This window comes from Vanessa tameamea, chromosome 31 (assembly GCF_037043105.1).
Source record: "Vanessa tameamea isolate UH-Manoa-2023 chromosome 31, ilVanTame1 primary haplotype, whole genome shotgun sequence".
Taxonomy (NCBI): domain Eukaryota; kingdom Metazoa; phylum Arthropoda; class Insecta; order Lepidoptera; family Nymphalidae; genus Vanessa; species Vanessa tameamea.
Window position 1 is genome coordinate 4,779,498 of NC_087339.1, and position 144,179 is coordinate 4,923,676.

The window sequence follows — 144,179 nt, forward strand, 5'->3', positions numbered from 1 at the left end:
CCTTGTAAGAAAACAAGACATGGTCGAGAAACCCCCCCCCCCCCCCCGTAATGGTCTTACGTAATAAATGAATGGCCCCTAAGCGTAGATGCACCGAACTGTTTCGTTTTTGCCTATTTGTATAAAAATATCTGTTTTAATAAAATATATTTCGTATATAACTCGGTTCCTAAGGTTGGTGTCGTATTGTGACGTTGATATTTCTCACAGCGTTACTGTCTGTGGTGGTGACCGCCTACCGTCTATTGGCCTATTCGCACGTCCTAAGTATTACTTATAAAGGAATAGTTACATGACCATTGCGCCAACCTTGGGAACTGAGACTGTCCCTTAGGTCTGCAGTTGTCTTCAAAAACCAAAACGAATCTTTTTTTAAATATAACAATCGGGCGTTAAGTGCCGCACGCGGGATGGTCGATTAAACAAAACGTATTCCTTATATTATTGGGTATTTGATTGCGTCAGGTTGAGGCGGACGTCATCAGAGAGAGTCGGACTCGCGCGAAGGGTTCCGTACCATTGTTGTTATTGTTTATTTTTTATTTATTTTAATTTCAAGTGTCTACCTGTTGCCGTTTGTTGATATCGAGCTAATATAGGCAAGAGAAATGTTATTGTATGGGATTAAATATTTAATTTATTTTGTTTTTAGTATTTGTTGTTATAGCGGCAACAGAAAAACGTTATTTGTGAAAATTTCAACTGTCTAACTATCGCGGTTATTGAGATACAGCCCGACGGACAGACAGGTAATTACTCTTTGGGTGCGGTACCCTAAAAAGATGACGTAGCAGAAACGAGAAGAGATCTGCGTTTTTTAAGAAGTTTTACTTCTTAAAAAACTCAAGTGTACGATTATATACGTTCATTTAAATTAAGTTTGCCTAAATGTATTTAATATTACATAACTAAATTATTTGTCGTCATAGTGTTAACGTTATGAAAACGTAGGAAGCAGGAGGTTCGTTTTAATCCGATATCTCCCGCCGATGTCGGTGAAGTCTTGGGTCAGCAGCGAAGTGCCCCAGGAGATCTCTTATAAAATCTTTTCTTGTTCTGCTTAAGGAGGTTATTCGCTCATGTATCTACTGGCTGCGTCTGTAAACGTGTACACGTGTGTCGCACGCGAAAATTCGCGTTTATTAAACAGATTTTTACAAACTGACGACGTCTGTTCGCTGTTTTTTTATAAAATCACAGCGTCGCCTCAATTCGGCTATTAACTTATTTCCGCTCTCTAAAATGAGTTCTTTGTTAAATCGTAACAATTTAGTAAATTGCCATCAAGAATCTTCTTTAATTCTCTGCACGTCTACGGCCGGAGCTCTTCGAAATGAGACCATAGCCGATCTTTTACGTGCAGCTACCGTCCCATAATCGCTGGGACAGAAATCGGCTCACGCTATTAATATATAAGATCTTTTTATCTAATTAGTACTATATTTCCAATTGACACAATAATCAAATACCCAATTGATATAACGACGGATACTTTTTAGAATATTGAAATTTACATCACATCACATATTGTGGAAAAAATTTAAACTCGAATTTTAACTTTAATTCATTTATGATAAGGATTATTTTTAATTAATTTTATGAAGACGTTGCAACGTTTTGTGTGACGTCGGATGCGAAAACGGCTTTCGTAATGTGTTTCTGTTTTGTTGTAAATAAATTAATTTTAAGGTTCGTCGCTGCCAAGAAATGAAAAAACTAACGGTACTAACTAGTCTCTAACTGAATCGTTTTATTTCAATAATAGGCTGTTTGACTGATTTTTAAAATCTATTTTATTTTATTTAGTTGAGGTTAGGGAACCCAGTGGAAGTTGTGTTTTTTTTATTCTGGTACATATTTGCTGAAAGATATCAAATTAAAAATTCCATAATTAAATAGCGCGGGAAAACGCTACTTTGACAATATGGCGCCGCAATGGGGTCGGTGACGTCACTTGCCTGTATTGTAATCAAACAAGGTTAACAAGCAAGTGACGTCATGATAAACCGACCTAACCAGAGCGTTTTGTGTCACGTGACAAACGTTTAAAAAATGCATTTTTATTTTGAATAAATTAATTGTTATTTTCAACTTTCGTTAATAAATAACCATTTTTAAACTCATAATATATACTGATTACAATAATTGATACTTTATTTTTCGCATTGTCGAATAGCCTATTCGTGTATGTATAGAGTTATTATATCGAACGAGAGATGTGACTGGAACGGAGCTCCTTTCGCAATGTATCATGTGCCAACCCCTCCCGACTTCAAACGGGTAGAGATCGTAAAGACTACCCCCTTTCGGGTCCTCTTTAATGTTGAAATTTCCAAAAAGTATTTCCTACTGAGCGAAAGTAGTTACTACGCTAAATTTCAAGTTAGGCTTATGGTTGCGGAGATGTCGTTATGACACTTCACAGAGGTTAGATTGAAGAACAGACATGTTAAGACATCATTTTTTTCTGTCTAGGAAAGTTGAAATCCTAGGCTTCCTCTTGAATCGCTCTGTTTATCGACGAAAACCGCATTAAAATGCGTTACGTTGTTTAAAAGATCCAAGCGTACTAACTTAAATAATTATTAACAAAGCTTCAAGTTATGTATCAACTAGTCCTTCCATTGGAATAAACGAAATACTTACTACAGTAAAAGTGTAGTGGCGGTTCAAGTCTCTAACTTACATTGGCCTAACTCACACCCCCAACTGTCTGGCCTACATGCGATAAGGTACTTCTTTCCAAATATATATATCCAAATGAAATATATGTAAAGCCATATCTTTAAAACATAAGATTAAAACTAATTAATTAAGGACTGCAATTTTTTTTTACAGTTACAAGTAGACCTAGCAATAGTTTCGTTCGCAGTTTCGGATCAAGTATGGCGTGATAGACTCGTTAAAACTATTAGCGTATTACAGATTTTATCGAAGTTTTAAAAAAAGTCGTCGTCAGTTTTATCATCCTGTAGATATCCCATTGCTGGGCTTGGGCTTCTCCGTTTGAAGAGACGACTTAGAAACACACAATTATTTTTAATACCAAGCTTAGTGCTTGAACTTAGTCGTGATATATTAAAATAAAACCGGAAATGTACGAGTCTGACTCGCGCACGAAGTGTTCCGTGCCATCGTTTATAAGAACAGCAAAAAAATCACGTCTGCTGTATGGGAGTCCCAGTTAAATATTCATTTTCTGTTTTTAGTATTAGTTGTCATAGCGGCAACAGAAATACATCATCTGTGAAATTTTCAAGTGTCTTAGCTGTCACGGTTCATGAGATACAACCTCGTGACAGACAGACAGCGGAGTCTTAGTAACAGCGTCAAGTTTTATATCGCAAGAGATACCATAGACAATATCGAATCGAGTGAAATCGACATAAATCTGTAATATGTATGAATAGACAATGTTAAAAATACAAAAACATTAATAGTATAGTTCATACAATGATATTCTTGAATATTTTTTCCGAATCGCTTGAATCTTCAAATTCTTATAAGCACTTCGATCTTAGCTTTAGCGATACACTCGGCCGCTGCTCACTTGTATTTTAAGACATTATTAATCCTCGTGTTGATTAAATTACCCAACAGCCACCATCAATAACAGGAGTGCAGGAAAACAATTTTGACTTTGAATTGACGTCATTGGTCGACACTTGAATTATTTGTGGAGAATTTTGTGGCGAGTGTTTTATAAATAAAGATATATTCATTTGTATATGTTAATATACAGTACTCGTGTCATTGGAATATTATACAGTATTTTCTATACATAACACTGTAGCCTATTTAAATGAAAGTAGGAATAAAGATAAGCAAACCTTAGATTTACGTGTTTCATGCGATTCGCTAATAACTCAGCTATGTTGTGCACTACTGAGAGTTTACGTTTAATATATCTCTATTTATAATACAACACTGTTACACTTAACTACTTATATCCACTTTAATTTTACTTCCAAAGTTCCGATAACAGTTTCGTCGACGTTCAAAACTTTGAGCCATTTTTTCGCAAATCCACAGTGAATATCATAGATTAATCGAACTCTCGACCAATGATGTCGCGTCAATTGCTGTCAAATGTTGTTAATTGACTTTTCTCCTCTCATGGTTGGAATAGAGTATAACTTAATGTTTGCGTTTAAAGTACCCCTATTTACCCGTTTCTGAAGTCTGTGTTTTGAAGATATCTTAACTTTATGTATAAAAAAAATACACGATTGTTTTTCAATACAATGCACAGCTAGCGGAGTGTATCACGATTATTAAAAATAACGGTTAGTACAAGATACGAAAAGCTCATTCACTTACGTTTTCTTAACAGACAGAGTATTCATTACGTAATATAAAATATATTTTTTAAATATAATTTGCATTGAACAAACAGCGGCGTAAAATTCGTTTAGTTTAGGTAAACAGACGCAACAAAACATTATTTACATAAATATCCGTAAGCCAGTCGTGTTACGCCGCAGCGGATAATTCTCATTTTATTATATTTAGTATTAATTATTGCAATTCATTGCTTTTCGTGATGTTTTTTGTTAATGCGATCATTTGAAATTGTAAGTGAATGATCTTTTCATTAGTTTTAGTGTATGATTGTCTAATCGTATGTTTGACGTATGTACAGCGACTGTGCAGGTAACATGGTGCTAGTTTAGTCCTAAACAGTTCAGCTACGAAATAAAATATTATGAATTATCTGTGGTTTTATTTAACTTTTTATGTTAAGGCCTCGCGGGTAAGGCACTTCAAATGCAGTATTTAGGGGACCGGGCTACTGTTTTGGGGTCTCCGCAAGAGAGTCGCCGCTACAATTGAAAATTCGACGAGTTTAATGTAACATATGTTTAGATATGTAGATATAGTCAGTCTTCTACCGATTTTCCACGAGGAATGTTCCGAGGAATTGTTCGGATTAATCCCGGCTGCTGAATTTCACCTTCGGACATCTCGTCAAAATTCCAAATATCACCCGCACCACCTAGATGTCCGAAAATCCACAAAAGCGCGATTTTTAAGACATTTTCTGCACCGCACAACCACTTGGGAACCTTCAAGAAAAGTGTGTACTCCTTTCTCATAGGCCGGCACCGCACCTGCACGCACCCCGGTGTCCTCGATGTTGCAGATGTCCATGGGCGGTGGTGGTCACTTTCCATCAGGTGAACCTCCTGCTCGTTTGCTACCTATCACATAAAAAAGTCAATTTATAATAATATTACTAATGACTGTTTTAAAAGTAACCGATACCTAAACTAAATTATTGACTAACCTAACTGGCAAAGTTAAAAATTGTTCAAATTAATTTGTAAATTAATAATTATGGGCCTCCACTCGTCCGTTGCCAACGGGGCCTTTAAACTTCCGAAAGTTTGTAGCGAGTGATGACAGTGGACGGGGATTGCGTGGGGTGCATGTTGCTCGGAACGGAAACAACAGTTAAATAATTACTAGTATATAGATTTAAAAGTTATAATTGTGGTATTTAATCTAGGGAAGAAATATATTTTAATTTTTTATTACTGCTTCTCATTCATCTTACATTCATATTCTTAATAAAAATGAATATTTATCATTTCATGAACAGTTGTCTTCGTACGCCACAAACGTCCGAACCCAAAAAAGGAGTTATTGTTATAAAGTAACAATAACGCAATTGTTTAAGGGTACCCGTCCCACTTCTAAAACAAGTTTTAAATAATTGGTCCGCCATCTTGGGTATGCCGCCATGTTGGATTTAGAATGACGTCACAGAGTTGACCTTTCATTGTCATTTAAACTGAACGTGTATACAAAATTTCAACTCAATCGGTTAAGGGTATCTGCTTCTAAAATGAGATGCAAGATTTCGCCCGTACATACTTAGATTGTAAGTTAAATAAAAGCCTGTAACTTAAACAGGAATGTTAATAATTCTTTACAATGGTGCAAAAGTTAAAATAATTTGATTTTCATCTATTAATGCATTATTTTCCAATTTATTCTTCCAAATCTTTGCTCAAAAATAAAACCCAGCTTGTGAATAAATATTGTATTCGTACATAATTTGTTTAACAATATTCGACCGAAAATTCGGGACTTTCAAATCAACACAACTCCGACATATAAACATTATTTACATTAAATAAAATTATAACGATTTTGATATTCTTTCATAAACTGTTACATTTTGATTTTAACGTGCGAATTGGAAACAATAGTATATCTGTCTCGTTCTATCGTTGAATTTAATGTTTTAAATGTAACCATCAAAGCGTGACATTTTCTCTTTGAAACAATAACAGAGTTGCTTACATTACAGGGGTTGCTTATTATCTTAATGAAATTTGTCAATAAATAGCGTTGTTTCGTTTCCATTTCTTGCGTTAGAGCGAGACAGAACACTACATTGTTAAGAAAAATTGTAGATACATGTTACAAATTGATTATTGCAATGAATGGTAGTCAATGTTATGTCAATTTATTTTAAATTGCGACACAGTTGGAACACAAGGATATTCGTGGGGGTATTTTACCAGAATTAAATATGGCGGCAAAATTAAAAACAATTTTAGCACAAATACATAGTAACATTATATAGGAAAATAAATATGTGTGCGTCTCGGGGCACCCGTCAGAAGTAATACTTTAAACTGTCCGAAATACGGCTAGCGCTGTGGGTTAGAGTGAGAGAGGAGCCTCAGGCAGACAGACTGGCGCCGTAATGCGTTACGTAACGAAACTGTTCACCCTCCCATAACAAGTTATCACTTCAAAAATTATACATAAAAAATATATTACAATTTTAAAAGCAGATCTTATTAAATCCATAAACTAAAACTAATAATTGTCAAGAAAAGTTAAGAAAAGGAAATTTCAGTTCAATCCCTCATGAAAATAAACCCCTTTAAAGTGTGAGCCACTGGATGTTTTCCGGTTAGCTTAAAGTGTCCTTCAAAAAATTATTTAAAAATTAAATTTTATTTATTAATAAAAATGCATACTATACGATAGTTTAATTTTATCTGAATTCCAAACGAACGACATTCAGATCTAAATAAAAGCCCGTGTTCCCCCCCACTCCCTCCATATTAATAACATCATATACGTACATATTATAAATACATTTCCGTAGATTGGTCGCGGCTACCGTTCGCTAACTTACGTTACGTTACAAGATAATAAATAGTTACTTAAATAAATGTGTTACAGTTTTTGTAACATTGAAATTAAATAATGCTATCCGAGCAGATACAGGATCGACGATGGCGTCGCTTCTATTCGCCTCTCACTCGCACGTTATCGCTGTCTACACTCACATGCGACAGTCTAAAGTCCAATCCAATGGCAGGAGTTGATCAATGAACAAGTTTGTCCTGAATTGACATGACATCATCTAAGTAATCTGTGATATTTATTATGGATTCGTGAAAACATTGCGTTTTGTGGTTCAGCTATGTTGTTATCGAAACTTTGTAAGTAAAATTTACTTAAGTAGTTAAGTGGAATTTGAGCCGAGATCGCCCAGTGGTTAGAACGCGTGCATCTTAACCGATGATTTCGGGTTCAAACCCAGGCAGGCACCACTGAATTTTCATGTGCTTAATTTGTGTTTATAATTCATCTCGTGCTCGGCGGTGAAGGAAAACATCGTGAGGAAACCTGCATGTGTCTAATTTCAACGAAATTCTGCCACATGTGTATTCCACCAGCCCGCATTGGAGCAGCGTGGTGGAATATGCTCCAAACCTTCTTCTCAAAAGAAGAGGAGGCCTTAGCCCAGCAGTGGGATATTTAAAGGCTGCTAATAAGTGGAATAGTTTTGTATTATAAGTAAAGACTCAAATACTGTATATATAACTATGTAAATCTAAGATTTGGTCATTTTTATTCTTGTCTTTAGGATATGGTACAAACTTAGCCCCACCCCGGTAACACTACGGGTCGTTTGTAGCACGAGTGGAAAGTTGTGTTGAATACATGTATAGGCTATTTCAATCGAAGTAGGAATAAAGATAAACAAACTTTACATTTTTGTATTTTATGCGATTCGCTAATAACTCAGCTATGTTGTGCACTACTGAGAGTTTACGATTAACATATCTCTATTTATAAAACAACACTGTTACACTTAACTACTTATATCCACTTTAATTTTACTTCATAGAATTCCGATAACAGCTTTGTCAACGTTCAAAACGCCATTTTTCGCTAATCCACAGTGAATATCATAGATAAATTGAGCTCTCGACCAATAATATCGCGTCAATTCAAGGTCAAATGTCGTTTATTTAGCTTGTTATTGAAATTGACTCATCATTTTGTATTTCTTGGTTACAGTTTAAATGGTCAGTGTAGGCGCTGGATGCCTCAAGTGTTCATACACTTACAGTGCAAATTTGTATAGGCAGTCCATTTGTCTAAATATATATCTTAATATCTTAAGAATAAAAAATAAACAAAATTATCCTAAAATATATTTACATAATATATTGCTTGTAAACAGGTTTAGGTTTTTAGATGTAACGTTGTTTAATGGGTGTTTAGTCACATTTGGAGCGAATTCCACCGCAAAGCTTTAATTTAATATGATAGATTTTTATCTTTCAAAAGCACGATAAATTTCAAAAAGCGCTAACGCCGAAATACGCAATATTTTGCTAAAGATCTTCGGCCTCGACTGGTCTTCAGCTGTCCTTGAAGTTTAAGCTCGCTTAATACCAAATTTCATCAAATTCTGGTACAGTAGTTTGCCCGTAAAATAACAACAGACAGACAGAGTTACTTTCGTATTTATAATAGTATAGATTATTAGTCAAATAATATCAAAAACTTAATACAGACTATACACTAAACACCGCCTAAACAACGTGTCCAACTAAAGTCTTAAATTTTTGTTTTGAATTAAATAATATAATTTACATTTCAAAATGACATTAACATTTTTTTTATAAACTTAATGAATATGTAACATTACATATACAAGTTACAAAAACTGTAACATATCACTATGATTACTACACGATTCAAACCGTCATGCATTACATCCTTAATTGTATGTCACAAATCACATCTTTGCGCTTCTTGCAAGAATTTTGACATTTTATTACAATTTAAAAAAATAACTTTGTTTTTTTGTGTGCAGTACCCACACGCAATCTGTCATTTGCAATCTCTCTCCCACTCACAGAGATCTTCCAAGATGTTGCGAGATGGAAGCTTCGATACGAAAGTATTTAATAGTTTCAGAAATAAGAGTTTTTTAAAATAAATTTCTGTTAGCGTTTATATGAAGAATTGTTTTGTTATATTTGTTAAATAAATGACTCAGACTTTTCATAATAATGAAAGCAATCGTATTCAAACTCCGAGAGGGTTAAGAAAAACTCTGACATGGCAGGTCGAAGTCTTGAATAGTCTATGATATTTGCTGTGAATCATAGACTCATTAATAACCCGAGATGACCCAGTGATTAGAACGACTGCATCTTAACCGGTGATTGCGCGTTCAAACCTTGACAAGCATCGCTAAATATTCATGAGCTATATTTGTGTTTATAATTCAAACATCGTTAAGAATCTTCGAAAAATACATGTGTCTAATTTCAATGAAATTCTGCCACATGTGCGTCCCCCAACCCGCACTTGATCAGCTCCAAACCTCCTCAAAAGGGAGAGGAGTCCTTTAAACAGCGGTGGGACATTCTAGTCACTTTAGTTTACTATTGTGGATTCGCGAAGACGTGTAAGTTTTAATGTCACCGAAGTTGGAATTTCGATTGTAAAATTTGATCACACTAGTGTTTAAGTGTATCATAAAGATATTTCAATCGATAACTTTTTCTAGTGTATAATATAGCAGATTTATTAGTATATCTAAGGTCTGTTTTCCTCCACTTCTTATATAGTCGGCTGTCGCTAAGTTTGTAAGGATTCCTAACTAAACTCGATCCTGTAACAATTTCGTAACACTTGTGAAAATACTGTTTTGATAGCTTGAAATATCATCATTATTATTGTAGTCTATAGCGTATCACCTTTTGACATTTTAGAAGGATTTTACGTATTTCATGCGATTCGCTAATAACTCAGCTATGTTGTGCACTACTAAGAGTTTATGATTAACATATCTCTATTTATAATACAACGCTGTTACACTTAACTACTTATATCCGCTTTAATTTTACTTCCAAAATTCCCATAACAGTTTCGTCGACGTTCAAATCGCCATTTTCGCAAATCCATAGTGAATACCATAGACTAATCGAGCTCTATCTTCAATGTCAAAGTGTTATATTGCTTGAATTCTCTTAAGATTACAATATACAAAAGATTTATTTAAATAATATGTTTTAAAATTGAAACCCCAGTAACAAATACGCTATCAATACCAGCCCCTAGAACATCGAAGAGCAGCTCGACTTTCAAACGTAAAAATAAAAAAAAAACAAAAACATTTCATAAAAAAGTATTTATTACAATTTTAAATGCGGAATTTATGATACTCGAATTGATCAACGGAACAAGTTAACAATTATTCAATAATGAATCTTAATTTATATATAATTAAGGATTACAATCGCTTAACATTACATTATCATACAATTTCACAATTATACACTTTATTTACAATATTTATAACTTAACATCGCCGCGCACCGTCCGTCCGTCCGTCCGTCCGTCCGTCCGTCCGTCGCCACTAACTCATCTTTACTAAAACGTAAGAGAACCTTTAGAAATAGAAATAAAAGTCGAAAAAGTTGCACGCGAGCGTTACGTACGCAAACGTTGCAGAGGAATATCGAATTTGTAATGTTTAGCGTTATACTCTCAACCGACTTCAAAATAAGGTGGTTTTCAGGTCGTCTGAGTGGTCCCATCAGGATATCGTTGCTGTTGGACAGTTTAATTTGGAACGAAGTTCTTTTACGCGGCTTAAGGTGGAGTGAGCTGGTGGAAATCGTCACTAAAGGAAAAAAAGCGTTATGCCCCCCCCCCCCCCCCCCCCGCCTATTTTCCTCTTTATTGTATGTAATAATAATAATAAATATCGGACAACATCACATACATGACTCTGATCCCAATGTGAGTAGCTAAAGCACTCGTGTTATGGAAGATCAGAAGTAACGACGGTACCACAAACACCCAGACCCAAGACAACATAGAAAACTAATGAACTTATTCTACATCGACTCGGCCGGGAATCGAGCCCGGGACCTCGGAGTGCCGTACCCATGAAGGCCGGTGTACACACTACTCGACCACGGAGGTCGTCGATATAACTTTATAAAATATTTAAAACAGTCGACACCGACCCGTCGTAGGGAACGGACGCGTTATAAAGTGTACTTCATCTAGTGATCATACTTAATTTTGACGACCTCTGTGGTCGAGTGGTGTGTACACCGGCTTTCATGGGTACGCCACTCCGAGGTCCCGGGTTCGATTCCCGGCCGAGTCGATGTAGAAAAAGTTCATTAGTTTTCTATGTTGTCTCGGGTCTGGGTGTCTGTGGTGCCGTCGTTACTTCTGATTTTCCATAACACAAGTGCTTTAGCTACTTACATTGGGATCAGAGTAATGTATGTGATGTTGTCCAGTATTTATTTATTTATTTATTTATTTAATTGCTGAATATGAACGAAAAAACTGATCGCGAAGAATCAAACAAAAGTGGTTGGTGTAAAAGTGATTCTGAAATGATTGAAGAAAATGAAAATGAAATTGAATCAACTATAATTTGAATAACGTTTGCCTGGAAAGAAAGACCATCATTAAGGATTTAGGTGTTTTGTTTGACGAGAAGTTGAGGTTTAACAGTCATTACGATTACGTAATTAATAAGAGCAGACGTCTTCTCGGTTTTGTCCAAAGAGTCACTAAGCCTTTCAAAAATCCTTACAGCTTTCTACGTCTTTATAGATCCCTAATTTGTAGCATCTTGGAGTAAAACTCAACTAACAGTATCTAAAACGGGATATTTACCACGTTTTTTATTTTTATTTGGTGGAGCTCGATATTTCGACATTATCTACGAATGTCTTGTTCACGAGACTCAATCGAACTCAATCGAATCAAACGAGAATCATTCGTAGATAATATCGAAATATCGAGCTCCACCAAATAAAAATAAAAAACATGGTAAATATCCCGTTTTAGATACTATTAGTAATAAAAATAACCATGTTAATTTAAAATCTTATATAAAACTCAACTGCCTGGTCTCCTATGTCACTCACAATAAAATCGCACGTGTACAAAAAAGTATATTAGTTTCTTAACTCATAAATTGAGATTACAAGGGAAGTTAAAGCTGTATGACGTCAGAATCAGTTATTTCAACATGCTCACACTTAAACATAGACGGATGTGTAATGACCTCTACAATTTACACAAAATAATTCACTCTGAAATAGATTCTTCTGCCTTGATATCACGTATTAATTTTAATATAAAATTTAGATCTCGTCGTGCACACTTGAACAGTTCACAGTAATAATACATCATATTGTAATCAAAATATTTTAACGACAATTTTATCATTTTCATTCACATATTCGCAAACGTTGACGAATCTCACTGCGCAGCGAAAGCGACTTCGTTCCAACCGGGTCTCCCATCACAACTTTTTCTTTACAAATCTCTGAAGTCGGTTAAAAATATCCAAATAGAAAAATCGCGGATACATTTCTTCATCAAAATCTTAAGTGAGTCGACGTTATATGACGATATCTCGACAGCAGTTTCGATTTTGGCCCGAATCGGTTTCGGCTCCAAATTTAAGACACGGTTTCGAGACAGAAATAAGACTATCTCAAAGTCCTTGGACTCACACAATGTTGGGGTAACCGATTACCGTAGTTTCTTGACGGTTATTTACAGTAGAATCTACTTACAGGACCGTGGACCGTGTTACAGTTGAATCTCATAAGAATCCACTTGAATGAATACTATTTAGGCTTCTATAGAATCAAAATATCCTCAAATTAGTCCTCAAATGTTAAATTCGTATCATACATTGGGTCGAATCTAATCGTCCCGGACGATCAAAAGCACACAAACATCATCAAAACGGGTCCAGCCGTTTTGCCAGTCACTGGCACACACACGCACCGACGAATCCATATCTAAACTACTATCATAAATGCAAAAGTCTGTCTGTTACCTCTTCACACTTAAACTGATGGACCGATATAGATGAAACTTCGTACGGAGATAGTTTAAGTCCCGAGTCGGACGTAAGAATATTTTGTATTTAACTCTCGAGGTTCAACTGGTTACAGAATATGTATAGACAATAAAATCATAAAACCTGACACTATTCAAGGGAATTTCGAATAATCTTGAAACTAACTTTTATACCCGATGAGTGAAACAGTGGAGACCCAACGCGTACGCACGTAAAGTTCTGAATGATTATAACTTGAGATGTTAACTCCGGCATGTGAAAACAGCCGGGCGGTGAGGCACCTTAGAAGGTCTAAAAATATTTATCGAAGAAGGGACACTCGAGCGAGGGCCTGTCTATATATCAAAAATGAATCCCTATACCTCAAGAGATACCAAGATAGTTACCAAGTTATGGTATTATATATTATGGTAACTTGGTAACGTGTTTACCGATTTCATATAGCTTTTAATATTTTCTAGAAAGTTCTTACTCAAAGCAAAAGTTCTTGGAGCAATTGTCACGGGTTTTCTAGTATTATGTTTAGAGATGTAACCATGGATGGTTTAAATTACACGCGGCAAGTGGCGCTTTGGTAGCGTTCCTTAGTTCGGCTCTTAGTCTATAGCAGTTCATTTTGGTGTTAGATTCATCATCAGTCCATTGGTTGAACAAGGTTCAGACTATATAACTCTATAACTCACGGGGCTTTAACATTGAAACCGCTCGGCTTAACTACCGACTAAAAGTGGAATTCTTCGAACAGAAACCAAAATATTTTATAAGTATTAGAAGTTCATGTGACTCAAACTGTAAATGAATTAATTTAAAAACACCCTATACAACACAAGTTCAATAAAAGCTTGCAACGAACAGTTACCCCAACATATGTTCACTGAATACACTTTCCACTATACACTCAAAGTTCAAAGTTAGCTAAAACTCGTCCGTTAGCTTGTAGGCACTGGTCCGCCGAGGCAGGCGGCCTGCCCGCCGGGCTGCGGGATCGCTCGTTAACCTGCGACGATATCGAGTATTCGTTGTTGTCGGTGTTGTCGGTGTCGGTGTCGGTGCGGCCGCTCACGCACCAACACGCGACGGTGAGATCATTGACGTAACGCTACGAGGGACGCGGGACAGCTCGTTACACCGATCGGTCAGTCTGTCCTGTTAGACTCCATCTGTTGAAAGTCAATTATAAATCATTATTTATGGTCTCCTCGTTAACTGGAGACACTTATTTACTTGGTGGTGGGACTCTGCCCGTCTAGATAGGTACCACCGGCTCATCACATACTCTACCGCCAAACAGTATTACTCTGTACTGTTTAGTTCCGGTTAGAAGGGTGAGTGAGCCAGTGTAACTACAGGCACGAGGGGCGTAAAATCTTAGTTCCCGAGGTTGGTGGCGCATTGGGTACGTATGGGAAATTTCTCACGCCGCCATTGTCTATGGGCGGTGGTGCCCACTTACAATCGGGAGGCACATCGGCCAGTCCGCACACCTGTCATATAAAAAAAACTTAATAACGGCCTTGTTCATAAACGTAGAGCTGTTAACATTGATAACTCTTACTGTGCGAAAGAGATAGCATTATTTAACTAATCCATAAACAACCTTTACAGTTAAAGCCCGTTGATCATTATTAACAGCAAGATGGTCCAGTGGTCAGTAGATATTATTATTATTTTTAAATAAATCAGTAGGCATTCACTTGAAAAGTGGTCACCACCGCCCAAGGACATGCGTCACCAACCTCGGGAGCTAAGACGTTACGTCCTCAGGTCTAACTAATCAACGGAGTTTAAACTAACGGGAATAGGAGATAAGGTGGTGTTGTTCTAACATAAATAAATAATCAGCCTGTAAATTTCCCACTGCTGGGCTAAGGCCTCCTCTCCCGTTGCTCCAATGCGGGTTGGTGGAATACACATGTGGCAGAATTTCGTTGAAATTAGACACATGCAGGTATCCTCACGATGTTTTCCTTCACCGCCGAGCACGAGATGAATTATAAACACAAATTAAGCACGTGAAAATTCAGTGGTGCTTGCCTGGGTTTGAACCCGAAATCATCGGTTAAGATGCACGCGTTCTAACCACTGGGCCATCTCGGCTCTTATGGCTGGGATGTTGTTCTAAGGTGATATTAATTAAAAAATATGTTTGCCGGTCTCACCGTGCGAGGTCGGTGGTCACGCGTACGCAGGGCTGTGTCCGCGGCTCCGCCCCGACCGCCCGTAGCTCTCCGACCGGCTGGAATTCACAACAGTCACCGTTACAGTTAGCTCGCTGATATACACAATAAGGAACGGCGCCCTCGTGATTTTATGGACGAGATTTATCCTAAATCCAGGCGTTTTTTTTCTAAAAAGTACTCTTTTAATGAATAATAAGACTTATTTATTAATTTAGTCTTAATAAACTTTTTAAATTTCGTAAATGGTAAATTGGTTACGTTTCCCGGTATGTTATTATTCAGGGTTATTGGTAATTCCACGTGTTCCCGTTAGGAGGTGATGGGGGCGATTATTTGCGATAATTTTAACCCCAAATTAAGTCTAAGAATTTAGAAAACAAAAGTTCTATCAACTAAGACGTTATAAAGCGATCATTACCTGTAGTCCCGCTGTGCGTACAGCGTGTACAAGGGATAGGGGCTCCGCCTCGGACTCGGACTGCGACTCGCGCTGCTCCGGGCCGCACTCAGCGTCCCGCCCGACCCGCCGACCGTCCCGGCCGTCCCGCCCGACCCGCCCGGACCGACCCCACTCGGTCCCGGGGCCGAGCACCCGCGCCTGCCGTCCGAGCTACTCGTTGCGGTCGCTGCAATTTAATGTACATAAATATTACAAAAGTGAAACAAGTGCGCGGCGGCAAATATCACGCAGGCCAATCACGGGGCCGCCTCTGCCTTTGAGAAGGTTCGGAGCGAATTCACCGCGGTTGCGGTAGTAACGTATGACAAGCATTACAAGCGACAACACTCACCGCGGGCGCTCGCGGGGGCCGACAGCGCGGAGGGGCTGGGGGAGGCGCGGCTCCGGCCGGCCGCGAAGTCTGCCGCACCACACACCACATGCGACATTACACTGGCTGACCGTCTCAGAGCGCACGTATACGTAACAAACGTTAGAGTCACGTTTTCCGTGACTCTAAGGTTTCCGATTCGCTAATAACTCGGCCATATTGTGCACTACTGAGAGTTTACGATTAACATATCTCTATTTATAATACAACACTGTTACACTTAACTACTTATATCCACTTTAATTTTACTTCCAAAGTTTCGAACAACATTTTCGCAAATCCACAGTGAATACCATGGATGAATCGAGCTCTCGACCAATCATATCGATTCAATTTGCTGTCAAATGTGAATTATTAATTTTTTGTCCTCTTATGGCAGGAACAGAGTACACAATAGTTACCAAACCTTGAGTTCATATATTCGTCGGAGTTAGAGTGAGTCTCACGCACCTGGCGGCGGGAGCAGGTCGGCCACCTGCGGCGGCCCGCGGCGCGCCACTTGCAGCGACGAGTACGCTGTAACGTGACGGTACCGATGAGTCTTTAGAGTTAAAGTATTGATAATTCATCTCGCGCTTGAGAACAACAGTAATTCGGAATTAATTTTGGAACCAATACAAAAAAAAGGATTATTATGACATCCGAGGGTATCCTTTATATAAACTTTTAGTTGGTTAAAATTGTATTGTGTTCAGCTGAGCTCAAATGTAGCTTCTTTACAATTTCATCACCTAACGATCCCCCCCTCCCATCATCATACGCGCCGTAACTAAAGTAATAACTTAGTCTCATCTCAGATGTAAAACGATATTTATAAGCTTTTCGTATATCATTTTAATGCTTAACTCGATACGCAGATAAGTTATATATATAGTTAAAAATATGTACACGAGAATAAATTTTCCCGCCATGACGAGTATCTGTCAACGTTCGTGTTACCAGATTAAAAAAATATAATATCATAATGTTTAGCAGACGAGTGACGGATACTCGTCTGTATGCTGGTAATAATAATGCCTACAATATTTATATACTTCATTCAAGTGGACTTCTACGAGCACTTTTGAATTGTCATTTAACAGACTATATTGAGTGAGGCCACCACCGGTTCGGAATGTAGATTCCACCGAGAAGAACCGGCAAGAAAGTTAAGTCCAATGTAAAGTATGACATTCGGATTGAACCGTAGACGTGTAAACATGGCATGACAAGCTGAGCTCACCTCGCATGACGGACAGCTCGATGGCCGCGCGCAGCTCGTCCGAGTCGCGCCGCGCGCAGCCGCCCTGACACGACACGTGCTCGCTTAGATCATTCTCATTCAATCCTAACGCACTCCAGCCCATTGGGCTCTGGGTGAGGCTGTAGGTCAAGAGACCTCATCAAGAGTTACTGAGTCTTTCGGCAGAAAGTCTCCGTAACCATGATGTGAGTCTGGATGTTGAGGGTGTACATCACCATACACACGGACACTACCGTATGGGTACGAGTACACTCGGTGGGAGGGCTTCGTGCGAGCCCGTCTGGGTAGGTACCACCCACTCATCAGATATCCTACCACCAAACAGCGGTACTCAGTATTGTTGTGTTCCGGTTTGAAGGGTGAGTGAGCCAGTGTAGCTACAGGCACAAGGGACGTAACATCTTAGTTCCCGAGGTTGGTGGCGCATTGGTGATGTAAGGAATGGTTAATATTTCTTACAGCGCCATTGTCTACGGGCGGTGGTGACCACTTAACAAAAAACCGGCATAACGCTAGCGTCACAGAGCATACGAACAGACAGCCCAGTATATAAGAGCTCAGTCACACAGCCAAACGGGAGATCGCTCTCGTCAGCGTGCATCCGTGACGTCACGCCGCGCTGGGGGCCCGAGGCGCCTCACCTGCGAGTGCTCGCGGTGCTGGCGGGCGGCTCGCTGCGCGCGGGACCCTGCGCACAGCGTGCAATACATGAGACACTTCTACTTGATAGCGAAATCCATTTGCTTTTGATCTGCGACATGTCGAGGCACTCACCCGGCCTGGGCGTGTGCGTGGCGCCGTCGCCGAGGTCCAGCTGCAGCACTCCCACCAGTTCTGTGGGGGGGGATGAGTTGCCATTGAGTATTTATCGTATAACTTAACTTTATATCGGTTTGTTAGTCTTTAACTGGAACGAGGATAACACTCATATGATTAAATTCACTATAAATACAAAAGTCTACTCGTTACCCCTTAACGCACAAACGGCTGAACCGATTTAGATGAGATTTATTACGGAGACAGTTCGAGCCCCGCGGGAGGACACAGGCTTTTTAAATTCTTTTTAGTTTGTATGATATTGATTAATTTTTGAATTTCGTGCGGTTCAGCTTAAAGGACTCAAGTTAGTAAAGATCACTGTCTTTATAACTGGACTGAGTCCGAGTGAAGTCGGGACGGAGTGCCAGTTTGGTACGACAGTAATTACTTTAAAACTGATATCGTCAGTCTCACCTGCCCCGTGCAGCGCCTGGTGCGCCGGGTGCGGGTGCGGGTGCGGGTGCGGGTGCGGGTGCGCGGGGTGCGGGTGCGGGTGCGGATGCGGATGCGGGTAGTCGCGCGCCGTGAGCAGGTGCGTGTTGGCGTTGGGCGCCATCGCCACGTCCGGCACGGCGGCCGACAGGCGCGCGCGGCTCCAGCTGCCGCTCCTGGAACGGCGGTCGCGACGATTAGACTCGACTGTCTGACATACAGACAGATAGAACTGCTTTCGCACTTATCGTATCAGTATGGGTTACCTGTGGTGGGTTTCCAGCGGCCGCGCCGGGAGTTCCCGTCGACAGGTTCCAGCGCGTTGGTTATCTACAAATACGGAAACGGATAATATTATTTTTCATTAGACTTCTAGGACAACATACGAGATAGACTTAACTCGAATCGAGTGCGCCGCGTCATCTCTCCTTTGCTACGATACGGAACTAGCTCAGCTTAACGAGCTACCCTTCCCGGTCTCACACGTGTACAATCGAGGCTCTATATACAAATTTTAGATTGAAGAAATAGAATTCAAACAATCCTGCTTTATCGCGCTAAGAAAGTTGAAACTGTCGGCTGTTCTCTGCTATAACATGCATGTATTATACACGTAAACGTTCCTCTCGAATCGCTCTGTTCATTGGTGAAAACCGCATCGAAATGCGTTGCGTAGTTTAAAAGATCCAAGCGAACAGAATGAGGGAAGCATCTTTAAATTCGCCCCCTTTTTCTTTTCGTATCAGAGTTAACGTACCAAGCGAAGCGTTCGTCGAGGCTCCTCCGGAAGCGCAGCGCAACGATCCCGAACCGGATCTGAGAAATTCAATTAAATCATTTATAACTACAACACATGAGACTGTGACGACGCCTGACTTCGATCTGAGCAGATTCTTACAGAAGATTAACCCATGTCGCACGTATATGTGAACACAAGGGCAGTTTTTGTCACCTTCAAATTCGTATGGGAAGGGGAATCCGACACGAGCGGACCAGGCGAGGGGCCGTTGGTTTTACGTGCTGTCCGAGGCACGAGTAAGTGTTAACACTGGCATTGCGTAGCTACTGCGAATTTCTAAATGTAAACATCAGTGTACACGACTCGGGGTTTGAACCAAGACTCTCGCTTTAAGCCACAGCTCCAGAATCAGGTCCGCTATCAGAGCACCTGAACTCTCTCCGGTTTGATATGATAGTTAGAGACACAATTAGAGTGCAAGATACCATAATAGAGGAAAATTTAAAAGTCACCTGCAGCAGTCGTCGACGATGTCGCTGCGCGAGGCGGACGTGTTGGCTCGCCCCTCCCACTCTCCGCCCCCCTCCCTGCGACACGTGCACGATGACGGGTGACGTTAATCGATTTATATCAGTTCTGAATGATCATTGATGTATCGTAGGAGAGCGAAAAATCACTCCCCGCAAGAAATATATAATTGGGAATATACTTTGAGGTGATAACTTCTCACGGGAGGGCGAACCGCTTCCTTACGTAACGTGTTCCCTCATATGTTCTCAGCGACAGCTCTTGAATACGTACATCAGATACGTTGTATATGTGTATATGTGAAAATGAAACATTGCTTAGCGGACCTGTCCTCGGGCGCGTCCGGCTCGCTCAGCAGCAGCTCCGCGCACGAGTCCGGCAGCGACATCTCTCGCACCGCGCGCAGCGCTATCTGTCGACGATTGCAAGCCGTATTAGGAGAGCGACGCGAGTGGGGCGGGGCGGCGGGGCGGCGGGGCGGCGGGGCGGCGGGCGGCGGGCGGCGCGTACCTGGCGGCGCACGAGCGCGGCGTCGGGCGCGTGCAGGCGCAGCGCGCGCTGCGCGGGCGCGGCGGCGCGCAGCTCGGCGGCGCGGCCGCGCAGCGCGCCCAGCGTGCGCGCCGACACGCACGCGCGCGCGCCGTCCGACACGCCCTGCGCGCCTGCAACGTCGTCACACCGCTCGTCACGAGAGCCGCGGGCGCACCACTCGGCCCGCAGCGAGCGAGCGCCGGCCAGCGTACCGTCGGCGTCGTGCTGGCGCCGCGCCGCCGCCACCATGTACAGCGTGTCGGGGATGCGCTGCGCCAGCCGCAGCCGCGCGCGCGCCAGCTCGGCCTCGGGCAGCGCCTGATCCTCCAGCAGCGCCTGCGGACCGACTACGTTGACCGGCTTCGTACGTGTGGCTTTATACGCATGTCATGCGGCGTCCCATAACGCTTCGGCGGAGTCTACGTGGGTCGTGGGCGACCCGTCTAGTAACTGTCTTCCGACTCGTTGGTGGTATTGTGTTAAGAGACGCAAAAAATATTAACCATTCGTTGGATCACCACCGACCTTGACAACTAAGACGTTCCGTCCCTTGCGCCTGTAGCTACACTGGCTCACTCACCCTCACACCGGAACGCAACATCACTAGCTACTGCCATTTGACAGCAGAACATCTGATGACTTGGTTAAACCCAACTACACTAGCTCGAAACTCTCAAGCAAACGTCGATCCCCTAACGCGTTATATTTTAAACTCTCTCCTTAAATGATCTCTACTTCCTGGGCGGCCAACGAGTGCGTCCGTACCTTGATCTCATCGAGGTAGGGCAGGAAGCAGCGCGGAGGGCGGAAGGCGCCGCGGCCGAGCCACGCGTCCGCCGAGCCGCGCTCCGACGGCGCCGGCGCCGACACGATGCCGCGCCGGACAGCCTGCGGGCCGCCGCACGATTACGGAGGTGGACTGGAGACACTCAACTGGACTAGCAGTCATTTCATCTCGTGTCATGTCACAGCGTGCCAAAGTGGAACTCGTTTACACCATACACCCCCCCTCCCACTTTGAACTGTTAGCGGTTTGCTGCGTGTTGAATGTACAATTGCACACGGGTCGAGATTCCTTTGGAAACGATCCAGAATTACATCAACCACTCGTAAAATAGGTTGTTGCTTTTTAATTTTTTCTCATTTAATAAATCTTTTCATGATAAAATTTTGATAATTATCAAATTATTTATTGTATAAATATCATTCGGACAGCATAGCACACAGTCGCAGGTTCGATTCTGATCCCCCGAGTTGCAGTCGTTCTTGCTACTGGCATTAGCTTAAGGTAAGCTTGGAGGTGTAAACAGAAGGATTAGCAATTATTCCGTAAAAAGCCGCCCCTCGATATTGTCACAATCGAAGTAACAATATCTCTGACCACCGTCGGCGTCGTCACAGAACGCGGCAGACCTGCTGCAGCACGTCGCAGTCGGGCGGCAGGTGCTCGAGGCGCAGCAGCGGCAGCAGGTCCTGCAGCGCCTCGCGCAGCGCCGCGTCGGGCGGGCCGCGCCGGCCGCGCGCGCCGCGCCGCGCGTGCGTCGTGTGCCACACCAGGTTGGGCTCTGCGGGCGGGCGGGCGCGTTAGCACTGTCGCTCTCAGCCGAGACGGTCGCTCGTCAGGGGGCGTGGGGGGGGCGCACCGTTGGCCAGCTGACTCGTGCGCGGCGGCTGCGCGGCGCGCTCGGCCCAGCGCAGCAGCGCCCGCAGCGCCTGCGCCTCGCTGGCCTGCAGGAAGGGCGAGGCGAGCGCGGCGCACAGCGCGCCGTGCGGCAGGCGCGCCGCCGCGCTGGCCGCCATCACCGCCGGGAACTCGTCGCGCAGGTAGCGCATCGCCTGCCTGCAAAGCAGCCACATATCGAATCGTTGGCTCGTCTGCACTTGGGAATTTCAATTTGGTGCGTTCTTTCGTCACCCGTACCCGCAGCACGACGCGGAACGTCGGTATTACGTGACACCTCTGCCTCACACAGCGGTTTAAACACACGTTCGAATAATATTAATTTATCGTGTGACTTATGGCATTAAAAAATTAAGCTTCAAACTGAATAAAAGAGATAGAAAGGAAGAGGAAGAGAGGGAAAAGTCGTGGCTTGCGTGCGTGGTGTGTGCGTGCGTGGTGTGCGTGCGGCGTGCGTACCGGTGCAGCCAGGCGGAGGCGTGCGGCGCGGCGGCCCAGCGCAGCGCGTGCGGCAGCGTGTCGGCCGACAGCGCGCGCGCCGCCGCGTCCTCGCAGCCCTGCGCCACGATCGGCATCTCCAGGAACCTGCGGCAGACGTGCGCTCGGTGAGCTCTCGCGTCCTTCCCCGGAGCGGATCGGAGCTCTCGCACTTACGACATCGGCGTGGGTAATCTCACCTCGCGATCTCGTACAGCTGGAACGCGTCGTCCAACATCTGTATAGACGAGCCTCTCGGACCGTTTCCTCGGAGCTAAACACACAACCGGATTAGTATTAGTGAATCGATGAACACTTTCAGGCAATATCATTTCGAGCCGAGGTGGATCTCAACCGACGATCGCGGGTTCAAATCCAAGCTCACTTAATTTATTTGTAATCGCGTTCGACGGCGAAGAAAACATCGTGCGGATGAAAGTGTACGCTCCAAATCTTCTTAAAAGGGAGGGGGGGGGGCCTTCGCGTAGCAATGGAACATAGCAGGTTTTTAAGTTTACAATATTTCTTTTATTGCTTTTAATCTTTTTCCTTCTATCTGCGAACCGATTTTCTTTTATTTACGAGTTTAAATTATCAATAAAAAAATAATCAACATAACGTTCATACCCGGATTCCGCCCGCTAGCAGTGCATATCCCGGTATTTAAAAATGAACTCACTGTGCCGCCGTTGGCGCCGCTCCCCGTGGCCGACGGGGACGACGAGTTCCTTCCGATCAGCGTGAGGTCGACCTGAAACGTTTTGGTATCATCATTTAGAGAGATCACCTCGACACGTCGGCGTGACACAACACAATGGGAGACGAGTCGCGTGTAATGAGCGCTCGCGCACCTGGTCGGTGTAGGCGGCGTGCAGCAGCGCGCGCGCGAACCGGCGCGGCAGCACCTTCTCGTCCACGCACACCGCGCCGCCCGCGCCGCCCGCGCCGCCCGCGCCGCCCGCCCCGCGCCGCGCCATCACGCTCCTGCTCGCACACGGGCACACTTTAGGCGAGGGACTTCGTTCGAACGGTTTACTTTATACAAGTGCGTCGCGTACGCAATAATAAAAAATGGGGGTCCACGAAATTTTATCTGCTTTTGATAGAAAAGAGCAAAAATGTAAGCAGTTTTTATAAGGGCCTGCATACATTGTTTTAAGTACCTAACAAAGCAGATAATATTTTAATAAGGCAAGCGACTGTTAGTTGACTGTTAGTTACGTACAATTTCGCCCGACAATGCTTAAGGCTCGTTCAGACATGAACTTGATCACCACAATTGTATACGTAATTAATGTACATATATATTTCAACTTATAAATACTAGATGGCGTTATGTCAAATTGTAGATAATTCTAAATCGCGATGGCAAGATTCGCTAATTGTTTGCATATAGCATTTGGGAATTTTTGAATAAACATGGTTACCAATGGCACCTAATAGTTTTATTAGTAAAACGTTAGTATAGTGGAGCATCCTTAGGATTGACTGAGCTAGTTGTTCAACAATAAATACTTGATGCCACAGGTACCTACCCTTTTTTTTTCTTCATCAGTTTGAGAGAATCACTAAGGAATCCATAGATTTTAATTGCTGAAATACTCGTAGGCTTACTAAGGATAGATAGATTTAAACAAATTTAAATTTAGTTCATATTTTAGTGTTTCTCTCAAACTGCGGTTACGGACACATGCCGATAGGTGGTCCGCGAGAAAAATAAGTTTGGGAACTACTGCTTCAAATAGTCCGTTAAATGACGTTTCAAACGTGCCTGTAAAAGCCTACTTGAATAAAGCATATTTTGATAACAATAAAATTACCCACAAATCGAAAGCATTGACACAACTCATCAATCTGGTAGAGCAGGTTTTCCGGTAGTTATTCTCGTTGGAATCTACATTTCAAGCCAGTGGTGACATTTTCCTATGAAACAGTGAGACGGCACCACCCGTACATCGGCGCCCGTAAGAGGTTTTAGTTAGTTTTAGTAGAACTTTCATCTCCAGTGCGTCACTAACATTCGGAACTGAGTTATTGCGTCCCGTGTGCTGATAGCTACACTGGCTACAGCTTTAATATTAGAGCTGTCTTTATAAACGCAACGTCATAAGGGAAATAATTATGAATTGGGTCTCACATAATGTTCACTCTATAAATGCTTAATTATTGGGTCTTAAAGAATGTTCCTTAGCTGTATAGTTTTAAAAATTGACATCTCTCACTCGCTTCTGGAACGTTCTCGAATGTATTAACATACGGATTAAAAATCTTTTCTCATCTTTTTGGTGTTTGCATTTCCGACATTAATCTATCATTTAACATTTAATATTACGATCTTGTAAAATAACGATTCAAGGCAGCCTCTAAATAGCTTCTTGAGCTCACCTGAAGAACCTCGACCTAGCGGCCAGCAGCAGTCGATGGCACGGCAGCTCTAAGGCACTGCGGAACCCGTACGAGTTCCCTCCCCCGCCGCCGCCCTCCACCACCCACGACAGCCGCGCGTCGCAGAGCTCCCCTGCAAGATCAATGATTCAATAAAACAAAAACAGAGACGAGATTATCGTCAAAGACTTAAACTTGAGTTTTATCATATTTCTAAAACACGATCTCAGCAAATGTTCTACCGTTGACGCAACACGTACCCGAGTCGAGCAGGTAGCGCATGTCGCGCAGCAGCGCGTCGGGCGCGAACCCGAGCAGCTCGGCGAGGCGGCGCAGGCGCGGCGCGTCCACGCGCGCCCGCGCGCACGCGCACGCGCAGCCGCGCCGCACTGCGGGCACGGCGGGACGGGTTAGACACCGATACGACTTAAAAGAACTCACTGCTGAGTTGAACATTCGCACGCCGCTTGCCGTGATTCAGGCAAACGTTGCTATCGAATCTAAACTTTAAACTTGACTCCCGTCCACGTAAAGTCATCACAAAAAAAAAATGCTAAGGATTGTAAACTCGAGTCTTTGTAGTTTTTATTATATTACAATAAAAAAACATACGCGTCGAGTTTTCGACACTGATGATATCCAGCTCAGCCTCCGAGTTCAAGCCTCTCTCCCATTCTGAAAAATAGCCAACAGTCAGTCAGTAGATTCGGCGACGGTTTCGGATAGATTTTCTTTTATTTGGATATCAGAGTGTGGGAGCTGGAACAGGAGGGGATCCAATGGAAATGAGAAAAAAGATAAACCTTAGCGGTACGTATTCCGCGCGATTCGCTAATAACTCGGCTGTGTTATGCACAACTGAGAGTTTATGTTTAATGTGTTTGTATTTACTAGAGATGAAACGGATATCCGGTAACTATACGGTATCCGGTCAGCTTCAGAAAAAAATCTGTCAGTCAAAAAAAAAGATTAGCTGCCCACAAAGAATAATGGTCCCATTGACGATCGGCTACGTTTCGAGGGATATCCGGCCGAATATCCGGTATCCGGCCAAACTGCTATTCGTTTCATCTCTACTATTTACTAATAAATAATTATTTCAGCTGCGAAGGTTTAGTTAGAAGCGACGGGTGGGGTGATGGGGGCGCCACTAGTAGTACAATAACGTGTCAACAGTGGTGTGACGGTGAGGTTGGTGAGAGTGGTGAGGACGGTGATGGTGGTGAGTGATGGTGAGGACGGTGATGGTGGTGGGTGATGGTGAGGACGGTGATGGTGGTGAGTGATGGTGAGGACGGTGATGGTGGTGAGTGATGGTGAGGACGGTGATGGTGGTGAGTGATGGTGAGGACGGTGATGGTGGTGAGTGATGGTGGTGAGGTTGGTGAAGATGGTGAGGCTGATGGGAGTCCGTTTTAACGGCGAGCGTGCCGGGGATGGCGACTCACTGGCGCAGGCGTCGCAGCGCGCGGCGGCGGCGGCGGGCGCGGCGGGCCCGGCGTACAGCGCCAGCACGCTCGCCTCCACCTCGTCGCGGGACAGCGCGCCGCCCACGCCCTCCAGCGGCACGCGGCACGAGCTGCAACCACGCACGGCCGTTACTCTCGCGCTACGAGGCGAACCAGCGACGGCTGCTGCCGCGGGGCCTACTTGGGGTATCGCATCAGCAGCTCCCGGAAGTACGTGCATCGCGCTGCGAGTATGACCCGGTGAGCCGGCAGCGACCACCCCGCACCCACGATCTCCACGTCGCACCACCACCTGGAAATGGTACCGTTTCACTTAGGGGCCTTCCGTGGGCGTATTATACACATTCTCATCATCAATAAATCTCTCTAAGTTCCGTAGACGTGGTGTACGAGCCTTGATGTAATTTTCTGTCATTTAACCGAGTTTTTATTCCGAACGCATAATTCCCCAAGTGCCCTCGACGTCGGCACTGGAAAGGGACGAGTCATAATGTACTCAGGCATATGTTGGGAATCTTAAGGGATCAGAATACGGGCGTCCTTCTGTGAGGTCGAACCTCGGCTTGACGCGCCAAGGACGTTAGCAACCTGTAAATTTCCCACTGCTGGGCTAAAGGCCTCCTCTCCCTTTTGAGGAGAAGGTTTTGGAACATATTCCACCACGCTGCTCCAATGCGGGTTGGCGGAATACACATGTGGCAGAATTTCGTTGAAATTAGACACATGCAGGTTTCCTCACGATGTTTCCCTTCACCGCCGAGCACGAGATGAATTATAAACACAAATTAAGCACATGAAAATTCAGTGGTGCCTGCCTGGGTTTGAACCCGAAATCATCGGTTAAGATGCACGCGTTCTAACCACTGGGCCATCTCGGGTCTCTCGAAGGACGTCAATGACTAATGCACTTAAACGTGGAAGGACAACAATGGCGGACGTCGACCCCACCGGTGCGGACGTTGTGTGTTTGTGTGTGTAGGCTCTGTAAACTAAAGTTGGCAGAGGTAATTTTATCGTCGGTGACGTTGAAGACGCCTTTGGGGAGATAGATGTGCATGTTTTGTCTGTAGTAGTGTTCATAGTCACCGGTCGCGGTAGAGACGCGCGAGGTCCGCGTGCAGCGCCGGTGCGGGCTCGCGCGCCAGCTCCGCCTGCGTGGCGAGGTCTCGCAGCGCCGCGCCCGCCTCCAGCTCCTCGCACAGCAGGAACACCTCCGCCAGCCGCCAAGAACTCACCACGGAGCGGATGAAGCGGGCGTGCTCGCATCCTGAACGTTTGGTCAAAATGTTATTGAAGACATTCTATACAAATGTTCTACAGGATAGGTCTACCAAGTGGTCACCACCGCCCATATACTTAAACCGGAACAAAATAATACTAAGTATTGCTGTTTGGCGGTAGAATATCTGAATAGAATATAGTCTGGATAAGAATGGGTGTTTCACAAGCATAAACTTTAGGTCATTTTTTATTTTTCGTGTTTAGTTTCCTTTACACGCTCGAGGCATTTATGGTATTATATTATTTGATGGAGATACTTGATTACTTACGTAAAGTTGACAGGAAATAAGTCAATTACGAACAATACACTAAACATTATGAATCACACACTAAGGATGGCGTACTCAACCAGTGTCAAGTTTAGTGGCCAAATTATTAATATTTTTTGATTTAACAATTATTTCTTATTTCTTAAAATGGATGAAGCGAGACGAATATCAAAAGACAGTCTTAAAAATAGTGATCTCAATGTAAACGATACTAATCAACATCTCTAACTGGAAATCTAAGCTCCTCTCATCTAAATTAAAAAAAAAGTCCAATCTATTTGATGGAACGACTTCAACGGCTCGTAACTCTTAAACGATCGACAGCTGGCGGTCATTGGAGAAATTAATAATATAAGAAATTCAAATCGTTAACAACAGTGGGAATCAAATAAATTAAAAAACGTGGAGTTTTATTTGATAACACGAATAAACTCTTGGCGAGCGTTTAGCACAACACTCACAAGAAACCAAGCACCGATGCGCGACGCACACGTAACGAAGAGACGAAGCCTCGCCTGAAGTCGGGTCTTACCTCTATCCGGTCGCGAGTCTCTCGGTCTTCTGGCTGCAGCGGCGATCCGTCTCCGCAGCGTGCCCAGCCCCGCGCCGCCCGCCTTCTTCTTGCGCTCCCTGAGCACAATATGACCATGAAATGTGTTGAACCCGGATGGGGTTAACGACTGGATGCGGAATGCGAAGAACCCGGAGCTTAGGCGTACTTTAGTAGAGGCATAGGTCCAGCAGTGCACTGACCGGTGATGTTTTTTTTATGTCACCTGAAGGTAAGTTGTCACCACGGCCCATAGACACTGGCGTTGTAAAAATATATTAACCAGCCCTTACAGCACCACCGACCTTAGGAGCGACGAGGTTACGTCCCTTCTCCCTCACCCACCCTTCAACAAACCGGAGTGGAACTATATTGAGTACTGCTATTCGTCAGTAAAATATCTGACGAGTGGATGGTACCCAGGGGGGCATTCATTTATTACGTAAGACTATTTTCGCTTGTTTTTGGCCCCCTCCCCCCCTGTTGAATATTTATTAAGTAAGAATCTAAAGGAAAAACTGAATAGGGTACACGTCTGACTAACAAACTGATACAAGATCGTTGCGTTTTTTGCGTAGAATAGGTATTTGGTTAAAGGGCAAAAATGATAATAAGATTTATTGACTTCTAGGCAGGATATATAAAAATAGTAGTCCTTCACTGACATACTCTGAAACTACAACGGTGGCCAAGAGTAACTACTGAGTTTCTTGGCGGTTCATCTCGGCAGAATCTACTTTCCGGAATATAATTCAACGCTGTTACTGACGATTCAAAAGCGCTTTAACGAGCCCACGTGACTAATTAATATTTTGATATTTTCCATTTATCAGTAGAATTGGTGTCCAGGCTTGTTTGTTTAAGTTCTTTCTTCCGTTGCAATGGGCTATGGACACGCTAATCACTGATAAATAAGGTACGCGAGTCCGACACACGTGACCAGCGAGATCACCGTGCATGTTACTGGACATAAGTCTACTAACCTTATGACATCAGCCATCGTGGGTGGCGACGCGGGCGCTCCGCCGTCACACGGGTCGCCGTCCTGCAACAAATATATTCAGGTTCAACGAAGTACAACAAAAAAAAAAAAATACACGTGGACACTCGGTTGGAACGAAGTGGCTTTTGATAATTTTATATTATGTATTAAACTAGCGAGCCGCCCGGCTTCGCACGGGGGCAATGATGTTACTAAATATACTACAGAACGTCGATCACAGATTTTTTGTCGTTAGACAACACAAACAGCTAAGCCTCTGCATTTTAAATCTGTAATATCTTCGAAAATATTCATTTAAATTACACGTTGCAAAGGGCCATATTGATCTATATAAAACGCACATGTATTTAAGGTACTCAATTGGATAAGGATTTATGCTGTATTGCTTAAAATCGCTACGTAAATAAGCCATTATTTCTCATAAAAATTGTTATTGTCGGTTATCCCTAAGGCACATACCATACCGAACCTTTTCAAGGTGTACAATACTGTAGTACATTATTTTGATCTACGTCGTACAGACAGCGTTTGAAATATAAGCGAAAAAAAATATCTTTACGACATCACATTAGAAACCTCCAAAAAGTGTTTCTCTTCTGTATCTATTAAAAGAAACCGCATTAAAATCCGTTGCATAATTTCAAAGATCTAAGCATACATAGACAGACAGACAGACAGTGGGAAGCGACTTTGTTTTATACTGTGTAGTGATGACAGACACAATGAAATAAATTAATAATTTTTAAGATTAATTAATTAACAAGATACAAGATCATTATTAAAACTGTGTGAATTAAAACAATAACAAAAACTAAAGATTTTTTTTAATCTGTATTTATATTATAAATGCAAAAGTAACTCTGTCTGTCTGTCTGTCTGAATGTTACTCTTTCACTACCAAACTACTTGATGGTAGTTGAAAGTGTGATGATTTGTATTTATGTTATTCTGATTTAGAGATGGTAACACTGTTGCATCGTGATTGGCTGGTTAAAAAAGCGGCAAATCACGATGGACCTCGACTGACCTATTGGATGAGCGGACACGTTTTGATGTGACGGGAGGTAGTTGGTAAAAAGGGGGGTAGACTGGTATCAGACTCGGAGCTAAATGGGGCTAAACTTGAAAATCTTGGGGTTAATTTAACTGTGTTTGAATTTCTTAAGGAAGTTGAACTACAAGGAAGGTCATAGTCTCTTTTTTTATGTCTGCCAACACCTATACGGCAAAGGAAGCATCGGCTTCGTTCACAAAACTTTTTATTACGGATTCACAATACTTTTTTTTCTTTCGATTTTATATTATATTTGTTAACATATACGTGGACATCCCGTTGGAACGGAGCTGCCCCCGCTACGTGTTACGTGTTAAACAACAGACACACCGAGATAAATCAACGTTTGTGTGTAGAAAAATGAATGAGGTTTAAATGACATTTTATAAAACCGTATACGAAACAGAGCATACAGAGAGAATGAGAGGAAAAGTCATCTAGGGGGGCCTTTTTCCTTACGTGAAGATTTCTGCCAGTTCACGGGCAACTACTGAGTTTCTTGTCGGTTCTTCTCGGTAGAAACCAAATACCGAACTGGTAGTAGCTTCACCGTTTTAATTACTTGTAATTACTGTTTTAATTACTGTTAATTTAAAAAACACTTAATATATTTTTGAGCGAATTGCGTGGAATATTAAAAGTTGAATAATATTCAATTATTATTAAATCTCCTTTGTTATTAGAATATATCATAGGGTGATATTTACCTGGGGGTGCGAGAGAGCCGCGCCCATGTCGGGGCGGCGCGCGCGCAGGCAGCAGAGGAGCCGGCTCATCAGGAGCCCGACATCACCGCGCCGAGCGCCCGAGCCGCGCCCTCCCTGTACAAACATATCCGCTATAAATAACACATAGAAAACAATAAATTGTAAAATACTAAATCAGCTCGACTGTTAATAGATAACAATAGAATTTTGATAATAATAATACTTCACTACCAAACTAATCGTTATGAATTACCGTAGTGCAACCCCGAGTCCTGAACTAGTATCAGCCGTGCGTCAGAAGCCACTACCTTCGCAATACAAATAAAATTTTAAGACGTGTCATATTTTTTTTTGTTTCTATCGTATATTATGTTTTCCTACTAAGACGTTACGTCACTCGTGCCTGTAGTTAAACCGACTGACTCACCCTTCGAACCGGAACACAACAACACTGGATACCTGTCTAGACGGGCGCGCACAGGGCCCTACCACCAAGTTAAGTCCCACAATAAGTCCTTAAGGCTAATTATATTAATTTAAAACCAAACCGTTACCGCCAGTGGGTGTGTGCATGTGTATATAATATCTGTTCCATATACATATATATTTTAATCTGTCCGTCAATAGAGGTTTTCTATTCATAACATTTGATATCTGCATTCCGAACCGGTGGTAGCTTTACTTTAAATAGTTCGTTAAATGACGATTCAAAAGTGCTCGTAAAAGCCTACTTGAATAAAGCATATTTTGATTTGATTTGATACCGAATAAATTTTAATAAATTTAATTTGGGTAGGCCCCCGACCCCCGACAGAAGGTGGTCCGACGACCTCGTGAAGGTCGCGGGAAGCCGCGGCTGCAAAAGACCGGTCGTCATGGCGATCTTTGGGAGAGGCCTATGGCCAACAGTGGACGTGCTACGGCTAAGGTGATGAAGATGAAACTTGAACGCCAAAGGACATACGGTATAATTCTTAAATCATTCTCATGGAGTAGGTTTATGTGCAAGTTGTCTAACTTCGTTAGTCAGTTAAGTGCAAATGTGAACATACTAACTAGCAATTCAAAAAAGGAACTAAATTATGGGGCCAAATAGGTCCCCATGCGATGAAACAGTATGTCACGATAGAAAAGTAAACATTAAAATTGAGGAATTTTAAACAACACACGATCAGTATCCTCAAGTTTTCCAAAGATCTATAATTTAAACAGCCATTATCATTAAGAACTAATAATTCCTAAACGTTAAAGTTAATTTCGATAATAGGTTTCGTCACTAAACGAATTCACCGCGGGTTTAGATAGTCTGTTATAAAGAGAACAAAAATCAAAATATACTTCATTCAAGTAGGCTTTTACGAGCACTTTTGAATCGTCATTTAACAAACTATTTAAAGTAAAGCTACCACCGGTTCGGAATGCAGATTCTACCGAGAAGAACCGGCAAGAAACGCACTAGTTACTCTTTTTCAACATTTAAAAATACAAATGAATGTTAGTTAAATACAATTATATATGTATGTAATATATATTCTGCCTGGAAGTCAACGAGCATTAGCTCCACGCTTATCTGTATATATATTACTGCAAAAGCTCGAACTACGGTACTTAAATCTTAAGATTTTCCAGTAAAACCTAAGATTTACCGATTAGGAATGGTAAATGTCCAAAAAATTTTGAGATTCGAAATTTTACCATCATTCACTTGGTAAATCTTAGGATTTACATGTTAGGTTAGGTTGGAATGGTCCGTCAGGGCGTCACGGTAACATGCGCAAGCGATCCCGTGGCGCCCGCCGAAAGACGGAGAGGGTACCGCTGGTTTTTTAGTGGGTAAACCCGGCGTACCTGGGCGCACTCGGCGTCCAGGGCTCCGAGGAGTACCCCCCCCCCACTTTCCATCACGTGGGGGAAGCGCGTAAAGCGTTTTTCCAGCGAGAAAAAAAAAAGTTGGAATGGTAGAAACCCCGAGAACCCCCTCTAGGTGTTGGAGGCCCGCATGGGCGCACCAACCGTTTCGTTTCTAGATATTCTACCATTCTACCCTAAAGAGGTGAAATAAGGGTTGAAAGTAAGTATGGAAGTTAGTCATTTTTTAAGATAGAAATATGAAACTTTATTTTTGGAATACCGATTAAAAATGAGTAGAAACATATTTATGCGTTTCTGGATATTCTAGCACTAAGGGGTGAAATAGGGGTTACCATTTTGTATATAAATTAGTCCGCCATTTTTAATATTGGCGCGCCAATAAAGTAACTGAGTGATTTAAACCTCCAAAATTATGCAATGGCACCAGACTAAGGGTAACGGCACTCCATCGTAATGTCACAGAGGCTACAGTTATCACTGGCTGATGGGTGGGTGAGAAACAGTATATATTCCACGAATGCCTTTGATATCTTCAGAGTACCTTTTTAGTTCGAGAGAGTACAGTTCGCGCTTAAAGTCTCTAAGATAGCCGTAGTAGACCTAAGAGAAGACTGTTTTTCGCATGGAAAGTTCTAAATAGCCTGTTCGAGAGTGAGCCTTACGAGCAGTCTGGTGGATCTAGCCCACGAAAGTTGTACCACAAATGTGTTATAAAAAGAGGTCTTAAATTAACGTGATAATTTAAATTAGTCCGTTAATTATTCTGTTCTGACAACCTCCGTGGTCGAGTAGTGTGTACACCGGTTTTCATGGGTACGCCACTCCGAGGTCTCGGGTTCGATTCCCGGCCGAGTCGATGTAGAAAAAGTTCATTAGTTTTCTATGTTGTCTCGGGTCTGGGTGTTTGTGGTACCGTCGTTACTTCTGATTTTCCATAACACAAGTGCTTTAGCTACTTACGTTGGGATCAGAGTAATGTATGTGATGTTGTCCAATATTTATTTATTTATTTATTTATAACAAATTTCAACGCGAGCAAAGCTAGTCATCTATATAATCTTGTATCGAATAATATGCCTTCTTTATCAATGTATATTTTACAAATGATTTGAATTTATAAAACGGCAAAGTTAAAAATGTCAGCGGAACGCCATAGGACATGCCGTGGAAGCATAGGACAGTATCACATCAAACAAGTGCTGCTCGTCTAGGTATATTAAAAATAATATACATCTCTATCAAAGAATCGGCTACAATCGTCGTACAGACACGAGGAGGAAAGGTAAACTAATAACAGGTAGTTTCCGACTTCGCGAAGCTAATACGTCCTTCCTGGGGCGCGGCATTCGTTTCTATAATAACATTCCAGGGCTATTTTTATATTGGGCTATAAAAAAATTAAAACGTATATAAAAAATATATTGATAAATAAATCATACTACTTAACACAAGATTATATTTAATATAAAAATGCGTAAACTTCGTATTCGTATGTGTAGTGGTTCCGTAGCAGCAAGTAACAAGGTTTATGTTTATGAAATTCAATTTTTGAGTTTCAATTCTAAGTATGGGGAAACGCCAAATTTTTTTTTCTATTTTTGTGTGAAAATCTTTCAAACCAAGTTTCAACAGTATAGTTCGTATAGTTTCGGAAAAAAGTGGCTGTGACATACGGACGTACAAACAGACAGACATGACGAATCTATGAGGGTTCAGTTTTTTTGCCATTTGACTACGGAACCCTAAAAACAATGTACTTTACTGACATACTCTGTTAGAATTAAGATAGTGGAATTAAGTTCTTGCCGGTTCTTCTCGGTAGGAATCAGCTTCCGAACCGGTGGTAGATTTACATTTAATTATAAATTAAATTCAAAATTGCTTTTATGAGTTTACTTGAATAAAAAATATTTTGATTATATACCGAGTTATTTAAATATATAGCGATTATCGATCAATTTAAGCGATTCCGTGGCGCGCGCCGAAGAGTCGGAGAGGGTACCGCTGGATTTTAGTGGGTATTCCGGTGTACCGAGGCGCACTCGGCGCCCTGGGCACCGACGAAATTTCCACGTGGAGGAAATGCGTGACGCGCTTTCCTAGCGATATAAAAAACAAGGGACTCATGTGTTGTCACGGTAAAACGATAACATTAGGGTCAGAAAGGACTCTGTGTCGCGCGAGAAGTATGTGAGCGAGCGTCGTCTCGCATACAGATGAAGTTTTCACGTACTTTTAGTGAAAATCGGATAACGTAACAATTACCCGCTCGATGTATGTACTTGGCGACAATTACGTTAGCTCTTTCCAGAATTACCAGCTTCGTTTTACCATTCTCCGTCTGTACCGTTAATGCAGTTCCGAAGAACGTTCGCCTTCTCTTCTCTACACGCGTCCTCATCGATCATCACTGAAAAACTTCACTTCAGTTTCGTCCGCAAAACAGTAAAGTTCTCCAGTTATCTATAATCTGATCCAAGCGATCACAAATGAAGGTTAATCGCCCTGCATGATGTGCCCTTGTCATTTTTAGTCAACAATGAGCATCTTCAACAAGTGGATGAATGGTTTGATCATTTACTCGTGTGCCAGTAGATTGCTTCAGTCTATTTCATACGGTCCAGTCGGTTATTGTACGATCCCGACGTGCAGTCAATAAAGGCAAACGTGTTCCTGTTGTATTCCATATGTGTTCTTCCTTCCAGTCCTACCTCTTAGCAACACTACCGGTCTCTTGATAGGGTTTCCCTACGTTCCAGATAGATCCTCGCGACATACCATGCCGTTTTGCCACCAAGCTCTTAGATTCATCTTCCTGTATCAGTAAACACTCATTCTGCAGTTTCCATGTCTATATTACGTTGAGAACGATTCAAAACTGATGAGAACATAATGATCGGGAATAAAACCGAAACCGATCCAAAATTAAAACAAAGTAACGTCCAATAATAAAATTCAGAATGAATCTGGAAACAACTGAATTTGTGTCGTTGAATGACTTTTTTACCACATAACTTTTTTTGGATTACCTACTTATGAATAAGGTTAAAGTCATCACATAAAACATTGCTGAGGTGACATAAATTTGTCAATAATGGGTCGAAATTCGTTAATAATTATCTTGTAAATTCGTTTTTAGACTTAATTCGAAATTAACCTAACTCGAGTCCTATTTTGTTTTGAGTAGTTTAGCTGTTTTAAATGTAATCGAAATATTCAGGATGGTATATTATATGCAGTCCTTATCTGGGAGCATTGTCCTGTATTGTAACAGTTTAGATCTGAGCATTAAATAAATGACTGAGAAGAACTACGCATTAGCGTCAAAACAGCCGACTGGATTACAGGCAAATACTCCAGTATTGAATCTTAGATTTACGTTACAAGCAAGTTCCAGTATAGATCACTCTTGAGCTAACTTTGTAACACATCCTAATAAAAACATAGTTTGTTTAGGTTTACTTTAGGTTGACACAGTTCAACAAATTCCTAAAATTATATAATATATTTCAAAAATTGGCTTGAAAATCTAGTTTGTGTTTTTCACAAGAATCGATGCAGTATTGTTGCATCTAATTTGTTTTCTATTTAATGGATGTAGAGAGGAACTGATATAATAACATTGTAAATATTAAAATAACCGTACTTTATACATAGCATTTAGTTTCTTAATGAAAGATTAAAAGAAAAACAAAATCTGCTTTGTAATCAATGTTTAGAAGGTAATTTTAGCAGCACTTATTCCTCTCTTTGTTTCATGATATATATATGACCCAACATAGCAAACAAACATATAGATAAGCCGCTTGTTATAATGAAATATTTATTTATTTATTATATATTATCTAAGTTTTTAAATGTATATAACAGCAAGGCTATATTTTATGAGTAATTATTTATAACTAGCACTAAAAGGTGGTATCTTGACCGAATAATTGTTATTATATCATTTAACATAATAAAATCTCTTTAATATTATTTATTTAAAAATAAGACATACATTTAAGAAATATTCATTTTAAAATTAACTTAATATTTGTTTTGAAAAATTATTGGTACTGTTGTGTATAAATGGTGATTGGTAATTAATTTTATTGTTTATTTACATTTACATATTCTAAAGATTACTTCAATGTGTAAAGTAGGCCAAGTTCATATTTAAAAAAAAAATACAATAATACTTTACACACTGTGATGGCAGAAAAAAATTATACCCTTGCCTAAAATTTAAATAATATGTTATAATACAAAAAAATATTTAGCAAATCATAAATTAAATATCACACATTATTGCAAAAAAAAGTTGTAGTTATATTATTCTGCAACTATTTCTGAGGTAAAACATGTGAAATAAATGAAATATAAAATATATAAATAAAACGCGGTAAAAAATTGTTTTATATCACTTGTAAAGTCGAAACATACAGTGCAAGTTGTACTGACCTGACATCAAATGCTCTCGTAAATACATATTGTATAACTGAGAATCCAGGTGCCCTATTTAGGGGTTGAACTGTAGCTACATATAGCTTATTCCGAAAGTGAATCTAAGGGGGTGCGGCCAGGGTAAGAGTGACGTCACATACAGCGCGCGCATCCGAACAAGATTTGACCTAAATAAACTTGCGACATTATTTTGTTACAGTACATAACTCTAAAATGTCAACAGGGCTAGCCTCGAGCTGCGTATTGACTAATGCTGGCCTACAAACCGATTTATATGTGGAAACACGCAATGTTTCGAAAACTATACGACTAAAAAATATTAAACTTGGATATGTTAATATGGATAAGTATATACGTATTGATGAGTAAAGATGACATTATTTGATACTCACCAGTGCTAACTGGCATCACACCGTTATAATCCAATGAGTTTGATCACACACTACACAAACATTTTGTATTTAGTACACTGACACTCAGCCGCCATTAAGAACATTCACCAACTTGTTAAGCGATTTGTTAACCACAGGGCATTATCATTATATTGCATTTATATTTAATCACTTATACTTAGGTTTATATTATTTTAAACATAAATAAGTCACGAATAAAAGCTCGTCGGATCGAATAATTTAAATAAAAAAACAGGAACGGGAACAACCCGTTACGTCTTCCCGTTCGCGATTCTGACACTACTACCAACATTAGGAACAAATAAATAAATACGAACCATACCAACATACCACTATACACTCGGATAATCAATTTCAATTTAATTTGTTAATGTGATAATATATTGATACCGGTGATCATTTACAATAACCCTAGAGTGTGTTATTTTGAGTATATTTACGAAACAAACTCAGATAATTGTATGAGACATCTCTCTAAAAACTACTAAAAAATCTTGAACATGAGATGAAATTACTATCTTAGTGAAAATTACTTCAATATGCGTATCCGATTACTCATTTGACATAACAAATACAGATAATACAAAAACTAATATTTTATTTAGAGTTCAGCGACTTTTATCGTCGTTATGTTTGCTTAAATAAATCTGGTAAATTATTATTGTAAAAGAAAGGTTTTTTGATAGTATGGCGAAAAGGTGTCTAAATATGACACTTTTTAACTATTTTCATATCAAAATAAAACAATAGTTTCACTTGAAAGTGCAGATATCATTTGTAACTTTGACAATTGTTTTGGATATTTTTTTTATAAAGTTGTAAGTATTTTTTTGATTCTTTTAGATTTAACAACAAATATGAATGAAAGAAATATTTAAAAGTTATAAATATATGAAACGCGCATACATTGCTCTAGAAAAAATATTTTTAAGTCTGGACTGAGGACCTCGTAATACTATATTTTTAATTTATTCTTATCGACGTTTCGATCATTTTTTCGATCATCGAGGCGAATAAGTCAAATTGAGAAGTAATTAAGAAGTTACGTTAGTTGAATTTTGAATTGTTGAAGAATTAATAGTAGTAATTATTAGCCATACTAATTAAATCTGAATTTTTAATGTGAATTCAACCCTGTTACCAATGATTTGCAAATATTAGTAGCCTGTACATATTTCACTGCTAGATAAACATAATATATTTTAAGGAGACGAAACAATACTTATGGTGTCAATCTTTTCATTTAAACTTACCAAGAACTTAATGGTAATCACAAATTAATGAACTCTACTTATTAATATTGTTGAACAGTTTAGTTATGTAGTTTAGTTCTGTAGTTAAGCTATGCTAAGTCTTTCCAAAATCAAATCAATGTTGTCTGAAGACATTTGAGTAATAACCAAAGGAAGATGAATGTAGTTCTCAATGCATACTAGATTTGAAAGTAATTAACTTTACTATAATCAAGTACAGAGGAAAATAAAACTAAGTATGTGGAAATTGAGTGGTGATTGCCCAGACTTGAACCTACAATCACCAGCTTAAGCTTCAGCATTTTAAGCTGATGATTGTAGGTTCAAGTCTAAATGCTATGTTATAACTACTGGCCTTTAATACTAAAAAAAACCTTATTAGGATACTGTGGTTTACAAACTCGGCTAAACTCTGAACATTAGTATATATGAGATGTCAACTTATTAGATGAAAAATATCGAATAGCTGTGTAAATAAATATAACACACAAGAATATTATTTTGTTTCAAACTTTTCAAACTTATTTCTTTTTTTGTAAGTTAATGTACTCGGTTAGAATGCGATAGTTACGTTACAATTTTCATAGGAAATCATCATTATTTTTTTATCTGATAGGTAGGAAGACTGGCAAATGGGTTACCACATGTTAAGTGGTCACTGGCTATAGACATTGACAGAAAGAAATATCCCTTAAATCACCATTGCATCCCCAACCTTGGGAACTAAGATGTTATATGCATAGTGCCTGTAGATACTGCTGATGCTGTGGCTTGCACAAAACCCTACCAACCTCCAAGTACAGTACTCTAAAATTATTTCTATCTCTACAGGTACTTAATGACAAATTATGGATGAAGATGCACAAGTAAGTAGCAATTCTATTATAGTTGTACCAGAGTCTCCTGAAAGCCCAAGTATTCTACGCTCCCCGATAATCGGTCGTCAAAGACAAGATTCACAGCCTTCGGTACAACCTGATCCAGTACAAGATGAAAATGCCCAATTTAGCGATAATATTTACAACGAAGGGGCTAGTTCTAGTAATAATGAAACGAGTAATCTTCCAAGAGATAATTATCTCTTGTGGCAACCGAATATGGGTGTGTACAATGACAATTCGAGCTCAGCACAAGGGAATTCATCACAGCCTAACCCAGAAAGCAACCAAGCAATACAGGAAAATGTTAGACCTCATAGTGCCGATCCGTGGCGTCCTGGTCTCGGTTTATTTGATGACAACTCTAGTTCTGCTCAAGCACCAATCGTACATTCAGAAGACAGTAACACGGGTATGATAAATCAAGAATCGAACAGCTTACAGTCGTTTCCCGATGCTGATATTAAAAAGGAAGATACTATCGAGGAACCGCCTGCGAAAATTAGAAAGTTATCCTCTCCAAAACATAATGACGAGGTCGATGGCGAGTCTTGTCCAATTTGTTTAGACTCTTGGGGCAATTCAGGCGATCATAGATTGGTTGCTTTAAAATGTGGCCATTTGTTTGGCGCCCAATGCGTTGAAAGATGGTTAAAAGCTCAGAACAGCAAAGACAGGTCCTGTCCAACGTGTAAAAGCAAAGCGACGTTAAAAGATCTTAGATTTATCTACGCGAGGAGACTCGTGGCGGCGGATACGTCTCAGATAACGACGTTGCAAAAACAAATAGATATATTACAAGCGGAGAAGAGTAGGACCGAGCTGGAACTCGAAAAGTCTAGAATAGCCCACCGAGCTTGCTTATTACAACTAGAAGTCCTTAGAAGTACGTTAATGAAGAATCAAGTCTCCAAGGAGCAAGCGCCCAGAAGATCCTGGCGATTCGCGTTGGAGAAGAATTTAGAAATATGTAAAGATGGCGGCTGTAGAGTACTCACGTATAATTGTAGGACTTACGAATTATATGTATCTCAGAAAAGCACCGTCAATCTATTTCCAGGTTTCGGTATTCGGAAAATTAGCTGTACAGACAATAAATTAGGCGAATTCGTTCATTTACACTCAAAACCGATACGAGATGTAACTTATTCTCAGCCCAGAGACCTACTTCTTAGCGTGGGACTAGACAGCACTGCTCGGATAGTTGAGAGAGGCATCCCGAGTTCAACGATACAGTGTGGCGTACCTTTGTGGTCTTGCTCGTGGGATTATTTACGCAGCAACGAATTCTATGTCGGTGGAGTCGGTGGTGTGATTCACCAATACGACGTTAGAAACCCGGGATCATACATCCAAAGATTAAATGCGATCTCAGACATATCCCCCGTAGTATCCCTCTGTTCGACGGAATACGGTTTATTATCGTGTCAGTTAAACTCCTGCTGGCTCTGGGTGAGCAATATGAGGCAGTGGGAGCCCCGATCGTTGCCAGTCGATGGGCCATTCATGTCGCTCTGTTATGACAACGAATCACACAGGGCGCTGTTGTCATCTCGTGCCAGTGCCAACGAGAGATCAAGGTTGAGTTTGTGTAAGTTGAAAGCAAGTGTGCCGAGCGGAGAGATATTGTTTGACGTGGAACAGACGTTTGCTGGATCTGTTCGGTCTACATTAATGTCTAGAAGTTCCTTCGTCAGAGTTTCGGGAGCTTCGTGGGTAGCTGCTCATTCGGAGAGCGAGTCTTCTCTTTATCTCCATGGACTGGACGGCGCTAGGACGATGTCGCTGCCGGCAGCGGAGCCCGCGATAGACGTCTGTTCAGCTCAGTTAAACGGCGACACAATACTCGCAGCGCTCTCCGAATCGAGGCTGCGTCTATACAAAGCGATACCGACTAATTCCTGACGAACAGTTTATTGAATTCGCTGTGATCGTGGACATTAAAATTAGTTTTTTTTTTTTTTGTAAATATTTTTCGTGTTTAGGCGTTAAATTGTAGGTTATTTGGTAAATAAACAATGTTATGAAATATTTTGTATCGCGCTGCCATTTTGTAATAATGTTGTGATTTTAGTTTTAATATTGTTGAAATGTTATTTAAGTTAACGGTAAATAATTATAGACTAACGGCTTCACTTGTAAATGTTGTTTGGGGTATTGGCTTAACAATGTTGTGTCTTCGACTTTCGAATGTCAAATCATTTTACAGAAAAGGAAAAAGTCTGCGTTTAAATTGAACACCCTGGAACGAATGTTATTAGTAAGGCCGTTATAGTTTAAAGAAGTACAATAACGAGGCGTCAACGAAAAAGGTCCAATCTACTGAAAACAAAACAATGTAATTACAGAATAAGCGATAAAACATCTTAGGTCCAAGGTTGGCGGTGTATTGGCGAAGTATGGAATGCTGAATGTTCCTGATAGCGCCAAAGTCTGTACACATTTGCAAGTCTACCTACCAATTTAAAAAAAAAAAAAACACCATAGTTAGGTTTTATACGTTAATGAAGAAATAAGTCGATTCTGCAGTTGACCGTGTGTCTACATGTCATATAATGTGACACTATTTCTTTCTCTTTCTTGTGGACACATTAATCAGATTTCGTTTGTAATTATGACACTTTTTCGACAAAAGGTAGCTATTTGAACTTGTGACGGCCATTAATTTGATAAAATTAAAAGTACTCTCGCGCGTGACATTGGCGAAATAATCTGAGCCCTCTCGGCACAATCAAAAGTACTCGTGATATGATATTATCAAGAAATGTCATTGTACTGTTTAATACGTCTGCATTTTCATAATCTGTGGATTAATTTATTCGATACCATTTGATATAGTATTTAGTTTCCCAGTCATATATTACTTAACATTGAATCGCTGAGTTCTAAACCAAAGCTACGGCACGATTTGAACTACCTTAGGAGCTGCATTGTGTAAAAACTTGTCTTAACTCAGAAATAAAATAATATTTATTAGGTTTTCTTATATAATTTGATAGGAATTTTAAATAATGTTTTGCTCGATACACAGCTTAAAATATATATTCAAGATTCAATTTTCCCGCCACTACGAGTAACTGTCAATGTTCTTGTTAACAGATTAAAAATAAAATGTTTAGTAGACAAGTGACAGATACTCGTCTGTAATATACAGATAATAATAATAATACGAATTATATTTAATATAAAGTATTACATTCGTATTGAGCCCTACAATTGGATCACTACATTGAACGAACACTAAAATCATGACCAACCTCTTTTCTTCACACGATATAATGCGATAAGGTTACATATATCAAAAATATTCTACCAAATTAGAATCTCTTTTGTTTTTAAAGTTGTAATAAGTTGCGTTGGATTGGATTTTTTTCGTTGATCCCCTTAGATCCATGGTATCCTAAACTCAACTACTCGAATATAAAAATAAGAACTGAAATAATACACTTCGTTTTAAATTTTCTATAACAAATACACGTTTTCTCAGATTAGTGTTAAAATTTGTTTTGTTTTTTTTTTTGTTAAAATTCCAATAATGTTAAAATTTTAACTGAAATTAAATTGTTCCGGCAATTAATTATATTTTATTTTTTATTTAATTCCGGTTGCCACTTCAGATAAGGGCCATTCATTTATTACGTAAGACTATTTTCGCTTGTTTATGACGCCCTCCCCCTTATTATAAGAAAAAATAAGAATATGCCGACCCTCCTCCCTTGTTTAATATTTATTACGTATGAATCGAAAGGAAAAAATGAATAGGGTACACGTTTGGTTTATTTTAATGTTTATGTTTCAAAGAATCAATTTTTTGCAATTTTTATTCGTAATTTCAAAGGTACTAATAATCTTTTTTTTTTGTCCGTCTTTATAAAACATAAGACATGATCGACCCCCCTCCCCCCCTAAATTGACTTACGTAATAAATGAATGGCCTTATAATTCCTTAATAAATTATTTTTAGCCATTAGATTAAATTAAGCAATGCTACTTTCGTTCTTTGTTTTTCTTGCGTTATTTTGATATTATGATCATTCGAGAACATGCTATGCCAAGTGAAGGGTCGCCATTAAATGAAATATTTAATATTGACCATAGACAAATAATAAATGTTGCTTATAAACAAGATTATTAGACCAAAAATAATAAAATCTTGTATAATTATAACAATTCTTAATATTGGGCAATGATTCCATAGTTGCCATCCTAATATTTATTGTGAACTAAAAGTAATTCAATTTCAAATATTATAATTGCTCAAAATGTTAGGTGTTACTTTAAAGGTCCTATTCCAGTGGAAGTAGAGAAAAAGATAAACAAACCTTAGATTCACGAATTTCAAGCGATTCGCTAATAACTCAGCTATATTGTGCACTACTAAGAGTTTATGTTTAATATATCTCTATTTATAATACAACACTGTTACACTTAACTACTTAAATCCACTTTAATTTTACTTCCAAAATTCCGATAACAGTTTCATCGACGTTCAAAACGCCAATCGCAAATTCATAGTGAATATCATAGATAAATCGAGCTCTCGACCAATGATGTCGCGTCAATTTACTGCCAAAAGTTGTTTGTTTGGCTTTTCTCCTCTTATGGTTGGAATGGAATATAGGCTTATCATAAATAATAATTAAAGTTTTTTATCGGGTTGCCTACTTTTTTTTAAGATCCCTAGCAAGCATAGTAGTGAAGGGCAGACATACTAATTATTATGAAAAATTGTACTAGTGTTAAATTTGTAAGTCCTCTCATTGTCAATATGTATGAATGAATGTAATTTGACCCTCCGTGAGGGTCGTTTTGTAAATTTCTATATGTACATACCTAATTATTTTTTAATTTATATTTCATATATTAAATACTTTTTGTTAAGCAGCACCATGGTTATTGTAAACCTTGAGCGGATAATTTGAAATATCCGATTAAATAAATTTATTTGTTTTTAGTTTAAAAAGCATAATATAAAATTTCTACAAAATATTTTTTCCCTCCTTTATTACCCTCCTACACAAAAAATGTGTCGTAAGACACCTGCCTGGTATATATATATATTCAGAATCGAAAATAAAGAAAAAAAATATATAAGTAATTTAAATTATCAGTTCAAATCATATAAAGACTGATTGCAAAAATAAAGCACTGAACGAACAATGAAACAACACACTTCCTACTTGCCGCAACGAACACCGAAATCACAATGAGCCGATGACGTTTTTTTTTTTTTTTTTGTATCTGTGGTTGTGTATTGCTGTTGGCCCTACTGGCCTTTACAGCGTCACCGAACGTTGGGGCGAGTGCTAAGACTCTGCCTTGAGGTGAACCCTTTTGGGCTCGAAAGTGACGTTCGTCCTGAGGGTGTCTCCTATGAGATCGCACCTCGGATCAGAACGTAGTCGGTGGGGGGCCGATGACGGTGGTGCAGCTCTTTTTATAGTCAATCTGACCATCTATCTTATAGTATTATATATTAAATAACAAACACGATAAAATAACAACGGTTGAGAATATGTACATGACAAGAAATAGATTGTTATTAACAAATCCCATGAATATTAAACCTACGTATAATAAAAGGAGATAGAGCGAGAGCGAGAGGGAGAGGTCGCTTGGAGGGGGCGAAACGCATTTCTTTACGTACGACGAATTTTTTAAATATTTTTTAAGGATTTCTATCATTTCATCTTTACTGTAAGCCGCGTTAGAGAACTTCGTTCCACAAAAATCGATTTTTATCAATTACTTCTCATGGTTATTTTTTAATAATTTAATCAATAACGTGTCAATCATAACGATAACAATTGAATTCAACCATAAAAACTGAGTTTATTAAAATACTTTTGACCAATCGGGAAGACGTTGACAATGACTAGATACACTCTCACTACGTGAAGTTCGTCATTTTCCAGATAACTTCAAGGTAAATTATATAACTCAGTGTTAAACTTTATCAAAATCAATTACGACCGTTGCAAACAATGCCCTGTCTACTGAGCCATCCTACTTCAGATGGACGAAGTAATCCATTAACAAAAATACATTTTAACGTAGATGTATTATAAAACGGTTAAGGCTTAAATAAAAACAAAAAATTTAATCGTAAAAAAAACCGTGATCTAAGGTTTTTATTGAAAGGTTTATATGTTGGCACTAAAATGCTCAAATAATGAACATATGCAATGAATACAGGATATACTATTAAGTCCTTACATATGAAATTGGCGTTTTGTACGGGAGGAATAGAAAGTAATTTTTTTCTTTTGTAAAATATATTTAATTACTCAAAGTTTGTACCGTTGTTATCTATGAACTTTTGCTATTTCATAGGTAGTTCATTGATCCCTTTACTAAAAATTTACTAAAAAAACCAATAAACTCTTTGAAGGTGGAATCAAGGTCCGGGGAGTACGGTGGATGTCGCAGACATTCCAATTGTAGCTCATCTAACTTAGTGGTTGCTTGTTGTGCAGTGTGTAGTCTTGCGTTGTCGTGAAGCAGCAGTGGCCTAGAGCTATTGACCAACCTCGGTTGTTTAGCAGCTAGTTCATCCTTCATGTTTTGCAGTTGCTGACAATAGATATATTTTTCTGAGTCAATATTCGTTTCGGGCAGGATTTGGCTGGGTCTTCAGGGTTCCGATTACCGTACAGTATCCACTTTTCACCACAAGTAATGATTCGATTTAAAATCCCTTCATTATTGTGTCGGTTGAGCAAAGCAACACAGCAGTCGACGCGTGTTTACACGTTCGATTCACTCAATTCATGAGGTACCCATCGTTCAAGTTTTTTTACTTTCCCGATTTGCTTCAAGTTGATTAATACAGTTTTAGCCTTTTAGTATTTAGCCTGCAGCTATCTCTTATATGATGATCTTTGTGATGGATCCGCTTCCACAATAGCCTTTAATTCTTTATTTTCCACTTTGGTCTCCGGCCGTCCACGGTGTTGGTTCTGAAGGTCGAAATTTCCAGAACGAAAACGTTGAAACCAAAAACGTACCCTGCATTCTTTTGCGACACCAGCGCCGGACACATTATTAATCCTTCGAGCTGTTTCTGCAGCGCTGGTGCCCCGGTAGAACTCGTACTCGTACTCGTAGGTAAATATACCTATATTTCATGTTTTCCATTGTACGGTAATAAGCGACGCCAAAGAAAAAAATTATGAGGAAAAAAGAAATGAATGACTGTTTTAAAAACTCAAATGTACCAGCTAAACGAATTTATAAATTTGAATTTGGAATTCTTAACCAAGGAGGGGATATTTCAGATCAAATTGGTTAGTACGACAAAACGCTAATTTCACATGTAAGGACCTAATATTATTAGTATTAATAGTACTATTCTTAGTAGCTAATAAACTTTGTACATACATACTTAAACGTCGAAAAATATGTTTAAAATTCTATAATATATAAAATATAAAAACATTTAAGAAATTTTGTATGTCATTTAATAAAAATATAACATGACACCCAATATACCTTTATGTGTGTTTTTTTAGGGGTTTCACAAGGGGGTATCCCCTTTTTGTGAAATACTATCTCAGTTTGCAGGTAAGCTTTCTTTCTCACGTGCAGGTTGATGCAGGTGACTATTTATCATTGTAAATTTTGTAACTTTTTATTGGTGGAAAAGTAAGCGTTTTCTTTGGACGAAAGAATTTGTAAATATGAATTTCTTTTTTTTTGGATAATATTATTTCTAGTTTTTGTGTATATATATCGACACATTTTCGAAATAAAATCATTCCGATCCGACCAACAAGCAAGTGTTCTTTTACTCAAGAAATATCTACGAATAGTAACAACAAGTAATTAGGGACCAGTACCCCTACAGGTTCAAGCGTCGTGGCGTCACAGCATTATACGCAAATGATACCTAAGAGACGGACTGGGTACCACTTTGCTGTGTCAAATACAAAAGGAATTCAATAAAAAGTTGATATTCCAAAGCCAATTTTTTTATTAGATAATCCAAAATGTGTATATATCGCCAAATTCCAAGTAAAATTGTCTATGTCTAAAATTCGTCCGTGATTAAGAATCCCCAATTCTGAGTCTTGTGCTTCGTTACAGTTGGCGGGGGCTACTTCTCACTGTGCCTTTAGCATTAGAAAAACAGCCTAAGAGTTCAATAGAATATTTGGAGTTAGTTTTATTTGTGGGAAAAAATCTTCTAAGATCAGATTTTATTACCACAAATGTGAAAAACACAGATCATTTTTTTTTTCTACATGTAAAATTTTAAAATAAAATATGCCGGCGTATGCCTATATATATTATATCGGCGGGTCGAAATACATAAGTTTATCAAAATTCAAATCGGAATTTAAGTACAAAGAACCTTTTATTTACCTAGATTTAGGTCCTATAAAAACGATATAATATAAGGTTTAGAAGTGATCTTGAAGTATTTGAGGGTTAACTAATGACTAATATGGCATTACTGTACAATGTACCAAACTTGTGCGTAAATCGCCCGTTGCTGTCAACCGTCTGTCGGTGTCGACTGTCATTTGTTTTTTACTTGTAAACAGTGGGTGTCGCAAATTATCATTTGTTTTACGAAAATAATGTAAATTACAACAAAAAATACTTGTTTTCTCTATTCATTAAAATATATATTGTGCTCGAAACACGGTGGAATTATTTTTATAACTTGGAGTCTGTGAGTATTTGAGATTTTTCACATTTTCAAAACATGTGTGGCTATGAGGTCATCGGCCGCTATTTATTTATATACAAAATACGTATTTAACAATAGGAAAATACAAATTTTAAAAACGATTCTGGATATTTTGGTGTTACAAGTAAAATAGTGGTTGATATTTTGCTATTGATCGAGCAAATTCAATATTACCGTATTGCGACACTGCGACCCCATATATGGCACTAAATTTGACCGCACTACGAGTGATATTACTTCTAATCAAAACAAGCCTTATTCATTAAATCAAACAGAGTTACATTGAATTTCTTTCGCTAGTTCTTCTCAGTTCAGGGTATTTTCTTTTCCGAACCGGAGGTATTTAATTTGACAATCAATAAGAAATTGTAATGCTTCTATATTGAATGGAGGAATTCGAGTTTGAGTTGTGAATTAACAATTGTTTTAAAAACATTGTATTGCTCAAAATGTAAATTTATTTTAATGTTCCATTTAAATTACGTCATGTGTTGTCCTGCCTGTAAAATATGTTAAAACTAGCTATCCATCCAAGCTTCACATGGGTACGACTTAAACATTGTGAAACAAACATGAACATAAAAATATTTCTCAGCTTTTCTCTACTATAATAAGCAAGTTTTATACATATAAACAATCCTCTTGCATCACTTTATATATTATTGAACTGTGCATAGTTCTATAGCACTATATAAAATTCTGATAGATATATAAAAGTCTGTTGCATAGTTTCAAAAATTTAAGTGTACGGATGGTGAGAAGTGACTGCTTTATACTATGTAGAGATTAAAAGTCTATATTTCGTCAATTTGTAAATTAACCATATATGTTATATGTTTTTCATGTTTTAAGGTCTACAATTTATCTATAGAAACAATTCACATATCTCTTAACATTACTTCATCACATCATCGTTTGTAAGACACACATTTGCTCAGACATATTCTTTTGACTTATGTTAGAAAATTTGTGAGCATGCGAACAGAATAATAAACATCCTTTGTGCATCTTGAAATTTCATTCTGTTAGTGAAAGATTTCTTGAAATTGGTTGACCAGTTTCTGATACTACCTTTTATATATCAATATTATCTTTTTAAATCATAAACTGGAGATAAAATACCATAAAGAACTATAAGAGTTGTCTTAAATAGTATATCTGTTTTTATTTCAGATAAAAAACAGTCAAGATGGAGCAAATAATACACCAAGTCGCCCAAAATATGGAGAAACAGCTGGACAATGAGATTGGAAGGTATGATTTATTTATAATACAAAACTATATACATATCATTACAGGACATGGTTGTCCTAATTCGATATTACATACTATTTATTAACAATATTTAAAATAAGTCTCTATATTACATATGATATAGTCCAAGTAGCCACAGTTGTGAGTTCACTCAGGCTGCAACAAATCAAATCCACCCTGTCGGCTATGACATTGAGGGTACATAACATCCTATGTTACTTTGTTTGTTTCGCTAATGTCATATACTTTGATTATGTCATAATGGAGATCATGAAACATTTACATAAACTTTTCTTTTGTGTTGTGATGTGCTTTGAATTTATTTAGAAATATTGTTGATATTCATGTTGTTTTTTAAAACCAGTACGCAACTTTTAACTTGGCTTATATAACATTTAAAGCTCATATAAAAAAACATTGATAAATAAGGCATATTAATTAATACAATATTAAAAACGTATCACTAGTGTTTATTTGTTTGGCTTTGTGCAAGTCTGTCTGGGTAGGTACCACCCACTCATCAGATATTCTACTGCCAAATAACAGTAATCTGTATTGTTGTGTTCTGGTTAGAAGGGTGAGTGAGCCAGTGAGTGGCGTATAGGTGATGTAAGGAATGGTTAATATTTCTTACAGCGCCTTTGTCTATGGGAGGTGGTGACCACTTACCATCAGGTGGCCCATATACTCGTCCGCCAACCAAAGCCATAAAAAATATATATATATATATTTCAACGCAAGACGTATAATAATTTTATTGTACTCTACTGACATACTCTGTGTTTAATTGGTGGAGAAGAGTAACTATGCACGTGTCTTACAACATTCACAGTTTTGCAGTCTTTAGACAATACAAACCGCTATGTCCCTGCTTTTTAAATCTGTAATATCTTCGAAAATATTCATTTAAATTACATGCTGTAAGGGCCATATTGATCTATATTAAATGTATAATGTGTTTAAGGTACTTAATTGGATAACGATTAATGCTGTATTGCTTAAAATCGCTTCGAAAATATGCCATTATTTCTCGTAAATAGTTAAGGATAAAAAATGGTTATTGTGGGTGATCCCTAAGAGACAGACATTCGTGGACTTTTTTGAAGACCTTTTTAAGGTGTACAATACTGTAGTACATTATTTTGATCTATCTCGTAGGGTTCAGCCAGCGTTTGCAATGTAAGCGCAAATAATGTGTTTATTTACGACATCACTTTAGAAACCTCTAAAATTATTAGTGTTTCTCTACTATACTGTGCCTGTATTATACATATAAACCTTCCTCTTGAATCAATCTATCTATTAAAAAAAACCGCATCAAAATCCGTTGTGTAATTTTAAAGATCTAAGCATACATAGGGACAGACAGCGGTAAGCGACTTTGGTTTATACTATGTAATGACTAGAAGTTAGGCAGAGTTTATACTCCCATCCTTATAACACATAAAGCTGACCTGTGTCCGAACTCTCCGGACATGTTAGATAAGCTCTCGTGCACACACTTGTGCACTTTAAAAACCTGTGCAGTTTACTAATCTCCGTTAAGATTGGTCGCTAGGGTGTAATCGGTTAGAATGACTTCACCATATTTTTTTCACAGGCTAGATGCTCTCGACAACAGTGATTTGGAAGCGATCAGACAACAGCGTATCGCGGAGATGAAACAGCGCGCCAAACAGAAGCAGGAGTGGCTTGCTATTGTAAGTGATTCATTTTATTTTTATGAAATCGGCGAGCGGAGGGGCGTATAGGCCACCTGGAGGTGAGTGGTCACCGTCGATCAAAGAAATATTAAACAATCTTTAAAACACCAATTCGTAACTAATCTTGGAAACTAAGATGTTATGTCCCTTGTGCTTATAGTTACACTGGCTCATTCGCTCTTTAAACCGGGAACACAACAATGCTGAGTATTGCTGTTTGGTGGTAGACTACGTAATGTGCGTATGGTACCCAGACGGGCTTACAAAGCTCTACCACCAAGTAACTAGTTAGTAATTAGTAAAACCATAGATATTTTCTTGGTGTATGTATTATGTGTACCAAACGTCACGACGGCCGGTCGAACGCTCGACGGAGACGCGTAAAAAACAAACAAACAAATTCGCTTTCGTATTAATACAATATTAGATAAGTTGGTCAATCTTCTATTGAGTTTGGCAAAATTTACGAGGATTTGGATTGCTCGTGAACTTCGTTTAACATCATAATATGTTCCGTCCTGCTGATTGGGTTATGATTTTGTTTCTATGAACCGAGATGGTCATCTCGTGCTCGGCGGGGAAGGTGCACATCGTGAAGGAACCGTTATGTTTCGGATGAAAATCTGTAACGCGATGTATTATGTTCATACCACCACAAACACAATATATATACAGAAACTCACGACAGAACTATTTAGTATTGAATTTTTTTCACTTGAGGAAAGCTTCGGTTATTATTTAATTTTTTTGTATATTCATATGATAATGTAAGGAAAGGTTATTTAATAATAAATCTTATTGATTTTAAAATATATATATATTTACTCTTAGTTAAAATTATTGAATATGTACATTAGAATTTTGTGTATGTATATTATTAGTATAATTATTGCATGCCTACCGTTGCTGTGTGCTTAAGGGGAGCCAGACAGACTGTCGCCGTGATGAATGAAGATGTTATCACTTCAACAAAAAATCTTCATATCCTACGTTTCGTGAGGCAACTGGACCTACGTCCAGCTCTGTGGTTCGTCCAACATTCGTAGGGTGTTGCAGTACTTATATTTTGCGTCCAGGGTCACGGCGAATACACTGAAATCGACAATGAGAAGGAATTCTTCACGGTCTGCAACAAGAGCGACAATGTCGTATGTCACTTCTACCGCAACGACACGCCGCGCTGTCGTATTGTTGACATGCACCTCAAGCTGCTGGCGAAGAAACACATCGAGACACGGTTTGTCAAACTCGATGCGGAGAGAGCGCCCTTTTTGACTGGTGAGTTGAGGTTTTTTTTTTGTTTTGTTAGGCGGACTGGCATTTGAGCCATCTGATTTTATGTGCTCACCGCCACCGTGTGCATAGACATTGGCGCTGTTAGAGATATTAACCATCCCTTACTTCGCCAATGCCGTCAAACTTGGGCACTAAGATGTCCCTTGTGCCTGTAGTCACCCCTCAAACCAGAACAAAATAATACCAAGTATTCCTGCTTGGCGGCGGAATATCTGATGAGTGGGTGGTACCTACATAGACGGGCTTGCACAAAGCCCTACCACCAAGTGGGATTTTTAAATTTATAAAATTGGTAGGCAGATTGGCTTGTTGGGAAGTGATAATGATCATAAATAGAAAATGGCGTCATCATAAATTGCGCACCAACCTTGGGAACTAAGATCTTATATCACTTACATCGGTTCTCTTATTAACAAATCCAAAAAAAACATACTAAATATTGCCATTTGGTGGTAGATGTGATGAGCTGGTGGTACCCGGGCTTGCTTTCTTGTCGGTTCTTCCCGGTAAAATCTACATACCGAACCGGTGGTAACTTTACTTAAAATAATTTGTTAAATGACGATTCAAAAGTGCTTGTAAAAACCTACTTGAATAAAGTATATTTTGATTTTGCACAAAGTCCTCCCATTAAGCTTACCAAACTGATAACAATGTTCTGTCCGCAGGCCGTCTCAAGATCCACGTGATCCCCACAATAGGGCTTGTTAAGACTAACAAGACAAAGGACTTCATAGTTGGATTCACAGACCTCGGTGGACGAGATGACTTCAGTACTGAGATGCTAGAGTGGAGGATAGCTCGGTGAGATAGTAATAGATGAGAGAATTTCCTATTTATCCACAAATAACCGATCTTAGACCAATACATCTTTTAAAATTAGTATGTTCAAACTAATGACGGCCCGATGAGTTTTATCAGTGTTTCAAGAAATAAAAAAAATGACTGCCATCTACTTATAATCCTAATTGTATTTATTTTTCAGGGCCGATGTAATAGAGTATTCTGGTGATTTGCTCGTGCCCCCCACTGAGGCGAAGAAACAGCGCGCCTTGCAGATACAAAGCAAGAAGACAATCCGAGGCCCCGCAGACTCGGATTCAGATCTGGATTTTAGTGACTAGTTACAAATACTGTGGCCATTGATGACTTTGTGTTAAATAGAGCTATCTCACTTTTTCTTTGCTAATGATATTGTGGAAAGTTCTAGAGAATTTTTGATACTTTATAAATTATGAACTTGAAATAATATTTTGTCAAATTATAAAAATAAAGTGTTATCTTTAATATTTGAGGGCTTTTTATTGCGCAGCTTTTTAAAATAGTACATATAATAAATACAAGTTAACATCATTTTGGAAAAGTTGTAGAAACTACGAATAGCCTTCCCATCATGATAAACAAACCTTAGAGTCACATATTCCATGGGATTTCGAAATAGTCTGCTGTATTACACATTGCAAACAGTTTTTGATAAATATATCTAATTTTTTAATACAATATTCCGCTAAACTACTTTTATCCACTTTAATTTTATTTACAAAATCGCCGACATTAAAAACACTTTTTTTTGTGATTCCATACTGAATACCATATAGCCTGTTCCAATGGAAGTAGAAAAAAAGATAAACAAACCTTAGATTCACGTATTTCATACGGTTCGCTAATAACTCAGCTACATTGTGCACTACTAAGAGTTTATGATTAATATATCTTTATTTATAATACATCATATTACACTTAACTACTTATTTCCACTTTAATTTTCCAAAATTCCGACAACAGTTTCGTCGACGGTCAAAACGGTATTTTTTCGCAAATCCGTTTCCGTAGTGAATATCATAGATTAATCAAGCTCTCGACCAATGATATCGCGTAGATTAGCTGTCAAACGTTGTTTATTTGGCTTTTCTTTTATGGTTGGAATGGATTATAGGTTATTAAGGACCTCAACCAATGGTAAATGTCAAAGCAATGTCAAAATTGTTTATTTGCCTTTACTCTTTACTCGTCCTATAGAGTTAAGTTTATATTGAAAAGTTACATTGATGAAATAGACTTGAACCGCAAGGAAAGACATTGGTTGCTTTTTTACGGACAAAACTTCATACAGTTGAGCGTGTGATTGAATTTTTTCGTTTCAGTATAAAATGGTCCACGCTAAATTGTCGCTGCTTACTAATAATTTAAGTATTTTATGTCTATAATTTAAATTTATTCCAATTATTTAAATCCGTCTCTATAAAAACATCACGGATAAATGAACAGAGATTTTTTGTCATAAAGCGAATCCTCACGGCTGTATCAGAGTAATAATTATTCCACAGAAACGTAGAGCTTTACTATTTTAAATCAATCTAATTGTTTATTGTCTATAGAAAATCTTATGTCTACTCTAAGACGATCACTCTATTTTGTATATTAGAGGAAACGCTTGCAACATTATTGCCAGCTGTTACTAATGTCAAAATTAAAAATATATATCGAACTGTCATAAGTCATTCATTCAACTTTTTTATTTTAACTCCACTGACTGTGACTGTGACGCAAATTACGATCTAGTTTCAAATTTACTTTGGTAGAGAGTTTACGTTTTGTCTAAATGAATATCTACGAAATATAAATAAATGGAAATCTTTATTTAATTTGTGTAAATAGTGAATTTTTCGATTAATTTATGTGTGTTTTTCTCTACTCTGTATAATAGAAAAGTACGTTTCGAAATATAAGTGATTAACTCTATGGAAAACAGTAAGTATTAGTAATTTATGGCACTCTGTAATCTAAAAATAGGTCGTATAGGTCTAAAATTATTTTCTATCTTTTTGTTCTATAATTTCAAGGTTAGGAACCTATCTTAAACTTTGGACTTTGGTACTCTAACTTACAACTTCTAACGACTATCATAATCATTCTAATACGTGAAAAAATGTTATTATATTTATTATTTGTAACGCGTTTTTAATTAAAATAAAACAAATAGCCAATTCGAATTAATTAATCATAATTAAAAAAATAACTGTTACATACACTGTATATGTGAATATTTAAAAAAAAAATTATAATAAATTTAAACAAATAAAATTAAATATCAAATTGTAATTATCTCTTACATACTATAAACATTGTATGCCATAGGTTATATTTTATGTAACTTAAAATGAAAACCATTGTTAAGACTTTAGACTGCACAAATTAATATATTGAAGTTTATTGGATATGTTCCAAAAGTTTTTATATTTAAACAATTATATAATTTGTGCAATAGCAAAATATTCTTTTGCTATTGCCAGAGTATTTCTAAGATGCTCATTGGTTTGATCGCTAGCCTGTTTTCTATAGCCTATTCCAATGGAAGTACAACAAAGGAAGTGCACTACTTTAAGCTTATGATTAATGTATATTTATTTATAACACAACACTATTATACTTAACTACTTATTTCCACTTTAATTTTACTTCTAAAATTCCAATAACAGTGTTGTTGACATTCTTCTGCACAAATTCATATTGATAGATAAATCGAGCAATTATATTGCATCAATTTGATGTAAAATGTGGTTTATATGGATTTCTCCTCTTATGGTTGGAATATAGATTGAATACATAATAGGCCAGGCCTACGGCCAGATTAACCATGAAGTGTAATGGCCTTTCACCTTATTATAAATTAAAATATATGTTTTTTACCACAGTAAAATCTTCATCATAATTATTATATTTTTTTACTATATTAAAAACCGTTACCAACAATTTAATTAACAATGAATTTTAAAGCCCTTTGCCCTGCCTAGGGCTTTAAAAATAGGCTTTAGGGCGAATAAAATTGATTGGATATTTCTGTATTTTCTATTAGATACCTGAGGTAAGAAGTAAGGCTGTATTACACTGTCATGCCTCAGAAAGCAATTGTTGTAGATCTCATATGTGATCTCACTCATTTTTTATTACAATTATTTATTCAGGTGTCGTTTGGAAAATACTCATTAAATATTTTATTGATGTAATATCTTATCCATTTTCAAGTATTTTTTTTATATTGTTAATAAACCTGGTGTTAAATCAAAATCATAATAAACAAGTAAAAGCATGAATCTGTTAATACTTAAATGTTGCCATAATAAGTACAAATAAAAATAGTCCATAACAATTGTTAATGTGCATTTTTTTGTAGCTCCTTTATTAGTAAAGTTGGATCGTTTGTTTTAGTTATTTTGTAGAGCGACAGACTAATTAGCTATATAAATAGGGTTGCCAGGCACGCAGATAAAGCTGGACATTGTTAGGCTTTTTGATTGCAGGTCCGGCCAAATGAAACAGTTTCCAGCTTGTCTGGCTTTTGTTATTATAGTTTTTTACTTTTTTTTTTTTTGCAAACGAGATATATTCGATTTTATTTATATTTCATTAGAATTTAACAAGATATAATCAGAAAAGTTCGATTTTACAAACAGTTTTTTTATCGTACCTATTAGTACTGAGACACAAAATCTTTAATAATGTAGGGTGTCCGGCCTTTGTACCCAAAGGTTTGGCGACCTGGCAACCCTATATATAAATATCCTAATGTTACAAGGTCAATGACTTATTTTGTTATTGTTAAGCAACTAGCCTCTTTCTAGTGCATGTAATGCAATAGAACATGTCTTTAAAATTAAATTGCTTCGCTTTGAGAATTATTTCTAACCACAATCCAGTTGCGATATATTTATTTTTGTGAGTAATACAAAGAGTTGTAGAATCGATCCGTGAGTCATTAAACCGTTTTTTTTATAGGTGATACTAGTTTACGAGCGCGGCTTCGCCTGTTAGAAATCGGAAACTAGGTGTTATTAGTTTACCTTTCCTCCTCGTGTCCATACAATAGATGTCTTCGTTTCTTTCAAATTCTATCTGTTATCTACACATATAATAAAATTGGAGTGTCTGTTTGTAATATTAGATTAACCGCGTTTTACTAAATGCATATGTATGTATACATGGTACATATACCTAAATAACATTTTTTACAATTTTTGTCTGTCTGTCTGTTTGTTCCGGCTAATCTCTGGAACGGCTGGACCGATTTTGACGGAACTTTCACTGGCAGATAGCTGATGTAATAAGGAGTAACTTAGCTTTTATTTTAGAATTATATGTAAAATAATAATGTAGTCACGCTTTGTTATTAAATGCAAACGCGCACGAAGTCGCGCACAGCTAGTTGTTAATATACATAATATTGTTGTAAACATATTGTGAAGCAATTGTAAGTTTACGTAATTTATTGAAAACATCCCGACCGTTAACACGGTATTACAGCGTCAAGTAAACATTCATACGCGTTCATGTATTTTATTTTGATTTATTTTCTGATTAGCGACCCGCCCCAGTTTCGCACGGGTGCAATGCTGCTAATACATACAACGTTGACAGCTTTTCAGTCATTAGACAATAGAAACTGCTATGTCCCTGCGTTTTAAATCCAATATCTTCGAAAATATTAATTTAAATTACATGCTGTAAAGGGCCATATTGATTAAGTAATAACTTACACTAAAATAATCAGCGTTTCTCTACTATATTGTGCATGTATTATACATATAAACCTTCCTCTTGAATCAATCTATCTATTAAAATCCGTTGTGTAATTTAAAAGATCTAAGCATACACAGAGACAGACAGCGGTGAGCGACTTTGGTTTGTACTATGTAATGATTATGATGTAACACGATCGTGCACTGCGGTTATTCGGAATAGCATTATTGTGTTGTATGCATAGCAACATCACCAAAATGGTGAGCAAAATTTAATTTAAATCTAAAATAATATTATAAATGCGTCACTGAGTCTGTCTGCCTGTCTGTCACGCCAAATCACTGAACCGAACTCGAATATTTCGATGCCTAACATTCAAGTATCCTCCTAAAATGCGAGCTAAGCCGCGAGCATCAGCTAGTCTGGTATAAAACAAAATGTCGGATGTGAACTGGACGAATGAATATCAACGATTTTAATATATTTTCTTGAATATCTTTCGAAGTATGTTTTTTTTCCCCGACGTGTTAATTGCGTTAAACGCTACTCAGAGGGCTAATATTACTAGCAAACTTTTGCTTTATAGCAATCGAACCTATAAAACGATCACTTCTGTATACAAATATATAAATATATTTAAAAATTAGCAGAATTATTTCTAGCTACAGTTCAGTTGCGATGTATTTATTTTTGTGAGCAATAGAAAGAGTCAGTAGAATCGCCCAGATCCGTGGGTTTTATATTTAGTTAAACAGCCAAATAAATTGTCCAAAAAATTTAAAACAGTTTCACGAATTCGCTAACCTCACAGTCCCTGAAGGTGTATCTTCGATTCGCTTGTATTTATTATCACGTGACCACATTATAATAGGTATCTGAGACTTTCGGCCTTTACCTTTATCTTTGCTAGTGTCTAAAACCTATTTATAACATATTACTGTGCTCGTATTGTTACCCAAATGGTAAAACGAGACCCCATTACTAAGACTCCGCTGCCCGTCTGTCCGTCTGTCACCAGGCTGTATCTTATGAACCGTGATAGTTGGACACTTGAAATTACAGATGATGTATTTCTATTGCCGCTATAAAAAGAAATACTAAAAAGATATAATAAAATAAATTTGATCGTTTTAGCTCGATATTGATACCGGCAACAAGTAGACGCTTGAAATATTCACATAATATTTAGTTATATATTCGTTTTAAAAGTAAATAATTCAATTAAAATAAAACAAATATTTAAGGGGGCTCCTATACAACAAATGTGATATTTTTGGCGTTTATATAGATAATGGTACGGAATCCTTCGTGCGCGAGTCCGTCTCGCACTTGGTCGGTATTTTTATTAATATCACTAGGTCACTAGTATATAAAATACTCAATATACGTATTAATTACAATCATAGACAAATAAAGTGTAGAATATAAAGATAAATACAGTAAGATGATCCCATAGACAATTAATATTATTATTATGTACTTAAACTTGAATCAATAATACAATGTATGTCTATAGTCAACTGCCGATGACTCCGCTCTTTTTCTCAATGGTCGTAACTCGTAACTGCTTGCCTGTGCGTTTTATTGCTACGTAAAGAGTAGCTACGTGGGCAAACGCAGTTAGTTAAATGGCAGAATAAAGAAGTCTGTATATTTTTGAAAATAAAGTAATCAGAGAGCAAAGAAATAATGTGAATTTAACAAGACGTGTACACCGAGCCGTGGTCGATTCGAGAATAATCGACTAACGCTTGGATTGAGTTACCCGCACCCCGTGCCCCGCACTTTCCCTCGTGGAAATCAGGGGGGCGCGTTTTTGTGGATTTAACCGATGTTAATGTTAACTTCCGATTTTAACGTTTAGGTCAATCGTTTTTTACGAAGGCCTAGAGATTGCCAAACTTATTTTTTTAAGTACGAATAGACTTACATTTCATCAACGAATTTCAGTGTAATATATTTTTATGAAAACAATAAAAATATATACCTATATATTTTAATTTAATGTTTATATTTTATTACAGATAAACCGTGATGTGACAGCGCGCACAAGATGGCGGTGGGGGAGGCGCGCGTGCCGCTCCTACACGATGACAGACACGCGCACCAAGCCAAGGGTAAATAAAAATACACGTTTTAGTTTGCTTAATCCATTTTAAATAGAAAAATATTATTGGATGTTTTGTAACACATGCGACACCGGCTGAACGGATTTGCATGGAATTTGCTACACAGATAGTTTATAATGTTAATTAAAACATTTGCTTGATTAGTTTTAATCCCGGCAATTGACTTGCAAAAGACATTTAATAATTCGTACAGGTACGCTTTGTAGCGAATAATCTTCAAGATATCGAATAGGGTATTCTACTATGTTTGTAAAAGTACTTCAAAATGTTGATTTTCCTAATAAAAAGCCACATTTTTTTTAAATTTCAAACCAATTTTATTCCCGCAAAAACGCTGTCAGACATTTTGATGACGTCAGATTGTTAAAATCAACATTCGTGTATGTACGACCGGTACTCATTCAACGTTAACAGCTATAAATTTTTGGAGTTTTGTAGGAAAATTGTGAATTACAATAGCTATTGCTGGAGTGTAATGTTAGCATTAAAACTCCAGAAAAGTAGTTTATCAGAGTGTCAGATGATATTGAAATGACAGTTTTTGCCTATCTGACGCCGCACCGTGGTGGCTCGTGCTTTAGGTCACGTGATATACAGACTAAATATTACGACTTTTAATTTTAATATTATAAATTAACAATGCGCTTTTATGACTCAAAATAAAAAATTTCAAGTATATTTCTTCATCAAATTTCATAATTTATTTTTCACTAGCGAAAATATCCTATTCAAACAATTTATTTAGTTTAGAATGAAAGTGAACTATGAATGTTTTATTTTATTGGAACGAAGTTGTTCTACGCGGCCCACACCGTGAACAGGCAGGCATCGTCGTCACTCGTCACGTAAGGATAAAGCGTTATGCCGAGGCGACTTTTGTCTCGCTTGCTCTATCTGCCTGTCTCTTTCTATTTTATACGGATTAATATAATATTATTTAAAGTTATTTTTTGCTATTGTTTTAAGTCACACGGGATTTTTAATAATAATTTTATTTCTTGTTATTTATATTTTCTCAAACTTTCTTAATCCATTTCATTGTGACTGTTATTTAATTTAATAAACAACTTCATTCTGAAGGTGTATTTGACACCTCTCTGTTTTGGAACCAAGTTCTTTTACGCACTTATTAGACAAGATTTTGACTGCGAATTCGTTCGCGTGTCAGGGGAGGCGGTTGTAGGTATTACGTATATAAAAGAAAGAAATTTCATGAAATTCGATCCAGCAGTTTCGCCGTGAAAGCGTAACAGACAGACAGAGTTACTTTGACATGTATAATATTGTAGATAATGTATTTTATTTAGACGATGCAACCAAATTGTTGTTTCAAGAATGACTAATTAAATCTAAGTTCATGATTTTACGTAGAATGAAAAGGCAGAATTAATTATAATGTTTTAATTGGTTTACAACATGATACATACCAATATATATAAGAGAAAAAATATACAAGAATATGCCGCGTTACACCAATAGTAGTTTAAATAAACAACAGGAGAAAAGCGCGTCACTATACGTGCGGTACAAGGTATCGAAGTGTAACTCGCCCCAACATCCAGTCCCAGATGTAAAACCGTGTTTCATGGTTATATATTTTCAAACTGGGATAATGTGATCTGATAAGTCTTCAACCAGTGCGTCCTACCCGTCTTCACATACGGAGCCGAAACGTGGACACTCACGACAAGGCTGGTCCACCAGTTTAAAGTCGCTCAGCGTGCTATGGAAAGGGTTTTGCTCGGCGTTTCTCTGAGGGATCGCATCAGAAATGAGGTGATCCGTCAGAGAACCAAAGTCATCGACATAGCCCACCGGATTAGTAAGCTGAAGTGGCAGTGGGCTGGCCATATTTGACGTAGAATCGATAACCGTTGGGGAAAACGTGTTCTAGAGTGGAGACCGCGTCTCGGCAAACGTTAGTGTAGGACGTCCTCAGGCACGGTGGAGGGACGATTTGCGCAAGACGGCTGGCAGGAGCTGGATGCGAGTTGCCGAAGAAAGACCACAGTGACGTCCATTTGGAGAGGTCTATGTCCAACAGAGGACGAATATGGGCTGATGATGTGAATGTGGTCTTTGGACGTATAAAGTTCACGTTTAACGAGGATGTTACTTTTTATAAAAAAATCGATATCTCGAAGTTTCTTTGATGCTATAGGTAGGTGACGGGCAAATGGGCCGCCTGGTGGTAAATGGTCACCTATAGATATGTCGCTGTAAAAAATATTAACCATTCCTTACATCGCCATTGCGCCACGAACCTTGGGAACTATATTATGTTCTTTGTGCCTGTAGTTACACTGGCTCACGCACCCTTCAAACAGGTACACAGCTATACTAAGCAGCTTTGTTTGGCAGTACAATAAGCCCCACCACCAAGTAAAGTTACCTTAACATGAATATTATTTGCGTTTCAATAAATTTTAACGATTGCTCGTAATCCAAATGTCACTGATAATCGGACGCGTGTTGTCGCTGTAAATATAATCGTGATCGCGTCATTTGTTATTCACACATTTAAAACGATCATAAATATGTACAGCCTGTTCCAATGGAAGTAGGAATGAAAATAAACAAACCTTAGATTTACGTATTTCATGCGATTCGCAAATAACTCGGCTATATTGTGCACTATTGAGAGTTTATGATTAATATATCTCTATTTATAATACAACTCTTAAACACTTAACTACTTATTTCTACTTTAATTTTGTTTGCAAATTTAATAACAGTTTCGTCGACGTTCAAAACGTCATTATTTCGCGAATCCATAGTCAATATCATAGATTAATCGAGCTCTCGACCAATGCTTGCAAATGTTTATTTGGTTTTTCTCCTCTCATGTTCGGAACAGAGTATAAGAGGGCGCATCGCTAGCGCCACCTTTTAAATAAAAAGGAAACAAGATTTGACAGCTAGTCGATCTGATGTTTGGCGGGAATATTGAACGCCGCCATTATTGTGGGGCGTCAACTGCAAGCGCAAACACGTCAGCGACGAGTTTCCTTTGTTCCTTATATATTTTTTTATATTGTGGTATTGTGATTTCTTAAGAAAATAATAAATAAATGGGTTATCCTGATAGATGTGGAGATCTGCCTTTAAATATAGATTTTGGAACGAAATTATTTTACGCGGCTTACAGTAGAGTGGACTCTTTCATTTGTTTTTGTTTTTATGATATCGGTAGGCGGGCGAGCAAATGGGCCACCTGATGGTAAGTGGTCACCACCGCCCATAGACAATGGCGTTGTAAGAAATATCACCAATCACCAATGCGCCACTAACCTTGGGAACTAAGATGTTACGTCCCTTGTGTCTGTAGTTACACTGGCTTACTCACTCTTCAACGGAACACAACGATACTGAGTACTGCTGTTTGGCGGTAGAATATCTGATGAGTGGGTGGTACATACCCAGACGGGCTTGCACGAAGCCCTACCACCAAGTATATTAATTAATATAATATTATTGAAAATCATTTTTGGTATAATTTTGTCATTGTCATTTTAGTATTCGCTAACGTAAATTTATATTATTGAGTATATTATTTAATACATAATATATAGCAAAAGCAACTTCGATCGAACCGGGTCTCCCATGACACCTCTTGTTTTTTTTTTAAGTTTCGTGTTTACAAGTTCGTTGGTCGCAAAATATTCTGCCAATTTTGCGTAGAGCATTACAGAGGCATTTTGAATGCTTTCTGGGATCCTGTTGTAGAACCGTATTCATTGCCACACAAAAGAGTTACTGACTCTATGCAGTCGAGTAACAGGAGTAACAAGTTTGTGTTTGTTCCTTGTACCAATGCTATGAGAATCACATTTTCTCATAAAATCATTGATATTTTTCCGTACATACAAAACATTACAGAATATATATTGAGAAGCGACAGTCAATATCTTGAATTCTTTAAATTCTTTAGCTCGTAGGTTATAGATTGCGCTAACAATAATAAATAATTACTTGATATCAAACCATCGTTATCTGTACGTATTATCAGTGCGTTCAAAATAATCTTCGTTCAACATTGAACAAGAGTACTCTTCCGATGAGTACTATTTATTTATTTATTTAATTAGGTTTGCTAGCAGTTGTTACATTTTGATGATACAATTTATTAATTTACATACTAATTACTTTTCTAAATGTACAACTATATTAAAGCAAACACGACATGTAATAATATCTTAAAATTAAATTATATTATGGCATGCATTGATAACGAAAACAATTAAAATAATTTATCATTCAATTATAATTATACAATTCATCATTTATAATAAGTTATAGAATTAAAATAATATTGTTCCATAAATCGAATAAAAAATTTAGATTATTATAACGTAAAATTTTGTATAAATTAAAAATTTGTAATTTTGACATCAATAAAGAATTAGACGTTTTTAATTCTGTCTATAACTAGATATCGGAACTTTGGGAGGCTTACAATGTTTAGATCTATTGAATCGCTGAATTCATTGAGCAATTTGGACATTCGAGCAACTGCTGAGTGATTACCAAAAACTGTTTTCCGCCGTGGTGCGGAGAGAGGTTTTACTGGGTTACGAGGGTATCTGGATGGTACTCTAAAGTTAAATTTGGATAGTAAATGGGGACAGTCAAGTTTGTTTCTAAAGATTTTATATAGGAATATTAGGTCTAATAAAGTTCTTCTGTTTTCTAAGGTCATCATGTTAAAATATTTAATTCTCTTTGCGTAAGACGAAATTTGTTTTGCAATACCCTCTGTGTATGCCAAATGCCATAGGAAACGCCTCTGTATACGTTCTAGCCTCAACTGATGGGTAGCATAATGTGGTCGCCAGACCATACTGCAGTATTCCAAATTGCTACGTACAAGGCTGTTATACAAGAGAATTTTGGTCTTTACGTGTTTGAAAATTCTACCATTCCTTAAAACAAAGCCAAGCATTTTTGTACTTTTATTAACGACGATACTTTTAGTACTTTTATTATCGACAACGATTTTGTGTTTTTATTAACGACATGATCAATGTGCAGGATATATGTTAATTTCTGATCCAAAAAAATGCCAAGATCCTTTATATGGGTTACTTCCGTTAATCTTTCGTATTGAAGGTAATATTGTGTCGGGAAAATGTTGTGTTTGCGTGTAAATTTTATGTGCGAACATTTTTTTATATTAAGTGACATGCCATTAGTCTTAACCCATTCGACTATTCGATTAAAGTCCATTTGTAAGAGGACTGAGTCGTCAAGCGAATGAATAATTTTTGAGAACTTCAGGTCATCAGCATATAGGGACGGTATGGAGTATTTAAAACACGTTACGATGTCATTAATAAAGATATTAAATAGTATTGGCCCTAAATGGGAGCCTTGGGGTACGCCTGTTGCTATCATGTGTTTGTTTGATGTGTAACCATTTACTGCAACGTAAAAACTTCGGTCACTTAGGTATGAAGAAAACCATTGCAGCGATATTCCAGAAAAACCATAAAGCTCTAGTTTCTGTAGTAGAATACAGTGAGGTACTTTGTCAAATGCCTTCTGGAAATCTGTGTAAATAGCATCGACCTGTTGTTGAGAATCAATAGCTTCACTTAGATATTCAGTGAAGTTCACTAAATTCGTACTACAAGACCTGCCCGTAACAAATCCATGCTGATACTCTGATATGAAACGTTTCATATACACTTTTATATAAGGACATACTAAGGATTCAAAAATCTTGGCGAACGTGGATAATATAGATATTGGTCTATAATTTTGCACTAAGGAATCTTTGCCATCTTTATGAATAGGTACAATCCTAGCTTGTTTCCATGCATTAGGAAATATTCCAGTTCGCAAAGAAGTGTTAACAATTATGTACAGCGGAAGGGCCAAGCTGGAAGCACAATTCCTAATCAGGATAGGCGGTATGTTGTCAGGGCCAGAGCCTTTTGAGATGTCTAAGCTAGCTAGTTTATTAAAAATAGTTTCAAGGGTGATTTCTGGAAATATGAAGTTGTCGCTGATACCTGTCATTGGAAGAAGATGTTTTGAGATAAATTCTTGGGTTAGACGTGTGACATTATTCGTCGGCTTGTAAAGTGTGCCAAAATAACTACAAAATAAGTTACAGATTTCTTCTCCAACACTGGTTGTGATCGTGCCGTCACTCATTGATGAAGGGTAAGAACTTCTATTGTTTCTCTTACTTTTAAGGAAGGACCAAAACATTTTAGGGTTATTGTGGATCTGAATCTCAATGTTATTATTATGGTTATTGTATGCGTCTTGAGATAATTTTCTACAGCGTTTACTGATTAACTTGAGTGATAAATCATCCATTGGGTTCTTATATTTTTTTACGCGTTCTAATAATTTGTATTTTTCTTTAAGTCTCTTTTTTAAACTTTGACTAATCCAGTTGGGATAACTATCTTTTTTAACATTTTTTAGTGGGACAAATTTAGAAATTATGTTTTGTAAAGTAACGTATAGAAGGCATACCATTTCATTGACGTCAGAACAGGCCTCCAGTACCTTATACCAATCTAATTCATCTAATGATTTAATGATAGAATCAAAATCAGCTTTAAAGAAGCAATATTTTTTAGTCGTGTTACTTTTTAGTGTATCATATTCAATACTAGGGATGCGAATTTCTAAGGGAGGATGCAGCGAATCAATATTGCAAACAAAATTATTAGACAGTTCCACGTAGCATTTAGGAAAGTTAGAGAGTACAAGGTCTAAGATTTTATTTTTATTATTATTGATGGTATTAAATTGCTGTAAACCATATTCAGATACAAAATCTAATAATAACTGCGCAGCAGGAGGATTGGGCTTAAATAATGAATTTTGAAACATATTCCAGTCAATACAACTCAAATTAAAGTCACCCACAATACAAGTGTACATGTCATGTTGCTCGGCTACGCGATTACAATTATTAAAAAAGTGTTCCAGAATCGGTTTTTTAACGGGTGGTGGAAGGTATACAGCGCATAAGACTAATGATTTGACGCCTTTGAAGTTTGGAATATTTAAAGTGATCCAAATATCCTCAATATCGCTTTCCCATTCATATTTTCTACAGGATATTAGATTTTTATTAATACCTATAAGAACTCCTCCACCATCCGTTTTATTGCTGAGTTTGCAAGAGCTTCTGTCTCTTCTGTAAACATTATATCTGTTATCAAACAACTCACTGTTTAATATTGAGCAGTTTAACCACGTTTCAGTCAACACAATTATGTCGTACTTATTAATAGAAATATTACGGTATACTTCATGGGTCTTAGTTTTTAAGCCACGAACATTCTGGTAAAATATATTCAAAGCTGAGAATTTTAATAATAAAAATACCAAAAATCATGACAACACTTACAGAAAATTACCGACATTACTTTAACGTATCCAAAAACTCCATGTCCCTAACTATTTTGAAATCTGAACTGTCATTTTTCCGAACAAAGATACGCCCGTTCCTTATCCATACGTATCTATAGCCCTTTTCCTTTGCGTTGATTCTTGTGGCCGCATGTAGAGCTTTGTTTGCAGGTGATAAATGTTCCATAACATAAATAGGTTTCTTGATTCCCCCGATACCTAAATGCGATGTGTTCAATTTGTCATTTGGATGCGTTTTGTTAAATTTGATAACAGATGCTAGGAAGCTGTCTCGAACATTCATTGAGCTAAACTGAACCACAATAGATCGTGGCCGCGGACTTTGGCGATTAGCTTTAGCTACTCTAGAACAACTTAATATTTTGTCTTCGGGGATTTCTGATCCAATAATATTGCCCAATTGTTTAATAACTGTATTTAAATTTTCGTTTCTGATTTCTGGAACACATTGAATCTCCAAGTTTCTTTCCCTGGCCCGCTGTTCGAGATCGTTAATACGGGTGTTTAAACTATTTAAATTGGTTTGTGCTTTTAAATTCTCGTCCTTCAATTCTTTAATTAAATTTATATTCGATTTATGTTCTTTAATAAAATCATCGTATTGGCTATTTATAAAGTTGATTGACGTTTTCATTTCACCGAGTTCGTCTTTGATTAGCTTGAGCTCGTCATTCAAAATAGACTTCAGAGATAATTTCAACTGAGTAAGCATAACATTCATTTCGTCTTTGACAATTTCTTTAAGCATATCGCGGTATTCGCCTTGGGATAAGACACTGTTAAGTTCCGATGCAGGTGGAGAGGAGAGAGCCATTCTCTTTGTAGATCTTTTAGTGATGTTAGCATTATCGTGTACTCCTGTATTGATTGTTTTCGTGTGAACTGGTGTATTCTCGTTATTGCCTTTTGATCGCTTAGGCGTACATGTTGGGCAATTCCATTCAGAGATAGCCTTGTCTGATATCTGTGAATAACCAGTAGCTTGCAAGCAATTTGTGTGATACTATCATACGTTATTAAATATTTATCTTGTAATTAGATTCGTGGTTCGTAGTTTATTGGGTGAAAAATATATAATAATAAGTAAATATCGGACAACATCACATACATTACTCTGATCCGAATGTAAGTAGCTAAAGCACTTGTGTTATGGAAGATCAGAAGTAACGACGGCACCACAAACACCCAGACCGAAGACAATATAGAAAATTAACGAACTTTTCCTACATCGACTCGGCCGGGATCGAACTAGGGACCTCGGAGTGGCGTACCCATGAAAACAGGTGTACACACTACTCGACCACGGAGGTCGTCGAAATATATATACACGTGTCTAAAAAATCGATTATTTTTTTTTTTTTTAATTTACTTACTGAAATTTGGTATCAACGACGGACGTAGACTACTCCTGATACGCTCTGATCGTGGTGGCGTTACAGGATTGTAAAGAAGCTCTTAAATCATTTTTGTCTCAAATTGAATTGTTTCTGTTTCAACAAAATATATCAACAAGTCATCATTATCTGAAGGCGGTAAATAAATATCTGTTTTCCAGACATCAGTGTTCGTCCTTGGATATCAATCATTACAAGCATAAAATATTTATCGTGTTAGGGGTGTCGCTCACCGCTTGTGACGTCACAATCTTATTTTCTGAGTATGTACTACATTACGCTAATTCTTCTGCTTAAGAGAAAAGGAAGCCAGACAGACTGACGCCGTAACGAGGCGGTTTACCCTCCCATAAGAAGTTATCACTTTAAAATAAAAATCCAAGAAAAATTAAAATAAAAGAAATCACTGATGATAAGATATTCGAGACGAAAATTTTAGTAAGATAATCTTAAATAGTAACAGTCGAGTACTTATTATTTTTTATTTGTTTCAGGGGACCCGCCCCGCTCCCGCCAGTTGTCCGGCAGCGCGCTGGTCATCACGTCACTGGTGGCGGGGGCTTCCGCAGGCGCCATCGCGAAGACGGTGATTGCACCACTCGACCGAGCTAAGATTAATTTTCAAACTTCGTGAGTGTACCTTTGTTTTGTAACATTGAGTTGTCTGTAACCGGGGCACGTACCGGCTACGATGCCAGATCCAGCTTTGAGGGAACCGCAAAATGATCGTTGTATTAGCTGAATAGGAATCTCCCCTAAGAATTGGAGGCCCACAAAGGCTGGCTGACCGTCAGGGCGTCACGGTAGAAAGAATATATTTTTCTGTTTAATCGTACGTCTTGTTTAGCAGGACGCAAAAACTTTTTTTACATGAACAACATGTGAAATCTGTAAATTTCCCAATGCTGGCCTAAGGTCCTTTGAGGAGAAAGTTAGGAGCATTTTCCATCACGCTCCAATTCGGGTTGGTGCTGTGGAGTATGTTTTATTTTATCTGTGCGTCTGATACAAATCACTATTATAAGTAAAGGTTCAACGACATTTTTATGAGTTTAACTTTATGTATATTTATAATCTATTTTTTTTACGATGCGTCTTTTATCTGCCCTCGCTGTAGGTCACTGCTTCGAGGTCGTTACCTTCAGTCCTTGTTTATTTTTAAATCAATTATTGTACCTTTAAACCACGTACCATTTGTACAGTATGTGTGCGTCAAGGGTATACGCGTGTATACAACTCAACAACTTAAAGAAATGTGTCAGGAGATGAACTCGATAATAAATAAGAGAATTATTAATTTAAATAATATTCCTGTAGTCTATTCCAATCGAAGTACGAATAAAGATAAATAAACCTTAGATTTACGTATTTATATTTCATGCGATTCGCTAATAACTCAGCCATATTGTGCACTACTGAGAGTTTACGATTAACATATCTCTATTTATAATACAACACTGTTACACTTAACTACTTATATCCACTTTAATTTTACGTCCGGTCGTCATTCAGAACGCCATTTCTTCGCGAATCCACAGTGAATATCATAGATTAATCGAGCTCTCGACCAATGGTGTCGCGTCAATTTGCTGTCAAATGTTGTTTATTTAGCTTTTCTCATCTCATGGTTGGAATGGAGTATACGATATTTAATTAATAAAATCTATTTTGTTATTAACTTTCTTGTTTTATAAATGTCGAAGCTTTAATAAATTATATTTATAAATAGACTGTCAAAGTTGAGTGAGAAAAATAGTGGACAACCGTTGGCCACTAAGTCCACGCACACTAGGAAAAGTGTATGACGTTTGGCGTGTGTTAAGTGAAGCTGTCACGCACACTAAGATAATAACGTTGGGTCGTTTGTTTTAGTTCATTTATAGTTAACCCGGTGATTCCTTAATTGCTTAATTAATTTGGGGCATTGTTATTGTTCTCTAAAAAAAAATAAAGCTCGCTTTATACCAAATTTCATCATATTCGGTTCAGCGGTTTAACCGTGTTAGCATAACAGACAGACAGACAGAATAGGCTTTTTGACAATGCGAAAAATAAAGTCGCAATTATTGTAATCAGATGATATATGTCGGCGGAAAGTCACGTATTTAAGAAAAACACGCGCCCGGAAATTATTGTTTTGATTATTTTTAATAATTGAAAACTGTTTGACTATTAAATTAATAATATTTAGTGAATTTTGAGATGTTAGATTAGTTTGAAATATTTCACCGTCCATAAATAGTTGTTATATTGAGTGAATAGTGCCCCCACCAATTTTTGTTATAAAAGGCTGAACGCCCGCCGGTATCGGAGGCTTGTTCGAGCCGTCGGAGCGATCGGACCTCCTCAGTTTGGAATAAATCAGAGAAGAATATTTCCTGAGTTTAATTTCATACCTTCGAGGGCGGATAGAAATCCAAACCCTGACATTCGTGACGTCAGCAATGCTGACGTCATGTTTTTTAAAAACAAGCCGGGACGAGCTATTTTGTCATATACATATATATAATACGAGATTAAAAAATGGTTATTTATTAACGAAAGTTGAAAATAATAATTAATTTATTCAAAAATCCATAAATAAAAATTGCATTTTTTTTAAACGTTTGTCACGTGACACAAAACGCTCCCGATTGGTCGGGCTTATGATGCCGTCACTTGCTCGTTAACCTCGTTTACCTACTGTATTTGGATTATATGTACCACAGGTTACAATACAGGCAAGCGACGTCACCGACCCCATTGCAGCGCCATATTGTCAAAGTAGCGTTTTCGCGCGCTATTTAAATATGGATTTTTTAGAATTAAAAAAAAACAACTTTTACTGGGTTCCTTGACCTCTACTAAATAATATAAAATTGATTTTAAGAACCAGTCAAGTAGTCTATTACTTTCGGATTTATAATATTTGTAAAGATATAAGTGATTAAGTTTGTTACTCAATCACGCAGAAGCTTTCGGAAATAAACTTGAAACAGACATGACGTACACCCTGTATAACCACACGCGAGCAAAGGCGCGGACGAAAGCTAGTTATATGTGGAAACGCAGTACAATATACATATGAATATGTGAGTAGATATCCGCAAAGGAGAGGAGACATTACGCCTTAAGAGGTCTTCGTACTTGCCGTCACGGTGTACCACGATATACCATAATTGGTACCACGAACCGATTTGACGACGACTCACATTATCATCGTTTTAGGTGGTAGGGCTTTGTGCAAGTCCGTCTTGTAAGGTACCACTTATTAGCTATTTTACCGCCAAACAGTTTAGTATTCTTGTGTTCCGGTTTGAAGGGTTAGTATGACTGCAACTACAGACTTGAGACGAAACATCTTCGTTCCAAAGATCGTTAACATTGGCGATGTAGGAATAGTCAAAAAAAAATCGGTTGTGTCTATGGTGTCTACGGTAATGTCTACGGGACCACTTCCCCCCAGGTAACCCATTCGATGCCATGAATAAACGGTAAAGAAATGTTATCATTAATTTTAGGGATATCCCGTACTCATGGCGAGCAGCTGTTCGCTTCCTGACTCACAGCGCGCAGACGGAGGGCTGGACGGCGTTATGGCGAGGGAACAGCGCGACCATGGCGCGTATCGTGCCCTACGCCGCGATACAGTTCACGGCACACGAACAGTGGAAGAAATTGCTGGGCGTTGACACGCCGCAAACCGCTCAGTGAGTTTTGCAAATACTCAAATTTGAAATAGTTAGTGAATGCGATTAACAAAATCTCTTCTGTATATAGAACGAGCACAGGCACCACTGAATTTTCACGTGCTTAATTTGTGTTTATAATTCATCTCGTGCTCGGCGGTGAAGGAAAACATCGTGAGGAAACCTGCATGTGTCTAATTTCAACGAAATTCTGCCACATGTGTATTCCACCAACCCGCATTGGAGCAGCGTGGTGGAATATGCTCCATACCTTCTCCTCAAAGGGAGAGGAGGCCTTAGCCCAGCAGTGGGAAATTTACAGGCTGATTATGTTTTTATGTATTTATTATATAGAACGAAGCTTTTTATTCGCCTTACAGTTGAGCGAACTGGCAGAAATTTTCACGTAAGCGTTTACTGCATCCCTTAGGGATGAAGTTTCGTAAAATCGGTTCTTATCGGATGTCTACATCCTATGAGAAACCTGCCTGCCAAGTTTCAGGTTTGTAGGTGATATAGTTTCTGAGATTTCGTGATACGTAATCGTCGGAGAAACTTATTTTTTGTTATTGTTTTAATTCAAACAGGATTTTAAACAGCAGTTCTATTTCTTGTCATTGTATTAATTTCAAACATTGTTAGTTTATGTCAGTGTCTGTTATTTAAAACATAATCAATAGCGAAGGCAACTTCGTTCGCGGGTCCCAAGATTCCTCTAGTTTTATTTGTATATTGATTTCCGCCCCCTTAGGGAGGCCCCCCTTCGCCTGCTGGTGGCGGGGTCGCTGGCTGGCGTGACGTCACAGAGCGCCACGTACCCGCTTGACTTGGCGCGTGCGCGCATGGCGGTGGCGGACTATCGCTCTCTGCGCGCTATGTTCAAGCGAGTTATAAGAGACGAGGGGTTCATCACCCTCTACAGGTATGTAAATGGACTTTTGGAACGGGCCACCTGATGGTAAGTGGTCACCACCGCCCATAGACAATGGCGCTGTAAGAAATATTAATAATTCCTCAAATCTCCAATGTGCCCTTGGTAACTAATTCGTCGTGTCCTTTGTGCCTCTAATTACACTGGCTCATTCACCCTTCAAACTGGAACACTACAGTACAAAGTATTGCTGTTTGCTGCTGCGTGGGTGGTACCTACCCAGACACGCTTACACAAGGCCAACCAAGTGAATCAGTGCAAATATCATAGGATATAAGACTGTTCCTGACTTTGACAACAAGTTAGAACATCGTTAAGCAAAGTTTTGACGTTTTACGATTTTGTTTGAAATAAGTTGTCTGGTTCCTCAGCTTGGTCAAGATCTAGAATCGACTGTTATGGTCATATGCAGAGGTTGACTCTGACGTCGAGCTGGTTGGCGTTTTGTAATGCCATTGTTACGTTTCCAGGGGCTACCCGGCAACAGTGATGGGCGTCATACCGTACGCTGGCGTCTCTTTCTTCACCTACGATTCCTTGAGGCATTGGTATATAGGTGAGTAGGATCCAGTGGCTTTAAATTTTGTACGCAATATTTGATTCAAATAATTAATAGTAATTCCGGCTTACGCAGAAATGTTTTGGAACGAAAAATTATAGTATTTTTCCACCGCCAAACAGTACTCAATATTGTCGTGTTCCGGTTTGGAAGGTGAGTGAGTCAGTGTAACTAGGCACAAGGGACATAACATCTTGGTTCCCAAGGTTGGTTGAGCATTTGCGTTTTAAGGGATGGGGATGAGGTTTATGGGTGGTAGTGACTACTTACCATATATCAAAAAAAAGACTCCCCGATTTCACAGTCAGCGGCAATTGTAGAGGGCACTATAGTGCGCTCACATGCACTCTATTCCCTAACTCTTATCGTTGATAAGGTGGATGGCAACTCCGACATGTCCGATAAGAGGTCAAACGCAGAACGGCTTCACGTGTTTTGATGTATTATTATGTGACTGCCACATTGGTCTAGTAGCCAGATATAAGCCCACAGATCCCGAGGTTTTGACCTCAAAACTCAGATCGGTTCGATGAAGAGTTATCGGGCTTTTCAACAGCTCGAAGTCTGCAAGTTGGAAGAGTGTACCGTGCCGCGGAATGCACGTAGTCTTGATCTTGCGCTTGATTTATTTCTGGTCGTGAAGGATTTGCCGTCCCATCGGGTTATGAAAGTGAGGGATTAGAGTTTGCCTGTGTTTGCGCACATCCTTGTGCACTATATGTCCTGCGTAGTTGGCTGGTCTCCTTTGAGATGACGGCCGCGACCGAAATCGACAGGATGACACATCGTAAACACTCAAATACATGGCCTGTACCAGAGGTGGGAAGTCTAACTCGTGTTTCGCCGTAGTCCTGATTTGCCGAGTGTCTTTAATGTAACGTGCGATAACAAATATCCAAAGAGTGTTACATTCGAATTACTATCTCATAAGTGTTCAAAATGCGCCTGTTGCCAAATTATTATACAATTTGTAATAAAAAAAACCCGCTGAGTTTTTTTCTTGACAAGCTTGACGATCAACAAGCAAGCGCTATGCCTCATATGCATTCGGTCGCGCCTGCAGACTACACGGGCTCCAGCCCGAGCGGCGTGACGAGCGTGGCGTTCGGCGGCGCGGCGGGCGCGCTGGCGCAGAGCGCGTCGTACCCGCTGGACATCGTGCGGCGCCGCATGCAGACCGCGCCGCGCCGCGCCGACCGCTCCTACCCCTGCCCCACCGTGCCCGCCACGCTGGCCGCCGTCTACAGGTGCGGTGCCATTTATTTATCATTTGGAAATAATTATTCTCATTCATTCACCATCATCTCAAAATTAGTCTCATTTTAAGGTCGGCGGGTTAAAAGTGTAATGACTTGTGTTTGTTTTTAAAGGGCTGAAGGCTGGCGAGGTTTCTTCAAAGGGTTAAGCATGAATTGGATTAAAGGCCCCATAGCCGTTGGCATATCCTTCGCTAGTTATGACACCATCAAATCAACGCTCCGAGACATCGCACTCAGTCTGAATTGACCATGTGACCAGTAATCATCAGTAATCATTGATTACCGTTATCACCCGTGAGGAAAATGTGAAGCTGAAGCTATATATGATTATATTAACGTAAGATATGTACATGCAGTTAGTCAATTAAGATTTAATTGTTAATATTACATACACAAAGAATTATTAATAAACACACAAAAAAATTACGTATTATTAGTAAAAATCAATTTAGTTATGTTAAATATAATTGAAGTTTGAATTGACTTGACAATTATAAGAATTATTTCATTTTTTTAAACTATATTATGGATCTAGTACACTAATAAACATGGCGTCATAACATATCAATTAAACAAAATTAATATCATCACCTAAGGCTATTAAGATATCCGTAAAGGGTGATTCCGGTAATCTAATATTACCGCAGTTAGTCATGGGTAATATTTGTAAGATTATATGTAATTGATTATGGGTGAACTTTGTAATGATTACCTTTTTGACTCAATTATATATACTTGCTTGATATTTTATAAAATTAGATTGAATGCTAATCTCAGTATTTTTGTAAGTAATTTAATTTTATAAGGATTTCATATCTGACGAAAGTACTCCTTATGTGACTTTGGTTATCATTTTAAGTGTATACGTCAAGTATTTTCTTCAAATACCTCAAAACTTTAAACAAATGTTTTATTTTATAGTTTTATTAAAAACTTTATATTTTTTAAAAGTATACTTTATTAGTGGGCAAGTGCAATTTCATTTCCTATTCCAATCGAAGTAGGAATAAAGATAAACAAACTTTCGATACTCGTATTTAATAACTCAGCTATATTGTGCACTACTGAGAGTTTACGATTAATATATCTCAATTTATAACACATCGCTATAATCACAATATAAAAACTTTAATTTTACTTCCAAAGTTCCGATAACAGTTTCGTCGACGTTCAAAACGCCAATCGCAAATCCACAGTGAATATCACAGATTAATCGAGCTCTCGACCGATGGTGTCGCGTCAATTTGCTGTCAAATGTTTATTTGGCTTTTCTCCTCTCATGTTCGGAACAGAGTATACGGCTTTATATTCAGATGTTTAGTGATTACTTAAACATAACCGTACTCTTCTTTCGAATGTCAAATCAATAGTGTCAGAAAGAGAGAGTAGCGTTTAACTAAACCGGCTGAACTATTTTTTATAATTTAAAATTATATTGATTTTTGTAATTTTTTTTATTGTGTATGGAAAGGTAAAAGTAAAAGCTTTTTGAAAGCGATCTTAATTTAAATTAAGACTTAAGTGGTCGTATTGTAAATGACACGTGGCACAGATTATATAATTTTATTACATTCTTATGTCAGGTTACAAAGGTGGTTTTTTTTTTAATTTTATATATGTAACGAAAGCTCTAACTTAAAATGCCATGTTTTTCTGTTTAAGTTATTAATCAGCCCATTGTTTAATTATTGATGTTAGCGATTATGATACAATATATCCTTAAAAAAAGTATTTTTCTTAATTGTATATAGGTAGGTACATAGGAACCATTTCTCATGTATTATCGACTATTAATATTTACTTCTGTATATAAATGTTAAATGGCGACTGATCGTAACAGACGACAATAAATATGAAATACATTTTTTAATTATTGTATTCAATGTTAAATATTAAAACAGTTGCAATTTGTATTTCTAGATAAAGACTAATGCATATAGCGACATGTTTTTTTAATCTGTGGGAGTGATTTCGTAACAAGGGACGGAAGTGAGCAACAGGAAGCTTGGAACGCGCGCGCTATTTGATTTGACCAATGAGCGCGCGGTGCTAGAGTTGTCCGTCAAATGGTACCACCACATCCTCAGATAGGATAAAATGTTATTCGATAACTGTACACATCATGTAGAGCTTGTTTCCCGACTTATTTTTTTAATACTTAGTATTTCTTGAGCAAGATAATTAAAATATAGTGCCAGCAATTTAGAGGTTTTTGTACATTGTACTTTCAATATAAGATTTTTTATAGCACAATTTTTAAAATACCTTATTTTGTTAGTGTTTCTTTTACACGTATAAATAATCGAATAAATGTAATAAAACATATGAGTGTAGTCCTGCCTTTATTCTTATAAAATCGTAATTAGTAAACATAAAAAAAAAATGTAAAAACAATATGTTATCTGTATCCAAATATATATATATATATTTTAATTTTAAAATATTAACAAATACATAATTGAAACATTTTATAACTTATATGTGATATTAAAAAAGTTTTTTTAAGTTTATTTTTGTCACAACCTAAATTACATAACATTACATTGTGCATTGTTAGAAAAATGGTCGCATTGTAATGTTTTTTTTAAATAAAACAGAACAAGTGGATTCATCCTTGGTTTATCATTAATACGACACAGGAGGGAGGCATATTTTCGTCAGTGACGCTTCGACTCCAAAAAACTTGTAAAATAAAATAGTAAAGTTGAAAATGTTATTTGTATGAATAAAATGTTTTTATTGTTGATATGAGTTTATTTTATAACCTAAAGTCGTTTTGTAAAATGAGTAAGTTAGTTTTGAAATGCAACGCTAAACATTTTATTTGATTTGGAGTTCAAATTTATAATAAATTATCAGACTTAATCATTAATAGCAAGAGTTTTCCTATATTCAAAAAACGTGTAATGGAATATGCGCAAAATAATTTATAAGTTAATGTAACCCCTACCTAAACATGTTTGTGTAACATAACTACCCGCAACATTTTATTTTACTGTATATAATTCATAAGGCAGACTTTTAAATGCACCCTCAAGCAAAATTATTGTAATTTCTTATTATAAGTGAACTTTTGTGTTCTTTATGAGAAATAAAATGTCTTTAAACCGAAACCGAAACCGAACGCTAAATATTTGGCCAATGAGAGCAATGTCGAAATGAGCTTAAGACTTTTCTCTTGACGACTGTCCCAGTAGTTACTATACCCTGTTCAAGTTAGCTTGATCTTTTTGACAGACGGGCTAGTGATGGGAAACAGAAAATATAACATATATAACAGTCGATGGAACGATGGAATGCGTAATTCAAATTGGAATTCATATTTTTTTACCTTATTTTTCGAAAAGGACCCTCGTTCGTAATAATAACTTAACAATGATTGTTTGTTATCGATATTTGTATCAGTTACTGCCTGTTATTCGCGTCCCTACCGTCCGACCGATGTAACATTGTACAAGCGTCTATTATTTTCAGTGTTCCTATTTAAATTTTACTTTGAAGCAATAAAAAGTCTTAAAATGTTCGGATAACGCTCGAATCTTTAGAGACTTTTATATTAAACGTATTTTTTTAAATATTTTTACAATTTTAAAAACATTAAATTAAGAAAATAATATGTTCGTCATTGCAAAGTTATGTCGATCAGAAAAATTTACATCTGTCAAAAAGATCGAGCTAACTTGTACAGGGTATAAACAACTATGAGTAGACAGTGACTGTTAACGCCATCTACCGCCACACACGAGCGTCTGAACGCCGACGATTGGAAACGATTCAGAATGCATGGCGAGCGAGGGCGGAAGGGCGTGGGGGGTGAGGGAAGCGGTAGCAACGGCCAGAACCACTAGAACCATTACGAATTGCATGCACTAAATACGTGTCATGAAAAATAATAAAAACAATAAACGTTTTTTTGTTAATCTAAAATTTAACTTCATCGATATTAATATAATACTTACACCACACCACCAAACCTGGGAACTGAGATGCTATGACCCTTGCGCCTATAGCAACGCTGGCTCACTAACCCTTCAAACCGGAACTCAGGAAAGTATAGCTGATCGCCAGTAGAATATCTGATGAATGACTTACCCAGAGTTATTGCATAAAACCCTACCGAAAAGCGCTTTGAATCCTTAATATTTCTAACTTACCATCAGGTTGCCCATTTGATCATTTGACTGTATATGAAATGTCAAGCAGATAACTTTATACACATTTAATAATGCAGTTACTGAACGTTAAGCGTGTGTTGATAACTACTACTAGACCCCACTGCTGGGCCAAAGCCGCCTCGCCCGTTGAGAAGGTGTGGACGTCATTTCAACCCACTACGATGCTGGTTGGACACATATGTGGCAGAAATTAATTGAAATTTGTTACGTGCACGAGATGAATTATAAACACAAATTAAGCACCGAGTTTCTCGGTGGAGTTTGTCTTATACCCGCTGGGTTATCGGATCGTATGCCTGTTTTAATCGAATCCATACAACGACTTAACTAGCTGCAGTACTGAGACATGTCATGTTGTAGGATTTACATAATAATAACATACGACTGTCGACGTCCAGAAACGCGCCCCGAGTAAGTCACATTTTTTTTTGTGCCTGTGGGTCGTTTTGCTGTTGGCCCTAGTGGCTTTTACAGCGTCACCGGGCGTGGGGGCGAGTACTAGACTCAGAATCGAAGTTTGAGCTTCGAATGAGTAAGTCAAACAAATACAACATTTCGTATATATCGTGGCAAGAGCCGAGATGGCCCAGTGGTTAAAACGCGTGCATCTTAATCGATAATTGCTGGTTCAAATCCAGGCAAGAACCGCTGAATTTTCATGTGCTTAATTTGTGTTTATAATTCATCTCGTGCTGGGCGGTGAAGGAAAATATAGTGAGGATGTGTCTAATTTTAACGAAATTCTGCCGTGCGTCGTGGAATAAGCTCCAAACCTTTTCCTCAAAGGGAGAGGAGGCCATAGCCCAGCAGTGGGAAATTTACAGGTCGTTACTGTGTATATATCGTGGGGAGAACGGACAAGTGTATATGGCACTCTCCCGTCGCGCTCTTACAACATCATACGACAACAGTAAGTCCCCGTTGTTGGTAGAAATGACTAATATTTAATTTCTAAAATATTTTCATCTCTAATCTGTGATGTTTTGCAATCATGTACACGTTCCTGATGAAATCTTGATTGAGTTGTAATCATTATAAAATATCTTTAGTAAGCTATCTTTAGTAAGCAACCATCTCGTCAAACGTTTCACTAGTGTTGCGTGTATTTTTCACGGGGAATGTTCCGAGGAATTGTTCGGATTAATCCCGGCTGCTGAATTTCACCTTCGGACATCTCGTCAAATTCCAAATATCACCCGCACCACCTAGATGTCCGAAAATCCTCAACAGCGCGATTTTTAAGACATTTTCTGCCTTACACATCCACTCTGTGGAACCAGCTTTCGCCGGCAGTTTTTCCGGACCGATAGGACTTGGGAACCTTCAAGAAAAGAGCGTACTCCTTAGGCACCTGCAAGCCCCCCGGTGTTGCAGATGTCCATGGGCGGTGGTAGTCACTATCCATCAGATGAGCCTCCTGCTCGTTTGCCACCTATAACATAAAAAATATATAGTCTACTATCGATAGTTAACGTGTTAGCGATAGCATCAATAGTCTATCGATGGCTCCCCATGAGCAATACTATCGATAGAATTGCAAAAACCATTACTTTCAACCTAAACTATCGATACAAAATCCAAGCTAAAGGTTAACGCACTTGTGTTATGAAAAATCAGAAGTAACGACGGTACCACAAACACCCAGACCCAAAGCAACATAGAAAACTAATGAAGTTTTTCTTCATCGACTCGACCGGGAATCGAACCCGGGACCTCGGAGTGGCGTACCCATGAAAACCAGTATACACACTACTCGACCACGGAGCTCATTAATTTACTTTATGACAACAGGCGCTGTCATTATAGCTCGTACTTTAACTGTTACCCACTGTTTATAGCCGGACACATTTTCAACATTTCCTTAACAGAAGATGGTTCTCCCTTGTACCCTTACCCTCCATAGATTTAAGTCACAGTAATTTGGAAAGAAAAACAGATAATTAATTCATAAATTATTTTATTATTCACAAAATTGTTTCTTAATATCGAACTTAATTTATTATTGCACAATTTAAACTACAACGTTCGCTTTTAATGTGATTTTTACACAAATTAAATGGTAACGTCGTTGCCATACGAGCGCACGGGGATGACCCAGTGCCCCATTCTCACGGGGCATTATTCTGTATTTTACCTATTAACTACATAAAAAATTTATATAAAGTATTATTGTTAAAATACTCTTTATAAATTATAACTTGCGGGAAAAATAATTTTAAGCGCGTTCATATATTTGTAGTGTTTTTTATGGCAGAATGTTTATCACACAATACAGTAAAGGCATTCTGTAAGAAGAAAGTCGAAACGCCGCAGAACACGAACGTAATAAAATGTTTTAAAATGGCGTATCATTGTAAGTCGGTTGTCAACTTTTCACGAGTGATATATGAAATGAATTCTTACAGAATCACACTGCAGCCATCCCTGCAATTTAAAGTTCGCTGAGAAAAGTTTCACATTTTTTTTCTTATTTCTTGTACATATCTACGCTAGTTGAGCATAATAACTAAAATAAACACAATATTATTAAATTAATAATTATTAATAATAAAAAAAATAAAATAAACGTCAAATGTCAATACTTATTTTTTCTTTTATGATTTCTGGTAAAAGTAAATCAAACAATAGCATTTTCAACACGGTTCATAGAGTTACATTATATTTAAATAACGTTAAATAGGGTGGGGTAACTTCGGACCACTGATTAGCATAAATATAATTTTCTAGGTGAGTGCTGTAAGTCCTACAGATTGTAATTACATATTCCAAGCTTATATTATTAATATATCTAGACCGAGTGAACTACGAATCAAACGAGCCAACTTAATTATCTTGGTGTGTTTGACAGCTGTCCTTGACATGTCAAACGTCATACTTCTTCACTAGTGTGAGTACTTAGTGGCCACTATTCTGTTCGACGCGTTATTTTGTTTGGCAGTCTATCTAGTCAAATAAATAATCAAAGTTCCAAGAATATGCGTGTTTATGAAAAAATCCAGACTTGTATCATGGTATTCATTGATGAGGAATTTTCCCCAAATTATGGTTGGTCCAAAGTTTTACACAGATTTTGACTTTTTTTGATCGCTTTAAATGTTTAACTATTTAAACGTTTGTACAACTTTCTTTTTCTTTTCTTTTGATTATTTCAATAAATAATCAAAGTTTGAAGCCAATGGATGCTCAATGCAATGCCAACTTTATAAATAAAAAAAAAAAATACAGAAATTTTGTACACAATTTCAAATATAATATTGACTATAAACTCATTGTAACACGACGATGTTGGTAAGCGAGCGTATATCATTTAAAAAAAAGCGGCAAATCTCTTTTGGCGGGAGAATGACGTTAGTTGCGTCGCCATGTTTGTTTTGAAAGTAAGTTATTGAATCGTGAACGAGATTGACAAAACAAAATATTTATTTGATATTGCATTCTTTATAATTTAATTTAAACTTATTTTTAGATGTACTTAGAAAGTAATCTTAGAGTAACTTACAATTAGTAATAAAATAGCATTAGCATTAGTAGCCTGTAAATTTCCCACTGCTGGGCTAAAGGTCTCCTCTCCTTTTGAGGAGAAGGTTTGGAGCGTATTCCACCACGCTGCTCCAATGCGGGTTGGCGGAATATACACGTGGCAGAATTTTATTGAAATTAGACACATGCAGGTTTCCTCACGATGTTTTCCTTCACTGCCGAGCACGAGATGAATTATAAACACAAATTAAGCACTTGAAAATTAAGTGGTGCCTGCGTGGGTTTGAACCCGAAATCATCGGTTAAGATGTACGCATTCTAACCACTGGGCCATCTCGGCTCAGTAATAATAATTAGTATTTATTTAAAAATTTAAGTTTTATTTTAACAAGATAAAATAAGGTAATATAAAAATAATAATTTTAATAGACTAGAAAAACACTAAATAAATACTTTAATTATTAAAAGTATTCCACCATTTAAATCGATGGAGTCCATCAAATCTCAATGGCGTCAAAATTTTCAGAATGTTGTTTTTTTTCCGTACCCAATAGTTAGGCGGGCCGGCTTTTGGGCCAAGTGGTCACCACTGCCCATAGACATTGGCGCTGTTAGAAATATCAACCATTCCTTACATCGCCAATGCGCCACCAACCCTGGGAACTAAGATGTTATGGCCCTTGTGCCTGTTGTTACACTGGCTCACTCACCCTGCAAACCGGAACACAAAAATACCAAGTATTGCTGCTCACAAAGACGGGCTCGCACAAAGCCCAACCACTTAGTAAATGTTTTCAAATTCCCTCAAGATAAGATAAAAATCACCGTTTTGGTTGCCGTAATGTATAAGGTTTTTAAGATTATTTATTTTTCTATTAATAGTTACATTTGACGCGTGTAGAACATATACAGATAAAAAATGACATGAATTTATTGACAGAACTTTTTTTTAATCATTATATTCGCATCTAAGTCGTTTGTTATGGTGACTTGAATTCAGAGAGTTTGAAACACGGAGACCGGAGGATATTTATAATTGTATGTTATTATTAAAATTATATTATTATTTATTAAAAGTATTCTACAAAGATATGTTTTGCAGTAATCTAAGTTTTAATACTTTTACGATTCGTAATGACTATCGGGGTAGAACCGCCGCTGGTAGTCACTGGTGGTGGGTATGCTGGTGCTGGGGGCGGGCGGTGCGCTACCCGGGATGTAGGGCGGGTAGTAGAGCTGGGAGATGACATCGTAAGTGGGGGGACGAGCCATACTGAATAGAGCTTCTGGGTCGCATACGAATTTATAGACGTAGCGTTCACCTGAAAAGAAAAACGTAATTTATTTAATTTAATATTTGAATTGGATATTATATTAGCTTTATCTGTGGTGCACTCGTGACAAAGTCAAAAACACTCAGTTCTCGATTGATATATCTTTATTTATAATACAAGAATATTCCCATTAACTACTTATTTCCACTTTAATTTTAATTCCGAAGTTCCGATAGCAGATTCCTCGACATCCTCAACGCCACTTTCTCGCAAATCCATAGTGAATATCATAGATTAATCAAGCTCTCGACCAAAGAACTCGCGTCAATTCGAAGTCGTATGTGGTTTATTTGTATGTTGTCCTGTTGTGGTTGGAATAATCTAGTACATAGCTTTATAATATATAGTTTTAGACCGCGTGAGCCCGCGTGCGGGGGAAAAGCAGTCAAAGACATATTTTGACTTTTGAGGTCTGAATTGAAGCCTCGATTGAGCTGCTAAAGGTTTCTTGCGTAAGAAAGCACGTACAGTCGTTGGTATTGCGTCTAAATTCCTATTCGTTTGACACGAGAGTGAGGAAACAAGGAGTGCACCAGTGTTTGCACAGACTCGAGTGCGCCAATATGTCCTGAATTCAAAACAAAGTTGCTTCCAGTCTGTACGCTTGGATCTTTTAAACTACGCAACGGATTTCAATTCGAAATAAACAGAGCGATTCACGTGGAAGGTTTATATGTATAATTTACGTTTGCACAGACTCGAGTGCTATAATATCTTCTGAATTGGCTGTAAATGGCTGAAATCGGTTAAGATACCTGCGACTTTCTGCATGATGCCCTTCTCGTAATAATATCGGAGCGAACGGGAGAGTTTGTCGTAGTTCATTGCTGGTCTGTTCTTCTGCGCGCCCCATCGTCTTGCAACCTTTTGAATAGGATACAAAATTAGTTCAGTTCCGTTGTAAATCGTAATGTTAAATACTAGATGAAAACCCGTCTTCGCTGGGTGAAATAATTAAACTTAACGCGGTTATCATTATATACGGTTTATCATTTACTTTTCATATATATGTAAAGAAAAAAATGTATTTTTCTTTAATTTGAATTCCCCGTCAACCGTCATCGAACGCGCAGTGACATGACAACTAAATTTTGTTAGCCATGAAAAATATTAACCTAGAATCAATCTCGTGATTGTGAAAGGTAAAGTTTCTTTATATCTTGTGATTTAGGAACAGACATTGTTAATAAATAAACATTAAACGTCGTTTCTCTTTTTACAGGTGCGTAAATATTATTTTTGTAAAACAATGCGTAGGTAAATACAAACTTTTGTTTTATTTTTTATTATTGTAAAATTAAACAAATAAATCTCTTTTTACAGAAAAACTCAATTGTGTTTCATTGACTGTGTCGTCCTAATAAAAATAATGTCAGGAAAAATGTTATATTTGGTGTTTAGGTGGTGAAAAATAACAAACATCATTCTTGGCACTGCTATCCGAACGCACCCGTAAACGTCAAACATGGCCGCCCGTTGAACTGTCATGTGATTGAATTTTATGAATTGAAATTCGAAATATCTCGTTTCTACGAATTGTTGTCGAGTAAGAAATCATTATATTTTAACGATCTATAATTGTGGATAGTTTTCGATAAAGTTTATCTGATATGATAATGCAAACATCGGTTCGGAATGTAAATCCCTCGAGTTGGTTGCGCATCGACGCGGACGGCGTGAGATATGATTAATATGACTTACAGTGCCAATGCGTACGGCTAGTGATGACCACTTAGCATCAGGTGGCCCATTTGCCTGTTCCCACCAACGCAAAATAAAAAGATATATCTAAAGATTAACAGATACTTTGATATTTGTAACTATCTCCTATATTTTGTATTTTATCAAACCTCTTCTGGTTCATGCAGCTTGAACTCCAGGCCTCTGCCGGTCCAGGCGACACATCGCGCTCCTTCAGCCAGTAACGACACGAGGAACTGCCATAATTGTAGAGCGCCTCTTCGTCCACCAGACGACCCTAATATACACCAATAAAATCTCATTTAGCATTTTAGCATTAGCATTAGCAGCCTGTAAATTTCCCACTGGTGGGCTTAAGGCCTCCTCTCCCTTTGAGGAGAAGGTTTGGAGTATATTGCACCACGCTGCTCCAATAAGGGTTGGCGGAATACACATGTGGCAGAATTTCGTTGAAATTAGACACATGCAGGTTTCCTCACGATGTTTTCCTTCACCGCCGAGCACGAGATGAATTGTAAACACAAATTAAGCACATGAAAATTCAGTGGTGCCTGCCTGGGTTTGAACCCGAAATCATCGGTTAAGAGGCACGCGTTCTAACCACTGGGCCATCTCGGCTCTAAAATCTCATAGTATGAAACAAAGTCGCTTCCCACTGTTACGCTTAGATCTTTTAAACTACGCAACGCATTTTAATGCGGTTTTCGTTAATAAACAGAGCGATTCAAGAGGAAGGTTTATATGTATAAAACATGCATATCATAGCGGAGGAAACAAAAGAATTTCAACTTTCCTTTCCGGAAAGAAAGCAAGATCTTTTTTAATATGTCCGTTCCTGAAACTATAAGTTGTATATAGACTTTAATTGTCTCTAGTTGTTGCGTGAAGACGAAATGCGTAGCTAGTAAAAATTAAAAGTAACAGTCGGTGAACGATCGACTCCTCTCCTATTGCGGCTTGGAAATTACAAACAAACTAAAAAACAGGATAATAACTAGCCAAATAAGTTTAGAGAGACGCATCCTGAAAATCAAGACGTTACAAAAAATTCGCCATACTGACGTAAGACAAAAAACTAAATCGACGCGCTCAATTACTCACGGAAGCTAAAATGAGGATGGGCTTGTCATATAGCCTGACTCACAATCGCTGAACCATAAACACAACGTCATGGCAATGACCATCGGGCCATAGAAAAGGGACCATTTGCGCGCTAGACAGACGACGTAACCGACGGACGCGAGTAGCATAAGACAGAGAACAATGGTCATCTCTGGAGGAGGCCTTTACCTTCCGTCAAGAGGGGATCTTGCGACAAGACTTCTTCAACGCGGATACATATTATCCGATTTTCAATCATAGAATATGGGAATCTAGTGGTTGTTTATCATTTGTGCTTGTCAACACTGCACTGTTGTGCTGATCTGATCACACTACTCACTGAATTAATTAAACTTCCGTGCTCTTGAACAACTCATTTCATTGACGTGAATACGATATTAATACGTAAATCATTTGTACAAAACGTCAGCGCGTTTTAGAAGACTAGTAATTTCATCTATACAATTTTATGAAGATTTTAGAGCCGAGATGGCCCAGTGGTTAGAACACGTGCATCTTAACCGATGATTTCGGGTTCAAACCCAGGCAGGCACCACTGAATTTTCATGTGCATAATTTGTGTTTATAATTCATCTCGTGCTCGGCGGTGAAGGGAAACATCGTGAGGAAACCTGCATGTGTCTAATTTCAACGAAATTCTGCCACATGTGTATTCCGCCAACCCGCATTGGAGCAGCGTGGTGGAATATGCTCCATACCTTCTCAACGGGAGAGGGGGCCTTAGCCCAGCAGGGGGAAATTTACAGGCTGATTATGTTATGTTATTATGTTAATTTTATGAAAGTAAGTCTAACTGACATAAATTACACAAATTATGTTACACAGACGTCCTTCAATTTTAATATTGTATCCATTACTTTTTCCTCATATTTAAGTGACTACGGATTCGAATTTGTTTTTTTTAAACGTAGTCAACTTTTTAATTAGGCAGCCAAATTAAAAAAAAACTACAATTTGTTTGTACGAAAATATATAGCGAGACTTGAGAAAAATTGGTGAAAGAACTTTGATACTAGACAGAAATAGCTACGAGGCGATCATATCTTCCATGAACCCAATAATTTTACATTTTTTTTCTAAATTCAGTGCAGGCAATTTGAACGTTTTTTATATATTTATTTAATTCTATATTGCACACTGATACTTAAACTAAATTTGACATTTGGATAAAGTGTAACAGTGGCCTTATCGCCAAAGAAGCTCTAAAGAACCTCTTCCAGCTTTGAGCAGAGGACTAAATATTGTTAGTGAATCAAAGCAGTCGTATGTTATGTACCTGCATGTGTCGTAGTTACATGTTGGTGAGGCGACGCAGCGTCAGTTCGGGACGTACCCACGCTGCAATGGGAACTGCTCACTAAAAAGACAAGACATATTTGAATTCAAGTAAAAAATTAACAGCCCTCAAGTGAATCACTTCTGGGCTTAACTTTTCTCGCCCTTCGAGCGTGTTCCGCTAAAAGGACTGACGATGTTTACCAATATTGCCATAGTAAGACAACTTAACTTTTTTTAGTGGTAGGGCTTTGTGCAAGACCATCTGGGTAGACTCCACCATTAGTAATCAGTATTGTGTGAAGTGTAACTACAGGCACCAGGGATATATATACATCTTAGATTCCAAGGTTGTTGGCGCATTGGCGCATTGGCGTAAGGAATGGTCAATATTTCTTACAGCGCCATTGTCTACGAGTCCGTTTAGCGTCGAGATGGCCATTTCCTCGTCTTATATCGTATAAAAAGCACAACTTTTCTTAATTTACAATGTTTATTTTATTACAGTTGTAAAACTATTTGTAACGCAGACAAAGAACGTCTTAAACGCGTACATAAGTACACGCAGCTTTTTTAATTCAAAAATAATGCTACGAGCTCACTCGAATAAAGAATAATTATTTTGTACTACAGTACCCAGTCTGTCTCCCCAGGGTTCGGCGCTGCTGGTGACGGTCTCTTCCCTAGTCTCAGATGTTTCTGGTTCCTCGGAGCACTTGCCATAACTACTGCATCTGTAGGTATGATTAACTTAATGATAGGATACTTTCGGCAGTGAAAAATAAATTATGAAATTTGATAAAAACTAAAATATATTTTGAAATATACTTAAGAGCATAGTTTGTAAGCGTGGGATTTTATTTTAGAACACACACATAGGTACTTTCCAATAATACACTTGCATTGTGCAGTGTATCGTACGCACCCCCATATTATGATTTTGAGTCATGAATTACTGTTTTGTTATATTCAAATTAAGACTCGTAATTTTTAGTCTGTATATCATGTGACCTAAAACACGAGCCGCCATGATGTGACGTCAGATAGGCAAAATCTGTCATTTCAATATAATCCGGCACTTTGATAAACAACTTTTCTGAAAGTATTTGTACACTACACATCCACGATAGCGAATTTAATTAATTATTTGCCCAAAAAATACTAAATATTTGTAGCTGTTAACGTTGAATGAGTGCCGGTCGTACGTACGTAACAGTTGTTTTTATCAGTGTGACGTCACCAAAATTGCTGACAGCGTTTTTGCGGGATTAAAAAATGCTTTAAAATTTAATTTAATCTAATGACAAGAAAACGTGTTTATTTTGTCGAAATATATATTTTTGTGGCTTTTTATTAGGAAAATCAAAATTTTGAAGTACTATTTCGAACATGGTAGAATACCCAGTTAAAAATATATATAATTTGTTGAATTCCATTTGACGAATGGGTACGATTTTTGGTATTTGTTAGCTCAAGGTTCGGTCCTGTTCTTACCTTTGCATGTAGTCTCTGTATTCTGTTGTGTCTTCGCCTTCGCCTTTACACCTGTAACAGTTTTATTGTTCATTTCTAATTATCGTTTTCAAGCTCTATTGCTGTCGAAGGAGAAAACCCTAAATTTTTAAAATCCGAAAAGACAATTCCAAATTTAAAAGTTTAAAATTTATTTCAGTTTTGAATGAGAATGGTGATCCCTGCGATAGATTTGGACTTTGATGTGGACTCGAGAGAGACTAACTATCTGAGTTGGATATTTATAGTGCATGAGAGTTTTCGCAAACAGAGAATAGAGTGCACATGGCACTCTATTCCTTCACTCTCACGGGAAGGTTATCCGACAAGACTGGACGGAGTTCAGGCGTTAGAAGAAGCTTTATTGGTTATCTGAGCCACGGAATGCCACATCCAGATTACTGATTACTCTACTAAAAACTCGAAAACTGTTTTGAATGTTACGACACGGGAATTGATCCTGGGACCTTCTAAGCTAGTCACTAGAGCAAAGAATTGATTCTAGGGCATATGTAGGTATTCGACCTTGTAAGCTAGTCACTAGATCAATGAGTGTGTGTGAATCTGTGAAAAATGTGTTTATTTACGACGTCACTTTAGAAAACTCTTAAATTGTCAGTGTTTCTCTACTATATTGTGCATGTATTATACATAAAAACCTTCCTCAAAGTCAAAGTCAAAGATCTTTATTTAATATGGTACGTGATGACGCCTGCTTAGTGATAGTAAAAAATCTACCATTTCTCTTAAATCAATCTATCTATTAAAAAAAACCGCATCAAAATCTGTTGTGTAATTTTAAAGATCTAAGCACACATACCGAGCCGAGATGGCCCAGTGGTTAGAACGCGTGCATCTTAACCGATGATTTCGGGTTCAATCCCAGGCAGGCACCACTGAATTTTCATGTGCTTAATTTGTGTTTATAATTCATCTCGTGCTCGGCGGTGAAAGAAAACATCGTGAGGAAATTTTGGCGGGGTTTTAAAATACAATTCGTTCAATAAAAATAAAGATGTCGGGTCTTTCTAACTTATCACAGATAAATATAACTCATAAATTGCTGAATTAAAGTGGAAGGTGGAAGACCAATGTGCCACCTTGTTTAAGAAAGGAGTTTATTAAACAAATATGGTGCCGCATTGCCGATGTAAGGAATGGTTAACATTTTTTACAGCGCCTTTGTCTATGGGCGGTGGTGACCACTTACAATTAGGCCCATGTGCTCGTCCGCCTACTTGTATCATAAACAAAAAAAAACCATCTCATTTTCTAATAAATTTAAGTTTGCCGTTTCATAAATTCAAATAATTTGTAAAAATCCATCGGTAAAGAAGGCATATTATTCGATACGAGATTATATTGATGATAAAAAAGCGCGGAGTTAACGCTCGTTGACTTCCAGGCGGGAGACATGACATACATATATAATTGTATTTAACTAACATGACTGTATTTTTGGATGTTGAAAAAGAGTAACTAGTGAGTTTCTTGCCGGTTCTTCTCGGTAGAATCTACATTCCGAACCGGTGGTAGCTTTACTTTAAAAAGTTAGTTAAATGACGATTCCAAAGATCTTGTAAAAGCCTACTTGAATAAAGTATATTTTGATTTTGATTTTGAACTAAGTTGTACTAACTGCGTCTGATGCGTGTCTATGTGTGTGTGTTCGTGCGTATGGCGGTGTGTGTACACGGCCGCGTGCGTCGCGCCGTGCGATTGTAGATGTCCGTGATCGTAGCCCTCGCGGCGCGCAGCGGGGGGTTCCCTGAAATATAAATATTTTGTGTAAAAAAAAAAAACTTTAAAAAAACAAGCTTTTTTTATGTTTTGGGTAATTAAAAGAACTAAAAATTTATATAATAATTTGAACCTGATAAGATTTTTTTTTTTATGAACATAGTAGCGCGTTACATTGCGATTGCAAAAAGGAAAAATAACGAATAATGTAATTACGCAAAGTGTTCTGTAATGTTCAAACTGTAAAAAATAAAAGCTTGTAAAAATACTATTCGAGCGCGTCTAGCGTTATAGTGAAGCAACGAAGTCGAAGGCGAATATAAAGCAAATTAAATGTTCCGCTAAAGCGATACGATGCGTTTTTTTGTTAAAACGTCAAAAGTCGCGCTTTGATTATCAATTAGCAGCCTGTCCCGACTTCGTACTCATGAAATAAGTAAACCGATCAGCGCAACATAACTCAAACGTTAAAATCAATTCGTCAATAGTATTAGACAAATAAGCCGAGATGGGCCACCCAGTGGTTAGAACGCGTGCATCTTAACCGACGATTGCGGGCTCAACCCAGGCAGGCACCACTGAATTCTCATTTGCTTAATTTGTGTTTATAATTCATTTCGTGCTCGGTGAAGGAAACATTGTAAGGAAACCTGCACGTGTCTAATTTCAACGAAATTCTGCCACATCTGTTGGATACACATCGCATTGGAGCATCGAGGTGGAATGTTATCCTACCCTTCTCCCGAAAAAGGGAGAAGAGGCCTTACCCGAGCAGTGGGCAATTTACAGGCTGTATTTAGTGGCAAACAGTTGGCTAATATTTTTTACGACGTGATCTCATTGACGGTATCCAGACAAATAATCAAAGTATATCTCGAAATAGAATCCTTATTTTCTTCGTACGAAGTCGTGACGGTAGCTATTAATACATTCCAAGTTACCTGTGGTAGGGAAGCCCCCAATGCAGGAATGGTTGTTGAGTCATCTCATCACCGCCACCGTCGCCTCAAGCGGCGGCCATTTTCCTGAACTGTAGAAGAAAGTTTTTGAAAATTAAAAATCTACGAAAATTTCAAAAGAAAATATTCTTAGCCGATATTATAGACTGATTGTGTCCATTTTGTTGTTGGAACACAATTGGACTATATGCGTCATGACCCGAGGTGACCTTCCCTCTCTTTCTCTCTCCCCCGTCTCTCTCTTTTGTTTAAGGTTTTCTTTGTAACTTATTTTTTGCTGTTGTTTAGTCAAGTATTTGTTGGCCATTAAACTGAATAAATCACATAATGACAACGTAAACTCACGATCCAAAAAACGACTTCCATAGTACAGACTCCCATTGTAATTTGTTACTTTCTAACTGCGACTTTTGTATTTATAATATTAGTATATATTTAGATTTATTTTTTATGATGTCCGTAGGCGGCCGCGCAAGTGGGTCAACATCATCAAGCGCCCATAGACATCATTCCTCACATCACCAATGCGCGACAAACCTTGAGAACCAAGATGTTACGTCCCTTGTGCCTGTAGTTACACTGGCTCACTCACCCTTCAAGCTGGTACACAACAATACTGAGTACTGCTGTTTGGCGGCAGAATATCTGATGAGTGGGTGGTACCTACCCAGACGGGCTCGCACAAAGCCCTCCCACCAAGTAAATAGATGAAAAGATATTATCAAAATTGTTAATTGCTTCTGTAATTAATATATATTGTGCACAGCTCCAAGAACTTATTTTGACAGACGAACCCAACATTGACCTCTAGTTTAAGCCCAGCTGCTCGCGATCTGCGGCGCTATGTCTGCCATTAGATCAACCGGTTAATCGACAAGGCTGTAATACGTCAGTACCTGTAGTGCACATTAAAATAAAAACCGGCCAGCGCGAGTAGGATTCGCGCACGAAGGGTCCCGTAACAATATCTATAAAAGCGGCAAAAAAAACCATGTCTGTAGTATGGGAGTCGCCCTAAATATTTAATTTATTCTTGTTTTTAGTATTTGTTGTTATAGCGGACAATAGAAATATATCATGTTTGAAAACTTCAAGTGTCTGGAGACAGACGGATGGACGGTGAGCGGAGTCTTAGTAATAGGGTCCGTTTTACCCTTTGGGTACGGAACTCAAAAAAACAGAAATTCACTTGGTTTACTTTTTAGCGCCAAATTTGAGTGATTCGGACGTATTATTTCTAACTCTAACATAAGCCGTTTCGGTTGCTTTTTTTTAAATTATCATTAATACAGTTATGTATTATAAAGTCTATACTTTGTGGGACAACATAATAAATAAATAAGTGCATTTTACCTGGTGGCTGGGCTCTGTGCAAGCCCGGGAATTCATCAGATGTTTTACCGCCAAACTTAGTATTGTTGTGTTCTGGTTTGATGAGTCAGGGAGCCAGTGTAACTATGGCCTATTCCAATGGAAGTAGGAAAAAAGATAAACAAACCTTAGATTTACGTATTGCGTGCGATTCGCTAATAACTCAGCTATATTGTGCACTACTAAGAGTTTATGTTTAATATATCTCTATTTATATTACAACACTGTTACACTTAACTACTTATATCCATTTTAATTTTACTTCCAAAATTCCGATAACAGTTCCGACATTCAAAATTTTTTCGCAAATCCACAGCGAATATCATAGAGTAATCGAGCTCTCGACCAATGATGTCGCGTCAATTTACTGTCAAAGGTTGTTTGTTTGGTTTTTTTCCTGTTATGGTTGGAATAGAGTATACAGGCACAAGGGACATAACATCTTAGTTCTCAATGTTCTCATGTATGCAATGGTTAATATTTCTTAAAGTGCCATTTTCTCTGGGCGGTGGTGACCATCACGTGGCCATTTGCTCGTTCGCCCACCTACGTCATAAAAAAACCATATCTTTCACTCGTATGAATATACAAAGAGACACAAGTTATTCGTCTTCAAACGAACTTACGAACGTACGAATCTATAAGCCGATATTCAATTTCTCTACAATTTCCTCCCTCAGGATGCTGGGACGCCGCGACGCCACGGGAGATGTGCGTCGGTGTGGCTGTTACAGAACTCATTCAATTAAATTTCATAGGGGTTAGTTGTTTCTTTGGAAGAGGTCTTCGTTTTCGAAATTATACTTCTATAATGTGACGGGGAACCGGAAATTACGTCAAAAATGACACTGCAAAGTTAGTTGCTAGTAGTCGAAAGAGATTTAAATAAATAAAATGAATAAATATTGTAGCTAAAGCACTTGTGTTATGGAAATTACTTGAATAAAGTATATTTTGTTTTGATTTGATTTGACTTAACTGTTATTTAATGAATTTACGATATTTGTGATCAGCTATAAAAGCACTCGCCATTTTTTCCAATTTAATCTTTACTTGACCACTTCCCATCATTGATCGTTCTACTTATACCATAAAAAAATACAATAAACTCCCAAGATATTGAAAATGCCTACCTATGGATACTTAAGAGATTTCTTGAATTTAATATCTTAAAGTTAAACTAAATCCCAACACTTCCAGTTAAGCTCTCTTTGTGTTGCCGTTATTTGAAACAACTTACTTGTTTTGTTATAATGTTAAAAATACAAAAACATTAATAATATAGTTCATACAATGATATTCTTGAATATTTTTTCCGAATCGCTTGAATCTTCAAATTCTTATAAGCACTTCGATCTTAGCTTTAGCGATACACTCGGCCGCTGCTCACTTGTATTTTAATACATCATATTAATCCTCGTGTTGATTAAATTACCCAACAGCCATCACCAATAACAGGAGATGACGTCTTTGGTCGATACTTAAATTATCTGTCCCTTTGTGTCAAGTGCGTTTGATATGTTACTAAATATGACCTGCGTGATTCTTAAGTGAATTTTATTCCTGTGAGAATTTCGATGATAACGATCTTGAACCTCAAATTGGTGTTAAGGCTTCTATTTATGAGTACTAGCGCCTCGCCTTGGCTTCGCACGGCTGCAATGCTGATACTAAATATAATATACCCATACCTATATATGCAACGTACACAGCATTTTCAGTCAGTTCAGGGCCGTATTGATCTATATAAAACGCACATGTATTTAAGGTACTTAATTGGATAAGGGTTAATGCTGTATTGCTTAAAATCACTTCGTAAATAAGCCATTATTTCTCGTAAAAATTAAAGGATAAAAATGGTTAGTGTTGGTTATCTCTATGAGGATATCCCATTGCGGACTATTTTGTTGACTTTTATAAGGTGTACAATGCTGTAGTACTTTATTTTCATCCATCTCGTAGGGTTCAGCCAACGTTTTAAATGTAAGCCTAAAAATGTGTTTATTTACGACATCACATTAGAAACCTCTAAAATTGTCAGTGTTTCTCTACTATATTGTGCATGTATTGTACATATAAAACGTCCTCTTGAATCACGCTATTTAAAAATTAAAACCGCATCAAAATCCGTTGCGTAGTTTTAAATATCTAAGCATACACAGGGACAGACAGCGGTAAGCGACTTTGTTTTATACTATGTAATGATGATAGTACTTACATCGTTTTGATAATTCATCACCTAAGAGGATGAAATAATATTTCCGACTAGCTGTGCCCGCGACTTGGTGCGCGTTTGAATTTAACAAAAAGTTATTGTTGTACCCTAAGTTACTCCTTATTACATCCGCTATCTGCCAGTGAAAGTCCCGTCGAAATCGGTTCAGCCGTTCCAGAGATTAGCCGGAACAAACAGACAGACAGACAAAAAGTGAAAAAAATGTTATTTTTGTATATGCACCGTGTATACATACATATGCATTTAGTAAAAATGGGTTATTTTAATATCACAAACAGACACCTCATCTGGTATTCAAGCTTGATAAATGATGTCTTATGCTTTGATCATTTGTGTCAAAGCCAAGAGTTGACCAGTAAGTATACGCACACTAGTAAAACTGTATGTATGCACACGTTTGACGTGTCAACCATAGCGGTCACGCACACCGAGATATTTAATAAAGCTCGGTTGTTTTAGTTCATTTGTAGTGCACTCCACTAGAAGGTTAATGTACGGTTTCATAGATGTGATTACAAGGCAATGGAAATTTGTTATACAGTCTACTCCAACCGTAAGATGAGAAATGACAAATAAACAAGATTTGACAGCGAATTGAAGCGATATCATTGGTCGAGAGCTTGATTAGTCTATGATATTCATTGTGGATTTGCGAAAAATCGTCTTTTGGTCGTCCAAGCTGTTGTCGGAATTTTCTTCTTTTTTATGATATAGGCAGGCGGACGAGCGAATGGGGCTGATAAATGGTCGCTACTGCCCATAGACAATGGCGCTGTAAGAAATATCAACCATCCTTTATAAAACTCCAATACATCAGTGCACCCTGGGAGTGAAGATATATCATGACTCACGCTTCAACCCAACACAGGACTACCAAGTAGTACTGTTTAGCGATATAAGTGAAAAGTGCTACCTGTGCAGGTAGGTTTACACAGAGCCCTATCTCGAAGTGTTTGTATTCATCATCAGGGCCGGATCTACCATGTGGCTTTTTGGGTTTCAGCCCAGGGCCCCGTGGATTCAAGGGGGCCCCGGCTAACTCAAGTCAAAGTCAAAATAGACGATAATGTGACATAATCCATAACTCTATTAAATTAAACAGATCGTATGGTTTGCAGCCCTGCGATTGCAATTAATCAAACCCATTCAATTAATTTAATTCAAGTCTACTTTCGGATATGTCTTAGATGGGCCCCTGAGTAGTGTTAGCCCAGGGCCCCCTGAACTTACGGTCCAGCCCTGTTCACCATGTCAATTATCTATAAGTGTTTAAGCTTTAACAACAACAAACATAAGTACAGTCAAAGTATACACTACTGGAGCGACGAACGCTGAATATGACGAAGCTAAAATTCGTGTTCGACTTTCTGTTTTCGACAACATTATCTAATGCAGTGATTACATCCCATCGATCATGGCGGGCCCCGCCGTGTCTAACGTCATAATATACAAGTTCACCGTAGTAATACTTTGTATCACTTAAACTTAAGGGTGAGGAGCCCTTAGCCCAGCTGTGGGAAATTTACAGGCTGCTAATGTATTTGAAAATGTAATGTAAGTGACAAGAAATTAAATTGTACCACGCTTCTTCCTCGCGTGACGTTTTCTGCCAGTTCACTGTTCGTTTAAAAGAACATAGGAAAATAAATATACAGACGCATTGAGAGCCTCCCTTTTTGAAGTAGGTTAGAGATACGAAAACGATTGGTTTTCAACGTCATATCCGGAATTAATTTGTCACTCAAGGGTAACGAAATTTTATCTTTTGAGATGAACGCGAACAATAAATTTACTGTACTACAAGAAGGCTTCATTGATGTGGCTACGTTATACGTTGAATTGTGTTGTACTAGCTGCTCGCCCCTGCTTCATACATGTCCAAATAAATTCATTTTTGTTTCCGGCTAGGAAAGTTGAAATTCTCAGCTTTTGTCTACTATAATATACACAAACATCGTGAATCAGTCTGTTTATTGATGAAAATCCGATGCGTCTTAAAACTTCTAAGCATACAGACGGCGGATGTGACTTTGTTTTATATTATACAGAGACAATGTTTAGCCAAAAAACTTATCTGAAATGTGATGAATGCAATGGTGCAAATTTTTAATTAAATTTTTATTCAACAGTGATTGAGGGCACACGGTCTCAACCTCAAATCTCCCTTATATATGTTTCAAATCATATCAAAACAAATGTATTTATTCAAGTAAACTTTACAATAAAGGATTTTTGAATCGTCAATATTCCAACTCTACCACCTTTTCGGAAAGCAGTCGCCAGCGTGAATAAACGGCAAGAAACTCGCATAGTTGCTCTTTTCAAATAACCGGTTCACAACAAAAGAACTCATTTAGTTGATATAATTAAATTTAAAAACTTCTTTAAAAAACTGTCACAAAGAATAGAAAAATAACCAATAATATTTCTTAAGCAATACTTCCCGACTTTTTGACGTTTGTAAAATGGATTTTCTTTATTTATCTGTGGATAGAAATTCAATATGGCGTCGGAAATGATCGACGTTACGCGCTCAGCGCGCGAACTCGGTTACTTAATGAGATTTATTAACCTTATTCAATTTTAAAACCATAAATTCCGTTTTCAAAGTTTAGATATTGATATTTGTTATTGTGTCAAGATCTCTATTTATCGAAAAAAGTAATACTAATAGTAGTACTTATATAGTTACTTAGCAAGACTTATAAACTTAAAAAGTATTCATAATAATTCATAAACGTGTAATATTTGTAAGTTTGTTTCGGTCGAAGCGTACAATTTACTGTATTATAAAACAAAGTCGCTTACCGCTGTCTGTCCCTTTGTATGCTTACATCTTTAAAATTACACAACGGATTTTGATGCGGTTTTTTTTTAATAGATAGAGTGATTCAAGAGGAAGGTTTATATGTATAATACATGCACAATATAGTAGAGAAACACTGATAATTTTAGAGGTTTCTAAAGTGATGTCGTAAATAAACAAATTTTTGCGCTTACATTGCAAACACTGGCTGAACCCTACGAGATAGATCAAAATAATGTACTACAGTATTGTACATCTTATAAAGGTCTTCAACGACATTTGCGATGGTATATGTCTATCTCTTTGGGAAAGCCCACGACAACCATTTTTTATTTCGAAGATATTACATATTTAAAGCGCAGGGACATAGCGGTTTGTATTGTCTAACGACTGAAAAACTGTCAACGTTGTAAGACATTCCGTAGTATATTTAGTATCAGCATTGTACACGTGCGAAGTCAGGGCGGGTGGCTAGTATATAAAAAAATGGCCGATCCTTCTTTAGATTTCAAGCTTGCTACAACAGACAGACAGAGTTATTTTCACATTTACATATATAAGTATAGATGTGTGTGTGAATTAATTTATTAGTAAATCATATTTATTTGATTTCAGTTCCGTAACGTAAACTGAAAGTTGACATAACAAAAAAAAAATGTTAAAAAAAAACAGCTCATTGGTCTGTTAAGCACGTCACGCAAATCTAATCGAAGCAAAATATTCGACATCACCTGCCGGTTGGATACGCTGACACGCCACGCGGTCGGAATCTTAAATATCATATTCATAAGGCTCACTTGTTTACAAATGTTGCCATTTAATTTAAACCAATTCAATTCAAATCATAGCGAGAACACACGAATCGACTTTTGTTGACCAACATTTACCGAGAAAACATTTAAAATTATCATTGTACTGATTTTTTTTGACATACGTTTTATTTACACAAATATGAATTAAAAATATGTGTGAGTCCCGGGCTCCCGACAGAAGTGATAACTTAAACTAATGTTAAATATACTTTATTGTACACCACAAACAAAAATACAGAAATCATAGGATTAAACAAAAAAAAAAAACAAAAACAAATATAGAAATAATGCTCAAAACAAAAATATAACTAATTATATGTGTGTACAATGGGCGGACTTATGGTTAATTAGCCATCTCTTCCAGACAACCCAATCTGAGAGAGATTTTTTAAAACCTTCAGAATACGCGGTGCAGTCAACTTATATACAAATATTTACACACTGATACCTATATAAATATAGTATATATATACATATAGTATAATAAAATGTTATATATAAACTAAACTAAACTAAGTTGAACTATTTCATGAATTGTTTAACTTGAGAAAAGCTTTGCTTATTATATAAATGTTATGTATATTAATATGACAATGTAAGAAAAGATTATTTATTAATAAACACTTTTATTGATTATAAAATATATACTATTCTTAGTTACAATTCTTGAATATTGACATTAGAATGTATAGACAGACTCGCGCCGTAACGCGTTACGTAACGAAGAGGTTAACCTCCCATAAGAAGTTATCACTTCAATATTTCCAGTAAAAGTCATGGCCGCGTAGAATGCTGAAGAATGCTATCAGCATTTCCCCGCTGAATCTCAATTCCGATCCTCTGGGCGAGGTGTTATACTTTTAATGAAGGTTTCAACGAAAATTGATTTTGGTTAGTTTTTAAAGGGTAAATTTTCGTTAGTTTGATATTATAGAAAGTTGAAATTATTCCAATCGCGATCTATTTAACAGTTGTTCATAAAATCGACTTGGCTCGTTTGAGAAAACTGAAATATTTTTGTATATTGTTCTGTATAAACAATATGTTATCATAAATTTATTGTAAAGCAGTCTTTAATACAATTATTTCTTTAAAATTTTCCCGTAATAATGTCCTAGAGCTAATAATGTAAATAGTTCGGATAGCTCTTTTCTGCAGAATAAATACTATTTCAATATCTGCTGCATTACCCCATAACAACATTCCATATGACATAAGACTGTGAACATTACTAAAATAAACTAGTCTAGCAGTACTTATGTCCGTAAATTTTCGAATTATTTTTATTGCATAAATGGCACTACTTAGTTTTAAGTCTTATATAGTAATCTTCTGTACCCGTGTAACTGTAACTGACCTCCTCTTAAACGGTCCCTGGATAGCGTCGATTGCTGACGCTGTGGTCGGGAAGTAAATAAAGTTCTTATTCCGAATGAAGTCGGGACGGAGCTTTTGAGTTGGAGTTTGTTTAATTGAAAAATTAAATTATTTGTTTATTTATAACAAAAAAATTGAAAACTTAAACTTAAGTAACCGACTTGCCCCGCAATAAGACTTCATAATGAAAGAATTCCTCAAGCAGATGCCAGATATTTGGGTATGCGTCTGGATCGAAAACTCTCCTGGAGAAAGTATATCTGGACCAAGCGTAAACAGCTGGATGCGAAAATCAGATCAATGCACTGGCCGATAGGTCGCAAATCAAGTCTGTCACGTGAGAACGTAAGCAAGATATTTACCAGACCATTCTGAAACCAATTTGGATTTCAGAATTTGGTCGGAATACAGACACGGGGTACTGCTAGCAATAGCAACATAGAGATTCTTGAAATATTTCGAAAGCAAGACATCGAGAGCCGTGCTAGACATACCCTACTACGTGAGTAACAGATACGTACACGAGTACTAAAGATCAACACCGGTCATGAGAGTTATCAGACCAGAATATCAACTCCCGTCAATGAACTGGTATCCAAACTAAAGGGCGCAGGAAGGACACATTCCAGATTGAAACGTGAAAGTGTTTCACTTACTGTGAGATTCGGTGACACTACATGAAAGGGATTCATGGGAATTGCTTCTGCTAACAAGATTCAGATTGAGATACCTCATCTGAATGGCTTATTTGTTTATTTGAAATACTTTATTGCACAACACAAAAATACATAAGGGAAGCAAGAAAAAAATAATTGGTAAATGGCGCGCACAGGCGGTCTCATCGCTTGTAGCGATGTCACACAGACAACCTTTGGCGGTAGATCTTAGAACGAAACAGGTAAGCGCGAAATAGATTGAGGAGGAGATAAAAAAAATATTGTGTTAACACAGTTTAACGTGTTACAGAATTCATTAAAAAAGAAAACTTAAGTTATGCTTAAGGAAGGGCGCGTAGCTAGTTTCGTTACAAAATTCAATCAACCGCAACAGGCGTTCGGGAATTTGTATATATTCCGCGACGCTGACGTGACGAGCTTTGTGATGCGGCGGGAAATTGTGGGCATTGTGTATTTTAAAAATCTCATCAAACCCGCACCGCGCGAGGTGAAAATCGAATTATGAGATATACCCTGCAGCGACGACTTATCAGTGAATGAATTATTATTTCTGTCGTGTACTTTTAATTCGGTGAGTTGTAAACAAGTTAGTTCATTTTGAAGTATTGAGCGATAGATGGCCCAGTGGTTAGAACGCGTGCATCTTAACCGATGATTTCGGGTTCAAACCCAGGCAAGCACCACTGAATTTTCATGCGCTTAATTTGTCTTTATAATTCATCTCGTGCTCGGCGTTAAAGGAAAACATCGTGAGGAAACCTGCATGTGTCTAATTTCAACGAAATTCTGCCACATGTGTATTCCACCGACCCGCATTGGAGCAGCGTGGTGGAATATGCTGCAAACTTTCTCCTCAAAGGGAGAGGAGGCCTTAGCCCAGCAGTGGGAAATTTACAGGCTGTTAATGTAATGAGCGATAAATATCACCCACTCGTCACATAATCCACCGCCGATACAACAATACAACAATACTCAGGATTGTTGTGGATTGAATGTTGAGTGAGCTATTTAACCACAGGGTATACAGACACAAGGGACATAACTTAGTTCCCAAGAAATGATCACCATCGCCAGTGGACACTGGTACGTAAGGTGAAACTCAAACTCAAACTCAAATTCCTTTATTCAACATTGAAGCATTATACTTACTTATTGATAGTCAAATTGAACACTACCATCGGTTCGGAAAAGGAAACGCCCTGACCTGAGAAGAACCGGCGAAAGAAACTCAGCGGGTCTTTTTTTTTGTCAATCTAATTGAGTGAGAACTTATCACCAGGTGGCCCCGTAGCTCATCAGTCTACATGTTTTATAGACAAAGAAAAGCTTTTGGAAGTAAATCGCTTGCCGGCGTTTTAGACGTTTAATTACCTTAGCATTCCGCAATAAGACTTGGAGCGTCAGTCTTGTAAATGTACGATTTCGAGTGTCCGGCAAGTGAGCGTGAGACTGTGACTCCCTGATACTGCCCACACCGTAGTACATTTTATTTACTATTTCAGGTTAAGGAGTCAAATTTTAAGGTCTAAATAAGTTTTACAGGTAAATCCTTATTGAATGTTACACCAAACATGCTCAGCGCATGAGATTTAGGACGAAATATATGTAACACTTCGAAACTTGTGTTTTTGTTTATGTTTGCGTGTTTACAAGCGTATGTCCAGGTTACAGGGGGCAGGGCATACAAAGAAACCCAGACGTCGCGCTGTTATGGTCGATTCTCTTAAAATTTATTTTAGTGGGGGGAATTTTCAACAACCTACACGCACCTGGGTGGCTATTACTCTTCAGACGCTGAGCGTATGTACTCGTATAGTGTTAGCCTATTCCAATCACAGGAGGAGCAAAGACATTGATATTGTCATTATGTCATTGGTCGAATTCACTTGGTGGTAGGCCTTCGTGCAATTCCGTCTGGGTAGGTACCACCCACTCACCAGGTATCTGCCGTCAAACAGCTATAATTAGTATTGTTGTGTGGTTGGATGTGTGAGCCAGTGTAACTACAGGCACAAGGGACATAATGGGGAATGGTTAATATTTCTTAAAACGCTAATATCTATGGTCAATGGTGCCCACTCAACATCAGGGGGCCCATCCGCTCGTCCGCCAAAGTATTACATTAAAAAATCCACACTAGTATTATTATTGCGAGAGTAACTCTGTCTGTTACATCTTCATCTTCCTATTTAGATGAAATTCAGTATGAAGATAGTTTAAGCCCCGGGGCAGGTATAAACATGTTTCTTACACCTATCACGTACCGATCAACCCCTAAAACGAACCTGAACGAGGCCACGGGCGACATATAGTCTTGGATGATCGATCTTGTTTATTATAATTTTTCGAAAAAATGGCGTTGTTGTCGGTAGAATGTGAGTTTGTTCACCTTAAATTCAACTTCTACATTGTCTTAGGTTCAAACCCCCTTCCTGTTCCATCGCGGGAGTAAACTTGTGCTATAATTAAATTAGTTTCCTAGTTACAATGATCGCTTCATCAATAGTTCCAAAATTTTCAGTCGTCGATTGAATTTCTCTTCGCTCTCACGCTAAAACAAATTCGATAAAGTTTAAAGCAAACAAAAGCACGCGTCTATTCAATATCGGATCTCTTCCGCTTCCGGCCACGCCCCTTCCCCTCCCTTCCCCTCCAGGACCATCCCCCACTTTAATATTACATGAGGATCGCTATAGACGCATTGTTGATCTTTTAAACAAACGAATTCGTGATAATAAAAACGTATACTTGTTTTATGAATGAGAAAGTAACTCTGTCTGTTAGTCTGTCATGAAATGTCGACACCTGACTTATGGTGATACGCCATTTTGATTCGTATATCCTATAAATTCTATAATTATACCAAAGTCTACAGTACTGTAACCTGCCACTATTGTTCGCTCTCTAAAATTAATTCTTTGTTAAATCGTAACAATTTAGTAAATTGCAATCAAGAATCTTCTTTAATTCTCTGCACGTCTACGGCCGGAGCTCTTCGAAATGAGACCATAGCCGATCTTTTACGTGCAGCTACCGTCCCATAGTCACTGGGACAGAAATCGGCTCACGCTATTAATATATTAGAAGACAATGATACGGATAACTCGTAGATTTGTTATAGTATTGTTTGAAATTAATTTGTAATCAAGTTTGTATAAATATTTTGTTAATAAAGGATTGTTTGATCCCAAATGACGAGTAATTGACTCTTCCTATTATTTATGGTAATCTTCACGATAGTTTAACTAATGCGTGAATTAATATTAAACTCGCAAAATGCCGGCCAGTTAGGGCTGGCACTTAGGGATTTTTTAATTTATAACATTCGAATGATCTATACTGATATTATAAATGAGAATGTCTCTGTTACGCTTTAACAGCTAAACCACGGAACCAATTTTGATGACATTAGGTCCAACCTTTATCTCCTTGACAGTAGCCTTGGTGGTTGGCTTTGTGCAACGTCTGGGTAGGTAGCATCCACTCATCAGATATTCTACCGCCAAGTAACAGTACTCAGTATTGTTGTGTTCCAGTTTGAAGGGTGAGTGAGCCAGTGTAACTACAGACACAAGGGACATAATATCTTTAAGTCCCAAGAGTGGCGATGTAAGGAATGGTTAATATTTCTTACAGCGCTATTGTCTATGGGCGGTAGTGACTGCTTACCATCAGGTGACCCATGTGCTCCGCCAACATATGCCATAAAAAAAAGCCTTTGTCCTTCCTTGGGGTCCAAGCTATACAGGGTTACTATTGCGTTTATATTACTAGAGATTGCATCATCTGGAACCAATTCTGGGTGTAGAATCATGTCATGCTTACTACAGAAATGTATTGGCATCAAACGTGTAAAATTTCGAATCTGTGACTTTGATTTAACACTAGCTGAACCTGCGGCTTTACCGTAATTATAAAACTTCGGTTTTACCTATAACATGGGTAACTATGGTTAACTCATCGAGGACCGAATTAAAAAAGTCTGAAGTCTATGTACTGTCCGAAACTCAAACTATCTCCACACCAAATATCATCTAAATCGGTTCAGCGGTTTGAGCGTGAAGAGGTAACAGAAAGACTTTCGCATTTTAACATTAGTATGGATTGCAGGTTAAACAATACACCACTATTTGAATTATTAATTCCAATATAAAATAAATATACAGAACAATATATTTAACGGAGGGGCAACCCTGACCCTAATCCTAAGTACTAATGCAATGTCGAAATCCCCACGGCCTCTGTTTACATCCCTCGGGGCTCGAGGGATACGTCGAATACAATGTTAAAAAAGAGATTGCGCAAAACAACACGCCGTATTAATATCTCGCAGAGAACAATTTGTTGACGCTTGTATTAATAAAATGTGATTAATTTAGTTTTTACAGAGAGACACTTAACTAGTTACGCGAAAATAATTACCGTATGTTAAGTTATGTTTATAATTCATCTCGTGCTCGGCGGTGAAGGAAAACATCGTGAGGAAACCTGCATGTGTCTGATTTCAACGAAATTCCAACCCACATTGGAGCAGCTTAGTGGAATATGTTACAAACCATCTCCCCAAAGGGAGAGGAGGCCTTAGCCCAGCAGTCGGAAATTTACAGGCTGCTAAAGTATATTAAATGTCACTAGTTATGCAAACATATTCCAGGAAGACAGCTGACGTAGATTTCCGTCGAACCAGACAATGATGTGCGCTCACCGGGAATGTTTCTTTGTAGTTTTCTTCCACCGTCATTAGATTGTATAAGCTAACATCGAACAGGTTGTGCATTAAATATAATCGTCGCATTAATTTTAATAAATTAAATTAGTTTTAAAATGGTTTTTGGTTTTTTTTTCGGTCTTCCGACTGCAGCTAACGTAACTCTAATTACACTCAACTTAATTAACTACACAACGCACGCCTCGCGTCGTTTATCTGTATTGTTTTATTTCTATTTTATTTTATGCTAGCGACCGCCCGGCTTCGCCCTGTGCATTGCTGATACAAAATATACTACAGAATGTCTTACAACGTTTACAGCTTTTTTGTCATTAGACAATACAAACCGCTATGTCCCTGCATTTTAAATTGCAATATATTCGAAAATATTCATTTAAATTACACGCTGTAAAGGGCCATATTGATTTATATTAAGTTTACAATGTATTTAAGGGACAGGATGAATGCTGTACTACCTAAAATCGAAAGTAAGCCATTATTTCTTGTAAAAAGTAAAGGATAAAAAATGGTTGTCGTGGGCTATCCCAAAGAGATAGACATACATCATCGCAAACTTCTTTGACTCACAACTCTTCTGTAGTACATTATTTTGATCCATCTCGTAGGGTTCAGCCAGCGTTTGCAATGTAAGCGTCAAAAATGTGTTTATTTACGACATCACTTCAGAAACCTCTAAAATTATCAGCGTTTCTCTACTATATTGTGCACGCATTATACATATAAACCTTCCTTTTGAATCACTCTATCTGTTAAAAAAAACCGCATCAAAATCCGTTGTGTAATTTTAAAGATCTAAGCACACACAGGGACTGACAGCGGTGAGCGACTTTGTTATATACTATGTAGTGAACTAGGCATGGAGATGTATGAGGTCATCACCACTTATAAATATAAATATATATAGATAACTTTTGTCCGTGACTTTGTCCACGTATATATTAATTTAAACTCACTTGCAATCCATTAATAATCACACTTCTGTAGTACATCCCACTTTCTTTTACCCTAATAGGTACGATTTCTGTGATAAAACTATCTTATGTTCCTCCCCGGTACCTAAACTAACTCGATACAGAATTTCACCTAAATCGGTTCAGCGCTGTAAAGGTGAAGAGATATATTCTGATGTGTGAGCTATATTATTGTAAGGTTTCATTAAAATCGATTCAGCAGTTTTTGCGTGAAAGAGTAACAAACATCCATACATACAGACAATGTTTTACAATATTAGTAGGATTCCTTAATATATTATTTTAATCCTTTACTAACCTCGGGAACTAAGATGTTATGTATCTCGTGCCTGTAGTTACACTGGCTCATTTATCCTGTTAACCAAAGCGCAACAATGCTATTGTATTGTAGCTCCAGCATGTCGCTCCAGATGGCAGATGTTAATGTGACACACGGACTGTCTGATGATGTTTTCCTCCATTGCTGAGCAGGAGTTGGTTTATAAAACACATATGAAATACAAGCACATGGAAATAGTGATGCTTAGCTCGGAATCTCAATTTAAGATCACGTCTTTTAACCACTGGGCCATCACGGCCCTGAAACTTAGTATGGTCTTCAAATTTATGCAAGACTTTCTGAACCCGCAACATCGCTATCGTGAACCGCAAAGAAATCAAATTGTGACCAAAATCATTCAAGAACTTAAAGGATAAAAAACTCATCAAGATTGGTTTATCCGTGAAAGCATACCAGACGGACAGAAAGAGTTCCTTCCCGCTCATATTATTAGTATAGATGACTTGTTAAATGGTATCAACATAAATCCAGGTGAAAACTACTTCGTAACGGTTCGTAGTTGTATTTACTTAGCGGTATAATTACCTAATAAGGCCCCGCAGCGAACCCCCGCTGCTAAACAACACGTCGGTCGCCATCATTGTCCTAAAGCCCCTGTTCGTATCGAGTCTAAGTAACGAACAAATCTCACGTCTCATAAATGAATATCGATGTTTGTTTCGTGTTACAAAGACGCCATTTGTTTGCAAATAGATAATGAACATCATAGATTGTTTAAAATATCGACCAAATCATATGCAGAATCCAAAATGCAACTCAATATCATGAAATTTGGTAAGTGGTCACCACCGGCCTCAGACATTGGCGGTGTAAGAAATATTAACCATTCCTTACATCGCCAATGCGCCACCAACCTTGGGAACTAAGATGTGTTCCTTGTGCCTGTAGTAAGACTCATAGGGTCACTCACCCTTCAAAATCAAAAGATACTTTATTCAAGTAGGCTTTTACAAGAACTTTGAAAACGTCATTTAACAAACTATATTAAGTGAAGCTACCACCGGTTCGGAATGTAAATTCTACCGAGAAGAACCGGCAAGAAACTCACTAGTTACTCTTTTTCAACATCCAAAAATACAGTCATGTTAGTTAAATACAATTATATAAGTATATCATGTCTCCCGCCTGGAAGTCAACGAGCGTTAACTCCACGCTTTTTTATCATCAATATAATCTTGTATCGAATAATATGTCTTCTTTACCGATGTATTTTTACAAATTATTTGAATTTATGAAACGGCAAAGTTAAAAATGACTTCTTTTTCTTCAAACCGGAACACAACAATATTAAGTATGTCACTGGGTCATCACAATGCTTAGTACATTAGCAGCCTGTAAATTTCCCACTGCTGGGCTAAGGCCTCCTCTCCCTTTTGAGGAGAAGGTTTAGAGCATATTCTACCGCGCTGCTCCAATGCGGCTTGGTGGAATACACATGCAGGTTTCCTCACGATGGGTAATAAACACAAATTAAGCACGTGAAAATTCAGCGGTGCCTGCCTGGGTTTGAACCCGAAATCATCGGTTAAGATGCACGCGTTCTAACCGCTGGGCCGGCTCGGCTCTCCACTGCTTAGTGTTGTTCTTAAATCACATGTTCGTTTTAATTCAACGCTTCCCACAAGCAAATACTAAAAGCTTTGATGTGCCGATAGATTAGCTGTTAAATGATTTCGTCACCTTTGTTTCGGTCGCCGCTGTGTTATGCACACGTGATTCAGCGTTAACGTTCGAATATTACGGAAATTGGATAACTTTCGAATAAATAAATTAGTTTTATGTTAGTTTGTTTTTTTATTTGAAGCAAGTACAAACAAAATACAGTCTTTGTATAACGCTGGGTAAAGACATATTTGTCGCAACTTTTTGCGTTTGATTGTAATGTAATATATTCAGTACTATATATATATATACCTATTAAAGAAATCAAGATATTAACTGTTCTTCTCAATATATATTCTGTAATGTTATGTATGGACGGTAAAATATTAATGATTTTATGAGAAAATGTGATTCTCATAGCATTGGTACAAGGAACAAACACAATCTTGTTACTCCTGTAACTCGACTGCATAGAGTCAGTAACTCTTTTGTGTGGCAATGTATACGGTTCTACAACAGGATCCTAGAAAGCGTTCAAAATGCCTCTGTTGCCAAATTTAAAAAAATAGTTAAAGAACGCTTGTGTGCGAAAGGATATTATTCAATTAGTGAGTTCGTGCTTGATAACACAACTTGGGAACGAAAGGATCGCCTCCTGGCTATTTCCTTTCAAATTGAATATATAAACTATATTTAATAAATTATATAATACTAATTTTAACGACGCCATATTTTTTAATCTTATTCGAAATAATTTCAGTTAATTTGTTCAAGACTGTCTGACAGTCGCGGTGTCTTAAGACATGTACCTGTCATGTCTGCGTTGTTCCGTCACGTCGCCCTCCGAGTGTGGGGTGACATCGCCTTTGTTAGGTCTGAGGGCATCCCACTAATTATGTGATTGAAACAGTGTTACGGAAAACATATCAAGAGCGAACTGGATTACATTGTTCAACCTTATATTGTAGGGAGGTCAGTTTCCGGGAAATATATAAAAACATAACAGCATAGTACTTTATCCTCATCATTACATAGTATAAAACAAAGTCGCTCAACGCTGTCTGTCCCTGTGTATGATTAGATCTTTAAAATTACACAACGGATTTTGATACGGTTTTTTTTAACAGATAGATTGGTTCAGGAGGAAGGTTTATATGTATAATACATGCACAATATAGTAGAGAAACACTGACAATTTTAGAGGTTTCTGAAGTGATGTCGTAAATAAACACATTTTTTGCGCTTACATTGCAGACGCTGGCTGAACCCTACGACATAGATCAAGTAATGTACTACAGTATTGTACACCTTAAAAAGGTCTACAAAAAAGTCAGCGATGGTATATGTCTATCTCTTAGGGACAACCCACAATAACCATTTTTTATGCTTTACTTTTAACGAGAAATAATGGCTTATTTTCGTAGCGATTTTAAGCAATGCAGTATTAATCCTTATCCAATTAAGTACCTTAAATACATTGTGGATTCAATATGGCCCTTTACAGCATGTAATTTAAATGAATATTTTTGAAGATATTACAGATTTGTAACGCAGGGACATAGCGGTTTGTATTGTCTAACGACTGAAAAACTGTCAAAGTTGTAAGACATTCTGTAGTATATTTAGTATCAGCATTGTACACGTGCGAAGCCGGGGCGGGTTGCTAGTTTATTAATAAATTACAATAGAGAGAATATACATATTCTACTGCGAAACAGCAGCGCCCAGTATTGTTGTGTTCCGATTTAAAGGGTGAGTGAGCCAGTGTACCTACAGGCACAAGGGACGTAACATCTTAGTTCCCGAGGTTGGTGGCGCATTGCGATGTAAGGAATGGTTAATATTTCTTACAGCGCCATTGTCTACGGGCGGCGGTGACCACTTACCATCAGGTGGCCCATTTGCTCGTCCATCTACTTATATATAATAAAAAATCATTTATTTAATGGAAGGCCGGATAGCTGATTGTGACAATAACATATTGACCTTTATTTATTGATCAACTGCACGCGCGCGACGCCGGGCGAGTTGCTAGTGCATGATCAATACACAGATTGTTTCAGATCTTCATCAATTATGTCATTTCAAATAATTTACACAACCGCAGCATCGCATCTTAAGTTACATAGCCCATTATGGACCTCGACCTCCGTGGTCGAGTAGTGTGTACCGGTTTTCATGGGTACGCCACTCGTCTCAGGCTCGATTCCCGGCCGAGTCGATGTAGAAAAAGTTCATTAGTTTTCTATGTTGTCTCGGGTCTGGGTGTTTGTGTCGTTACTTCTGATTTCCATAACACAAGTGCTTTAACTACTCACATTGGGATCAGAGTGATGTGTGTGATGTTGTCCGATATCACAAATGTGTAATGTTTACGATGATTAAATCCGTGTCGATGTAAATGTAACGTCCATTGCATCCGTGAAAGGGATCGTACTGAGCAATTATTTCTCATAAATACTCTATTCAAATTATAAGAGGAGAAAAGCCAAATAAACATGATTGCTCAAGAGCTTGATCGATCTATGATAATCACTATGGTTTTGAACGTCGACGAAACTGTTATCGGAACTTTGGACGTAAAATTAAAGCGGATATAAGCAGTTAAGTGTAACAGTGTTGTATTATAAATAGAGATATGTTAATCGTAAACTCTCAGTAGTGCACAATATGGCTGAGTTATTAGCGAATCGCATGAAATACGTAAATCTAAGGTTTGCTTATCTCTTTTCCTACTTAAATTGGAATTTGCTATATTTTTGATTGTATAGTTTGTATAAGCATTTTTTTTTTTTTTTTATGATATCGGTAGGCGGACGAGCAAATAGGTCACCTGATGGTAAGTGGTCACCACCGCCCATAGACGATGGCGCTGTAAGAAATATTAACCATTCCTTACATCGCCAATGCGCCACCAACCTACACTGGCTCACTCACCCTTCAAACCAGAACACAACAATACTGAGTATTGCTGTTTGGCGGTAGAATATCTGATGAGTGGGTGGTACCTACCCAGACGGGCTTGTACAAAGTCCTATCACCAAGTAAATATTTATTTTTAAGTAGTTTTAAAATTAAGAAGCTACATTAGGTTAAGATTTTGATTTGTTTTATTCTGTGCATGTTGTGCACTTCTATAAGTAATTTTGACACTTAGAATAAAAAATTACTTTTGTTATAATATATTATTTTAATCAGGGCAGGTACACATTGTTGAAGAACCGAATAAAATAAATAAATAAATATTTCCAAAAACACGATTTAACATCTTAACTCCTCCTACTGTTGGATAGACCTTAAGGTCGTTAACCCATTCGCGAGTTCCATATTTAAAAACAGCTTAACCTAACGGAACGCGACGCGGCATGAAATGACCGCGGCATGTTAAAAGAGGGGCGTGGAAACATTACCAGTAATGGATTAGCCGTTTAACGAACAAACAGAAGGGTTGATTTCATACATTGTTGAAGTTTTAATTGCTTGTTTTAATATTAGGATGATCGAAATATATCATAAAAACGAATAGTTCGTATCGTATTAGTGACGCTAAGTTTCCGACTCCGCAAAGACAATAAATCCTTCTTGAAACAAGGTATTCATGTATATAATAAAATTCCGTAGATGTTTTAAACTTTACCGATTAAAAAATTCAAACCGTTTGTTAAAAAAAAATTACATTAACAGCCTGTAAATTTCCCACTGCTTGGCTAAGGCCTCCTTTCCCTTTGAGGAGAAAGTTTGCAGCATATTCCACCACGCTGCTCCAATGCGGGTCGGTGGAATACACATGTGGCAGAATTTCGTTGAAATTAGACACATGCAGGTTTCCTCACGATGTTTTCCTTCACCGCCGAGCACGAGATGAATTATAAAGACAAATTAAGCACATGAAAATTCACTGGTGCTTGTCTGGGTTTGAACCCGAAATCATCGGTTAAGATGCACGCGTTCTAACCAATGGGCCATCTCGGCTCTCAAATAAAAATATATATTATTATATTAGACGGACAAACATTCTAAATGCTCTTGAAACTTTTGTACGTCTAATATGCCTATATGTAAACGTTAACATCCGTAACTACTGAACAGATTTGCGTACAGTTTACAGTGATAGCATACATATTTGGAAGTAGCCCGACAGTACATTAGTTTGTACACTATCAAACGGACTACGAAGAAGTACAACTTTAAAAAACGCGCAGTTCTTTTATAATATTGAATATTTTGTGTTCGAATTTGTATCCGCGACCTTCGAACTACTAATCCACTGAGCTATAACAAAATGGCTTTAGTGATGTTGTAATTTCATCTCGTCTTGCTTTGTAAGAAGATTGCTCGTCAGATGTCGCTTACAAGGTTACTGGGACCAGGGATTGTGTTAATGACGGACAGTCCCGAAAATAATTCTGTTTAAACCCATAGAGAGATTTAATTTACCCTTATTCTACCCGTAACCGCGGCTAGGGGTCCAGAGATCACTTTTGGTCTATAGCCATCAATGAACTTGGTGTAATTCGCATTAGACAATAGATATTCTTGCCAAATAAAATGGTTTTTTTTTTATACCAAATGTATAAAAAAATTGGGAACTTGAACTTGGCACTTATGAAAGTTAGTTTTTGTTAACGTATTGGCTATACTGTGTGTTTATACGTTTCGTGTTATTTTAAATACTTCCAGCTTAAAGTTGTCCTTAACATTTCTTCCCCCTTTATTTTTCCCGCTGGAAAAACGCATTACGCGCTTCCCCCACGTGATGGAAAGTGGGGGGGTGTGTGGGACTCCCCGGAGCCCTGGACGCCGAGTGCGCCCAGGTACGCCGGGTTTACCCACTAAGAAACCAGCGGTACCCTCTCCGTCTTTCGGCGGGCGCCACGGGATCGCTTTCGCGTGCTACCGTGACGAACATTTCTTCCCCCTCCCTTGAAGTTGAAATTTCCATAAATGTTCTTAGTGAACTTGTACATCGCGAAAGAAGTAACTATGCTAAATTTCAAGTCAATCGGAGTTATAGTTTTGGAGATCTCTTTATGAATCAAAAATCAAAATGTAAGTGTTGAAATAAATATAAAACTGTGTTAGTTTTACATATACGGTTCGGAAAGTAGATTCTACCGAGAAGAACCGGCGAGAAACTTTGTTACTTTTTCCACCATTTTAATTACACAGTATACAGTAAAGTTCAATATTTTTTTATACTACATCCTGCCTAGCAATCAACAAATACTACGCCCACGGTCCACGCCATTACGTAAAAGTAAAAACCTTTAATACTATAAGTTACACATATATCAAAAGAAGTTGTTCTCAATTTGAATTAGATACTATTCTTTGTTTTATGGTTTTCCATTGTTTTTTACATGACTTGTAATCTGTGCGTCAATAAAAGAGTTTAAAACACTAAACTGGTAGTTTCATTAATAAATGTAATGTTCTATTGAGTAATATGACTTGTTTATCAATGTTTTTTGACATTAGCTTTGAATTTTTTTACCCGGCGTTTCGCTTGGCTATTTTTTAGAAAATTTCTAATTACATGCGCAGAAAATGAAACAACGTGATAGCAAGTAAAAACTAAATTGAAAATGTATTTTCAAATAACGATGAACCCTTTAACGGTATAAACGAATGATACACAGATTAAAAATACAGTAACTAAACATAATAAACAGATGTCATTCAATAATAGAAAGGTGTGCTCTGACAAACTAGATGGCGCTGTATTTGATATAATTACAACATTATTTGTCTCGCAGTATTCGTAAAAAAATAAATAGCAGACATTTAAAGAGTTTTCTGGAAATAAAAGTTACTTTTAATATAAGTTACTAAAAAAAAAAAAAATATATCCCGCTGAGTTTCTTTCGCCGGTTCTTCTCAGGTCCTAAATTCCGAACCGGTGGTAGATTTTTGACAATCAATAAGCAAGTGTAAACACTTCTATATTGAATACAGATTTTTGACTTTGACTTTGACTTTCATTTGTTCAAAAGCTTTGTAAGTACATAATAAATATCCCGTGGTAACATGGTAAATATCCCGTTTTAAATACCGATAGCACATAATAAAGTCGTGGAAATTACTGTTTTTTTGTTAGACAAAACCAAATGATTACTTATGTTAACAAGCACATAGGCGGCCAGCTTTTGTGACATAATAACTACTCTCAATAACATTCATCTTAGTGATTTATTTACCAATACCTTATTTCTATAATTCATTATTAATAATTTCGTTAATCATCATAGTAATAAATTACGCTGTGAACAATAATTTAACCTTAATAGTTCGTAAACTGACTTCCGATTATTTTTATACAAAGAAGGGACGCGCCAAAGGAACACATTCGGTTGTTTTAATAATTCCTGGCACAACGTTACGCTGTCCGAATATTATAAATTGAAATGTACCAAATATTGGACTGTGTTTTATTTTCATAAAACCCACAAAAACCACAAGTGTTAACAGTTATAATGGTGGTAGGTATTATGTAACATTTTTAGAAGTGAACGTTCTTAAATGCCATGAAAACGAAACGAAAAAGGGAGTTAAGAAAACTGATTTAATATGCCTTTTAAAATGAATGGCGACACCAGACTCCATGCTCACCCTACACCGACATCCCGCTGTGCGAATCAAAGATGTCATATTTGCCCGTCTCACCTGACACAGCAAATATATCTTCTAAACAAAATCATATACACCTTATCACATACGCCTAAGGTCGATTATCCTTTAAAGATGTAATATTAAACAACATATAAATTTTGTCGCGGTTAAAGAAGTCAATGATAATTTTAATAATAAATCATTCGAACGATTTCAGAAGCTTTTACAATGTACATAAAGTTTAAACTTGTTCGAATCGGTTTTGTGTTTGGTGGGCTTGTCAATCGCAGTAAATTATCTATTGGCAGTTGAATGACAAGAAGTGTCTAATTCAAGAAAACTCCAAAAGTTAATAATATTTTGATGTGCAACATCTTTGTTGGTAAGTCGAGTCGTCTCTCAGCCCGCGTTCTACTCCGTTCTGTAAGCGTGGAATGTATGATATATCTTTCTAACTCATTATATATGATAAAATAAAGTCCGCCGCGTCTGTCCGCGATAAACTCAAAAATTACCAAACGGATTTTCATACGGTGGAGAAACGGTCAGGAGGCTAACCAGATGGAAAGTGATCACCACCCAAGGACATCTGTAACACCGGGGGGCTTGCCGGCCTTTAAGGAATCTGTACGCTCTTTTCTTGACGGTTCCCAAACCCAATCGACAGATAATTCACTAATGGACGAAGTGATTCACGAGGAAGGTTTATGTGTAGGAATCTTGTGAACTAAGATGTTATGTTTCCTGTGCTTGGAGTTGGCATTTCATTGGCATATTTAGCGTTTAAAAGGAAATCGGAAGATAGCTATACCAAGTATTGCTGTTTTGTATTTTTTTTTATGCGGTTAACGACATAATTTTGTAGAAATAACGTGAATTTTGAAGCATTATATTGTTCAATAGGCTTGGTTTGCAATTCTATTTTACTCAAAAATAATCTTCTTCTGTCTGGTGTGTATTTATTAATTTTCGGTTAATGCCAGGCCTACTCCACTTTGCGCGGTCTTTTGCGTCATCTTGTGTAAGTCCATTGGCTCTCATATCCTTATTCAATTCATCTCCTCCTCCTTAGGCTCCCGGGGTGCTTAGTTCTAGTGACAAACATATCAAGGCACTTTCTTCCGACATAGGCCTGTGGTTTGTGAGTCGATAGGCTCAGCCTCTCAACCTCTGCCAGGGTATACATCCACATCGGTTAACTCAGCAACCACCACTTGATTTTAGATTTGCGTTTCTCGGCTAGTTTTTTTTTTCGGGGTAACCATATAGTCCATGACTAGGATGTTGAGCCGTCAGGCTTTCACCTGGGATGACTTTGCAGTTGCCGATTCTGATCAGCAGATAACAACTTTGAGTTCATTCAACTCACTAAATATAATAAAGGTAATAAAATTAAGCTCCAGTGTGTGTCATATTTTATTGTACCTATGGTTTAGAATATTGAAAAGTATTTACAATTTATCTTATTTTTAGCTGAAATTTGTGTGTGTAAAGCACACGAACCTTCAAGCCCCTTTTTTCTGCCCTCGAGGTGTGAATTAAAAAAAGCCTATGTCCATACTGGAGCTTAAGTTTATTTCGTAGCTTAGTCGCGAATATGTAACAGACATAGTTACTTTTGCATTTAAAATATTACAAGTGTAATTAGATAGACTGGAGACAAGGGGTATACAGAGGCCCTAAAATAATTCAATCAAATTCTAGTTAACCTGATTGGTCAAAAATGACATGACATTTTTTTTACGGAATAATTATATAAATATATAATTAAATAATGAGTTTTCTATTCCTAAGTTAAGAAATGATTGATTCCTCATACAAACTTTCACACCTCCTTTCAATGCTTTAAGGGATGATTTCCGTGTTAAAAACACTAACCTAACCTCACCAATGTCCTTAACCGGAATTCAAACTATCTCCACACCAATTGTCATCAAATCAATTCAGCGGTGCAAGAGCGAAGGGGTCACAGACAGAGTTACCTTCGCATTTGTAATATTAGTGGGGAAGTAGGAATTAGGAGGGATAACCCTATTACTGTATTGTTTGTGTTCTTCTGAGTTAAAGATTTACAAAGAAATTGTTACTAATAGTGTTATCTTTAAAATTAAATTGATGAGGTATTTCAATTATTTCTACTTTCAGGAAGAAGACTGATTATCCTTAACCCAGGTCATTAGGCCTAGCTAGGATAACCAATACCGGTACCCAGTATATAAGTATATTTCGTATGATGTTATTTTATGACATAGCTAGGCGGAGAGGTTAATGGGCCACCCGATGGTGAGTGGTCACCACCGCTCGTAGATAACGGCGCTGTAAGAAATATTAACTATTCCTTACATCACCAATGCGCCACCAGCCTCGGGACTGAGGTGTGACGTCCCTTGTGCCTTTAGTTACACCTGCTCACTCATGCTCCAAATTGACATAATTATTGACATATACATATAGATGTACGTATATACCACCCCTCCCCCCCTCTTTACTTTCAATGACAATCATAAAGCCACTGCGTAACACATACAAAAATTAAAACCATTAAACAAAACCTGATTTCGGTGTCAGTAAGACAACCGCACACTTACCTAAATGTATCCAAATCCTTGTTGAGATATCACAGAACACAAGAACTGACGCACAGACACGAAACACGGTAAAGCTTGCGTTTGTTATCGCTTACAATCGCGTACTGAAGATAGGGGATGGTCTGCGGGGGCGGGGCTCGGAGTGGGCGTGAATTGGAACCACGCCCTCTGGGGTTGAAAGTTGAATTATTGAAGAGCTGGAATAGGGGAAAGGGGTGGTATTAATTCGTAATATAGGTAAATGGTAGAGCAGTTGGAATTTCTAGTATTGTATAGTACAATACGTAGCTGCTTAAAATTTAATTATTTAAAAGATTAAAATATCGGCTTTTGGTGATCTGTGTGTTTTAAAAACGAAACGAATGATTTGTTTTTCAAAATGGCTGACCTCTGTTATTTTTATTTATCTATAAATAACAGAAAGAAATTTTTGTACAGCTTGTTTGTTTGTAGCGAGTAACCTCCAATACTAATAACTAACCAATAGCTTGGGAACCTTAAAAAAAAGAGCCTTCTTAAAGGCCGGCAACGCACCTGCTAGCCCTCTGGTGTCGCAGATGTCCATGGGCGGTGGTGGCCACATTCCATCAGGTGAGCCTCCTGCCCTTTTATACGGTAGTTATATCTATATATCAAAACATTTTGGGAAGTCGGGTCGGGACGCTTGTGAACTATATTACTGGTAACGACTTCAAACTGTTTTGTAGTAAATATAACTATTGAGTTTCTTGCCGGTTCTTCTCCGTAGAATCTATATTCCGAACCGGTGATAGCTTCACTTTATATACTTTGTTAAATGACGATTCGAAAATGCTTGTAAAATCCTACTTGAATAAAGTATATTTTGATTTGATTTGATTTGAATTACATTTTAATGAAAACCGAATTAATTATTTCTTTTATTAGTTCATTATCTTTTATTTTTAAAGTTGGTCTACTTTATTTTAGTTTATTGTTTGGTTTGCCTTTCGTTTTGTTGGAGATTATTTTCGAAAGGGTTTTAACATTCAAATATACAATAAATAGTTTGTTTATTATTCTGTGGTAACAGAAAACTACATCAAAATCGGCAGTCTGTCAAAAGTTATAACGACTTACTTACTTAGTTTACGTATTTATTTGTTTATCGCTATATCAGATCGTTTAACTCATTGACAATGATTATATTGGATACGAGTTCTCGTCCGCAGCTTTTACTTAACTTGAGTTTTAGAGGTTTGCTTTTCAGGTATTTTTCACACAACATGTTTATCAATTATAGCCTTTGATAAAAAAAAAATATAATAAATATAACCAATATCTTTATTCTGATGTGTGAGCTATATTATTGTAAAGTTTCATTAAAATCCATTCAGTAGTTTTTGCGTAAAAGAGTAATTTAATTTATAATATTAGTCGGTATAAATACTTGTTTTTAGTATTAACTTATTGATACGTCCAATAAATTTTAATTGATTAATTTATTATGTCATTAACGAGATACAATTATGCTATTTCTTACTAAAACTTAAATACTGAAAAATTTAAGAAAATATTAGTTACTAGACGTCGCGTGCAGCTTCGCTCGCGTTTAAGGTATCGGTTGATAGGTATTAGGTATAAAAAATAAGCCTATGTCTTCCTTGGAGTTAAAGCTTCCTTCGTATTAAATTTCATCAAATTCGATTTAGTGGTTTGGTCGTTAAGAAGTGAAAGAGCAACAGACAGACAGAGCTACTTTCGCGTTTACAATGTGGGTATAGACTAGACGCATTTAAATCTTACCATTTAAAAATAATTTGAATTTAATATAATAATTATTATGAAAATTGAACTCAGGCTCGTCGCAGCTTAAACCGCAAAGTGTAAATTGTAGCTGGTGTTTGCTGTAAACACTTAAAATTTATAAGGATTAATTCCGTGTGTCGGTTTGGCAATGGTTTGACCTGAAGTTGTCAGGAAGTGGGTACACGTCAACAGTGCATAGAAATCTTGGTTTGTACAAATTCGTTTGGTTGTTTATTTTTAGTTATTTCACAGATTTTGCATATTTAAGTGTCAATAGCGAAATAACTTAAGGGCGGCCTGGCGACGTATATACCTGCATATATAATAGTATTTAACTAACGTGACTGTATTTTTAGATGTTGAAAAAGAGTAACTACTGAATTTCTGCCCGTTCTTCTCGGTAGAATCTACATTCCGAAACGGTGGTTACTTAATACAGTTTGTTAAATGACGATTCAAAAGTACTTGTAAATGTCTATTTGAATAAAGTATATTTTGATTTTGATTTATAAAATCATAGATTCGATAACCGTTTGGGGTTTGGTCGTCCTGTTGAATTTAATGAATGGACCCAAAGACATTTTATGCCATATAGCTGACGCCCAGTTCCTAAAACGCGAGCGAAGCCGCGTACGGTAGGGCCCAGGGCCCAGGGCCCCGTTGATTCAAGGGGGCCCCAGCTAAGTCAAGTCAAAGTCAAAATAGACGATAATGCGAAAGAATCCATAACTTTATTAAATTAAACAGATCGTATGGTTGCAGCCCCGCGAGTCCTGCAATTATTCAAACCCATTCAGCTAATTTAATTCAAGTCTACGTTCAGATATGTCTTAGATGGGCCCCTGAGTAGTGTTAGCCCAGGGCCCCCTGACGACACATTTAACTTTTATAATATTAGTTGAAATGTAGAGTGTAGAGCATTACGCTCTTTAACTATGTAATTGGATAACCTGTGGAAAGTACGCATTGGGTAAGCAACGTAATACGGCCTTAATTAAAGTCATTTCCTACCGCAAGCGCTTGAATGTAAAGTTTGTGTGCGTCCATATATCGGTTTAACCAGACGAGATATTTAAATGTCAGAACTTTAATTAATTTGATATTTGTCTACCTTGTTGGTATAGTGGCTAGCTTTGAGGCTGTAGATTTGCAGTTCCTGGGTATGAGACTCTTTTTCATGAAGTTTGGGGAAGGAGTATGTGGGACTCCTGAGCAATAAGTGTATAAATTGTCCACTTAAAACCAGTGGTACCTACACGTCATTTCGGCGGCAGTTACTGGATATGTGCTACCGTGACACCATGATGTTTTGCTTACCTACCAGACACACACGTGGTAGAATTTCATTGTAATTAGACACATGCAGATACAGACAGACATACAGGGACCCCTCAAGATATTTTCATTCACCGTTAATTTTTACTAAGCACTAAAAATTCAGTTGCTCGGGTTTGAAGCCACACTCGATTAAGATGAGCGCGTTCTAGCCACTGGGTTATCTTGGCTCTCTGTAAAATGTTATAGTAAATCTACTGCACACAGACTATAACTATGCTCTACTCCAAAGTCAAATAAACAACACTAGTCGAAAAACAGACGTTTTGAACGTCGACCAAACTGTTTTCGGAACTTTGTAAGTAAAATTGAATTGGATATACGTAGTTAAGTGCAATAGCTCAAGTGGCTCCCAGTCCGCTATCGCAGGAATACTCATATTCTCCATCTTCTTTATTCAATTCTTTTTCATCCTTCAACTCCGCTCTATTTAAAGGAGAATTTTAAATTTTTATGTACTACTCATGATCGAACGCTTCGTTCTGAAGATAATTTACTTTTAAAAAATCCTCCTCATTCGACTTAATTCTATACAAATTCCTTTACTGTTCAGGCTGTTCGTCTGTGGAACTCTCTTCCTGTTGAAGTAAGACGTGCACAATCACTTGCTTCATTTAAATATATGTTGAAACAATACTATCTTGCACTTCAATGTCGTATTTAGTTCGAGAGAATTTTAGTTTAATTTTATATATAATTTATATCTAACGAGATACATACATATATGTATGCTTGTTAGCTCCCAGGTACTGTACATCATTTTATTTTAAATATATTATTATTGCACTGTAATGTATTCATATATTATGTTTATATCTGCCTTGTACACCCCTACCTCTTTCTATATCTGTTTCTTTCCTCTGCCCTGAGGTCGCCTGGAAGAGATCGCTGTTTAGCGATAAGGCCGCCTCTTGTGCGTCTTTCTTAAATGTGATTCAACTTTATGTTTACTGGTGTACAATAAAGAGTATTTTGATTTAATTTGATTTGATATATTAATCGTAAACTCTTAGTAATGCACAACATAGATGAGTTATTAGCGAATCGCGTGAAATACGTAAACCTAAGGTTTGTTTATCTTTATTTCTACTTTGATGGGAACAGGCTATAGGTATTCTCCTGCGATTAAATTACATCGATGTGTTAATTGAATATAGGTAATTAAAATGCTTGCTTGCCTTCACAAAATCAGTGAATATTCACTACCCGCTTTCTTATCAAATGACTGTTACTGATTGGACTTGTCATCGGAATTATTATTTCAAAGAGCAGCAATTTTTTTTAAATAGAAATTTCTCTTGACGAGTTACGAAAAAAAAATTAAGAGTGAATTTTCATGATGCGTGTTCACCTGTGATTGTGAAGCGAAAATTACACGATGAAGAAAATAGAAAACTTCAAGATTTATCTTATTTTAGTCCTGTCAAGTGAGCCCAAAAATAAGGGACGAGGTAAGAAAAGTTCGCATAAAGTTCTGTTTTTTATACAGGCCGGCAGTGTTCCTGCGGGCCTCCAAGTTGTTGTAAAGGTGGTAGTCACTTTCCAACAGGAACCATCCATTGCCGCCCGGCTTGCCGCCAAGGTCATAAAACAATATATCCTTACTTCTTTCGTGGTTGGAATAGGATGTTGAGTTGGGCTTTGCTTGAAAACATCTGTAATTTATTAGAAGCATTATCTAAAACCATGCTCCACTGTAAAAGCATTTTTTACGATGTCGATTTACAATTTGGTATTTGTAACACGCAGTAACATGGCTCTGTTTGAATCTGTTTCCTCAAGATTCTTGAATAAAGTTATATGAAAAGTAAATTGTAAAAGTAAGTTGTTTAGTTTTGTTTATTTTACCTGAGCGAAGCCGGGTTTTCATTTGGTATTGTATATAATGTCGTTTGGTTAGACGTAATACAACAAAATTTAGCACAATCGTTCCTATTCAGTAAACAGACAGCAGTCGCAAACGTTTGACCCAATCGTAGCCAAAACTCAACCATTTCATTTAACTTTAATCGCGTCTAACGATGCTTTAGCTTAATACTTAAAAATGACACAACGCCCAAAAAGTGTTTGAAATCAAATTAGCCATCTTATTAAACTATAGAAATAGCACAGAATTGGAAAAATAACTGACTTCGATTCGCAATACAACTCCTTACATGTTTAAACCTTTTATTTTTAGAAATAAGTTACTTAATAGCTCGCAAAAGTGTCAAACCACAAAAGAAATGATTTAAAAAATAGTGTTCTTCAAATGTTGCGTGATAGACCGTTACGACTGAGCGAAACGGATGTATGCCTACTCTTTCTTACATCCGTGTGAATTGGAATACTACGTAATGTTTGCCAATTTATGTGCTGCCAGACTGAGGGCTACAGCTCAAAGCAATGGAGTTTTTATATTTTTCACAGTAAATAAAATATGATAGATATGATGAAAACAACACACTACATCCACCTTAATTTAACCTTTTCCAATTTCTTAAAGTGAAATTTTTTTGTGATTTGAATCTCATTGAAACGAAAATGAGTCACGATAACGCGACATCCAAAAAATAATTTAATTAATAATTTTCACTTTTATCATGTCATTTGCACAAACACTCTTTCTAAATTGATTGTATCACGTATTAATAGGTCATTAAATTGTATTTCGTTATTATTCTTTACAATACTGTATCAGTAATAAATAATAATTTTACTTATAAAGATGTATATTTTGGAAAAAATCCGTTGGTACATAAAATAAATCAGTACGATCTCATAATTATTAAGCAAAAAGTTATAAATTATATTATTTAAATATATTAATTAAAAAAAAATGAAGGACATATATATTTCGGCAGATATAAAAACAGGACGTGGCCACACCGACCAGTGTCAATTTTGGCGGCCATCATGTTAGACGTATTTTATTCATAGCACTATTTGGAGCTATTTTTGTTTATTTGTTTACGTGTATGTTTTAATAGTGAAGTGTGATTTATAATAAGTGTTTGTGTGTACTTAATATAGGATTGTTAACTTGAATTAAAGGTATGTGGTGACTTTAATTGTTGCGATACTGTTTATTACAAATTTTATTCAGAAAGATGTTGACCTTAGACTATAGCAGCATCGTTCAGAAATGTCATTGTCTCTGGATGTTAAAGATTTAACACTTGCCGAATATTACACCAAAAAAAAAAAAAAAACAAGTTGTATAAAACACGATACAGAGCTCGAATTATTTTTTTGATCATAAAAACATCATTCATACATCGCCCCTGTAATTTATATTTCCTCAACATTTCTAAACTAAATAATTGTTTGTCAAAATTAAGACGAAATATATTTTAATTAAAGTATAACTAATTCAGAATATTATCAACAATGATAAAAATGATTCATTTTATATAGCTTAGAATAGTTTTTATTGTAACAAATAAGTAAACCGAAGATTGTTTATTTAAATTCAGGCTGATAGCACTGTGCTTTCATGTGCTTAAATTAACTGTACAATTCATCTTATGCTGGGAGCTGAGAGGCAGCATTTAAAGAAACTGTATTTGTTGAATGAAATTCTTCTCCATGTCTATTGTCCACCAACCAAAAAAAAACCTTTTAAGAAACGGGGAGGATTCTGTTAATTTGTTTTTTTTTGTTTTGTTATAGTTTGAATGCTTATAAAGTTGTGTACAATATATGTATGTATAATATATGTCGTACACACTGTGTTATTACTAAATAAGCAATGCAAGTTCATTATGATAACAAGGTGGCCGTCCCGGCTTTTGGGTATATGAAATAAGATTATTAACCCAAGATTACTTTTAACCAATAAGAAATAATTATATGATGAATAAAAAAGAGATTTATCGTAAGAAATCACAAGACATAAAATTCTTATTAAAAATTCCATCTCAATAAAAACAATAACAAAAAATTTGTTTAAGTGTTAACATATAAAACCATGTATGCAAAATAAAAAAAGGCCACTAAAAAGAGAAGGAAAGGTCGCCTGGACATAACGCTTTTTCCTTAAGTGATGATTCTGCCAGTCCCTGTTAGCTGTGTATAAGAACTTTTCAAAAATATTGTATACAAAATATACATAAAGGTGAGCTGAGCCGTACATTAAGAATTGTATGTCTTGTTATTGAGAAATCCGAAAAAAATATATGGTGAATCCTAAAATAAATTCTGGAAGTCATCAACTAATAAGTACATTAAAATGTTTCATCAAATCTATTGAGGATGAAAAATATTGCAAACACACACTGGAATATTGAAGGCGCAGGAGTGTCCTCTTCCAGACACCGGCCTCCTTAGAGTTTTTCAAATGAAAAAACCCAAACCTAACGTTATACACAACTACTCAAGAAAGAGTGTTTGTGTTCAGGATTCATGTATGTGTGTATTTCTGTTCCATTATACATTTTAAATGTCTGTACACCATTAGATGACTTAATAAATCTTGAGCGTCATTGACTTCAAAATTTTTGGCTTTTTAAATAACTTTTTGTTAGGGCTTGCTTTAAATTAAATGGTGAAAATAATAATTATTAATACTAATATCATTGTAAATCTGATTATTTCAAAGAGCAACTAAGCGAGTTTTCTGCATTCTCTTCTCACTGAAGGCTGTTTTCCGAAATGGAGGTTAAGTGAAAATATTCATTTTAAAAATGTTTTACTGTAAAGTTTACTTGAATAAAATATATTTGAAATATTGATTGAGAGCCCTCTTAGATAGGTTTTATTCCATGTATATTAAAAATGTGTGTTTGTGTTTTCAATTAATATTTCTGATAAAATTAATATGATGATAGTCATTTGATGCGTAATGTGTTATTATCAATGCGGTTTTTCCTCAACAGTAATTTAAATAACATAAATAGTTGAAAGTCGTTATGAAATTTTTTTCCATCGCATTCAATAGAAGATACTCATGTTATTAGTACGTAGCGGCGAACATAGCTCCGTCCCATGGTTCGTAGCTCGGTGGTTTTTATATGACATTGACAGGCGGGCGGGTAAAGGATACCATCGGCCATAGACGATGGCGCCGTAAGAGTTTCTAATCATATCCCTGCATCGTCAATGAAGAGGTAACACATAGAATTTCTTTTGCATTTAAAATATTAGTATGGGATTATTATAATAATTTATTGTATTAAATAAAATGTCTGCTTGGATTTACTTCACTTCCTACTAATTTATTGGTTTTTCTTGTATAAACTCTTTCAATAGTGATCAATTTGGACGGGCAGTCTGCTGTGTGTTCAATTTCATGCGACACGTATTAGAGGCGAGCAAGTATAGCCCTTAGAATAGACGCATTGCCGACAACAAACTACTAGGTAAAACACAATACACGCAGCGACCCCGCCGGCGAGGTCAAGGTCCCTCTTTCATTTCGAGTCGTCGACGCTCGTACACGTCATTTCTCCCTTCCGAGGTCGGGCCTCACAGGAGGCACCCCAAGGATTTGCGTACTCTGAGCTCCTAAGTGGGCTCCCAACGCCTAGGTTTGAGTAATTTAACTCGCCTCCCTGAGCAGTAACGTAGATGTCATTAGGGCCAACAGCAAACTCATTTAAAAAAAAGGCAGGGAATTCCATAATTTGGCAGCGTTCACCGTAAATGAATTGCTGTTATTTATCAATAGATATTATAGCGTGGGCGGCGTGTTTTCGTCTTAAAGTGATGGAGATCGTTGCTTCTCGAACTGCGTCGGGCACTCGTCATGAAGCCTATTCTATCCTATCGTTACAAAGTATAATCCTTTTTTATACTTTGGTTTATATGTATAATACATGCACAATATACTAGAGAAACACTGATTATTTTAGAGGTTTCTAAAGTGATGTCGTAAATAAACACATTATTTGAGCTTACATTGCAAACGCTGGCTGAACCCTACGAGATGGATCAAAATAATGTACTACAGAAGAGTTGTGAGTCAAAGAAGTTTGCGATGATGTATGTCTATCCCTTTGGGATAACCCGCAGTAACCATTTTATATCCTTAACTATTTACGAGAAATAATGGCTTATTTTCGAAGCGATTTTAAGCAATACAGCATTAACCCTTATCCAATTAAGTAAATACATTGTGCATTTAATATAGATCAATGTGGCCCTTACAGCACGTAATCTAAATGAATATTTTCGAAGATATTACAGATTTAAAACGCAGGGACATAGCGGTTTGTATTGTCTAATGTCTGAAAAACTGTGAACGTTGTAAGACATTCTGTAGTATATTTAGTATTAGCATTGCAACCGTGCGATGCCGGGGCGGGTCGCTAGTTTTTATATAAAATGAGACATCTTTTGGCGCACCTCGCGGGTAAGACTCCGCTGCGATAAACGTCAGACTACATACAATACAATACAATACAATACAAACTGTTATAGCGTTTCCCCCACATAAAGCGGCACTCGTCGTTGACTAGGAAGCACCTAGTAGGCTAGTACCTAGTTTGATATAAGTTACCGGAAATGTGCAAATCCCGTAGTCGTTTCAGTATTTACTTACGCCTAATTATTATATCACTAAAATAGGTAAGAAACGACTCGGCTAAAAGAGGCCTCACTTAAGCCAATGGTATTAATACAAGAAATAAGAATAAACTTGTAACCCCTACTTACAGGAAACGTTTTTGGGCAATGGTATACGCATATATAATAAGATACCGGGAAATGTAACCAATTTACCATTTACGAAATTTAAAAAGTTTATTAATTTAATATTAATAAATAAATCTTATTATTCATTAAACTAATACTTTTTAGAAAAAAAACGCCTGGATTTAGGCTCGGGTCCCATTAAAGGACAGTTACTATTGTAAAAAACAGCATTGTAAATCTGTTTATTTGAAAAGAGCAACTATGCGAGTTTCTTGCCGTTTCTTCTCGCTGGAGGCTGCTTTCCGAAACGGTGGTAGTATTTAAATATGAATAAACTGATTTTGATTTGATTTGATTGAAAACCCCCACTTGGTACCTGTCTAGCTATAGATTCGTTTGGTTGTTTCAAATCGATTGCAAAGTTTGTTGGCCAGACAAACAACGGACTAATCAGCGTGTTATTAATCGGACACCTGATTTAAACTCTGTGTAATGTATTTAATAATACAAGTACATAAATAACTTAACAACGATTGTCTTTTGAAGCAATTAAATTGAATTGGTTGTTACGAATTAAATGTACTTGGTGTTGGTCCAAGGTTGGTAGCGCATTGGCGATGAAAGAAATAATTAAAAAATCATATGGCGCCTATGGAGTGGTGATCACTTACCGTCCGGTTACTTGGTGGTAGGACTCTGTGCAAGCAAGTACTGGGTACCAGCCAGTGTAACTACAGGCACAAGGGAAGCAACGTCTTAGTTCGCAAGGTTGGTGGCGCATTGGCGAAGTAATGAATGGTTAATATTTCTAATGGCGCCAATGTATAGACCTTAGAATGGCAACGGTGACCCCTTAACATCAAAATCAAAATATACTTTGTTCAAGTAGACTTTTACAAGCATTTTTGAATCGTCCTAACCGCGTTTGCGGTGATGAGTGTTCCTGTCGGGAACGATAAATGAGGACTCCACTGAAGTCTCGAAGCCAATGCGATTCCTGAATACACCGTAGTATCGGCTACCTCAAGACGGCCACCGTTTAAAGATATATTATATTTTTTCCTTCTAACAAAAGTACGCTAAAAACTACACATTTTGTTTTTTGAGCATTCAAAACTAAATTAATTTGAACCAATCGTGTATCTGTGATAATGCAGCGTCTACACCGTCGTAGTCAGTTTTTTTCTCTTAAAAATCAGTGAAGTATCGTCAGCAAACAACACAATATCACAAATACATTTAACATAGAAACGATCATATGCTTAAATAGATACATTCGTATGTCCGATGTCCGCCCACCGACGCGATAAAAATAATAATTATTATTATTGAGCAATGGTAACAAAGTTGTTATAAAATTTCGTTGTAATTCATTGACATAGTATATGTTTTGAGAGTAAACATAGCGCGAACACAATACGCACATAACGGATGCAACGGATACCCGCGCGGTGCGTGCATTCGTACTCGTATGTGCACTCGAACACATACATACATATATCTTCACGTATATGTTATTGGGGAGTGACATAGAATATAGTATGTTGTCTTAGCGGCCATCGAGTGTCAGCAGTGTAACGTACGATAGCGGATTTCGCACCAAAAACTCTTCATTTGGAACGAAGTTCTTATACGCGTCATGTGAGGAAAAAGCGCCATGTTACGCTGGGGGCGGGGGATGCTCCGGGCGATCTATCCCTCTCTTTCTAATGGGATTTTTAATATATTTTTATTGTCTTATTTAGTACATAGTATACATCGAAAGCAACTTCGTTCCAACCAACTACGGGTGTCTTACAGAACCTTGTATTTTGAATGGTGAAAATGAGTTAGTACTGAGTTTCCGGTGGTAGCTTTAATATAGTTCTGCAAAATGACGATTCAAAAGTGCTTGTAAAATGTACTCGAATGAAGTATATTTTGATTTGTATCGACTGCCCTTTTGACGCCGTCAGATGAGATATTGTTTTACGTTTGAGTCACTATTTGCATATGTGCGGTTGTAGTGATTTGTCACACACACATGCACACACATACGAATCGACGTCAGTACGACTTATATCGGTTTTGATTTTAATAGACTTCGACGTTTGACCGATACGTTTACCATAAACGTTGGTACAATTTACAGTAGAGAAGATGATCAATTTTTTTCGCCAGTAAAACAAGTTTCCTCCCATTTAGAGGGGAGGGGGTCGTGATTTGCCGGTGCTGAGTGCATTGAAATACCCAATACAAATCAGCGTATCCACTCCGTCTCTTCGAAGGACGTCAGAGGATCGCTTGCGCGTGCGATCGTGACGCTTCGATAATAGGTGATCACCTACTCTGACGATCTTGAACAAAACCCTATATTGAAGTAAAGCGAGCTTGCTTTATAAAAGCTTTTGTTTAACTGCAACGTTAGTTCGACACTTCTTATCGTAAGGAGTTGAAAATGTACACGTTGAATCGGTTCGAATGAAATTGCCTTTTGGAGTTATACATTGGTTACACGAATTGGATTTGGATAGACATAATTTTTTCTATATAAAAGCTTCGAAAATCTATTTATTTGATACTAGTTGGTTTGTTCGCGTTAGGGGTTGGTCTTCCTCTATAAAGCCTATGTCCACCACATTAACAGTCTGTAAATTTCCCACAGCTGGGCTAAGGCTTCTCCCTTTGAGGAGGTTTGGAGCACATCGCGCCGCGCTGCTCACATGGGGGTCGGTGGACACACATGTGGCAGAATTTCGTTGAAATTATACACATGCAGGTTTCCTCACGATGTTTTCCTTCACCGCCGAGCGCGAGATGAATTATAAACACAAAATAAGCCCATGAAACTTCAGTGGTGCTTGTCTGGGTTTGAACCCGTAATCATCGATTAAGATGCACGCGTTCTAACCACTGGGCCGTCGCTCTTCTCGGCATCTATATCCTTTATGGTATAACAATTGTACAGATAGACTCACTTCCCCGTTTGTAATAATATTATTTATTATTATTTATATTCAATAAAATGATGTTTTTAGATAAGTTTTTCCCATTTGATCATTGTATGATGGATGAATACGCGGCCTCGTGTTTAGTCGTTTAACAAATGTTTATAGTTAGATAACTCACAAAACGTTAAAGATAATCACCGAGTCACCTACGACTATATGTCAATATGATGAACGCCAATATAAAAAAAAAACAATTTATCATTTTCTGCGAAGTCACTTTGAGATGTTAATAGGGTTACCAAATGTTCAGCTTTCACAGGACACGTTTATTTACTTACTTGGGAAGCCAACGTGATATACAAAGTATCTAATTTTATAAGACTTAAAAATATTACAATGTACATCACGATTACTGTAACTCATCGTGTCTAAACAAAAAAATACTTATTTTGATATTAAAGAACAAAATGTATACGTACAAATTTCAAATTCTTTAGTAAATATATAAATAAATAAATAAATAAATACGCGTGCGTGTCGGGCGCCCGATAGACGTGATAACTTAAACTAGTCTAAGTTGAACTATTTAGTATTGAAATTGTTTAGCTTGAGAAAATCTCAGGTTATTACTTAAATTGTATGTATAATATAATAATATTATAGTGTACGAAAAGTATGTACTGTACGGTGAATGACCGCACATTCGCGTCAACTCAGCAACAAAACTATTTATATTAATTACTATCTTAAGCAATTAGTTAGTTCACATATAGTCTCGCAGGTGTGTGGACTCATTAGCATTTATTATCATATTTTATTTAATCAATAAACAGTTTTATCAATTATATTATTTCTTATATCATTGAAAGTTGTGTGGAACACCGTACAACTTTATGAGTTGCTATGAGCTGAGTTGACGCGAATGTACGGTCATTCACCGTACATGTACATACACAAGATTCTCATGTACATGTTCAAGAATTGTAACTAAAGGAAGCCGGACAGACTTGTCCTCGCTGCCATTTCGTCGGTGGTCACCTCAGCAAGTACAGATGTTCTGTTTACGGTAAATGTTATTGCGTAGATAAATGTTTGTTTGTTGATAAAAAATTGCGGTCCGCACACGTCAATATCAGATATCCGTTGGAACACATATTATACATCGATATTATAATATTGTTATGTTTCTATTTATAAATCCCGAGTTGGTCCAGTGGTTAGAGCGTACATCTTGAGCGAAGATTGCTGTTTCAAACGAGGGCAAACACCGCGGAATATTCATGTGTATAATTCTGCCACATGTGTATCCATCAACCCGATTTGTGCAGAGTGGTGGACTAACCTCTAAACCTTCTCAAAAGGGTGAGGTTTGCCCAGCAGTGGGAGATTTACCGGCGGCTCGGAAATTAACATCTCGGACCTGAGAAGGACCGGCGAAAGAAACTCAGCGGGATATGTTTTTTTTTTATTTTATTTTCACAAGTATATATTTCATGTTTTCATGTACAATCATAATAAAAATATTTTCGTTATTTGAGACGGCCTGGAGGCGATTATCGCTTTTATGCCCTTGTGTAGGTGCCAGACAATTTCTATGTCGTGATTTAAGGTTTGGCCGTGACGTGCAAACGGACAGACGGACACATTTCTGTATTTATACAATAAGGCTGATTAAATCAGATATTGAAGTCACCTAAAATACCAGATGGGATGATGAAATTAACAAACGAATTAATTGAGATGTATTTTAATGGCGAAACAAGTGCGACGGCGCCGTCTCCGTTTAATTCTATCGATTACGAAAAAACCTGAGTTGGTTTGAGAAGTATTTCAATAGACAATTTATGACGTAGCTGTCTCCAGCCTTGTGCGAGAATGTGTTCGTTATGTCATTGTCATACTTTTGTATACAAGTAATCGCTCATTGCTCGAAATGCGATTTTATTGTTAGTGAGCTTTTACTTTCCGAAAGGAACCATGCTTTATTTCTAGTCAATCTTACCAAGAGACCTATAGATTCGGAGATCCCTTGCATATCACTACATAGTATAGAACAAAGTCGCTTCCTGCTGTCTGTCTGTCCCTGTGTCTGTTTAGGTCTTTACAACTACGCAAAATACCATAATATAGTAGATAAACACTGATAGTTTTAGAGTCTTCTAATGAGATGTAGTAAATGAACACGTTTGTACGCATACATTGCAAACGCTGGCTGAACCCGACAGATCGATCAAAATAATGTACTACGCCTTAAAAAAGTCCGCGATGGTATATGTCTATTTGTTAGGGATCACCCACAATAACCATTTTATATGCTTTACTATTTACGAGAAATAATGGCTTATTTTCGAAGCGATTTTAAGCAATACAGCATTAATACTTATCCAATTAAGTACCTTAAATACATTGTGCGTTTAATATAGATCAATATGGCCTTTACAGCGTGTAATTTAAATGAATATTTTCAAAGATGTTACAGATTTAAAAAGCAGGGACATAGTGGTTTGTATTGTCTAAAGACTGCAAAACTGTGAATGTTGTAAGACATTCTGTAGTATATTTAGTATCGGCATTGCACCCGGGCGAAGCCGGGGCGCGTCGCTATAGGAAAACTTATATGAATGTGTGTTTCGAATTTGTTTACTATTATTATTTTCACCCGCGTCTTGTGTCGTCGGCTTCAGGTCCTAATTGGCAGCCCGTGTCCTTCCCCGGGGTTCAAGCTTGGTTCTTGTCAAATTTCATCAAAATTGGTTCAGTGTGTAGTCGTGATGTAACGGACAGACGGAGCTACTTTCGTATTTATTAGTATATATATTATTTTTATTGATAACACGAAAGATCACTAGACCACAACTCAAAGTTATAGCAATACAGAACCCTCTAAATGTCCACGTAGTCGGTTAGTGTGTGGATTAATTTTAGTATAATACTTATCGAAAACGAAGACCGGAATAGCTTATGAATACTGATCGTAAAACATAAATACATCAGCTCGTACAGCCGAGATGTACCAAAGATCGGGCTTATTCGGAGGCCGTGACGTGTTGCACGTAGAGGCCTCGCGTTTTTGACTAACAATTCCGAGTTGATGCCCTGGGGGCAAGTCCCTATCCAACTTCGATCGAATCGCAACTGGATCGTTTGTACGATTACGCTTCGATTCGATTACGGGAAAGTTACAGTTAGTAGAGTTGGTTCTCAGGCCGCACTCATAGCGATAATTTTCGCAGTGTAGACTCTATTAGAGTGTATTACTTTGTGTTAAATATTATAAAAGTTAATTATTATTATCTGTATATTACAGACGAGTATCTGTCACTTTGTCTGGTAAACATTATAATATTGTATTTTTAATCTGGTAACACGAACGTTGACAGATACTCGTCATGGCGGGAAAATTTATTTTCGGATATATTTTTTGAACTGCGTATCGAGTAAAACATTATTATTTATAATTCTTACATACATCGCCGTGTTTATCGCAAAGTCGCGAGTTTAGTTGCTAAAGATCTTAAATGTTATTGTTCGCACTTCGCTGTCTAGATTGAAACACACCCGCCGTACTCATGGCGCTCGGCGTGGCCGTGAAGTGGTGCTCAATCCAAATAAATTATTCGACGAGAAAGAGCTTAATTTTGAAAACTGAACGACGTTAGAGGTCTATTTTTAACATGTATGTTTGTAACATTGTTAACATTGAATGTTTGAATATGGTGATCCATTTAGACTTCAAAGCACGTGTGCTTAATTTCGTGAGTGCATCTTTGTATGTTTAACCAACGAATTTCTCGAAAGCTAAAAGTCGTATCGAAATGATCGTTTTTAATTTAAGTTAGGTACACTGCAACTTAGGGAACAGTGTAAGTTTCATTGAAATCGGTCCAGTAGTTTCAGAGATATGGGTAGCCAGCGGTGCCAGCAAGCACAGGACAAACATAAAATAAAAATGTATTTATAAATAACAAATATGAATACTTAATATTAACACGCGTCTGCGGCTGCCAGTGCTGGCACCGACCTAAAAAAATTGTCGGCGTGTGTTCTGAATTAGCTGTCTTAGACGAATCTTTTTTATTTTTAATTCACTACCCGTTTCTAATATTGAAGTAGGTTTAATTTTTTTTTATAAATTATTGATTTTATTGTTTAGAAGATTTAATAAGAACTTAATAAATTGTCTACGTTTAGTAGGTTTGTCAATTTGACAATATACGTATAATAAGATTTGTGGGGGGTTGGACACCACGACCACTATCACACAGGCGGGCCGCGCCCGATACCTTGAATATTTGAATGCTGCCTTCATTCTCCAAGCACACGTGTCCCCCTCCTATAACCTGGGTTCCTTCAAACGAGGCGTGATGAAGCATCTTGCGGGTTAACATGACGAGGGCGACTAGTGCAGTTCATTGTACCCTGACTGTACTGCCCTGTCTGTCCGTCTTCGCGTTTGGACTCCACTTGCCATCAGGTGGAGTGGAGTCGATGGCCAACCCGGTGTATATAAAACATCGTGAGGCATCTTGTCTACGTAAACAAAAGTTATTGCTCATAGTGGAGTGAAATGGCATCGATGGGTACGTAAGGAAAACGCGTAGCGTCCCCTCCGCGCGACCTCCCCCTCTTTTGCTCTTTCTGACTGTATCTTTCTGACTGTATCTTTCTGACTGTATCTTGTTGTAAGTTTTGATATAATATTAAGTATTTAAACTTATTTTTTTTGACATTGTTTTAATTCGCGAGGGATTTTGAATAACAATTTCATTTCTTGTCATTGAAATCTCGGACGTTAATTTATTTCATTGCGTCTGTCAGTTAATACGTAATGTACAGCGTTAACTTCGTTCCAAAAAAAAAAAACGATAAATGTTTAACGAACAAACAAACTTTCGCGTTTATAATATTAGTTAGGATGTAGACAGTTTATGTCCACGCGAGATAATATTTTTTATGACACGCGTAGATAACTTTTGTGCTGGGTAAAACCCAGACAGTATTTATTTTATTATTTTCAAAGATAAAAAATATTTTTAGAACCAAACGTGTTGTGGCGTTTGTTGGAGACTAGCTCGCCGTCCCGGCTTCACGTGGTGTCGGTAAGAATTCAGGTTACGTGATATTCTTACCCGCTTATGCGGTATCACGTTTTCACTCCTCAAGTCTCGTTTCGAGTATGAGAAGCATTTTTCCTGAGACATGACAACTACAAAGTTGCTCGCTGTGCCAGCTAAGTGTCAGGTCGCTCGAAATAGATAACTGCACGCCTTTTATGTGCATCTCTTTCGTGGTGGTGGGGCTCTGTGCAAGCCCGTCTCTGCAGGCACCACCCCGTCATCGTATTCTATCGCCGAACAGCGAATGAGTCAGTGTAACTCCAGGCAGAAGGGACGTAATATCTTAGTTCTTAGTAGGCGATGTAAAGTGTGGTTAATATTTCTCACAGCGGCAATATGTATGTATGGGCGGTGGTGACCGCTTACCATCAGGTGGCCCATTTGCCCGCCCACCTATCTACCTGTATTGTAAAAAAACTAACTCGTGCGACAAAAAGGCGAGTTTTTTTATTGTATTTGATGTGTGTCACCGTGTCTCGTTTTCTTGTTTCCTATTCCACAGCGTTGATTTTATTTTGTTGCAGAGATGCTAAGGACCAGACGGTGATGCGAGATGACGGCATGGCTGTTCCTGTTCATCGCGGCGGCGGCGGCGGCGGCGGCGGCGGCGGCCGACCACCAGATGTGCGTACACGCGATCCGCTCCCCCGTCCGCCTGCCCGTGGACGATATAGAAATTGTTTTGCGTCAGCGCCGCTGATTGATTTGCAAATTCAGCAAAGTCGGTAGAATAAAAAAATTGGGCAAGTGCGAGTCGTGCGATTTCGGGTTCCGTACGAGACTGATAGACAAACAGACTGATGTACACAAGATATCGCTCAACGGGAAGTACCGTATAGGTTTTGGTTTCGTTTGCGAATGTATGGGGAGCGATGCATAAACGGCCATGCCTTTTGTCTGTGTGGACTTAGAGATTATATTTCCAAGTTTATACTTCTCCGCGTTCCGGAGAAAATGCGTCTTAACAACTAAGTGATCTTATGAGGGTCCTTTTTTTCTTTAGCTAAACCCCAAAAATGATGCGTGTCACCGTAAGATTACAAACATCGTTAGATTACAATCTATCTCGTCAGATTGTAAACTGTCGAAATATTGTGAACCGTGAAATATGATTGCAATTTAACGCATTATTTTTCGTTATATTGTAATCTATCGATGGGGATGGGGCAAATTGTGAACTGGTGTAGAACGGAATGCATCTCGCGCGCTGATTGCTTGAACGTTATGTGTCCCCCGCCTCCCCGGCATCCGCCATATTATTTCACCGTAAAATTGCAAATACCGTTAGATTATAATCTATTTCGCGCAATTGTAATAGATTGTGAACGTTTATTCAATTTTCAATAAAATATAAATAATTTCAAAAAATGCATGCGCAGTAAAGGACGTTTCGAATAAGTTGAATCGTCCCCTCTCCCACAGGAGCCTCTTCGATTTGGCAAGTAACTACTGGGGCGGGCCGGAGCGAGGCTGCGTCGCCGAAGAGGGCGCGGGACAACTGATCCTCAGCTGCACCCTGCCCAGCGGCAACTTGACGCTGTACGTGGATAGAGCGGCTACTATATTGAAGATCGTCTGCGAAAAGGTTGGCATCCTGTCACTGTGCTAGCTGTATAAAATTAAGTCCTCGCACCGCGTCTGTACGCGATCAATTCACACTACCGAACGGATTTTAGTTATTTCCACGGTATAATGTCTTATGGCATCCTGCTCTGGGGTAGTGCAGCTGATATTAATACAATTTTCGTATTGCAGAAGAGGGCTGTTCATGCAATCTATAACCTGGGCCCAAAAGATTCGTTAAGATGTAAATTTAAAGAAATTAAAATAATGACTGTCGCTTCTCAATTTGCTTTGGATAATGTTATGTATGTACGCGAAAACATAAATGTTTTGTCCAGAAATTGCGACGTACGTTCTATTAATACTAGGAACAAGAATAAACTTGTTATTCCGAGTACCCGATTACACAGGGTTAGTAACTCTTTATTGGGGCAAAGTATACGTTTTTACAACAGGATCCCAGAAAACGTTCCAAAATATTCAATTGTAAAATTCAAAAGAATCGTTAAAGAGCGTTTGTGTGCTAAAGGATATTATAACAGTAATGACTTTCTAGTTGATGGCACACCTTGGGAATGAGATGATCGCCTCCGGGCCGTCTCAAATAATGGAAGTGTGTTTATTATTATTGTACATGAAAACATGAAATATATACTTGTGAAAATAAAATTAAAAAAAAACTTATATCCCGCCGAGTTTCTTTCGCCGGTTCTTCTCGGGTCCGAGGGGTTAATTTCCGAGCCGGTGGTAGATTTTAGACTGTCAATACGCGACTGTAACGCTTTCATATCGAATAAAGATTTTTGACTTTAAATGTCGCGCCCGTAATCGTTCAGGAGGACATCATTAATTTAAACACATTTCCGTCGCCAAGCTTAAGACAAATTTCGTGAATTTGACTCAAATCTGTAATACGATAAAGGGTTCTTCGTTATCTATATAAATAAAAATGCAACATTTTTCGTTGGTAAACGCATTTCGAGGACGGCTAAACTGTTCTGATACATTTTTTTTTATTGATAGTCCAAATAAGATTTGTAGGTACATAAAATTTGTAAGCAAAACAGCTGATTTTTGATCTTAGCTCAGAACATTTTCGACCAATTCACCTTTCAGACAAATAATCGGGGCCAACAATTGACTTATCAGTTTAAGAACTACGATGCCACAAACAGACACACTAAATACGTTACACGATCCTACACGTCGGGCGTAAAAACAGTTTCACTGATAATGAAACAAGTATTAATACAATTGCAGAACAGCACGCTCGTTTGCGACGAGATCCAAGAAGCGAAGCAATACGTAGACAAGTACATCGTAAGGGACGCGAGCAGGCAGCTCAGCTTCATGAGCATAGAGACCTGTGGCCTCTCCTCCGAGAGTCTCGCGTGCCCTCTCAGCGTGGTCGGCGCCGCTGGAACGTCGCTGATGAAACTCCAAGAAGTCGGGGCGGAGCTAGAACCTCTCCACGTGCAGGGCTTGAATACGACGAAGTTTAGAATGTATGACGTCGGTGAGTAGTCGAATAGTCCATATCTACTCCTCCCATCGCACGTGTGCCACCAGCCTTGGGAGCCGTGGTGTGCTCCCTTGTCCCTGTACCCTGGCTCACTCTCCCTTCAAACCGGAACACAACAATACTGAGTATTGCTGTTTGGTTAAAATATCTGATGACTTGGTAGCACTACCCAGGCGGTTGGAGCCCTACCACTAACTAAACACCGCCCCCCACAAAATATACTATATTATAGTACAACCAGCATCAAAAGTGTGCGGATTTTAATGAGCTGTTTACGTTCCAAATCAAAATCAAAATATTTATTATTGAAGTCGACTCATGAAAGCCGTTTGTGTCGGATTAAATGTAAATCTACCACCGGTTCGGAAAGTAGATTCTACCGAGAGGAACCGGCGAGAAACTCAGTAATTACCCTTTTCATTTTAAGTACAGAGTATGTCAGTAAACAACAATTACTTTTTTAAACCTGCCCGGAAGTCACGTAACTTGTATTGAGTAATATGCCTTGCCGATGTTTCTTTGACATGAGCTGTCGGATATTGTTATAGAAACGAATACCGAAGGAAGGATGAAACAAACACCCAGACACGCTGTGCAGCTTAATATTTAATTAATTCCTCGCGTGTTTTGAAATGATAAATTAATTACAGCTCCGATAAGGAGCGACCTCTTTATCTCGAGTCGTATAATTCTATTCAAGTCATCTGGTCTCCGTAATTGGTTTAAAGATAAGAACTATTGGCTGTCCCTTCCTCGACGAACATTATAATGACCTTTGTTTTGGGTATTTTTTTCCGGTTCCGAGTAAAATCGGAATTCGGTTTTTAGTTTATGGTATCAGATGTGTTGTAATGTGTTAATATTTTGCTGTTTTGAGATACCCACAGGGTAATGTCGTTGGTCTAGTGTATAAGACCGCAGATTCCCGGTCCTGGGTTCGCACACCCTTGTACACGTATGATATGTCCTGCGTAGTTGGCTGATGATGATCATGATGAGTTGGCTGGTCTTCCTTGACATTGGTTGCCGTCAACGATATCTCGTAAATGATTAGAAGTCTGAGAGAAAATGGTCTGTCTAGAGCGCTTTCGAAGCAAACGTTGCCAAAACTAACAGCAGGCAAATGGGCTATCTGGTATTAAGTGGTCACCACCGTCCATGGACATTGGCGCTGTGAGAAATATTAACCATGATATCACCATTGCGCTTCGTACCTTGTGGACAAAGATACTTTGTAATTGTACTGGGTATCGAATGGGTACCCAATAATACTAAGTATTTCTGCTCGGGGTAGCATATACGGTAAGTGGGTGGTGCCCACCCAGACGTGCCTGTGCGAAGCCTTACCACCAATCATTGTATTTTTAATCTATGCATACATTTTCTACTACAGATGAAAACATAACAGAAGTCCCGTACAAGGCCTTGTCACTTCTACCGGCGCTTAAGAGTTTCTCCATGAAGGGGGGGTCACTCGTGCTGAAACCGGAACAGGAAGAATATGTACTACCAGAGCTGGTGACGTTGGAACTGGCCGATGGGAATCTGAAGTCGTTGCCGAAGGGAGCGTTTAAAAACACTCCGCGCGTGCAATCGCTGCTGCTCTGGGGGAACCGGATCGCGTCCGTCGACGTCGATGCGTTTGAAGGTCAGTGCGTATTCGTAGGTCGTTACAGATCAGTTCATCGTTGTTTAGCGCTTCGGTCGGGCCTCCAGTGAGCGGGACGCACACACGCGCATAACATCACGTGCTGTAAGCAACTAAATAATAAACTAATTTTTACTTAAGTAAATAAAATAAAAATAAATATAATTGAAATTAATAATTATTGAAAAGGGCATGTGTGTTTATGCGAGGCGAGTGTGATGTATGCGTGCGTGCGTGCGTACGTGCGTGCGTGCGTGTGTATGTGTGTAAATTACAGAGGTCATTATTGTAGATCAGAAACGTTGTAGGCCCTGAGACACTACCCTGTGGGACGCCATATGTGACTTTTGATCATAAAGTATTTCTTATTTTTATTTATTAAAAATTGAAACGAAACGACGTTTTCCGACGTTTCCGACGTTCCGCCAGAGTGACTTTAATAGTAAAAAGTAGACGAGCACTCTCGACTAACGATCGATAGACGAGAGTCGATGACGGCGCCACAGACTTCCGGTCTCATGGGAGACCGATGGGATGGAGCTCGGCTCGATAGGCGTACTATGGGGCTTTCGTCCAGCATGAACGCCAAAATTCTGAAAAAAATGCAAAGAGAAATATAAAAATCGGTTCGAACGAACTTACCTGAGAACAGACAAAGACCTAAAATGAAGTGCCATTGACTTTCAGGTCTCGCGCATCTGGTGAATCTCAGTTTGAACGTGAATCTCATATCCCACCTGCCGGGGGGGCTGTTCCGGTACTCGCCGCACGTCGGACGAGTCGACTTGTATGTGAACAGGTTGCTCCGCCTGTCGGAGGATGTGTTCAGCGGCTTGAAGGAATTGAAAGAGGTAACGAGGGTTATTTGATGCCCTGCGTTAGATTGTGTCGGTCGAATTAAGCGTTATTAGGTGCCAATAGCGGAATGGGTTACGGGTCGCCTGGCGATGTAAGGAGTCGCAAGGCGGTCCTGGTACCTTGGGCTACGGTCGTCCCCACTCCAAACACGAGCTTTAAGCTGAAGTGGAGGATTGAATGAGAAAATTAGTAACTCCTTACAACGGGGCTTTGATCATATTAAAAATAACTTTTAAGATAAATTATATCGCGTTCCTTATATATTTGATATTTAACAAGTTGGTTCTTGTGCGTGACCACAGGCGTGACCTGATTGTATACCCGGGTTTAGATATAAAGAATCTCCTCAACGGTCGACAGCATGGAGACGAAATACTATTAAGGCATTAGGGCAAGGTCTGTGTAGGTACCACCCACTCATCGGATATCCCACCACCAAACAGCATGACGTAGCAGTTAGAGACATAATCTCGGTTCCCGAGATGGGTTTGTATTGGCGATGTAAGGAATGGTAATAGTTAAAGTTTCCGACAGCGTCACTGCTTATAGACGTTATGGTGATGACCCCTTACCAACAGGTGGCCCATCGGCCCAAAACAAAGCCTCGGCTACACAACCTACCTGTCGGCGTGTCCGTCTGTCGCATCACACCCATTTATTTGGGGTCCAAACAAATGGAGATTTTCTCGAGTCTATCTTTCAGAATTGTGGGCTATCTAGTCCGCAAAGGTTTTGTCAAATCGGAGCCCCATGTGCCAGGCCGCCTGGCGCGCACCTTATTTAAATTATTATTACAGATTTTAATATTCGACAACAAGGAAACATTGGAACTGGACGACCGGAGCTTGTCCAACCTGCCCTCCCTCTATAACCTGAAACTCGAGAAGAGTTCCATAGCGGCGCTGCCCGCCGACTTGTTCGCGAACACGACGAACCTGAAGACGCTGTCGTTGAAGGGAAATAAAATCAAAGCATTGCCAAGCGGTATATTCTCGGAGCAAAAGTTGCGTGTGTTGAATTTAAGTAACAATTCGATCAGCGAGCTTCCGGCGGACGTTTTTGTCGAGCAAGATTCGTTGGTGAAGTTGGAGCTGCAGCGGAATGGCTTGGAGAGCCTGCCCGACGGTCTCTTCGCTGACCTCAAAAGCTTGAAAGAGCTCGATCTCAGCGATAATTCGGTCAAGAAGTTGTCCAAGTGAGTTTTGTACGATATTTTATTTTTTTAATTCTAAGTAGTCCAATCCAACGGCAGGAGGAGTAAAGGTAAATCTAAATATACTTTATTCAAGTAAACTTAACTTAAAAGTACTTTTGAATCGTCATGGCGACGCAGCTACTATTTTATATGCTGTACTTATGTAAATATGTACCTGTGTAACGTAATG

General features: G+C 37.8%; 6 protein-coding genes across 7 annotated transcripts in view; 4 read left to right on the forward strand and 2 right to left on the reverse strand.

Moving 5' to 3' along the window:
• Window positions 1–12,833: 12,833 nt before the first annotated feature.
• On the reverse strand, window positions 12,834–38,375 carry LOC113404536 (BTB/POZ domain-containing protein 7). Its single transcript, XM_064220150.1, has 32 exons — window positions 38,072–38,375; window positions 31,362–31,475; window positions 29,581–29,642; window positions 28,580–28,677; window positions 27,584–27,764; window positions 26,679–26,789; window positions 26,477–26,607; window positions 25,641–25,703; window positions 25,289–25,417; window positions 25,029–25,161; window positions 23,495–23,627; window positions 23,323–23,394; window positions 22,844–22,917; window positions 22,626–22,751; window positions 22,129–22,325; window positions 21,899–22,050; window positions 21,251–21,373; window positions 20,698–20,821; window positions 20,465–20,616; window positions 20,281–20,366; window positions 19,939–20,013; window positions 19,445–19,503; window positions 18,954–19,017; window positions 18,670–18,863; window positions 18,211–18,270; window positions 18,078–18,124; window positions 17,416–17,479; window positions 16,644–16,709; window positions 16,155–16,223; window positions 15,782–15,989; window positions 15,343–15,419; window positions 12,834–14,343 (listed from the first exon to the last, which is right to left on the reverse strand). The coding sequence occupies exons 2-31, from the start codon at window positions 31,428–31,430 to the stop codon at window positions 15,359–15,361; spliced, it is 3,183 nt and encodes a 1,060-aa protein (XP_064076220.1). The 5' UTR covers window positions 31,431–31,475; window positions 38,072–38,375; the 3' UTR covers window positions 12,834–14,343; window positions 15,343–15,358.
• A 329-nt stretch (window positions 38,376–38,704) lies between these two features.
• On the forward strand, window positions 38,705–42,374 carry LOC113404537 (E3 ubiquitin-protein ligase RFWD3-like). Of its 2 annotated transcripts, none has more exons than XM_026645458.2 (2): window positions 38,705–38,910; window positions 40,177–42,374. In XM_026645458.2, the coding sequence occupies exon 2, from the start codon at window positions 40,194–40,196 to the stop codon at window positions 42,126–42,128; it is 1,935 nt and encodes a 644-aa protein (XP_026501243.2). In that variant the 5' UTR covers window positions 38,705–38,910; window positions 40,177–40,193; the 3' UTR covers window positions 42,129–42,374. The 2 variants fall into 2 exon arrangements, with proteins under 2 accessions (XP_026501243.2, XP_064076234.1); XM_064220164.1 differs by having other exon boundaries at window positions 38,705–38,907.
• Window positions 42,375–48,741: 6,367 nt separating this feature from the next.
• Window positions 48,742–54,460, forward strand: LOC113404538 (thioredoxin domain-containing protein 9). Its single transcript, XM_064220157.1, has 6 exons — window positions 48,742–48,900; window positions 50,092–50,172; window positions 51,773–51,872; window positions 52,952–53,153; window positions 53,840–53,975; window positions 54,157–54,460. The coding sequence occupies exons 2-6, from the start codon at window positions 50,108–50,110 to the stop codon at window positions 54,293–54,295; spliced, it is 642 nt and encodes a 213-aa protein (XP_064076227.1). The 5' UTR covers window positions 48,742–48,900; window positions 50,092–50,107; the 3' UTR covers window positions 54,296–54,460.
• Window positions 54,461–55,650: 1,190 nt separating this feature from the next.
• Window positions 55,651–76,465, forward strand: LOC113404535 (mitochondrial coenzyme A transporter SLC25A42). Its single transcript, XM_026645454.2, has 8 exons — window positions 55,651–55,922; window positions 60,713–60,805; window positions 70,104–70,239; window positions 73,110–73,298; window positions 74,029–74,199; window positions 74,679–74,764; window positions 75,831–76,014; window positions 76,138–76,465. Exons 2-8 carry the CDS (start codon window positions 60,742–60,744, stop codon window positions 76,271–76,273), a joined length of 966 nt encoding a protein of 321 aa, XP_026501239.2. The 5' UTR covers window positions 55,651–55,922; window positions 60,713–60,741; the 3' UTR covers window positions 76,274–76,465.
• An 8,338-nt stretch (window positions 76,466–84,803) lies between these two features.
• On the reverse strand, window positions 84,804–93,350 carry LOC113404539 (Friend leukemia integration 1 transcription factor-like). The gene is made up of 8 exons (XM_064220070.1): window positions 93,307–93,350; window positions 92,265–92,393; window positions 90,608–90,658; window positions 89,750–89,847; window positions 89,115–89,195; window positions 86,866–86,993; window positions 85,771–85,879; window positions 84,804–85,003 (listed from the first exon to the last, which is right to left on the reverse strand). Exons 1-8 carry the CDS (start codon window positions 93,348–93,350, stop codon window positions 84,804–84,806), a joined length of 840 nt encoding a protein of 279 aa, XP_064076140.1.
• A 32,080-nt stretch (window positions 93,351–125,430) lies between these two features.
• LOC113404259 (protein toll-like) overlaps window positions 125,431–144,179 on the forward strand; it is a 21,845-nt gene continuing 3,096 nt past the window's right edge. The window contains exons 1-7 of the mRNA XM_026645117.2: window positions 125,431–125,577; window positions 137,728–137,827; window positions 138,626–138,788; window positions 140,027–140,282; window positions 141,682–141,936; window positions 142,624–142,787; window positions 143,592–143,989. Coding sequence (XP_026500902.2) covers window positions 137,757–137,827; window positions 138,626–138,788; window positions 140,027–140,282; window positions 141,682–141,936; window positions 142,624–142,787; window positions 143,592–143,989 — 1,307 coding nt within the window. The 5' untranslated portion in view covers window positions 125,431–125,577; window positions 137,728–137,756. The remainder of the gene's footprint in view (window positions 125,578–137,727; window positions 137,828–138,625; window positions 138,789–140,026; window positions 140,283–141,681; window positions 141,937–142,623; window positions 142,788–143,591; window positions 143,990–144,179) is intronic.

Coding starts and splice junctions, on each gene's coding strand:
- LOC113404536 (XM_064220150.1), bottom strand. CDS start 31,430: ATGAGCCGGCTCCTCTGCTGCCTGCGCGCGCGCCGCCCCGACATGGGC. Junction 29,643..31,361: donor CGGCTCTCTCGCACCCCCAG/GTAAATATCACC, acceptor TATTTGTTGCAG/GACGGCGACCCGTGTGACGG. Junction 15,990..16,154: donor GGCCCCCGCGAGCGCCCGCG/GTGAGTGTTGTC, acceptor ATTAAATTGCAG/CGACCGCAACGAGTAGCTCG.
- LOC113404538 (XM_064220157.1), top strand. CDS start 50,108: ATGGAGCAAATAATACACCAAGTCGCCCAAAATATGGAGAAACAGCTG. Junction 50,173..51,772: donor CTGGACAATGAGATTGGAAG/GTATGATTTATT, acceptor TTTTTTTCACAG/GCTAGATGCTCTCGACAACA. Junction 53,154..53,839: donor GAGAGCGCCCTTTTTGACTG/GTGAGTTGAGGT, acceptor TTCTGTCCGCAG/GCCGTCTCAAGATCCACGTG.
- LOC113404535 (XM_026645454.2), top strand. CDS start 60,742: ATGGCGGTGGGGGAGGCGCGCGTGCCGCTCCTACACGATGACAGACAC. Junction 60,806..70,103: donor ACACGCGCACCAAGCCAAGG/GTAAATAAAAAT, acceptor TATTTGTTTCAG/GGGACCCGCCCCGCTCCCGC. Junction 70,240..73,109: donor AAGATTAATTTTCAAACTTC/GTGAGTGTACCT, acceptor CATTAATTTTAG/GGATATCCCGTACTCATGGC.
- LOC113404537 (XM_026645458.2), top strand. CDS start 40,194: ATGGATGAAGATGCACAAGTAAGTAGCAATTCTATTATAGTTGTACCA.
- LOC113404539 (XM_064220070.1), bottom strand. CDS start 93,350: ATGACTCAACAACCATTCCTGCATTGGGGGCTTCCCTACCACAG. Junction 90,659..92,264: donor ATAGACACGCATCAGACGCA/GTTAGTACAACT, acceptor AAACTGTTACAG/GTGTAAAGGCGAAGGCGAAG. Junction 89,196..89,749: donor ACCCTGGGGAGACAGACTGG/GTACTGTAGTAC, acceptor TTGTCTTTTTAG/TGAGCAGTTCCCATTGCAGC.